Genomic DNA, 124,967 nt, shown 5'->3' with positions numbered 1-124,967 from the left:
TGCCCCTGACCTGACTGCCCACTGACCATTGGCACAGTTGGCCGGTGCCCCATCCCAGCTGCCCCGGGTCCCGTCCAGTACCCACTCCGGGAACTGCAGGGTCATCTCCTGTCTGCAGGACTAGCTACACTGCTGACTGTCCCCAGTTTCGACCTTTGGGTGAATTTTCTTCTGGGAAAAACAAAGCCTCATTGAGGCACAGTGAAGGATTGAACAGGTGCACAGGCCTACGCTGCCCCGCAGTGGCTCACGTCTCCTCTGTGAGGCCATTATCGCAATCAGGATAACGAGGCTCCGGCAGCCCGCTGGCCCGGTGACCCTGCTCCCGGGGGGCCGGGCTTTGTTCTCCAGTCTGGAATGTCTTTGTCTGGTTTTGGCAAATCAGGGGAAGTCTTGCCTCCAGCGGAGCCCAGCAGACAGAGCTGAGCAGCTGAGCAGGGGCCTGTTCGCGAGAGTGTGGGTCCCTCTCCTCCTGGGGGGGGCACTCCCCAGCTCAGCCTCCTGGGCCTGGGGCCGTCTTTGTGGGAAGAAATTAAACTACAATTTTAGTTTCTCCAGGGAGGGGGGACTGTCTCTGGGGCTTGAATGTCCTCTGGATCCTCTCAGCCGCCGAGGTCCCGTAGTGACTGATGTCCCCCGACCCCGATGTTGCAAAGGGGCGTCTCCTCGCTTGTCTGGTTCATCGGCCTCAGTGATCTTTGCAAACACCGTTTGGAGTCAGTGATTCCTGTTCCGTTTTGTTGATTTCCGCTCCCACCTTCATCATTTTCTTTCTTCTGCTGCGATTCCGTTTGCTCCTGGTTGACCCGACACGCGCTGGTCCGAGTTCAGCTGGACGCGCAGACCCCAGAGCCCTGGCTCTGTCCCCAAGAGCAGCGGCGTCCGTCTCTGTCCTGCGAGTCCAGCTGCGCGGGCTGCCGGACGCTCAGCACCCTTGGGGCTGCCTCACCCACTGTCGTCAGTCTCGGGACCCTGTGTGCTGCTGACCAGTGTGGAAAACAGTGGTTTCATGCATTTGACCAACTTCTGGGTTGTACCAGGCAAAAGAGCAACTTATTTTCTCTTGTTCAAACGCCACTGTCCCCATTCAGTTTTGGGGGTCATTTTAAATCTGTGCCCGAGGATATGTCTTTATTGATTAGAGAGAGAGGAAGGGAGAGGGAGAGAGAAACATCAGTTGGTTGCCTCCCACACAGGCCCTGACCGGGAATCGAACCCACAACCTCTCGGCGCACTGGGCAGCGTTCCAGCCGCCGGAGCCGCGCCGGCCAGGGCTGCAGGTAAAAAGTGAATGACAGAACCAAAGGAGCCCGAGTCCATGTGGCCAAGATGAGCCACAGCGAAGGACTCTCGACCTTGTCGTCGTCCGCGGGCCGTTGGAACAGCTGCTGCGGGAAGTCCAGCCAGAGCTGCTGTGACCAGTGGCCGTCGCTGGGACTCAGGGCTCAGGCAGGGCCGGCCCTGCTCCGGAGGGGCCCCCGTCACGGGGCTCTGCCCTTGCCCAGCCGTGCCCGGCGGATGGTGCCCGGCCGGGGCTGGTCTGTGGGGAGAGGCATAGCCCTCCACACGCCGGGCAGTTGTCAGAGCCACGAAGTTCACCGCCTGGCTCTTGAACAAACCCTTGGCTGAGCCTGTGCTCCAGGACCCGGCTCTGCTGGCCCTGCCCCCCCACCCCACCCCACCCCCCGGCTGGCACGGAGGGCAGGGGAGGGGCAAGCTGGAGGGCCCGGGGCGCCTCTGCTGCTCACGGCCCGGGGGCTGCCGCCCGTCCCAGCCTGCACGCAGGGGCTCTGGGACGTGCCCGCCTGGAGAAGGGGCGCTTGAGCAGCTCACAGTGTCGGCCAGGCCGTGCCGGACTCCCGGGTGTGTGATGACTGTCCCCTCCTCACTGCCTCTGGGCCCGTGACTGGCTCAGTCCAGCCCCTGCCGTGCCCAGTGGCAAACGAAGGTTAAAAACAGGCTCCCTCTCCTAACAGGAATTTTGTTATTTGCGGATTAAAGGCAGGCGCCTCCGTGGGCCCGGCCACAGTCACAGCCCATCTCCGGGGGGCCAGTTGTTGGAGCGAGACTATTCTCTGGGGCGCAGGGCGGATCTGGGTCCCTGGGGCCCGGGCAGTTAGCACGGAAGTGACCGGTGGTGCTGTGAGGGGCCCGAAGGAGAAATCAGAGGAACCTCCCCAGGGCCTGACCTCAGCTGTGGGAGGCAGGAGGCAGCTGGTTCCCGAGGTTCTGATGGGGACGTGGCTGTGCGTCTCGGGCCTCGCGGGGTGAGGAGGGGGTGGCGACTGCCTGGAGGAGGCGAGCCCCGCACCCTGGAGCCGCCGCTGAGGACGCTGCGAACCCGCCCTCTCCGCCGCCACGCACTTCACGTGACACTCTCATGTCGTCACGCTAGTGTTACCATGTGGCTGTATGTGCACACGCGTGCACAGTCCTGTGTTCGCTCGTGGACACGGACGGGGCGTGTCTGACGGTCCCCATCTGCGTCCTGCCCCCGTCTACCGGTGTCACCTGCTGTCCGCCTGTTCGCGTCGGCCGTTCCTGTTTCTGTTCTCTGGCCGTCACCTAGCCGTCAGCTGTCAACCTTCTGTCCCCATCTGTCCGTCGTCTGTCTCCAAAATTGGGTCACGACTGGCGTCCCATTGCCCGCGGTGCACTCTCGGTCCAGCAGCACGTGGCCGTAGGTCTGTGCCGTGGTCAGGGGTCTGCACCACCATCAAGACCACACCGAGCATTTGTCTGGAATTGTGACTCGAAGTGACCAGATGCTCACTGTGGCTCATTGCCGTCTGCACGACCCTCTCCTGTAGGTGACCTCCGACTGCCACCGGGTAGCTTGGGGTTGCTTCAGGGCGCAGTTCTGTGACCCCACTGCGAGCCACAGGGACACATGACGGGGACCAGCCCCGACGTCCAGGGATGGGCCCCCAGCCTGTCTGACTGCGGTCTGACCTCGAGCCGAGCCCCGGTGACCCTGTGTGGTCAGCCCCGTCCTGGCTCCCGGCTCTGGGCCCCCCGAGGTGCACCGTGTGCGGGGTTGAGCCTGCGTTTCCTGTCTGTTAAGGGCGTTTTAGGGAATAACAAGGGCACTTAGGGGACACATGCGTCTGTCCCCTCCCCCAGGCCTGGTGAGGGGGCTGCTGCGACTTGGAAGGGCTTCGCTGTGTGTTCCTGCCCTGGGTTTGCTGGGTCCTGCAGATGGAGGGGGGCCGCGTGGAGTCCTGGAGGCCCTGCCCAGCTGGGAGAGATGGAGGGGAGCCGAGGGCCCTGGGGCAGCAGGGGGCTGTGGGGCTCATGGGGTGGTGGGAGGCCGTGGGGTGGCAGGGGGCCATGGGGTGGCGGGGGGCCGCGGGGTGGTGGGGGGCCATGGGGCAGCGGGGGGCTGAGGGGGGCTGGGGGCTTGGGGGGCGGTGGGGCCGTGAGCTCACAGGGCGAGGCTATTCCGCGCGGGCTGTGCTGGAGGCAGATGCCAGGCTGTAAACAGGAAACACTGCCCTCAGTGGTCTTGGATACGCAGCTCCCCCGACGGGCCGAACCCACGTCTTCCAGAAGCATCTGCCTTCCCCTCTGAGGACAGCGCTGCTCCCGCTGGCACCCAGGGGTGCTCCGGACTCGCATCTCCTTCCCACTTTGTGAAAACGCCGCTCCGGATGGACCTGGGCTCGTGCTGAGGACAGTGGGTCGGACGTGCAGAGGGACTCGTGAGCCACGCGGCCGGCGTGGGCGGTGTGTGCAGAAAACAGCGCCGTTGCCCCCTCCGCTCAGGGCCGGGTGGGACAGGGTGTCCCGGAGGGACGGCGCGGGCGCAGCCAAGGTTCTCACCAAACGCGGGCTGTCCCTGCTCAGCTTCCTGTCGGGAAAGAGCCTTGATTAGGCCCGTGGCTTCCTGAACCGAAACTGTTTCTGAAACCCTACAACCAGCTGAGCAGCCCTTTAACTTAAAAATAGAAATTAAAGGGGATACAGTTAGTCATCGTTGTCCTTATTGGGACCTGTAGGATGTTTATATTGGCATGGCAACAGGAAGCCAAATGGTAATCTTAAGCATTTGTTTTCTGTGTTTGTTTCTTGTTGTATACTTTTTAGTTCATTGTCTGTGCCACCCCCTCTGTCTACCCATCTACCCTTGAGCTCCGTCCCCACCCGCTTCCCCATCCCCCATCCCTCCAGCCCCCCATTCCTCCTTCCATCCACCTCTCCATCTATCCTACCATCTGCCCACTCACTTGCGCATCCATTACCTGTCCACTCATCTGTCCATTACCTGTCCCTCCATCTGCCCACCTGTCAGCTCTCCCTCCCTCCTGGCTGGGACCATGGGGAGCGTCAAGCACGGGAGCTGCTAGATGGCGGACCTTGCGGGAAGCTCACCGGCGGGAGGGCCAGGCCGTGGCGCCCCTAGTGGTGTTGGTGGACCTGTGACACAGTGGGCCTCTGTCCTGCCGCTGCCCTGTCCCTGCCGCCGCCCGCCTCACGGGGGTTAGGAGGGGGGCTGGAAGTCTCGCCGGAAGGTCAGAGAACAGGCGCTGCCCTCCTGCCGACCCAGGACTCCCCCCGGCTCCGCGCACTGGCTTGCAGGTCGAGTGTCCTCGTTGTCCTTTGTCCTAGAAAAGCCTCCGTCCTGGTCTCCTGCGGTTTCCCAGAATTCAGTGCCGTCAGCCTTTCCAGCAGGTTCCTGAGGGGACGAGGGGACGGGAAATTCTGAGCGACTCTTCCGAGGGACCTGCCTGGCACCCGGAAGCCGGGGGTCGCCGGTCATTGCGAGCAGTGGGCCTGCGTCAGCTTCCTCACGGCCTCCTTGGGGGGCTGCACAGCGTCGGCACAGAGAAGGGCGTCCCAGCGCCCCAGCCCCGGAGCCCGGGCGAGGCTGGTGCCGTGAACAGCCCTGTGAACGTGGGGAGGTCCCTGTAGGGGGCTCAGGAGGGACCCTCGGCGAGGCCTTCATTCCCCTTGCGAGGCCCCTTCTGTCCTTGGCGGCCTCCTGACAGCTCGGCGGGGACGCGTCCCCTGTACAGTCCTCGGGGTTTGCCGTCTGCTCCCCGCCTCTGCCACCCGTGATGTCTGATCGACCAGAGCCTCTCAGCTTCTCCCACCACAGTGTAGCTTCTTCTCTTCCTGAACATGTCAGGTCTGTGTGTCGGGAGCCCCAGGGCCAGAGGCGCTCGGCACCTCTCCAGCCAACGGCAGGATCCCGCTTCAGTACCTGCTGCTCCTGTTTGAGGTCCGTTTGCTCGGGGGAGGTAATTGAGCAAGGACTCGAGGCCTTAGGAAAAGAGCAGTCACAGACCCGGGTGTTTCGGCAGAGACCGGGATCACCGTGGGCCCAGAGTGTGCTGTGGGTGTGGACGCCTGCCCGTGGCGAAGCCGTGGACGGCCTGCCCGTGGCGAAGCCGTGGACGCCTGCCCGTGGCGGAGCCGTGGACGCCTGCCCGTGGCGAAGCCGTGGACGCCTGCCCGTGGGAGAACATGATTTACCGCGTCTGCTGCTGAATCACACACACGCTCCGCCGCTCGGCAGAGTGCCCGCAGGTCACCCTTTCGGCTCGAATGACGACTGTTGCACTGACTGGTCTGCACCCCAGCAGGCCCGGTGTCTGTGATGGGTCATTTAATGGGTCACCTTGGCTGGGCCACAGTACCCAGGCATGTGGTCAGATATTATTGTAGAGGCTTCCGTGAAGGTATTTTTGGATGAGATCAACGTTACAATCTAGCCTTAAACTGAAGCAGTGACCGTCCACGGTGTGGGTGGACCTCATCCAAGCAGTCGAAGGGCTTAGGGAGGGACTGACCCCGTGGGCAGCGCCTTGCTGGGCCTCCGTTCTGCCCCCTGCAGGGCTTGGACTTGCTGGTCTTCACGACCCTGAGCCAGGAGCCAGTCTTTAAACTCAGTCAATCAATGTCTGTCTGTCTCTCCCCCTCCCTCCCTGTCTCACCTCTGGTTCTGCTTCTCCAGGGGCCCTGACGGCCGTGTCCCTGTTGGTTGTCACATGGCCCTGCCCCCTCCACGCACAGCCGGGGGGTCTGGATGGGAGCCTGACCCCACGCTGGCCAGTTACTCACGGTCAGGCTTCACCCCGCAGACTCTGCGGCGCTGGGAGCAGGAGAGGTCCAGGGAGCCCGCACGGCCGTGGGAACTGGGCTCGGCGGCCCAGGCAGTGAGGGGCACCCCCTTCCCGAGGCCCAGCCGTGTGGTGCGTGGCTCCCTGGACCCCCCGGCACAGGCTTCACCAGCCCGGAGGAGCCACGGTCCGTGCCAGCCGTGTGCAGGGGCGCTGACAAGCGTGTGGGGGGTGGGGAGGGAAACCTGACTGGAGCTGGCACTGCCCACCGGACCCTTCTGCTGGGTTCTCGCGGGGGCCTGCATGGGTCAGTGAGCCCGGCGCCCTCTGCTGTGCCCCCTGCAGCCCTGCTTGGGTGGACCCCCTGCCCCAGGGTGACCCCTCCCGTGCCCTCTGCTCGCCATGCTGCTCCCAGGCCGTGCCCCAGGTCCGGGGCCAGGGGTGACCGTGATGCCCGAGGGCTGGGCTGGGCATGGAGCCAGGTGCTCTGAAGGCCGAAGGTGTGGGGGTGCCGGCGTCACTCTGTCCAAGGTCAGGCCTCGCCGGTGCAGGTGTTCACGGGTGGAAGTGAAGGTGTTTGCCTTGGACTCGGGAGCATGAGCAGATGTTTCCTTGGGGGGGCCGCCTGCCAGCCGTGGGAAGCACAGTCGAGTCGGGGTGGGGAGTGAGGAAGGTGGTCAGGGGTTGAAGGTAAAAGGTCAGGGGTTAGGGTCGGGTAGGTTTAAGGGATATGGTTAGGATTACGGGTCATGGTTAGGGTTACGAGTTGGGGGTTTTGGTTAGGGTTAGGGTTGGTTTTGGGGGTTAGGGGTCAGGGTCAAGGTTAGTGTCAGGGTTAGGTTTAGGATGAGATGTTAGTGTTAGGGGTTAGGGTTGGTTTTAGGGTTAGGGGGTCAGGGTTAGGATTAGGGTTAGTTCTGGGGACCTTTTTGCAAACAGCCAGGTGGCGAGTCTGGGGTCTGGGTGACAGCCCCGTGGCCATGAGTGTGAGAACCGGAAACCTGTGAGCTCACCAGGTGCAGGGACGGAGCTGACCAAGGAAGGCGACTGGGTCCGAAGGGGGAGCCGGGAGTTCTGTCCGATGTTCGCCCTCAGCATTTTAAATGCACTGATGGATGAGCAGCGAAAAAACAAGCAGTATTAACCTCGCATGTTGACATACGTGTCAAGCTGGTAAGCCAGTTATTTTCGCTGTAAACCCGAGAAATATATCATTTTAATTAAGTATTTTTTCCTAGTTTTGTAGCTTTATTTTTTATTTCATCCACATTTAGCTAAAGAAGGGAACACCTTCCATAAACAACCACAGTATTGCATCGGAGAACTTAACCCGTTACTGTCCTCTGAGATCAGCCAGCGTCTCCCCTTTTCCTCCTGAGCGTGTGACCGTGAACAGTGGTGGGTTTGAGTTTACAGTCTGCTCCTCTCTCCATCTTTTGTTTTATTTATTAAAAAGCCCTGGCTAGGCCCGGCCGGTGTGCTCAGTGGCTGAGCGTCAACCCTGCACCAGGAGGTCGCTGGTTCGACTCCCGGTCAGGGCGCATGCCCAGGTTGTGGGCCTGACCCCCAGTGGGGGGCGTGCAGGGAGCGGCCAATGATGTTCTCTCTCATCAGTGTTTCTGTCTCTCCCTTTCTCTAAAAAATCAATAAAGAAAAAAAATTTTTTAAGCCCTGGCTGGGGGCTCAGTGGTTAGAGCCCCACCCTGAGGACCGAAGGGTCGCGGGTTTGATCCCCGGTCAGGGGCGGACAGCTCAGTCGCAGGTTCGACCCCGGGTGTCTCTCTCACATGGATGTTTCTCTCACCCTTCTGTCCACTTCACCTAAAAATCAGTGGAGAAACATCCTCAGATGAGGATCAACAACAAGAACAAGATAACAGGTCGCGTGTCCTGTAGGACTTCTCGCGTTCTGCCGTGGGGGCCGCCCTGGGCACGATGGCCGTCTCTCTCGTTTTGGCCGAGAGGTCCCCAGGCGCGTCGGCCTGGCAGGTGGCGCCTGTGCCCCCGGACCGGGCCGGGCGGCCTCCCTTCTCTCGGGGGGTGTCTGATGGACTCTCCAGTCCCTGAGGCCTCCAGCCTGTGAGCACACAGGTAGGTCCCTGCTGGTCACCGGGTCGGCCTGACCTGTTGGTCCAGTTCTCCCTGAGTCCTCGAGCCAGAAACTCAGTGCTGTTTAAGGGCTTTGCTGCGTCGACAGTGTGGCCCCGATGCGTCGCTCCTCGCCCGCCGGGGGAGTTAGGTGAGTCCCGTCCGAGTGTCTCCAGCAGGAATGTACAGTGACCCAGGGGTGGGGGTGAGGTCTTGGGTTTGTGTGTGGAACCCATTGTCCTAGCTGATGCGCTCACCCGGCTGGAATTCCCGGCCGAGGCCTGTGGATCGGATGGCCCCGGGCTACATCCTTTGAGCCGATCCACAGGCCTCTCCCAGGGGCAGCTGGCATTGCGTCGTGGGGGGCAGGGCTCCCCCGGCATCTATCTGCCTGCAGGCGCCTCAGTGGGGAGCTGCACCCCGTTTCTGGAGAAGCAAGTTGGAATGTGCTCCACGTTTGAGGGAACGACCAGGGAAACTCGGGAGCCTGGGCGCTGCTCGGACTGTCCTCAGGCCACACTGGCTGGACTGTCAGGAGTGTGACCGAGGACGGCCCGTGGGGACGCGGCGGCCAGTGCAGGACGGACAGCGGGCCGCCGAGGCCTCCGCAGCGTGAGGCCAGCGCCCAGCCGCGTTCTTCCAGCCTGGTCTGTGCCCGCCGGCCCGCCTCCCCACCCTGGCGGTTCAGCTGTGACCTTTGGGCCTCCAGGGGCGGCCGGGGACGGAGGACCGGGGACCACCAGTGAATCAACGAGGCCGTGGCCCCCCGTGGAGGGCACCCTCACTCCCGGGGCAGCTGCGTCTTGTCTTGTGAAAGGAAGGTGAGGCTCGGGCAGGACGTGCTCGGTTCCCACGGCCGCACCGTGGTGGCGCCGGACCTGCCCCGCCCCGTGCTCTCTGGGTGGACGGGCAGCGTGTGCGGGACTCACCGGCACTCCTCATGGGAAGAACGATTCCCCACATGTCCGTCCCGTGGTCTCTGCACCCTCCCTGTGTGTCCCAGAGACTGCAGTGGGCTCTCGGGTCCCGCGTGCCCAGCGGGGCTCTGGGACGGGAGGCGGCCTTGGGAAACGCTGCGGCTCGCGACCTTGGCCTTCTCTCTGGCCTGGAAAGCGGGGGACGCTGACCTGGTGTTTGAGTCGCCGTGGAAGGGGTCCCGGTTTCCCCCGAGGAGCCGTGTGCATGAACTCACGGCTGATGTTCTCCATCCCGGGGCGGAGGGAGGGCGGAGGGGGTCCGCGTGGCCTGGAACGTGCAGCCTGCACATTGGTGCCTCCGGGGACGGCGGCCTCGCTCCCCGCACCGCGGCCTCGCTCCCCGCACCGCGGCCTCGCTCCCCGCACCTCGTCCTCGCTCCCCGCACCTCGTCCTCGCTCCCCGCACCGCGGCCTCGCTCCCCGCACCTCGTCCTCGCTCCCCGCACCTCGTCCAGACCCGGCTCGCGGCCAGGAGTGGCGGGCTCCTGGTTTTATCCGCCCGCACACCCTGCAGTGTTGGCTAGTGATGCATTGAACGGTTGCCACGGAGACTGTGGAGTGTGGGCCCAGAGATCTCCCCCTGGCCTTTGGGAGTAGGCTGGGCAGGGACCCCACTCTGCTTGGAGAAGGCAGCCGAGGCCCCTGGTTCCATGGGGCTGAGGGAGATAAACATGGGCCATGTAGCAGGTGCATCTCGAGCACCCAAGGCCTTAGTCTGGGGTCTGGGATTCGGGACACGGGGCCGGGAACTCAGCTGCCTGTGGGAAGCGAAATCCCTCTCTGACCCGAGTGGCCTCAGGGGGACCCCGGGTGCATGCAGGCCTGGGTTTCCACCGCAGCTCTGCTCTTGCTCCCCGGGACCCTGCCAGGTTTCCACACCCTCAGGGGGCCTGAGACCAGCACCTGGTGCCGTTCAGCAGGGAGCCCCATGCCCGCCGGTCTGTCTGTCCACGTCCTGAGACAGGCGGCCCTTGGCTGGACGCCACCTGCGTGGACCTGGGTTCCGTGGACGCGTGAAGTGGGCTTGTGCCGGCGTGTGACACCGTTACCGGCCCTCAGCGAGGTGGGTACGGGAGCTTTTGTGGCAACTTGACGTGCTGTGACATTTGAGGGCGTTTTTACCGTATTTTACAAAGTGTCAGTCCAGGCGGGAGCGTGGGAACGGGAGCAAACCCAGCCACAGGTCCTTCGCCGCTGGAGGCACGGACCCCACGCCGTGCACGTCACGGGGGCCCGAGTCCACCTCAGGCTCGGACCCGAAGGCTCATCCCTGAAGGCGAAGGTGATCGCGCTTCACGGCTGAGGACTGGGCCCTGGACGTCCCGAGAGAGGCCCTGACCCGTGTCCCCCCTCCTCTGAGCCATCAGGGCCCAAGCAGCCGCCGGGCAGGGCTGCTGGCCTATCCAGGCCGGCGTGGCGGTGCCGTCATCGTCCCTTCTCCGGAAACGCCTTGTCCCCTGGGCCGTGTCGCCACCAGGACTCCCCCGAGAGCATGTTCTTCTCCTCGCGGGGCGCTGCTCCCCTTGCTGACCTGCCTCTTTTCTTCAGTCTTCGTAACTCGGATAAGACGGCGAGGGTTGCGGACGGTGTGGGTGGCACCGGCCTGTCGTTACCGTCCTGGGCCACCAGGTCCAGAGAGGCCTCTGCAGGCAGAGGGGGAGCCAGACACGGGGCGGAGTGTGTCACGGCCTCTGCTGACCCCACATGAAAGCCCCCCGGGGGGTCCTCGGCCTCGCAGACCACATGGTCCTCCCTGTGCAGGTTGGGCAGCGCGTCGGGGTGCTGTCCTTGAGGTGACGTCACCCCGACCAGCACACGTTCTGTCCCCCAACCCCGTGGTTCCAGAGTCCGTCCTGCTGCCGCTGGGCGAGGCGGGAGCCCGGCTGCGGGCTCAGGACGCAGCTGATGCTCCGTCAGCGTTTGTTAAAGGTTCACATGACTGGCCCTGGCCGGTGTGGTCAGCAGTTGGAGCGTCAGCCCGTGGACCAGAGTCGCGGGTTCGATTCCGGTCACGGGCACGTACCTCAGTTGCGGTTTGTCCCCAGCCCTGGTCGGGGTCGTGTGGGAGGCAGCCGGTCGATGTGTCTCTCTCCCTCCCTCCCCCTCTATCTGAGGATGAATAGGAAAATGTCTTTGGGCGAGGACTTAAAAAAGTAAAGTTAAAAATTAGGAAGGTGCCAGTGACCGGCCCTGGCGCCACGGGCTGGGAAGAACTGCCGTGTGGGACCGGACCGTCTTCCCAGGCAGCGCCACGGGCCCATGACTTCTCTGGTGCCGGACGCACTGTCGCTGCGCGGGACGCACTCTGAGGGCGCTCTCGTCCGGACGGCAGCCTGTGGGAGCGTGAGGCGCCGGGGTGCAGATTCGACGAAACCCACAGGCCGGGGCTTTGGACCAGTCACAGGCTCTCGTGGCCCACACTGCGGCAGGAGCGGACGGGCCTGGGGGGACTCGGCACCTCCAGACGGCCACCCCCCGGAGCAGAGCACAGGAGCTTCTGGGGCTGTCGAAGGGGCTGTGACGGCCACACCGTGCTGGTCACCGGCCACCGGCCAGCGTCTGTCCCCGCCGTACTGAGGAACTGAACACGCGTGACTCGGCGGCTGGCCTCCGTGACTCCTGACGCCGTCTCCCGGAATTTCACTCAACGTGGAAACGTGTCCAGTGCTCTCAGATCTGGAGACGAGGTGCTGATAAAACTGCCCGGGGACTCGGGAAGGACAGGTCCCTCGGAAACGTGTTCCCGTACGGGATGGCGCAGGGCATCGGCCCAGCAGCGTCCGCCGGCCCCCTGACGAGGTCGCGTTTCCATCTGTAACCGAAGTACTTTCGGTGCTCAGACCAAACCGGGTACACTGTGTGCTTTTGCATCTGTTGAGAAATCCTTAACTTTTCAACATGTGAAGATAAGTGGAAAGGTGTCCCTTGGTAAATAGGAAAAAGTCAAGATTGTCCTCATTTAAAAACAGCACAGGCAGGACTTTGTGACAGTTGTTGATGCCCTGTGTCCTCCTGGTGACTGCTTGCGAGCAAATTAAACCGCTCAGGGTTCGGACGCTGCGTGTCACTGGCAAAGGAGGCCCTGGAGGTGGGGGCACAGGGTTCCCTGAATTACATTCTCGACCGCGAGTGTCCTGTGGTCTGGGGTGACATGTGGTCTCGACCTTGACTCCAACCTGAACTCCGACCTTCATCCCAAACACGACGACCTTCCCCAGTCGTTTTGCTTCTCTGGTGGGTTTTCTTCTGTGGATTCTGCTCTCGTGGTGACACTGAGACCGTCGCCCCGAAGGTCCCGGGCTGACCAACAGCTGGGCCTTCCCACGTGAACGTGGGCCGACCAGGTCTGTGTCTGAGGCTGGTGTGCAGCTGCGGGCACCCAGCGGGCTGTGCCCCCCCCCCCCCGGTCGGAAGCAGCACCGGCTGCGGGAGGGGCGCCCAGCCAGTTCCCCAGCGGGGAGTCTCCTGCGTCACACCTGCTGGGCTCCGGCCTGCTCACCCCTCCAGGTCCGGCTCCTTCCGGAGCGAGGAGCCCAGGCCGGGTGCCCCCTCCTGCCCGGCTCAGAATCCTTCCCTTTGAAGTGTGGGGGTTCCTGGTCTCCCTGCCTCCCTCTCCCACCAGCACCCCCCACGCCTGCCCCCGTGTTCCCGGGGTCCCTTCCGTAGCCAGATAAAGTTGAAGTGGAGCATGGTCTCAGCATGATCTTGTCATTTCTGGGAGCCCTTGAGTGACTTCCTGGGCTCCCCTGAGCCCTGAGTGGACACTGCACCCTCCAGCCGTCCCTCAACTGCCTGACCACCCAGGCAGTGGGCCTCTGCGGCCACTGACCTCGCTGGTGACGGTCACCATGGATGTTTACAGACAGCTCTTCGGTGCGTGGGGACCTTCCCCTTCGGTCACTGTGCACCCCGAGTACTACTACCTGCCGTCATTGGTGTTTTATGGGTTAAGTACCTGCATTTGGGGAAAGATGGGCACTCCAGCTCACGCAGACAGACACGGGCCGTCCTGGGACCTTGTGGGGCTCCGCACGCGGCTTCAGCGGCCGGTCCACAGGCGTGCTGTGTTCCTGCCCAGTGAGGCCTGCCTGGAGCGTCCTAGAACCCATCTCCCTTCCCCCTTACGCCCACTCCGAGGAGGGGCCAGAGGTCACCGTTGGTCGGCGAAATGGCCCCAGAAGGCTGGTGGCCGAGGAGCAGGTGTGGAGGGTGGTGTGGCCATGCAGCCCCCCCTCAGTCCGAGCCCAGGTCCCCTGGAGAGGGGGGACGAGCTGAGGGGGGACGAGCTGAGGGAGGGTTTTGGAAATGCGTGTTAACTTCTGAGTTTAGGACGGTTTTCTATCCTGCGAGTGTTATTTGTGGAAGCAGTTATTAGACTGTAAAAACAGTGATTCTGTTGTTAATGACCGAGCCCCACAGTGTGAGGTACGGAGCATGACCCCCCCGGGTCTTGTTCTGCAGGGGGAGGCGCTGTGTGTGCGTCGTCGTTGTATAAGTTAGAGAAGAGGGAGTGAAAGCACACGGGTGATTTCAAACGGAGACTTCAGTTTGTTTGCATTAACGTGTCTGCTGAGCATCAGGCTGGGAGGAAGAGCAGAGGAGGAGATGCTGCCGTCAGTGTCTGTTCATGGGGTGTGTGTGTGTGTGTGTGTGTACTTGCATGCACGCGCGAATGCTACCTCCATCTCCGCACAGACTCACAAACATGACGTCACCAGGCACGTGGGGCCACCTCCCCAGCATTACTGAAGAGCAGTGGCTTCACCTGCAGAGATTATTAAAACGAGGACCAGTCCCGCCCCAGAGTTTCTGATTCTGCAGATTTGGAATGGGACCCAGACTTTGCTTTTCTGACAAGATCCCAAGTGCTGCTCCTGCTGCTGCTGCTGATGATGATGATGATCAGGGACCCCCTTGAAAACACTGCTCCAGAGAATCATCACTGTGAAGAAATGAATAAACTTCCCTGATACTTCCTACAGGGTGGAAGTCACTCCAGAGAAAAGCAGTCCCTGTGCTTTGCTGTGATGACTTTGAATCTGGGGCTCATATTTGGAATGACTGTTCGTGTCCTTGTTCATGGCATCTTCATATGCTCAGCTGTCTCCCTGGGCGGGGGTCACACGACCGCTCCTCCATGGCTCTGCGGACGCCGTCTCTGGGGCGACTCGGGCGTGTGAATGTCGAGTGCGTGAGCCGTTTCCTCTTCTCCAGGCAGGGGGTTTCTGGGGTGCTCTCAGGTCACCCCCCTTTCTCCGCAGCGTTTGATGTGCTGTGAAGTCCGCGCAGTTAGCTCCTTGTTTCTCCTCTTCTGTGTTTTAGTTCTAGGATCTCAACCTGGCCCTTCTTTCTCCTTCCCACTGCTCTGCCGAGAGCCTGCTTTGCTCGGAGCGGGGCCCCTCCCTGGGCTGGCTGGGGGGCCCTCCCTGGGCTGACTGGGGGGCCCCTCCCTGGGCTGGCTGGGGGCCCCTCCCTGGGCTGGCTGGGGGGGGCCCTCCCTGGGCTGGCTGGGGGGGGCCCTCCCTGGGCTGGCTGGGGGGCCCTCCCTGGGCTGGCTGGGGGGCCCCTCCCTGGGCTGGCTGGGGGGCCCTCCCTGGGCTGGCTGGGGGCCCCTCCCTGGGCTGACTGGGGGGCCCCTCCCTGGGCTGGCTGGGGGGCCCTCCCTGGGCTGGCTGGGGGGCCCCTCCCTGGGCTGGCTGGGGGGCCCTCCCTGGGCTGGCTGGGGGGCCCCTCCCTGGGCTGGCAGGGGGGGGTCCCAGCTGTCTGGCTGGGGGGGGGGCTGCGATCGGACTGTAATAGGCGGTGAAATAGCCTAGACTTGTGCTGCCCAAAGAAACACAGTGTGACCCACTTACAGAATTTTTAATTTTCTGGTAGTTTCACTAAAAAGTTATAAGCAGGTTAATTTTACTAGGACTGTAACTCCTGTGTGTCCGTCCCCTTTCATCTCCACTGACCCCCACCCCCCCACTCCCCCCTCCCCTCCTGCCTTCACCATATTTCAGCACGTAATCAATATGTAGGTTTATCAGTGATAGTGAATTCCATCTTTTTTTTTTATCCTCACCCGAGGACATTTTTGCACATATCCTCAGATAGAACGGGAGGGCGAGCGGGAGGAAGAGAGAGAAACATCGATGTGAAAGAGACACATCGAGTGGCTGCCACCCGCATGACCCCAACCGGGGCCGGGGACAAACTGCAACCGAGGTACATGCCCTTAGCGGGAACCGAACCCGGGTCTCTCTGGTCCTCGGGCCAACGCTCTCACCGCGGAGCCAGACCGGCCAGGGCTGACTTCCAGCTTCTGTGTGCGGTCAGGGAGATCTGCCCAGCATTGTCAGGACCACTCACCTGGACCCAGACTGGCCGCCCGGGGCTCAGAGCCAGGTGGGCGGGGCTGCGGCTCCCCACCCCACCTCCTGTCCCTGCCTGAGGTGTGTGGGCACCGACGTCAGGCCTGGGGTGGGCTGGCGCCCTCGGGAGGCCGGCCTATAGCCGGCTCGGGTCCGCGTCCCTCCTCTGTTTGCCATCCGGTTTCCACATGGTTCCTGCTACTGACCCCTCTGTCATTTGGGGTTTTATGGGGAGTGGGTGCCGGCATCTGTGGGCGATCACGGACGTCCTGCTGGACTTCAAGTGTTTTTGTTTTTGATTTTGACTTAAAGCAACAGAAAGTTGTTCCATTGTGGGGCCAGAAGTCCAACACCCAGGGGTCAGGCCAGGCCTAAGGCTCTAGGCTTCCTCCCCAAAGGACCCGGATACTTTGGGTGAGGCCTGTCCTGTCCAGCGCCACCAGCCGGGTCTGCCCTCTGCCCCTCACCGCCTCGGTCCCCACGGCGACAGCGAGTCCTGCCCTCCGAGAGTCATTCCTGCTGGTCTGCACTGTTTCCAAAGTTGTCTCAGACCGTCCTGACTTTTCACCTTTCCGTTTCAGGGGGAGTGGGCGCTTACGTCACCGGCTGGAGCCTCGGCTCTTCCTGGCGTGTGGCCTCGGCCTGCTGTGGTCGGGCCCACACGTCTCGGTGCTGCACTTGCGTTGACTTTGGCCATGGCCTGTGATTTCCAGTGGGTCCCACCGCAGCCAGAGAACACGCTGCGTGACTCTCAGGTTTGCTGGGCTTGTTTGGTGGCCGAAGGCAGCTCAGTTCTTTTTTGTTTTCACCTTTATTGGGAGTATTACAGACATTCCCCCTTTTTTTCCCCACTGACCCCACCACTCCCCACCTGCCTTCACCGCAGTGTCTGTGTCCATTGGTTACGCGTGTCAGTCCTTTGGTTTATTCCACCTGCCGACCCCCCTTTCCTCTGAGAGTCCCCTCTGGGCCTGTTCTGATCATCAGCTTATTTTGTTCATTATATTCCACAAATAAGTGAGATCACGTGGTATTTGTCTTTTTCTGCTTGGCTTGTTTCACTTAGGATAATACTCTCCAGGTCCCTCCATGTCGTCTCTAAGGATAAGAGATCTTTCTTTCTCACAGCTGCATAGTACTCCATAGTGTATATGTACCACAGCTTTCTTATCCATTCGTCTACTGATGGACACTTGGGCTGTTTCCAGATCTTAGCTATTGTAAATAGTGCTGCTACAAACATGGGGGTACATGTATTCTTTCTGATTGGTGTTTCAGGCTTCTTAAGGTGTATTCCTAGAAGCGGGATCACTGGGTCAAATGGCAGTTCAATTTTTAATTTTTTGAGGTAACACCATAGTGTATTCCACAGTCGCTGCACCAGTCTGCATTCCCACCAGCAGTGTACTAGAGTCCCCTTTTCTCCACACCCTCGCCAACACTAATTGTTTGATGATTTGTTAATAGCGGCCATTCTGACAGGTGCGAGGTGATACCTCATTGTTGTTTTAATTTGCATCTCTCTGATGATTAGTGATGATGAGTGATGTTGAGCATTTCTTCATATGTGCCTTGGCCATCTGTATGTCCTGTTTGGAGAGGTGTCTGTTCAGCCTCTCTGCCCATTTTTTAATTGGGTTGTCTTCCTTTTGCTGAGCTGTGTGCATACTCTACATATTTTGGGAATTAGCCCCTTATCCGCTGTGTTGCTGGCAAATACGATTCCCCTGAGAGTGTCCCTGGTTAGACGGGTCAGGTCTGGTTTTGCTGTCAGCTGCAGCGTGTCCAGCGTTCGGGCCTTGTGTGTGGTGTCGGCCTGGGCTCACCTGCTCGGTGCTGAGGACCCGGGCTGCTCGGGTGAGAGCTTCTTCTGGTCTCTTGGGCAGGGGTCCGAGTTCCCGCGAGGCCCTCCCGTCGCTCCGGCTCGTCTGCAGTCACATTCCCATTTGTTTGAGGACACATGTCAGTGCAGGGGAGGGTGTTCCTGGGGATCACCCCCGAAGCAAGCAGCCAGCCAGGGGTGCTGGGTAGGCAGAGAGCCGCCCCTCCTGAGACCCCGACGGCTCGTGCCCACAGCTCCGGAGCCAGGCGCGGGCTCCGTGGCTCAGACGTGCTCTGCAGGGGCCTCTCAGCGCTTCACAAACTGGAACCAAGTCTGTAAATCATTCACGATGACTAAAGTGGCTGAAAATAACCGCATTCCCGAGAAGACTGTGGACGCTGCACGGACTCAGTCAGTGTCGTAAGAGAAACATCCCTTCGTGGCTCAGACCGAAGCTGCCCGGGGCCCATATCCGCTCCTGCAGGCGGTCTGCAGAGATGTGTGACCTCTCGGCTTGGGGGCTGGGTGCTGAGGTCCAGCGTGGGCAGGGATGGTCCCTCTGAGGCTCGAGGACTCCGGCCCGCTCCCCCAGCTTCTGCTGGTCGCCAGCCAGTCTCGGCCTCCTCGGTGTGTTGGAGAAAAGCCCCAGTCTTCACAGGGTTCTCCCTGCGTGAGTCTCCAAAATCCCCTTCTGTGAGCACACGCGTCGCCTTGGGTTGGTGCCCACCCCAGCGACCTCGTTCTTACCTCGTCAGCCCTGTGAGGGCTCTGTCTCCAAATAAGGTCACATTCTGAGGCCCTGGGGGTAGGACTTCAGCATGAGAATTTGGGGGGACACAGTCAAACCCGTACTCATGCCCATCAGACTGTTGGAAGGGGTTCAACGTACGAGTGAGGAATTTTAATTTTTCTGAGTCTCCGAGAAAGAAAGTGGTCTTTCTGTTTGTTTTCAGCGCCTTTCATTCTTGTTCATTGTTTCTGTTTTACTTCACGCTGGAGGAGGTGAAATCACATCTGTGCCCGCCTGTGTCCCGGCTCCTGGCCAGGCTCAGAGCCCCGGCCGCTCAGCGGACGGAGTGGCCGCTCCGTGTCCGTGCCCACCTGTCATTCGCTCTGGGCTCCTGGCAGTTCAGGTCCTTCCGTTGTCCCCGAACAGTACAGAACAGGTGCACATTTAGCCGACGAAGAAAGCCCGGCCGGCGCTGGAGGTCGGGTCCACGCATTCGCCTTCCTCCCCGAGGAGACGCCGCACGTGGTCAGCAATGGTCAGCCCGCTCCAGCCCGTGAGCTCTGGAGTGAGCGCCTGAGGGCTCGGGCGGCGAGGCGAGCCCGTGGGCAGTCAGTGTCACTTTCATTTCCCCGGAATAGCTGCCTGGACAAACGTGTCCCATTGTTCGGGCAGAGTCCTGTGTTGCCCTGGCCGGTGTGGCCCAGTGGTTAGAGCGTCAGCCCACAGACCCATGAGTTGCCGGTTCAGTTCCGGTCAAGGGCGTGTACCGTGGTTGCTGTTCGTCCCCAGCCCTGGTCGGGTTGTGCAGGAGGCGACCCGTCGGTGTCTCTCACGTCAATGTTCCTGGCTCTCCCTCCCTCCCACTCACTCTATCTGATGATAAATAGAAAAATATCCTCAGGTGAGGAATAAAAAAAAAAAACACCCCGTGTGAAGCAACCTCAGCGAGAGGTGATTCATCGGAGGAATGAGCTATGCGGATCCACTTCTTTGTTCTGTTTTTGTTTTCTTAAATCCTCACCCGAGGATATTTTTTCCGTTTATCTTCAGATAGAGTAGTGCCGTGGGGGAGAGAGAAACAGTGACGTGAGAGAGACACCGACCAGGACGGGATGAACTGCAACCGAGGTGCATGCCCTTGACCGGAGCTGACCCCGCAACTCTTTGTTCCGCGGGCTGACGCTGTAACCGCTGAGCCAGACTGGCCGGGGCTGACTCCATTTCGTTTCTTTGTTGTTCCTCCTTCCCCGAGGGTATTCTTCCCGTTGGTTTTTCGAGAGAGTGGAAGGCAGGGAGGGGAGGAGAGAGAGAGAAACATCGATGTGAGAGACACATCGACTGGTTGTCTCCCTTCGATGCCCCAACCAGGGCGGGGGATCAAACCTGAAACCCAGGTGCGTGCCCTTGACCAGGAATCGAACCTGAGACCCTGCTGTGCGTGGGGCCGACCTTCTAACCACGGAGCCACACCGGCTAGGATGCCTCCCCCGTTTTGAAACTCAGCATTTACCGACGCGCAGAAAGGCGACGGGCACCGATGTCTCTCTAAACCGTGTCTCCTCTGTCCCCAGGGACCTCCGCTTCAACAGGATCAGAGACATCCAGCCTGGAGCCTTCAGGAGGCTGAGAAACTTGAACACATTGTAAGTCCCAGCAGCCAACACACACACCGTGGTTCTCACACCTCGGGCCCCACGCTGGCCGCAGCCCTGCTGAGGGGCAGAGCCCAGAGACGGGGACAGAGCGGTGTCCGCTGTCTGGGGGCGGGGGTGGGTCACCGACGCCCGTTTCTCGAGAAAACGTGGCATCACGAAGGTGAAACTCTGGGTGCCGCACATTTGTGTGCTAACTGGGTGTTTAGTGAATGTTGATGCTACGTTCTGTGGAGGAGCCATCTGTGACCTGGCGCAAGGCTGGGGACGCGCTCGTGGGGGTTCACAGGTGTTGCGTTTGGAATGCTCACCGAGAACTTCTTTTCTAGGCTTCTCAACAACAACCAGATCAAGAGCATACCGGCTGGCGCCTTTGAGGACTTGGAGAATTTGAAATATCTGTAAGTTGAACCATCAGCTCTTTATTCAAAGCTTACGTTACTGACGTGCGGGACATTTTGTTGCTGAGCCGACTCGTCCCGTTAGGAAGCGTTGTAAAGACATCCGTGGTACCGAGGGTTCCTTCCCAGAAGGCCCGCGACGCTGTGGCCGGGGTTCTGTCCTGAGCAGAGAGCTGTCGTTTCTGTGTTTAGCGGCTGCCCTCAGAAAAGTAGGTTGAATGACATTAGAATTCATGGGCTCTGAACGTCATTCTGCTGTAATACGGGCACCGCTTGGGATGGGAGTTGCCCTTCAGTTCAGCTTTGCAACGTGTCCGCGTTCAGGGCACTGGGGAGGGTGTTCCCAGCGTGAGCAGGAGCACCGGCCTGCGGACGTCACAACTCCCGGTTCCCTTCCCCTCCCTCCTCCGGGTGACTCACCTCTTCTTGTTGTGCAGTTTAATTTGGAAACAGATGGTCATTAATTCCTTTATTAGCCCTGAAACCGTCTGCCTGCCGAGGTGAGTTTTGCAGTTTGGGAAATGACCTGGCGGGGGCGTGAGTTTTCCTGCCTTCGGGACGGGACTGCGGACTTGGAGCAGAAGGCAGACCGCTCCCGGCCGTTCCTGGTCCGGGCGGGTCGGAAGTGTGTGTCGTGTGCTTTGGACAAAACTTTTCTTCCTTTGAGGACTTACACCTGTTTGAATTGGAGCCATTTTAATGAGGGATTTGTATTCCTGCTTTTCTGCTCTGTTTGGGAAAATTTATGTTGTCCGTGAACCTGGACGACTTGACCTTACTCTGCCGGTGTTGACGCACATTTTAGAATCGGTTGGACTTTAGATGTTAGTGGTTCTTAGCTCCAGAGCTGACGGTTGTCCTTTTGTTACAATGTGTCTCACTTGAAAGCGTAACATGTAGACGTGTTTCTTCGTCCCTTTTGGCGTAGTGCGTTAACTTTCAATTCCGGGTGAACATCACCAAGCTTGTTATTTGTTTTTAAAACCAGGGGCTGGTCCCCTCTGTTTTCCTACTTCTCGTTTGTTTCTTCGCACTGTCGCTGTTTTCTGTGTGAGCGCCACGCAGGGCCAGGGACAGCAGGGTCAGTGCTCGGACCGCTGCACTCGGAGTGGTCAGCTCGTTTCCATTTCATATTTAGTTTGCTTTGCATGACTTACGAGCTACTTACTATCGACTTTGCAAATCGATTTAACGTTCAGGAGTTTGGGCTGCTTTGTTATTCAGTCCAGATAACCTGGTGCACTGACCAGCTCACTCAGGCTCGGACCCCCAACCTTCCTCTGTCTCCACCCAAAATCACCGGTGAGGCCACCACCGGCAGGTGCATGGGGCGTGGGACGGGCGGAGCAGTGGTCGGGGAAGAGAGGCTGTGGACTGTGGTGAGCAGGATGGGCAGTGACCCGAAGGGGTCCCGGGGACCCCGCTCTCCAGCTACTCCCAGGTCCCAGCTCCTTCTCCGAGCCCCACAGCCCTCCCTGGAGAGCATTTGGGGAGCAGAGTTTCGGGGCCATGTGGCGGTGTAGTCTTCCTGTCTGCCAAGGCTGTGAAATGTATGGACTGCTTCAGCCTGCTGTGGTCAGTGCCGAACTGTGTGTTCAGGGGCTGAGGGCCCCACCTGCTGCACCCCAAGGACGTCGGGTAAGGCACAGAGCTTCCCGGCCTCGGTGTTTTCTGAGGACGCAGTTCACACGTCAGATGGCAGAGCCTTGTGCAGAATTATTACCGGAAGGTGATCAGTGCCCAGTGGCTCTTACGAAAACGAGTTGTGCCGCAGTGTTACCGACGGGCACCGTGCGTGTTAGGTTGGCGCGGGTGCACGCAGTCTTTCCGAGGGCTCCTCGCTCTGCCTTTGTTAAAGTTCCTGCAGAAGATGGTCGTGCTGTTCCGTTTGGTGGTTAGGAAGTGCAGACAGGCCCACCTCTAGGAGTTGTCGCTCACACCTGCACCCAGCGGGACCCTGCTCCGAGCTTGTGTGTGTTTATTGAATCGCGGTGACCCTGTGAGCCCTGTGTCCGCTCCACTTCCCCTGGAGGAAACCGAGGCAGGAAGGGCCCCTGTCCACTGCAGACCACGTGGCTCGTAAGAGCAGCCAGGACCAGGCCCAGGAGCCGCAGGCCCGGCCTCTGTCGCGGCGCGGGCTGCCTCTTGGTGGGGGGTTCCGACCCGTTTGTCAAGCTTGTGATTCATTGTGAGGGTATCCCAGCAAGTTCTCTCGGAGGGGTTGTGACGGTCCCCGGGAGCAGCGTGGGTCCTACTAAACGGGGCCCGGCACCTACGTGAGCCACTGAAAGGCAGTAGGACACGATGTCCGTCTGGACGTGAGGCGTGCCGTCTGACGGGCTCGGGACGATGTGATTCAGTAGGTGGAAGGTGGGTGGAAGCCCAGTCCCTGAGCGGCCACCACGAGAGCGGCTCCTGCCTGAGGTCCGGACGCAGCGGAGGTCGGGTCTGTCCCTGCCTGCGGAGCGCTGGGCACACCGACTCCCCAGGGTCCGGCTGCAGACACGTGAGGACTGACAACAAGTCCTGTGGAGACCGACGGACAGACCCTGCCCAACCAGTTCATCCTTCCCGAGCCGCAGGTTTTCCCTGAGAAGGACCAGGACAGAGGGCCTTGAGGGCCACGGGGCCACGGCCTTGGGCGGCGAGGCCCGGTGCCACTGAAGGTCACGGACACCGACTTCTTTTAATCCTCATCCAAGGATATGTTTTGTTTGTTTGTTTGTTTTTTAATTTGAGAGAGAGAGGAAGGGGAAGAGAGGGAGGAACATTGACTGCTTCCCGTGCACCCCTGACCGGGATCGAACCTGAGCCGACATGTGAGCCCTGACTAGGAATCAGACCCCAGCCCTGTGGTGTGCGGGCCAGCCCCCCACCCAGGGGAGCCCCCCAGCCAGGGCAATTTCACATCGTCTTCATGTGCCTGGAAGTGTTATTTTCCATTCGAACTTTTCAACCATTTAAACGCTTAGAAAGTATTCCTGGCCGGCAGGACACCCAAACCCAGCAGAGGCGACTCCGCGCCGCTGCTCACGGGTCTCCGCTGCTCAGTTTTGTGAGAAGGGGGTTCTGGGCGGCGAGGAGTTCAAGGCACGGTCAGTCTCCGCATCCTCAACACCTCACGTCACTTCCGGATTATTTTAAAACCGCGTCAGTTGTAAACTGTGCCAACAGCCCGTGTCGCTCTGCAGAGACGACGGTTTCTTTTCCTTCAGGGTCTTAAGCAGAGGAGTTGCAGGGACTCTTAGGGCGTGGGCACCTCACTCCCTCTGAACACGGAGAGGGCCCCGCGAGTGGGATCGTCCGCGTCCCCGCGGCCTCGTCCGACCGCCGAGTGGGAGCCCTGAGCGGGGGCCGGCGTCCCCGGCTGCGCCTCTAACCCCTGTTTCTTGTTTCAGCTATCTGTACAAGAATGAGATCCAGTCGGTTGACAGGCAAGCGTTTCAGGGACTTTCCTCTCTAGAACAACTGTAAGTGGCCCGCAGATGCTCTCGGCTTCGCCGGTCTCGCCCACCCCCCGCAGGGAAACAGTTCGCTGTGTGCATGACGCATGCTGTCCGTGTGGGCCGTGGGGTGCATGCGGGCCCGCCACGCTGGCCTCGAGCAACGTGACTGTCTGTCCCCCCCGTCCGTCCGTGGTGGACATCACAGGTCTCCACTGTCCCCGGGCCCTGGGCCCTGCCCTGGTGACGCAGGCGGTGACTGGACCAGCCCCTGACCCCGGTGCCCTGACGCAAAGGAGACGGACTTGCAAACCAGCCCCAGCAAGTCGAGGTCCTCGGGGTGGGGGGGGGCCGTGGGGCCCAGGAGCAGTAGTCATTGTCCTGTTTCCTGTTTGTGAGTCTGCTGTCCGCTTTTTCGTGCATGATGTCATTACTTCGGAGAAACTGAAGTGTCCATGTGTTTCTGGTTAGCGTGCGTAGGACGCTATTTCTGTCTCTGGCTGCGTAGGAAGTCCCACCTCGCTGTGAAGTCAGCGTGTTCCCTTTCAGGTCGAGTTCCTGGTGAGAGCAGTTTTTCTGGTTGGTTTGCTCGGCGGGTCACCGTGTCGTGGCTGAGCTGAAGCCGTTCTGAGCGTCTTTGAGCTGTGACAGTTCTACTCCAGGGACGGGGCAGCTGTCGGCCGCAGCCACCTCACGCCCGGTGCTGTGGCCTCGGCTGTGTCTGCCCGGGGCTGTCGGGGCCCGGGGACGCCTCTGGGCAGAGCCAGGGCGGTCCGTCCGGAACCCCCACTGGGCCGTTCCCCAAGGAGCGTGCACCCGCCCGGGTGCGAGCTGCTGTCCTGAGCTGGTGCTCACGGCGCGGGCTCGGCCACCGCGCTGCAGACTGTGCGGTCTGCTCGGGAGGACAGTTCAGGTCATCGCAGAAACACGGAGATTTCTGGAAACACCAGGTGGGGGAGAGGGGACAGAGAAACCAGTTCTTAGTGAGTGGGGCCGGAAGACCCTCGGAGCAGAAACGATGGAGAACTGGGGGTGCTCGTCCACCTTGGGGGGAGCGAGCTACCTTTTTGTCCATCTCACTGAAGAACATTGTTTCTATTGAGTTTAGAGAGAATAGGAGGAAGGGGGGGAGAGAGAGACATCGATGTGAGAGAGACACATCCGTTGGTTGTCTCCCGCACGACCCCAGCCAGGCCCAGGATTGAACCCACAACCCAGGCACGTGCCCTTGACCAGAATTGAACCCAGACCCTCTGTCCAAGGGCCGGTGCTCTAACCGCTGAACAACCCGGCCAAGGCCAGCACAGCTGTCTCCACGGAAGGAGGAGGCTCAGCTTCTCTGAGGCCTGAGCAGGGTTTTCTGACGGGCGTCCCGAGTGGGGGTGCAGCCCAGCCAGGCCGCCTCGAAACCCAGGGTTAGGGGGTCAGGGGTCTGTGCTGGCAGGACTTCCACACCCCTGGGGACATCGCTGAGGCTCGGGGATGAGGACACAGGACTGGTCCCGCTTCTAGGGAGGGACCTCTGTAGGGGGACGTGGGCGTCCCACCCAGAGCTGGGGCACATGCGCCCCTGCCGTGTACAGGGCTTTGGGTCTCGGCAGGGGCTTTAAGTTGCCCAGACGTTGCCTGACTGCCCCTCCTGGGGAGCCCCCCAGATCCACCTTGAAGGGTGCGCTCGCCCAGTCGAAGGAGAGACTGAACGGGTCAAGCCCCTAGAGCAGGTGGGTAGGAGGGAGAACCAAGCCCCAGGCCCCTGGGCCCTGCGGGGCCTCTGCTCTGACTGCTGCCCCAAGTGTGGGGTCATAGGCAGCACACAAGCCTGGCCGTGGTCCGGAAACACGGGTTAGAATTGGTGGCTCACTGCCTGTCCGTGGTCCGTGGTTTCCTCCGCTGTGGGGAGTGTGGCTGGCCCCAGGCTGCCTGTACCTGGACACCCCTGGCTGTGTTCAGACCAGGACCCCACAGCCCGCGTGGCCCTCTCCCTGGCCCACCTGAGTGGGGCCGTCGGTGTAGGACTGGAACATCTCCCCGTTCCTCCCCTCGGTCGGTTTCACGCATGATGGGCGTCCTGCCTGCCCGCTGGCCCCCGATCCCTCTGAGCATGTCTGCCCGGCTGCCCGTCCCAGCTGCCCAGGGTGGTACGGGAGATTCTTGTTTGATTCCGGCTCCTTCAGGCACCGGGGTGACAGAGGCTGGGGGAGGGGCGCCGTAGGCTGCGGTGCCCTGGCCCTGAGCCCTGAGCCCTGAGTCCCCACTCTCCTCAGAGACTCAGAGTCCCCGTCTGTGGGTGTCCCAGTGAGCTGGCGGGGCACCCGGGCACCAGCAGGGCAGTCGACACGGTGACCTCGGGGCTCCAGTGACTGAGATATGTTGGCGTCTGATGATGGGGGGGCTCAGAGATGCTGTCCTCTGTCTGCAGAAAGACCCGGGCCGCTGGTGCTGTGACGGGCACTGCGGGGGGTTCCGGGCTCTGACGAGCCTGGCATCTGAAACATGTGCTCGGGCCCGGCCAGTCTGGCCCAGCGGTTAGATGTTGGCCCGCGGACCAGAGAGTCTTGGGTTTGTTCCCGCTGAGGGCACGGACCTCGGTTGCAGTTTGTCCCCGGCCCCGGTTGGGGTCGTGCGGGTGGCAGCCACTCCATGTGTCTCTCTCACATCGACGTTTCTCTCTCTCTTCCTCCCTCTCTCCCTCCTGCTCTACCTGAAGATAAACGCAAAAGCGTCATTGGGTGAGGATAAAAAAACAAAAACAAAAACAAAACAAAAGCGTGCTCGGTGGGGAGGGTGCACGAGCGAGGGCGTGTGGGGGACCCCCTGCTGCGTGGATTGGAGGGGCTCCTGGCAGAAGCACCCAGAAGGTGACGTTACTGAAGGAAAAACCCACCAGTTTTCAAAGTGAGAAGAGCAGTATTTAGGGGAATCAGAAGGAAGCAGCCTACACGCAGAGAAGCCCAGACTCGGGGTCCCTGGATTCAGGCCTCTCCCTTTCCCGAGTCCAGGAGCTTCTGTAGCTGACGGTACCCCCCACGCGGACCACCCTGCCCGGGCCCCGCGTGAGCAGACTGGCAGGAAGGTGTTCACACACCTGCACGGGCCACAGTTAGGAATGTGCTGGCTTTTAATCCAGAAGGGTCCAGAGATCTTGAAACTCAGTCAGTGGTGAGCAGTCACGCCCGAACCCCTCTTCCTGGGTGTGGGGGGACGCGGCCAGGGTGTCTGACCCATGCCGCCGTCCCCTGGTCATGCAGAGTGGGTCCCGGTTTTGCGTTGTAGTCAGACCCTCTAGTCCATTGCTTTGTAGGTTCCCGCAGCGCAGAAAACCTAGTGACCCTCCTGACGGATGAATTTGAAAAGACTGTAGAGAACCAACTGGGGCTGGAAATCTAGACCCTTGAAAAGTAATTAACATCATTTAAATGGCTTCTTTCTTTAACTTGTCTAGATACCTGCACTTCAACCAGATAGAGAGTCTGGACCCCCAGTCCTTTCAACATCTGCCCAAGCTGGAGAGGCTGTGAGTCCTGCTCTGACCTTCACCGGCCCTGGGGGGAGGGGCGGGGTGGGGCGGGGGGGCGCACGGTGGGCGGGGGGGCGGGGCGGACAGGGGGGCGCATGGTGGGCGGGGCCGGCAGGGGCGGGGCTCCACCATCCGCTGTGCTAGAGGTTCCATCATTGTTAAAACTCCTGATCGTGGCCTGGGTGTCACTCCTGCGCTCCTGGTTGAGCAGTTGGAGGAAGAGCGACGCTCTTCTCTTTGTGGGAACGGTGGTCAAACAGGAAAGTGTCTACTTCTCTTCCGGACACACTCTTTCATCGGTGTCGAATAAGCGCAGTCGCTGCGATTCAAACAGCAGATTTCTTCGACTGCTTGTAGTCAGTTCTGAACATTTTTAAAAGCTGGTTCTTGTACTGTCTCTCTCGGCAGATTTTTACACAACAACCGAATTGCACATTTGGTCCCAGGAACGTTTAACCACTTGGAATCCATGAAAAGACTGTAAGTGGACCCCTGGGGGCTGTGTTCCTAAGCTCCCACCCCGCCTGCGTCCTGCTGCCATGAGGTGTGTGCCACTATCTGAATACAGATTAGCAGACAGAACCCCCCTGAGGAGGTGGATCCCACCCATCAGAAGGCGGAACGGAACCGAGGTGGCCTAGCGTGTGACAGTTGGTTATTTTTTTAATAGGTGAACAAGGCATTTTAAAATCCATTTCAAATTTCTCACCTTGATTTCAATTCATGTCGCTGGTGGAAATGCAGTCAGTGTACAAGGACCCTCGCGCCGAGGGCCACACCTGTGTGTGCGTGTGCACGTCCATGAGCGCAGAGGTAGACTGGGTTTACCCGATGTTCCAAGGCCTCTAGAATAGTTTTCTCATCCCGGGTGATACGCTAGAACCAGGGGACCTCAGTGCTGACGTGTGTTTTCCCTCTTGGGTTCGAAGGCTGGTTCTGGTTGGCTGTCACTGGGTGTACAACAGGCTGGACTGCAGAAATAAGATGGACTTTCATTATTTATAATTTCCGCCTTTAGGGTAAAGCAGTCACCAGCCAAACTAACATGCACATTCTCGGGGGAGGCGTGACGAGTCCACATACTGACGGATGAGAGAGAAGCACAGAGACCGCCCGGAGGGACCGGGCAGCTCAGGGCAGGCAGGCGGGTCAGCGGGTCTCAGAAGTGCCGACAGCTGCTTTCTCAAGTCCAGCCCTTTGCAGACAGGCCCATCCTTCAGCCTTGATACTCTCTCTGCGCTGTCTGCTCCCCGACTTTGCTCAATCTATGAAAGCCCAGGTTTCAAGGCCTCAGAGAATTTTCTCTTCTCACCCCAGATGCCAGAGGGGAGTGCAGACTTGGCAGGCTTCGTCCTCTGTCCCTCCCCTGGAGGCTGACCCCAGAAGGGAGAACACGGGGTGTCTGGCCCCGTTTCCAGGAGGCCCCAGAGCTGATCTCACCCTTCCCGTTCACCGCTGCCCCGTGGCCCGCCCCGAACAGAGGCCGCGCTATGCAGAGGGGCTGTGGGGTCGGAGGGAGCCCGGCGTGTGCCCCAGCCCATTGGAGCCCCCTGCTCCCCACGGCCTCCTCCCAGAGAGGTCCTGGCACAGTGGGGCGGTTCTGTCTGCACTGAGCCCAGATTTCCCCGTGGGGGGTCCTCAGAGAAATGACAGTTCAGGTGGGGACCAGTTCCGCCCACGGTTCCCCTGGGAACCTGAGTCCTGGGGATAGGCAGGTGGCAGTTGGGAGGTGTGATGTCACAGCCTCGGGGTCCCTGAGGCCCTGGACCTGAGTGTGAACTCGGAGGGCTCCACCCTGTGCTTCCTGCACCCTAGCTCTGGCCCGTGAGCCCCCCTCGGTGGAGGGAGGCGGCCCCTGCCTGAGCGGGTTTCCTAGGAGCCCGCCTGCCGGGCACCCCACCCCTCACCCCCGTCACAGCCGTGGCGCCCCGCATCCGTAGCGATCTTCCCTGGGGAGCCCCTGTGCCAGGCCGCTGGGGGCGGGTGTCCTGCGTCACGCGTACTTTCCGGGCAGCTCCCACTGCGAGGTCTGTGCTGCGTGGCGGGGTCAGCAGGCCCGTCCGGACCCTGTCCGGACCCATCCACGGTGGTGCTGAGGGCCGGCGCAGGCCCCGCTGGGTCACAGGCAGCAGTGTCCGGGGCAGCGGAGTCCCAGGACGCCGACCCCGCGTCTGGTCCTTTCGCAGGCGCCTGGACTCGAACGCACTCCGCTGCGACTGTGAGATCCTGTGGCTGGCGGACCTGCTGAGAACCTACGCCCGGTCGGGCAACGCGCAGGCGGCCGCCACCTGTGAGCACCCACGGCGCCTGCAGGGCCGGTCGGTGGCTACCGTGGCCCCCGAGGAGCTGGACTGTGGTGAGCGGGCCGGCTGCAGAGGGCGGCCGCGCGGCGTCTCCAGCGTCGCGAGAAGCTGCTGTTAAAAACGTGGACTTTGTTTTGGGGGCGCCTACGAAAAGTAGCAGAGTGAATACTGCCCCCCGCTGCCCCCTTGCGGGCAGCTGCTTGGACAGGACCCCAGGGTGGCGCGGGGTGGGGCGGGGCGGGGCGGGGCGGGCTCTGCACCGAGGGCCGGGCGGTGGCCTGGCGGGTGCGAGTCGAGGTCTCCACACGGGAAACCCCGACACAACCAGGGCAGGGCAGCCAGACCAAACCGCGTGGCAGGGCCTCATCTTCCTCCTAAATCCCAGGAGTTTCTTGCCATTTTAGTCCTCCGTTGGGGGAGGGGGTGCTAAAACCATTTTTTTAGTTGTTCTTCCAAAGCATCATCATTTTTTACGTGGTGAAGGCAAACGGTGAAAATGAATAACCAATACATTTCGTAACTAAGCCCACCACCACGTCATTGCACGTCCTCCCTCGTCCCTCGGCCGCCTGCCGCCTGGTGTGGCTCCCGCGCTCAGGGCTGCTGCGGCCGAGCCGGGTTGGTTTTGCGTTTTCATCTCACTAGAACCCGTTCCTTGCGGGTCCGCGGTCTGCACAGGGTCGGCCGGCTCTGAGCTGGACACACGAGATCGGCCTGTGCGAGGGTCTCCGGGGAGAAGCTGCCCCCAGGCCTGTGGGGATGTTCGAGGTTGAGATACAGCTCGAGCATCTGCGATTTGCTCTGGACGTCAAGGGTGGGGTCGGGCCCTGTTTTCCGAGGTTACGACCCAGGAGGTCTCTGCTCCTTGTTGGCACAGAAAGGCCCCGGATCACGTCCGAGCCCCAGGACGCCGATGTCACCCTGGGGAACACTGTGTTCTTCACCTGCAGAGCTGAGGGCAACCCCAAACCCGAGATCATCTGGCTGCGAAACAAGTGAGTCAGGTGTTAGCCTCGCCCACTGGCTCAAGTGTCGGGGGGCGGGGGGGCTGGGCCACATCAGTGAGTCTATCTCGGGGCCTGAGTGACTGTTGCCTCCAACCAGAACCCCTGGTGAAGGAGGACGGATTTTATTTTGGGGGTGTTGAGGTAGACGAGAGCGTGAGGAAGGGGTGGGGCAGGGCAGGTGCCTTTGGACCGGGCACCCCAGGTCTCTGTGCTCCAAACAGCAGCGGCTGCGCTCGTCAGTTTATGGGATCATTTGCTTTTCATGACATAAGTGTTTCTACCCTGTTGTCTTCAGTGAATTTGCCAGAAACAAAGGAGAAGGTTGTTTTTGTTTTTCTACTGTGCCCATTTTCCCCTTTGGAATGAGGACCATTTTAGTCCTTTTAAATCTTTATCGATTGCACCTAAAGTAAACAGGTGTTTGAGGTAATTAGCAGTGAAACCCCAGGTGCTTTGCCCAGAAACACCAGGTGGGTCAGGGGCTGTCGGGGAAGGAAAGTTCCTGGGAGACGGCCCCGCCCCCCCAGTCCCCCCTCGCGCCCGGGGCCTCCTGAGGCCGGCGTTGGTGCCGGGACAGAACCTCTGCTCGGAGAACCTGAGCTCACCTGCTTCTGTCTCTGCAGCAACGAGCTGAGCATGAAGACAGACTCCCGCCTGAACTTGCTGGACGATGGGACCCTGATGATCCAGAACACGCGGGAGACGGACCAGGGCGTCTACCAGTGCATGGCGAAGAACGCGGCCGGGGAGGCGAAGACGCAAGAGGTGACCCTCAGGTACTTTGGGTCTCCAGGTACGTGGACCGAGCTGCACACCAGGGTCCCCCGGGGACGGGTGCCCCATTCCTCCCTCCTTCGCTCCGGGGCAGCTGGAGCCCTGGCCACAGGGCCACCACGTGGCCTTGGAAGCAGGGTCACAGGGGACTCGTGACCTTTGCCCTGGCGCACGTCAGCCCCTGATCTGGGGTGGACACTCAGTGGACAGCTGGGCAGGCAATGCGGTGAGGCAGCCACCCAGAGGGACACATCACCCCACCCCGCGACCCCTCCCGGTCACGCTGGTCCAAGGGGGCAGCTGCTGTTTGTCCATTTGGCGGGGGGGGGGGGGGTCTCCACTGTGCTAAGAGTTTGGTTTTTGAAAAAGAAGCCAAAATCTGGATTTGGATGTAAAATTCCCAGGTCTAGAATGTTGGTACGTGATTTACTTACTGGCCTGGTCAAGCGAGGCACAGCTGTAGCCTCCGGTCTGCTCTCACTGATGTGTTCAACCGGAGAACTCTGGCGGGAGGAGGGCTGGTCTGGAGGGAGGTCCAGCGGGGCCTGAGTCGGCCGCCTCTGCTGATTTGCCCAGGCTGCTCTGTGCCCGACCTGTCAGCTGGCACACTGCCCGGGCTGTGCCAGTAACTGCCTCTGGACGCCCGCCTGCCCGCCACCCTGAGCTTCCTCCACAAACCTCTCTAGGGTCGGGGTTTCCCTGACTATTTCCGGCTGTGGTCGGGCGTGAGTGGTTCCTCTGTGTTTCTTTGTTTAGATCTCTGGTCTTTTTCATTTTTTTTTATTTTTTATTTTTTTTAGAGAGGAAGGGAGAGGGAGACAGATAGAAACATCAATGAGAGAGAACATCGATGGGCCGCCTCCTGCAGGCCCCCCACTGGGGATCGGGCCCACAACCTGGGCATGAGCCCTGACCGGGAATCGAACTGGTGGCCTCTTGGTGCAGGGTCGACGCTCAACCACTGAGCCACACCGGCCGAGCTGGATTTTCTGGTCATTGAAACGTCTGACGTTTTGCGTCGTGTGGTACAGCTCAGCATCCGCAGTCACGCTTCTTAGTGAGTGAGAATTTCTAGTGTCAGACCTCAGCCCTGAATCAAACACCCCACAAGCAGCAGTGACCAGGCACCGAGCGGTTTTGCCAGCACCTGCCTCTGGGACCCCGAGGCTCCGGGTGCGAGAAGGAGTAGGAGCGGCATGTGTGAGGAATGAGGAACTCTCTGAATTTTTGTTTCTTCCCCAGAAACAGCAGTCTTATTTAGGGTACTGTTCTGAGCTTGTCATTGTGGCTCCCTAAAATACACATGAAGGACCTCCCACGGTTTGACAAGGCCACTGCAGAGTGGCGGCCGGTCCCCGGGGGCCAGGGCTGGCGAGCTGTCCGAGGGGCAGACCTGGCCCTCTGCCTGTTTTCCTTAAAATCTGGGAACTGAGAATGGTTTTACGTTTTTATAGGATTGAAAAACCGAGTTTTTAGGATACATGGTAATTACATGACACTCAGACTTCAGTGTCTATAAATTAAGTTTTATTGCAGCGTAACCGCACTCGCTCTTTTACGAGTTGTCTGTGGCCACGCTCTCGCCGTGGCAGAGCTGTGTGGTAGGAGGCCCAGCACACGTGGTCTCTGGTCCGCCACAGGAAACTGCCAGTCCTGCTCCCGGACGGTCGTGCCATTTGTGACGTAACAGCCTGACTTGTGAAGCCTGCAGCCGTCGAGGGCTCAGTGTACTTTATAGATTTTGAAGCTCTGTTACTAGGAGCATACAAGTTTACAATTTTTATTTTCCTTCTGAGTTAAACTTTTGATCATCAACACTTCTATTATTAGTGCTTTTTGCCTTAAAATTAACTTGGCTTGGTATCGATACAACCAGATTTCTTGTCTACTTTGAGCTCTGAGCCTCTCTATAAATCCATAGTTTGGGGATGTTTGTTGAAATGGCATAGAGCTAGATTTAAAAAATGCAGATGGACATTTTCTTACAATGAGTCCATTTATATTTATTGTAGTTGGTGGTATAGTTAGATTTATACGTTCTACATCTTATTTTGGACTGTCGAACTTTTTCTGTGTTTCTTGCCTTATTTTGGAATCGTTGATGCTCACCTTCCATTTTCTGGTTCTAATTTAGAGGTCACGCACCATTTATTTTCTTTTAGTAGATACTCTAGACCAGCAGTTCTCAACCTGTGGGTCGCGACCCCTTTGGGGGTCGAACGACCCTTTCACAGGGGTCGCCTAAGACCATCAGGAAACATATTTCCGGTGGTCTTAGGAACCGAGACACCGCTCCTCTGTCCGTCTCCAGGCGGATCTGCCCGCGTGCAGATGCGCCCACAGACATGAGCTGTGTCGAGGGGTCGCAGCGTTTGGAAGTTAAGCACCACTGCTCAAGATGACGTTAAACGCATTCTTAAACTACAGGCCATCTTTACCTTTGTCTCCAAAGTGCAAACACCCCTCTTAGCTTGGAGGCTGAGCTCTGTGTTTCCCGAGTCTCTGCAACGTCTCTACTACTTTGAACTCCACATCCCTCTCGCTGCACCTGGTTCTCTCTATTGCTGTCTGCGCCTCCGCCCTGCCTCGCGTGGGGTGAAATAGGCGCAAACCCACGCGAGAACCAGCTTTCGTTAATGCAGCTTCAGATGCGGTTTCTTTCTCCCCCGCCAGTTGCCGGGCAGGGAGGTGGGCACTGGCTCTCATCCTCACACCGGTGGTGCAGCACTTGGGGACCCAGCCGTGCGGGAGGTCTGGTTGGCTCCTCCTTGGTCCAGCCGGGTGAGGACGATGACATTCAGGGTTCCGCACCAGCCCCCGGGAGCGTCCAACTCTGGTGACCCCGTTGCAGCCTCCTGTCTGCGCCCCCCGGGAGGCTGATGCTGACTGTCACCTCTGGACTGTGCGGTTCGTGTTTCCTGGTGTTTCACTGATAAGACTTGCGCATTAGCTTAAAGAGATACAGGCTTCTCTCTCTTGTCTGTGTCCCTGATCCACATCCTTCCTGCGTCCGCCCCACACCCCGTTACTAACAGGGTTCCCTCTTCACCCCCCCAGGAAAATGTCTGGCTGCACCTCCCGAAGGTCTTCCTCTAGGTCCCCGAGGTTTTCTCTGCATCAGGTTTTCCCCGAGATGGAAGGCGACCTAGTTGACCAGTTTCCTTTTCGAAAACATTTAGTCCCCCCCCCCCCAGTCCGTTGCTGTCACAGGCCCATCTCTGTCCCTTTAGCCGAAACCCTGGACCAGATGCTGTTAGAAATTTGGGAACTTTCTTCAGAAGGGCCGCTTGGCACATCAGCATATCAACAACCTGCAGCAAACAGTGTGAATATTTGTAGCAGAAAAACGAGGCCTCTGAGTGGTCTAGACGGTTATAAACGGGTGACGAAAACATGTTTTGTTTGGGACTTTTTGGATTCCAGGATCATGGATGAGGGTGTTGTGTTGGTCCAAGGAAATCACAGCGACGAATTCAAACCTTCTCTGTACACATCATTTTCATGCTTGTTTGTGGGGTCCGTCCTGGCAGGGTGACCTCTGGGCAGAGGGGTTCTGGATTCCAGGTTTGCTGTGTGCGGCCGGTTGCTCTCCCGCTGGGCCGCGGTACCGACGGTGCTGTGTGTGAGTTTCTGCACAAACTCACAAAACAGAAGTATGTGTGTTTTTCTTTTTAATTCTCACCCGAGGAGACTTTTCCACTTAACTTCATACAGAGTGGGAGGAAGAGAGAGAGAGAGAAACATCGGTGTGAGAGAGACACATCGACTGGTTGCTCCCACACGCCCTGACCAGGGCCGGGACCGAACCACAACCGAGGCACATGCCCTTGACCGGAATCGAACCCGATACTCTTTGGTCCGTGGGCCGACGCTCTAACCGCTGAGCCAAACTGGCCAGGGCAAGTGTGTGTAGTTTTTTCTAGATTTGGATTTGAAAGATTTTTTCTCAGTGTATTCTTAATTTGTGAGTGAAATTTATTCTTCTGTGTGTTCTGAGTACACTTTAAAATCAATGTTGTACTCCAACCGGAACTACTCGCAAGGTTTAACAAGGTTGGCATGTGTTTGGGAAAAGCCAAAGGAGGCCTCTCCAGGGGTCAGCCGTCCGAGAATCAGCTCTCACCCAGCACAGTGGCCGACTCCTCATTCGACCTAAGGCCGTGGACCGTTTTTATTTCCTGTGCATTTCTTTAAAACCCCCCAAACTGGAAAGTACGCAATTAAACGGTTTGCTTTACCTAGTTCAGAGGTCAAAAACAGGGTGAGTAGCCCGAACGTAGAAAAACTCAAGCAGAAAAATGGTCGCCCCACTAGAGAAATTAAATGAGAACCTGTGTTTCATTGTGACAGCTCGGCCCACTTTTGTGATCCAGCCGCAGAACACGGAGGTGCTGGTCGGGGAGAGCGTCACCCTGGAGTGCAGCGCCACCGGCCACCCTCTGCCGAGGATCACCTGGACGAAAGGGGACCGGACGCCGCTGCCCGAGGACCCACGAGTGAGCATCACGCCCTCTGGCGGCCTCTACATTCAGAACGTGGCCCAGGGGGACAGTGGGGAGTACACCTGCTTCGCGTCCAACAGCATCGAGAGCATCCACGCCACAGCTTTCATCATCGTCCAGGGTGAGAGTCCGTACCGTGGGTCCCTGGCGTGCCCTCCGCCCCACGCAGGGCAGGACAGGGCCCTGTCCCATCGCACATCCCCGTCCGGCTGTCACCTGCAGTCGAAGCTGAGGGGTTGGGGTTCGTTTCTGGCTGTGGGTGTGCGCACCTGCGTGTTAACCAGGAAGTCCTCACACGTTTCGGAATCTCATAGGGTTGATTCTTGGCCGAAGGCTCTGAGTGTTCCCAGGTTTCTCACTTGACTCCTTACTGAGTTTATGTTCTTTTTTTAAAATAAACTTTTTATTGATTTTGGGGAGAGAGAGAAACATCGATGTGAGAGAGAAACTGATCGGCTGCCTCCTGCACGCCCCCTCTGGGGATCGAGCCCACAACCCAGGCAGGTGCCCTGACCGGGAATCGAACCGGGAGGGCTCAGTCCCTGAGACGACGCTCCGTCCACTGAGCCGCACCTGCTGGGCACTGTATTAGTTTTTCAGTCAGTTGCCAAGTGGAACATTTGTTGAAGCCTCAGAGCACTGGAAATGTGAAAAGGAGAAAGTCGTTCTGCCCCTGCCCCGCCCCCACCCCCTTCTCCTGCCTCCGGGGAGCCCCTTCGAGGAGCGGGTTCCCCACCTCTGGTCTGCCTCTGCGCAGGGAGCTGTGGGGCCCTTTGGGGTTTACTTTCTCTGCTGCGGTTGTTGCTTTGACAACAGTGGAGTCACACTGGATACGCTGTTCTGTGACACCTTCCCGAGCAGTAACGGGCTGACTCCTGGCCCTGTGCCCAGTTGCTCCCTGATGACCCGCGGACCATCTGCAAGTCCTGACTCGGTGGCGGAGGGAGGTGACGCTGCCCACCTCTGCCCGCAGCTGCCCTGGTTCCGGCTCTTCCCGCACGGGGTCACCGTGGTGCCGAGAAGCACCCGCCCTCTGGTTCCTCAGTGCTCCCCCCTCACCCTCCAGTGTCCTCCCCCTGCTCACGGCCTCTGCACCCCGCAGCGGGTGCCCCGTCACTTGGGGGTGCTCTGTACCCCACAGCGAGTGCCCCATCACTTAGGGGTGCCCTGCTGCACCCGCAGCGGATGTCCCGTCACTCGGGGGTGCCCTGCTGCACCCACAGCGGGTGTCCCGTCACTCGGGGGTGCCCTGTACCCCACAGCGAGTGCCCCGTCACTCGGGGGTGCCCTGCCGCACCCGCAGCGGATGTCCCGTCACTCGGGGGTGCCCTGCTGCACCCCACAGCGGATGTTCCGTCACTCGGGGGTGCCCTACCGTACCCGCAGCAGGTGCCCCGTCACTCGGGGGTGCCCTGCCGCACCCGCAGCGGATGTCCCATCACTCGGGGGTGCCCTGCCGTACTCGCAGTAGGTGCCCCGTCACTCGGGGGTGCCCTGTACCCCACAGCGGATGTCCCATCACTCAGGGGTGCCCTGCCGCACCCGCAGCGGATGTCCCGTCACTCGGGGGTGCCCTGCCGCACCCGCAGCGGGTGTCCCGTCACTCGGGGTGCCCTGCCCACGGGAGGACAGTGGCCAGCAGTGTGCGGTGTTCTTCGAAGCCTATCTTTAACGTCATGTTCTCCGTGTTCTGCCTTCCGGAAGCTCTTCCTCAGTTCACTGTGACCCCCGAGGACAGAACTGTGATTGAGGGTCAGACGGTCGACTTCCAGTGCGAGGCAAAGGGCTACCCGCAGCCGGTCATCGCCTGGACGAAAGGAGGTAGGACGCGGCCCTGCCTCCCGCCCTCGGGCACAAGCTCCCAAATGCTGGGTCTTTCTCCGCCCCCCAAGACCCAGGCTCTGAGCAGGGCTGAGCAGTGGGTGCGCCCCACGTGGCCCAGGGGCTGCGGAGGACAGGTGTCTGTATGCCCTGGTCACAGGCCACCCTACACATGTTGGGGTACGTCCTCACTGCCCCCCAAACCCCGTGCTCACGCCCATCTTCACCCAAGAGGCTGTGCCTTTAGTGGACACGCAATCAGGAATGAATGAAGGTCATGGCAAGGAAGGCGGACTTTCTAGAAAACCAAGAGTGGAAAATATTTTTTAGTGAAACTTTTACTCCCAGTCTCCTTCCCAGAGAGGTGCCGTGTCTCCGCCCCATGCTGAGTGCTGACCACACTGGTTCTCTGGGCTGGACCAGCCCTGTCGTTAGCGGGAGCTCAGCTGGCTGCCGGCCACGAGGAGGCACAGACCTTGTCCCGGGGCGACGGCAGCCTGGCTGGGAAGGCTCATGCCAATGCTGGTGGACCTTCGGGGTCCTGTCCTGGGCTCCAGGTGGGGTGACCTTGAGAACCAGCTGATGACCTCCACGTGTGTCCCTTCGTCCCGAGGGTCCTTTCCCGGGATTCTGGGCCTCCCTGCTCTTGGGCAGGAGACAGCGGACGCTCAGCCCTAGCGGAATGTGAGGCCCTTGTTGGGGTGCCCCTGCCCGCTGCCCAGCTCTGTTCTATCACACACAGCGGGGACCAGCCTCCAGAACCCCGAGTGTGAGTGGATTCCGCCGAGTCCCCCGCTGTCCTGGCTCCTCCTTACATAGCTCTCGACCCCGGGCCCCCGTCAGGGACAAGCTTCTGCTCGACCCTCCTGTGGCTGACACCGTACCACGCGTCCCCGTGGCTGACCTGTGCCCCCTGCCTTTCAGGGAGCCAGCTGTCTGTGGACAGGCGGCACCTGGTTCTGTCGTCGGGGACCCTCAGGATCTCGGGCGTCGCCCTCCATGACCAGGGCCAGTACGAATGCCAGGCGGTCAACATCATCGGCTCCCAGAGGGTCGTGGCGCACCTGACGGTCCAGCCCAGAGGTACGCGGCGGGCACACTGTAGACACGGGAGGCCAGGCCTGTGCACCAGCGCCACGGCCCTGCCGGTCACCGGGAGCTGACTGCCCATTTGAAGAGCTGTCCCTGTCGTTGTGTCCCCCGGTGACCAGGTCACACTCGTTATGTCTTGCTCTTGAGCCTGTGATAACGTTTATTTTTTAAATTTTTTTAATCCTCACCCAGGACATTTTTCTACTTATCTTCCGATAGAGCGGGAGGGAGAGAAACATCGATGTGAGAGGGACATATCGACTGGTTGCCCCTGACACGACCCTGACCAGGGCCGGGGACCAAACCACAACCGAGGTACATGCCCTTGACTGGAATCGAACCCGTGACTCTGGTCCATGGGCCGACGCTCTGATTGCTGAGCCAAACCGGCCAGGGGGGTGACATTTATTTTTTAATGATGATTAAACTGAACTCCGATAGGCCGACTTATCAAAGTAAACTGAACGGTTTTCCACCAGCTGATACTTAAACAAGGTCACTTCAGGGCCACCTGTTCTGGGTTATTGAAGCGGCGCTGGGTTCGGTGGCCCCTGTCCATGCCCTGGAGGCGCCGTCTGTGTCCTGTTTGCCCCCCCCCCCCGAGCGTCCCAGGCCCCTGTGCTCTCTGCACACAGAAGGACCTGGGCCCTGTGTCCCTGGGACTCAGGACAGAGTCCGGCCTCAGGGTCAGCACGCAGGGCCTGGGCCTGCTCTGGCGGCTTGGCTGGCTCTGGGTGTGCAGCTTTGCCCCTGGATATTCTTACTGGACCGGACCCCGGGTGGCTGCTGGGGGAGCACTTGTGGGAGGGTCCTCACAAGCCGCAGGACCCTCACTTCCCGGGGAGGGAGGCCCCTGCACCACAGGTCCCTCCCGGCCGCGAGGTCTTGGTCCTGGGGCCTGGGTTCTGGGTTCGGGCTCCCGGCGGGGGTGTCTCGGCCCCGCCAGCTCCTCTGTGCAGACAACGCTGAGAGGAGACGGCCGAGGTGCCCGCTGCCCTGAGGGCCGGGCGTCCACGACTCAGCCCTGTGCCCTTGCCTTCCAGTCACTCCGGTGTTCAGCAGCACCCCCAGCGACCAGACGGTGGAGGTGGGCACCAGTGTGCAGCTGCCCTGCAGCTCCCAGGGGGAGCCCGAGCCCGCCATCACCTGGAACAAGGTACCACCGTGGGCACGGGGTGGTTGGGGATGCGGGGGACGGCCGCCTTCCTGTGGCCTCTGCACACGTCCCAGAGTGGGGCACCCCCACCGCAGGCCCGAGTCCAAAGGCAGTGCCACTGTCCTCACTGATAAAACCGAAACGAGACAGACCCTCCTCTCGTCTCACGGCAACGAGAGTGGTCCTTCCCCTTAGACCCCGAGCTCGTAGTCAGTGTGGACAGTCTTTGTTGTTTTACTTTTCTGCTGTTTGTATCAAACCCAATAAAAAACACACTAGAGTTTACAGAGACGGACGTGCTTTGACAGGAGCGTCTCCCGGGGGGCGGGGCGGCCCAGGGAGCTGTGTTCTCCGCTGCTGAAGCCTTGGGGTCCTCTCCAGCTTCCTCTCCGCAGCTGGGACATCGCCGTCCTTTCCAGTGTGACTCGGGCACACTGTCCCCCGGAGACAATGCCTGGGGCCCTTCTCCCTCCCCGGGTGCCCGTGCCCTGTGCCTCCTCGCTGGGGGTCTCATCACCCCCCTCCATCCTAGAAAATCCCAGGAGCTTGGCTCTGTCTGGATCTTCCCTGGATCATGGGTGGGCCCGTAAGCCAAGTTTATCCCACGGAATTGGTGTTGGATGAATCGGATTAAATCTCTTCTTCCCAGTTAGGGGTGCATCTAGGCTCAGCATCCCCGACGTGTCCATCGGCGCGGGCCTGACGCACGATGCCCTGGCTTCGGGAGTGAACGGTGCTGCTTCTCCACCTTGTTCCCACTGTGCTTTCTGCTGTGTTGCTCCAGGACGGGGTTCAGGTGACAGAAAGTGGGAAATTCCACATCAGCCCTGAGGGGTTCTTGACCATCCATGACGTCGGGACCGCGGACGCAGGCCGTTACGAGTGTGTGGCCCGGAACACGATCGGACAGGCCTCAGTCAGCATGGTGCTCAGCGTGAGCGGTAAGGCTGCCCAGGCCTCGCCCCTGTGGCCGGCAGACGTCCCGCCCTGTGGGCTCCACGGCCACAGAGGAAAGCCACAGGCCCGGCCGAGGCCAGGCGCACGGGTTATGATAACGGGGCACATCTGCACCCCTAGTTTGCGGGGAGGCCACCGGGCACTCGCGGTTGGTGGCAGGGCCAGGCCGGTTCCAGGAGCCCCTCCTGCCTCCTGGTGCTCGGGGGCCCGTGGGCCCCTGTGGGCCTCGCTCGGGGAGCCTCCCTGCTTGTGGTTTGATGGTGGCTTAGCTGTTCTCCAAACCCCTTCGAATCCAGAAACGTGTTGCTTACATTTGTCATCTGGCAAAAGTTCAGATGCCGTTACCGCCTTGCAAGAGGCCAGCTTGGTCTCTGCTCTGTTCTGCGCGTGACGTGTTTCCCAGGGTGCATGACGTCCGAGTGTCTTCAACATAAACCTACTGTTGGCTGCCGAGGCAGCCTCCCTGTGGAGACTGTGGCCTGGCACCAGCTTTTTCAAAAGATAAAACTGTGGTTGGAACGGGGTTATTTCATTTAACAAACTAAGTCCTGAAAAATACTGAGTGAAAAGGAAGAGAAAAGTAGTCAGGGAGCCGAGCTGTCCCTCAGGGCCCCAGGTTAAGCTGTGTGTGCTGTGCGTGTGCATGTGCATGCTTGTGCCTGTGTGTGTGTGTGTGCGCCCATGCCCGTGTGTGCTTGTGCCCATGTGTGTGTCTGTGTGCCCATTTGTGTGCCCATGTGTGTGTGCATGCGCTTATGTTTGTGCCCATGGCTGTGTGTGCCCATGTGTGCATGTGCATGTGTATATATGTGCATGTGCCATATGTGTGTGTGTGCCCGTGTGTGTGCGCCCATGCACGTGTGTGCTTGTGCCCATGTGTGTGTCTGTGTGTGTGCCCATTTGTGTGCCCGTGTGTGTGCATGCGCTTATGTTTGTGCCCATGGCCATGTGTGCCTGTGTGTGCGAGTGTATGTGCATGTGCCATATGTGTGCGTGTGCCCGTGTGCATGTGCGTGTGTTGACAGGTGGTAGCAACACGTATCATGAGCGAATGGGATCACAGAGAAGCTCGGTAAGAAGAGCTGAGCAGGTTGAGGTCCAGCCCCAGGGAAGGTTTGTCCTTTGATGAGAAGAACAACCCACCAGAAGTCACCCCATGTCAGCAGCCACGCAAGGCCTGACTTCCCGCCTCCCCCGAGCCTGCCGTTAATGCTGCGTCTTCCCTGTTCTTTGAGGGGGTGTCACACGATTTCAAAATCTCAAAGCCCAATTTCCATACGGTTTGAAAACAGCTTCCAGTGGAGTTTGGGATAAAGCTGTTTGAGCTTTGAGGGGAGAAACAGAAACACACTTCGAGCCAGTGTGCTGGGGCCGGATGAGGTAGCGTCTAGACGGTGGGGGACGCCCAGCGCCTTCCGTGACCTGCAACTTCGTGTTTCCTAGTCCCTGACGTCAGTCGCAACGGGGACCCGTTCGTGGCCACATCCATTGTGGAGGCCATCGCCACCGTGGACAGGGCCATCAACTCCACGCGGACACACCTGTTCGACAGGTATGCTGGCGGGACAGACGTCGGAGGGGTTAAGGATGGGGGCCGTCCTGGGACAGGGCCAGACCTGTTGCCTCATCGAGAAAACCTTTAAGCTTGAAATTCATAAGCAAGGTTGGCGTCAATCGTCAGGGGGTAAAGATAACAGGCAAGTCCTTTCCAAGTAGACTGAACTATGATTCACGAACAAGACATTGCTTAAAAATTGCAACGCGTTCTCTTTGGCTTGTTGCTAAATGATTTGGCAAAAACAAAGTATTTCACAAGCCGTTAGGGGTCTGTTCACGTCGGCAGATTCCAAAGTGTTTTCTCTGTATCCGCATCAAAGTAGAACGTTGCTGTTTTCTCCACGGACCTAACTAAATGCTTGTTTTTAGTGTCCCTTGGTCCTGTGTCTCTTGTTCCCTTCCGCCTGGGATCAGTCAGGCCCAGGCCCCCACGGAGGAGGATTGGCAGAAACGTTACCGCGTCTGACTGCACGCGGGTGACTTCTGTCTCAGTGACTGTGCCCTCTTCCCTCCCCCCTGACCGAGTCAGCCGTCCTCGGTCCCCCAACGACCTGCTGGCCTTGTTCCGCTACCCGAGGGACCCCTACACCGTGGAGCAGGCTCGCGCCGGGGAGATATTCGAGCGGACGCTGCAGCTGATCCAGGAGCACGTGCAGCACGGCCTCACGGTCGACCTCAACGGAACCAGTCAGTGCCCCCCCTCCTTCCGCGTCTTCCTGGGGAGCGGGCACCACACACCCGCAGAGGGCGCCTTCCCAGGGACAGGCTCGGCATCTAGTCCCCGGGTCTGAGGAGGACACAGTGGGGGTGACAGTATGGTTCTGGAGTTCCCCACAGGGACCCAGTGGGGGTGGTCCTTGTCGCCCAGATCCTGTGTCAGCATGTCGCCCAGGACAAGGGAGGTTTCAGGGGAAACTGCAGGACAACAGTGATGTAAGTGACGCTGTGTCCCTGTGGCTGTGGAAAGGGCGTGTGTGAGGCTCCAGCCTCGTCCGTCCCAGTGCCGGTGTGGGGCGACAGGCACTGTCTCGCTGTCCAGCGGTGCTCTTAGACGGCGGGTCTGGCGGGCTTCACTGTAACAGCATCGCCTTCAGCAACCGTCCAATCGAGCTGTGCGCGAACCTGCACGTGCTCCTGGGGAGGCTGCCGGCCGCAGCGGCCTGAGAACACGGGGAGGGGCGGTTTGAAGTCCTCTGTGTCCCGTTTGTCTTTGATGAGCGTCTTTTCCCACGAGGACGAAAACATTGAGGAACTGAACGTATCTCCTACGTACCAGTGTGTGAGGAGGTGGGAAAGGGGAACCCCACAGGGTCCCCTCTCCCCTCTCTGGAGCGTGGTGACGGCTCAGAGCCGGTCAGAGGTCCATGTCACTACATCTCCACTGGTCTCTGTGGCAACTGCCACCCTCAGCTTGCAGGGCACCCGGGAGAAGCCTCGGCCCTTCCGTTGTGCCCACAGCCTGTCGGGCACTGGCTGCCTGTGGGACTCAGGGATAGGTACATGGTGTCTGTGGAATGATCCGGAAGGGAGAGGACAGCGTGGGGACCAGGTGGTGTGGTGAGGGGGTGGATCCAGTTGCGAAGGCAGAGGTGACCGTCTCCGGTGGCCTGGATGCAGGTAGGGGAGGGACACTCACACAGACGTTACCTGCAGGCCTGCCTGTGTCCTTGCTCTGTACTGAGTGAATTCATTCATGGGGAATAGTGACCCCTCCCCATAACAGTACCGTCCAGGCATCTTCCCAGCCTGAAACAGTCGTTTTGTCCATTTCCTTGTTCCTGAATTCATACTTTTTATCATATTTCAGTACTTTTACCCGCACTTAGTTTTCTGCAGTCTGAGGTCGTTTCTCTTCCTAACGTGAACTGCACTGCACGCTGTGGTCGGCAGTCTGCAGAGCCCCTGGGCAGGCCTCATTTTCCATGGGGTGTTCTTGGGGTTTGTAGATAGATCTGACTTTGCAGCATTTTATCGGTGACGTTCTAGGAGGCTCTGGTTCCGCACTTACAGAGGCTGTGGGGTCAGTGGGGTCAGTGTCCAGTCCAGGATGTTGGCAGGTGCCTGCCCTCCGTCTGGGCTCCGCCCTGGTCCCTGCAATGAGAAGGGGGCCCGAGGAACCGCGGCCACTGCTGTAGACGAAGGGACAGTGCGGGAGGAAGGCTTCTGGGGCCCAGGGGACGTGGGTGGACGCGGTTTTGTTTGACGTTCAAGATCGAGAGCTGAGATTTCGGAGAGGAACTGGGACCAGAGCTGGACGGTGAGTTCACTCTGGTTTCCGGCAAGTGCGGACCCGACCCAAGCGTTCGGGTCCCGGTGAGCACGACGCGCTGCGAGGCTGGGAGGCTGGGGTCACATCCCGGCAAAGAGCTCACGGTCCTGATCGCTCGTCCCCGGCCAGTGGGATTTCCTCACCTCCAGTTCTCGACCGCAGCCACGTGGACACGGTCCCTGCAACAGGGTGTCCCTGTCGGACGTACACAGCACTGGGTCCAGATCTGAGTGAAATGGTTGAGAACAAAGATGGCTGATGCCTGCGAACCCCGCGGTGTGGGGGAGCATGTGCGCCCCTGTGCGCATGCGCGTGGGTGGAGCTGTTTTACGGGCCTGGAGCGCACCCCTGTGAGCGTGCGCGGGGGTGGAGCTGTTCTGCGGGCCTGGAGCGTGCGCCCCTGTGCGCGTGCGCCCCTGTGCGCGTGCGCCCCTGTGCGCGTGCGCCCCTGTGCGCGTGCGCCCCTGTGCGCGTGCGCCCCTGTGCGCGTGCGCCCCTGTGCGCGTGCGCCCCTGTGCGCGTGCGCCCCTGTGCGCGTGCGCCCCTGTGCGCGTGCGCCCCTGTGCGCGTGCGCGGAGCTGTTTTGAGGGCCGGGAGCGCTGTCTGTGGTGGAGGCGGAGAGGCCGCAGGGAGATGTGGGGAGGGTGGTTCCCGCCGTCACCGCTGGGAGGCACTGGGGGGCCCAGAGCCGGTCCCTGACTGCAGGGCGCATGAGCTCGTTCCTGTGCTTGCCCGCAGGCTACCACTACAACGACCTGGTGTCTCCACAGTACCTGAGCCTCATCGCCAACCTGTCGGGCTGCACGGCGCACCGGCGCGTGAACAACTGCTCCGACATGTGCTTCCACCAGAAGTACCGCACGCAGGACGGCACCTGCAACAACCTGCAGCGGCCCATGTGGGGCGCCTCGCTGACCGCCTTCGAGCGCCTGCTGAAGTCCGTGTACGAGAACGGGTTCAACACCCCCCGGGGCGTGAACCCCGGCCGGCTGTACCACGGGCACGCGCTGCCCATGCCGCGCCTGGTGTCCACGACCCTGATCGGGACGGAGGCCGTCACGCCGGACGCGCAGTTCACGCACATGCTCATGCAGTGGGGCCAGTTCCTGGACCACGACCTGGACTCCACCGTGGTGGCCCTGAGCCAGGCCCGCTTCTCCGACGGGCAGCACTGCAGCTCCGCGTGCAGCAGCGACCCGCCCTGCTTCTCGCTCGCCATCCCGCCCAACGACCCGCGCGTGAGGAACGGCGCGCGCTGCATGTTCTTCGTGCGCTCCAGCCCCGTGTGCGGCAGCGGCATGACCTCCCTGCTCATGAACTCCGTGTACCCGCGCGAGCAGATCAACCAGCTCACCTCCTACATCGACGCCTCCAACGTCTACGGCAGCTCGGAGCACGAGGCCCGCGCCGTGCGTGACCTGGCCAGCCAGCGCGGGCTGCTGCGCCAGGGCATCGTGCAGCGCTCGGGGAAGCCCCTGCTGCCCTTCGCTGCGGGGCCGCCCACGGAGTGCATGCGCGACGAGAGCGAGAGCCCCATCCCCTGCTTCCTGGCCGGCGACCACCGTGCCAACGAGCAGCTGGGCCTCACCAGCATGCACACGCTGTGGTTCCGCGAGCACAACCGCGTGGCCACCGAGTTGCTGGCGCTGAACCCACACTGGGACGGCGACACCCTGTACCACGAGGCCCGGAAGATCGTGGGCGCGCAGATGCAGTACATCACCTACCAGCACTGGCTCCCCAAGGTGCTGGGGGAGGTGGGCATGAAGATGCTGGGGGAGTACCGCGGCTACGATCCGGGTGTCAACGCGGGCATCTTCAATGCCTTCGCCACGGCCGCCTTCCGCTTCGGCCATACGCTGGTCAACCCCGTGCTCTACCGGCTGGACGAGAACTTCCAGCCCATCGCGCAGGGCCACGTGCCCCTGCACAAAGCCTTCTTCTCCCCGTTCCGCATCGTGAACGAGGGCGGCATCGACCCGGTGCTCAGGGGCCTGTTCGGCGTGGCGGGGAAGATGCGCGTGCCCTCCCAGCTGCTGAACACGGAGCTCACCGAGCGCCTCTTCTCCATGACGCACACGGTGGCCCTGGACCTGGCAGCCATCAACATCCAGCGGGGCCGCGACCACGGCATCCCGCCCTACCACGACTACCGCGTCTACTGCAACCTGTCGTCTGCCCACACCTTCGAGGACCTGAAAAACGAGATCAAAAACCCCGAGATCCGGGAGAAGCTCAGGCGGTGAGTCGGAGGAGCACACCAGGGTTGTTCTCTTGTTGGTCCACACGGTGGGAAAGGAAGGCCCGGCGTGGGTGCTGCCGGCCGTGCAGCGGGGAGGACGGAGAAGCCTTGAAGGGGGCTGACAGGGACCTGGGAGACCCGGGCCGGGAGCCGCCTTCCTGGTGCTGGTGGGAGGAATCGTTGTCTCTGCTACTGTCTCATTGGTGTTTATTTTGTATCTGGTCTAACACTTACAAAAGCCATGAAAAGAGTGAACATTCATCTTACTCTTGTTCGGTAATCCTCAGTAGTGGGCAGCTTAGGAGAAGTCTAGAGAACAAACGTGACTGTTATTATGACTGGTCCCCTCAGCAGACAGGTAAAGACAATTAAACCTCTGGGCTCTGAAGGCCTCAGACCTAGTCAGTCTCTCGGGTTGGCCGTCTGTCCGTCTGTCTGTCAGCAGCTTCTCTTAGAGGGTCCTCGAGCCAGTGTGGGTGGAGCGCGTGTATGTCCAGCCCGCCCAGTGAGGTTTCGGAGTGTCTTGTATTTAATGTCCTTTCGAAACATCAGAGTCTCCAGGTGGCAGTCCGTGGTCTTTAAAGTCTCTGTTTCCTGGACGCTCGGGAGGAATTGTTTTAGAAAGAAAACTTTCTCCTGAAGACTCACTTCGTACATTTTCCAGGCCCCGTGGCTCCCCCAGGAGTAGGTTACTTACTCTGAGTTACTTAACGCTGAACTTCAGACGTGGTCTCGCCAGTGTGCTCCTGTGTGCTCTGGAACAAAGTGACTTTTCACTCATAATTTATTGCCAGTTTTGAAGAAATGCACATTGTGGCCCCTGAGTGTTGAAATTCTGGTTTCAATACCAGTATCCGGTTGCTGGCGTCCGTCACGGGTGCTCCGCTGGTGCAGAGACTTTGTTGGTCAGTTTTGCTTAATTAGGATTCATCGGAACCATTTATTAGTTAGGTGCTTAAATACCCAGCGTTGATTTTGTCCAGACGTACGCAGATCACGTCCTCGTCATTTCTCTCATCTGACAAACTTATTTCAGAGCAGTTGGAGGAGCTGCACCCCGGCCCAGTGCTGCTGGCACTGGGGGGCCAAGTGCCCTGCGCCCTGGCTGGCTGCGCGGTCTGGGTGCCCGGAGCAGGCGGGGAGGGGAGGGGTCATGTGCCCTGTTGGACAAGAGGTTCCTGCTTGATTGTGGTGTGCGCCCCAGCTTTGTCCCAAAGGCCTGTACAGGTGGATCATCGAGGGGGGCGGGAAGAGAGGACCCCGCCCAAGGTGCTTCCTGTGGGAACTGCCACAGGTGATTCCTCAGACCACTCTGGGCCCTGCCAGCCAGGAGGCAGCGGCTGGGAGGCTTTTCTGACTCCATGTTTCCATTCGACCTAGAAGTTCCGCCCGGACGTCCTTGACGTGGAGAAGACGAGCCGAACTCGTCTCTCTGAAGGGCTGAGGCTGGCTTTAGCAGCGCTGCCCCTCTGCCCGCTGGTGCGCGGCAGAGGCTGCCCCGGGCTGGTTTCGGGGTGCGTCTCAGAGCCCACCGGAGAGTTCAATGGTGCCTGAGACGTTCTTCCGATGTTGGATCAGATCAGAGCTCTCCTCGTAAGCACGTGTTTCTAAGAAATGGGAGGACTTTGATGAAAATGTTCTTGAACATTTATTTATTTAAATCCTTTTCTTTATTGATTTTAGAAGGAGGGGAAGAGGGAGGGAGAGAGAAAGAAACACCGACGAGAGAGAACATGGACTGGCGCCTCCTGTGTGTCCCCCACTGGGGATCGAGCCCACAGCCTGGGTGTGTGTCCAGACCGGGAATCGAACCCGCAGCCTCTTGGTGCAGGGTCGGTGCTCGACCACCGAGCCACACCGGCCGGGCTGTTCTTGAACATTTAAACCTCGCTCTCTCTGTTTCCTGTACCATCTCTGCTTAGTAAACGCGTTCTTTATAGCAAATATGTTTTCACCATACAGCGGAATCCCAGCGTTACTTTTTATATGTGTCTTTAGCCGTAGGTAGTTTATTGTTCACGTCTGTTGATGAAACGTGAGTTGTTGAGAAGGTGTACGAGTGTAATGACCTGTGTAACAAAGTGTGGCTTTCATGTCCTTCCTGCTTCGTGGCTTTTCGGGACGCACACACGTGTGTATTTCCCGTGTGCAGGTGGCGACTCGGGCACAGGGGTGAGCACTGACACGGGTCTTCGTGATCACATGGTAACCGAACTGTTTTCCTCACGGACACTGCGCCCTCCTTCCGCCCCGCCCTGTACAGGCAGAAAGTGGGAGAGATGACAACAGAGCTCCTGGGACGCGGGTCGCGCTCCTTTGCTGAGGGAAGACTCAGTGACGTGCAGTAGTTTGAGCTCAGGGCTCTCGGGTCCACAAGTGCTTTTCCAGAGGAGCCTTGTAAGTAGATTTAAGGTCTCACTCGTTTCTAGGTTATACGGGTCGCCCCTCAACATCGACCTGTTCCCCGCCCTCATGGTGGAGGACCTGGTGCCCGGCAGCCGCCTGGGACCCACCTTGATGTGCCTGCTGAGCACCCAGTTCAAGCGCCTGCGAGACGGGGACAGGTAAACGGAGAGGAGAGTCGGGCCTTCCGGTACCTTGGGGGGACTCGGGGAAGGTAACAGCCGTGGGAGGCGGCTCCAGGTCCACCCTAAGCGCTGAGCACGGGGGGGGGGCGGCTCCTGCTGTTTGTGAGGGCTCCCCACGGCCGGGCTGCTCGTCACACGGCGTCCGAACCGGCCGAACCCGCCCCAGGTGCTTTCACGCCCTGTGGTTGGCAGGAGTGTGTCCGCCCCTGGTGACAGCCTGCGGTTAACCACGCGGGGCCCTCAGGGCGGCCGGGACGGCTGGCTGGCTGGCGAGGGCGGTTTAGTTCCAGCAGGTAGCGGGTGGTCCCTGCCTGGTGCTGAGCCGTCCAGCCGGGGCCACGGGCCACAGGCCACGCACATGGCTGGAGATGGCCGTGCGCCGGTCAGGCGCTGACCTTTGTGTTTTCACTCGCCAGTTGGTTTTTGTCCAGTGGGACGTGAGCCGGGCTCCATCAGGGGCCTGGTCGGAACCAGGGATGGACACTGAGTGGAGGACCGTTGAGCTCCCCTCACCGTGGTTTGAGGCTCCGAGTTTTCTGACCTGTTCTCCTCCCGGGACAGGTTGTGGTATGAAAACCCCGGGGTGTTCTCCCCGGCCCAGCTGACGCAGATCAAGCAGACGTCGCTGGCCAGGATCCTGTGCGACAACTCGGACAACATCACGCGTGTGCAGAAGGACGTGTTCCGGGTGGCGGAGTTCCCCCACGGCTTCAGCAGCTGTGACGACGTGCCCAGGGTGGACCTGCGGGTCTGGCAGGACTGCTGTGAAGGTACCTTCCGGGCCTCCGCGCTGCCGTGGCCGTGCCGGTGGGGCGGCCTCTCGGTGCGGGTGTGTCCCGGCCCAGGAGCTCAGTGGGACTAAGAAGCCTCCTGGTGGAGTTTTTGGGGGCCGGCGCAGTGTCCGTGTGACGACTAAGATTCTAGGAAGACGGATAGAAGCAGGATGTGAGTGAGCTGAGCCCCCCTGCCTGTGAACCCCAGTGCGTCCTGTGCCGCCCGACTCTGCTGAGAGACGGGAGGGAGGTCTCGGGGAGCCGTAGCAACCCCAGGCGGGGTTTGGGGGTGTGGCTGTGTGTCCTGAGGGTCTGAGTGACCTCTGTGAGCAGAGAAGAGGTCGGAGGCCCAGTAGGAAGAGGGGGCTTGTTCTCAGGAGCGCGGGAGCCCCAGACAGGTGGGCGGGGCTGGCCGTGGTTGCCGGGGGCGGTCAGGATGTGGCGGCCTCTGTCCTCACCCCGCGGCTCTTGCTTTTGTCTGGTGTCCTGCTCGTGGTGAGCCACGGTTCCGTTTCCTGATTTGACCGTGACTTCGGTTTATTCAAACTGGGACCAGAGATCCATGTCATTAAACTTGGGGCCCTTTAGGAGTTATCCATATACCCCTGCTCTTCTGGGTCAGGACAGTGGGGCACGGGAGTGGGGTGACCAGGAGGGCCACACAGCCCCAGGGTGTGGCCGAGGGGGGTCCAGAGCCCTGTCCCAAGGCCTCCCCCGGTGCCCTCTGCACCTGGGTGCGCAGGTGGGCACTGAGCTCGGAGACACAGGATGTGGAGGGTGCAGCCGATCCCCGCCTGGGTCCTGGAGGAAGTGTCTCCCTGGCAGTGGGTGTGGCTGCTGTTTCCTGTGTGAGGACTGACCCTGGGTGGACAGCACAGAGCTGCTGCTCACGTCGTCCGGGCGTGGCCTGACCTTGTGCACGTCCGTGGGGCGCCCTCTCCCGTATGTGTGCGTGTGTGCAGGGCCGGTGAAAGTGAGTGAGTGACGGTAAATAACACAGTAATTAACTCAGGAATACGGGAATAATGTCTGCGTTCTGGGTAGGTTTATAGTTGTATGTGAAACAGTTTGTTTTTGTGTCTATTAATTGTGACGGTAGTTGTTGTCATTAACCTGCTTCTGCCCACCCTGTGTATATGTGATGCTGGACTCGTATGCAGCGATGTGGTCTGTGGCACATACACGTAACACACGTGTACACATATGTGTAACCCACGTGTACACATACGTGTAAAACTGCCCGCCACACACTGGCTCTCCAGAGCATGCACATCTCTTTGTGACGTCTGTTGGGATCATGCCTTGTTTTTCTTTTGTTTGTTTTTCTTAAAAATATTCTCACCAGTTTGTCCAGCGCAAAGGGGTTTCCAGGCGTGGCCGGGAGTTTGGCTCTTGCGTGCGCAGACGGTGGTTTGGGGGGAGCCAGTTCCCAGACGCAGCCCCGTCCGCGTCTGGGGGTCCCAGGTTCCCAGCTGCTCACGCAGCCCAGCGGGTTTCCTGTGCCTCCACTCAGAGCCCCGCCCCGGGGTGGGACACGCCAGGCTGTGCGAGGGGCAGTGGCGTCCCACCTCGGCGAAGCCTCCTCCGCAGACGCCCCGAGCGCACGCCACGGACCCCCCAGCTCTGTCCCGGGCGGCTCTCTGATGCGGGGGTGGACGCGAAGGCCGGCCCACTGCTCGGCCTGCTGCTGGCTCCGAGTCCAGCCTCCAGAAGCCATTTGGAAGCAACCTCCCGGCCTCGGCTCTCACGCCGGCCGGTCTTCTCGCCCCTGCATGACCTCCACGCACAGGAGAAACCCCGGGGCACGTGCGCCCCTTTCTCTTCACCACAGTTAGACTTGTGGCTTCTCTGTGGGCCTGACGGGTCAGGAAAGGACACACAGGCACACACGTGTGCATACATGCATACACACACGCACATACACCAGCGATTTTCAACCTTTCTCGTCTCGTGGCACATAAACCAATAACTAACATTCTGCAGCATATCTGACAAAAAATAGGGATAAATATCGATTCATCCTCATCGGACGGCTGTTGTTGTGTTGGTTATTTGTTTATTTCACAATTGAAGGGAAAAGAGGTCAGTAGTCAGGTGTTGCTTGTTTTAAAAATCCTTGCAGCTCACTGGTTGAAAATCACTGACGTGTACACGTGTAGCTACACACACTTGTACACACATGCAGTAACTATTGAAATATTACAGAGAACTTCTGTACTTCACTCAGATTCATCAGTTATTAAAGTTTTACCTCACGTTCCATTCACTATTCTCACGTGTACACACGTATCTCTACCCGTGTCTGTACACATGCGTGCCTGTGTGTGTACACGTCTGTGTACACATGTATCTGTGTGTACGCTGGTATCTGCACACACATCTCTGTGTTTCTGTGGGTTCAGAGAAATGTTACACTTTTTCTAAAGTAGCTGAGGAAGCTGCAGGCCACGGCTGTTCAGGGTCACAGTTGGGAGGTTCTGTGTGGTGAAGCCGAGTCTGTGACGTCCAGGGTGGGTTCCGTTCCTGCCCGTTTGGCGCCGGTCCTCGCGACAGCGTCCTGGTCTGTCCTCCGTTTGGCCTCTGGGGGGCAGCTCCTTCACCTGACCCCGAGCCCAGACGCCCTGCGCTGGGCCCTGGCGCTCTGTAACCAGCCGGGTTCTCACCTTGGCCGCTGAGTTTGTCCTGAAGGTAGAGCCGTTGGCCGCTGACCTGTCCCGTCACCCTCTCTCGTCAGACTGTAGGACCAGGGGACAGTTCAACGCCTTCTCGTATCATTTCCGAGGCCGGCGGTCCCTTGAATTCAGCTACCAGGAGGACGAGCCCATCGCGGAAGCAGGGCCTGGGAAGACACGGAGGTACGGCTGTCCCCGAGGTCAGACTCCGCCTGCGGGGCGGGTCCTGGGCCTGACCCGCCGGCCGCCCGCACGGCCCCGGGCCGAGCTGTGAACACGCGTGAGGACGTGCTGAGGCCGTGTCTGCTCCCCCATCTCCCCTCTGCAGTGTCGGGAAACACGGCAAGCACCCCAGGAACGCCACGTCCACCTCCTCGGAGCACCCCCCGGTCCCCAGGGCGAACGACTTCAGGGACTTTGTTCTGGAGATGCAGAGCACCATCACGGACCTCAGGAAACAGGTGCCGTCCCAGTGTGCGGTCGGACCCGTCTCTGTGTGGGCGTGAGGGGGGTGTCTGCCCGCGCCCTGGAGCCCGGGGGTCACTTTGTCTGCTGGCTCTTTTCCTGGCTGGGCCACACCGAGTCCCTCAGTTTCCCAGTGGCTGGGACCCTCAACCGTGGCTGCCACGTGGGCGGGTGCAGGAGTGTGGCCAGAGTGGCCATGGAGGCCGGGCATGAGCGGTCTCAGGAGCAGGGCCACGAAGGAGGTACAGGCCTCAGGTCCTGTCCTGCAGCCACTTCAAGAATGACCGTTAACCCTGGTCCCCAGGGAGGGTCCGCAGGTCTGCTGGGGTCGGACCATCTGGATGTGGCGAAAGGGACCGGGAGCTGGGGTCTGAGTCGAAGGCCTGCAGGGTTTTGCAAAAAAGGTCTCCCCTCCCCCCACTGCCACCCAAGGAACTAGTTTCTGCCCCTCGAGTCTGCGTTCATATACGAGGAGGAAGCCCCGTCCCCGGAGCCAAGAGAGAAACCAGGCTGAGAGGACACGGGGCGTCCTGGGGCCCAGGAGGGTGGGCCTGTGGCGTGGGGACCTCCTGACACCCGCAGGGGAAATCGTGCCGAGTGCTTCTCACTCACCTGGGGGCCCCGGTGTGGCCGCAGGTTCTCAGAGCAGGTGGGGTCTCACCGCTGTTCTCCGACCCCTGGCAGCTCAGGACAGGGTGGCCGCCGCGGGCATGTCCCTGTCACCTCGCCTCGTTCCCAGCCCAGTGGGCCTGAGTTCAGGGCTGCTTCTGTCTTCTCACCAAAGGGGGGTTGCCGCCCGCAGCACCCCCCCTTCCTTCACGGGGAGACCAGAGCGTCGGGGTCTGGTGACTCGGGCACAAAGGGGCTTCTCAGTGCGTCTGAGACTGGCCCAGAGTGACCGCCTCCAGGACAACCCAGGTGACAGGGACGAGGCGACGGTGAGGTCCCACCGGCACGGGGTCCCCAGGCCCCGGGAGGTCGGAGACCCCGCTGGTCATGGCCACTCATGTCCGTTGTCCACAGGCACCTCACCTCCATCCACAGAGGCTGGGTGGGTTCGTGTCCGAGCGTTAGGGCCACTCCAGGCCGCCTCTGTTGCCGGCGGAGGCTCAGTGGCCTGGGACAGAAAACCCAGGTGGTGGTGGCTTGGAGACGGAAGTTGACTTCCTTCTCCGGGGACTGGAGGGCGACGGGCTGGCTGCCAGACACTCTGTGTACAGAGACGTCACCCAGTCCGCACCCCAGTGAGGGGGCCGGAGGAAGGGGCCCCTCGGGGCGTCCAGCTGCGGGATTGGTGGCCAGTCACAACCCGTCGCACCTTTGAAAAGCCAGGGCGGAATGTTCTGCCGTCCGGGTGGCTCTGACCCACCGTCCCAGGTGCCTCTTCAGTTGTCCTAGGTTCTCTCCGTTCCTTAGTGACCACTGACCACTGACCTCTGAGGTGTGGGCACCTCAGACCTGAGACAGGCAGGCAGCGCCCTCACGGAGCTTTGGGACAACACTGTCGGCTGTCCAGCAAGCAGACTCGAGTTTCCGTAGTGCCCTTCAGGGCCGGCCGTGTGAATGGAGGCCCGGGGAGGCCAGGGCCACGCCGCCCCTCCTGACTGCTCGTGTCGGCTTCGCAGATCAAGAAACTTGAGTCTCGGCTCAGCACAGCCGAGTGCACCGGTGCGGACGGCGAGCCCCACGCGGACGGCGCCAGGTGGAAACGAGACGCGTGCACCATCTGTGAATGTCGCGTGAGTACGGCCGTCTCGGGCCCCGGGCACCCGGCTGCAGACCCGGAGCCCCGGCAGGCGGCCCGCGGTCAGGGAGGCCCCAGGCTCTTCCCCCGGCTCCGTCCGAGGTGGGCCTGCCTGTCGCTGCCCCTGGTCAGCCTTGGGGTGTTCACACCTGCAGGGAGGCTGGTTCTGCCAGGCAGCTCTGGGTCCCCAGGGACGTGGCCGGGGTCTGGCTGCACCCGGGTGGGGCACAGGACAGATCGGGACCGAAGGGGTCAGAGGCTGCGGAGGAGTGGTGTGGTGCACGGGTCCCCGCACTGACCGGTCCGGTGCCTCTCCCTCCAGGACGGGCAGATCACCTGCTTCGTGGAGGCTTGCCCACCTGCCGACTGCCCCGCGCCGGTGAGAGTCGACGGAGCCTGTTGTCCTTTTTGCCTGAAGGACACCCCAGGAAAGCAGCCTTAGATCCTTAGGGCTCCCCGGAGCCCCTCCTCCCAGGGGCAGCCCCCGAGGTCACAGCCGGTGCAGGGAGTTAGGCTGGTGGACACCAAGGACTCGGACAGCTCAGGGCCATGTCGCCGGGCTGTCTCAGGAACACGCGGGGGGTCAGACTGGAGTGATCACGGGCCGGAGGCCATGCAGCAGACACGGCGGAGCAGACACGAGTCCTAACTTCACGTTAGATTCTCAGGTTTTTATTTAATTTTTTAACGAGAAATTGGTGCTACTATTAAATCGCACAGTTCAGTCATTTAGGCTCCTACAGTGATTTCCCGATGCCAGCATTTCTTCTCAACGGAAAGCCACCCGCGGGGCCCTGACACCGGGAGCCTGTGGACCGTCCGGGGGGCGCCCGCCTCAGTGCTCGGCCAACGGAAGTCTCGTGAGCGTGTCTGGGTGGCCCAGGCTCCCGGCGCCCCGGTCACCCAGACACCTGCCCTCTGGCCTCCGCCGCGGCCCACGCGCACCAGCGACGCCTCGGAGTGGGTTCCCGCCGCCCAGGCTCCGGCCCACCTGTGGCCCCTCTGCCTTTCGCACGTGACTGAGGCTGTCGAGCCGCATTTGAAACAGGCGCGTTCTCCCTGTAACCTGCTGCCTGGTGTGGACCTGGTGGGAACCCCCTCCGCCGAGGCCCTGCTCAGCCGCAGGGCTGTTCTGGCCGAGCGCAGAGGAGTCCAGTGTTGGGGGCTTCCTGCCTCCAGGCTGCGTGAGTGCCTTAAAGAGACGACACCCTGTACCTCGTGTTCTCAGAGTGCGCGCCAGCTTACGAAAGTCCCCACTTCCAGCCTCAGATCCGGCAGCAGCACCTTCCACTGTGCGCAGGTCTTCCAGAACCCAGTGAAAAGCAACTATCATACCTCATGGTCGCTCTCTCTCTAACGGACCAAAAATCTCCTATTTTGTTTTAAACACAGAGTGAGCTAGTGTCTGAAACACAGGTGTCTGAACGGACAAGTTCAGCTCCGCAGACGTTTGAGCGCCCCCTGCTGGGCCGACACTGGCGAGGGACCCACTGCGGTTCCCGTGGGGGGACGGCCGCTCAGAGGGCGTCACTGCGGAGTAGGAGGCCGTGGCCATTCAGGGCCTGCCGCCGTCGGTGTGGGCACCAGGCGGCCACATCTCGGGGTGGCCTCCATGCGCCCTCGTCAGTATGGTCACAGTGGCTTTGAACACGGTCACCGTGACTTAGCCTCAGCCTGCCGAGTGACAGGTAAAATCTGGTGGCGTCTCCTGGGGCGTGGACTTCCGAGGAAGGACCGAGTCAGGCGGATCTGGGAGGCAGCCTCTGGGAACCAGAAGACGGAGACCTTGGTTTCGGGGCACACCCAGGTCCGTGAGCGCCCTGAGGGGCCTGTGGTCTCGTGGCGGCCGCATCAGGGGTTCCGAGGGGCCACGTGTACATGTTCATTTACTCCCTTAACTGCACAGCCGGATGCCTTCCCACGTCCCTTGTAATCAGCACGTTACCAAAGACGTTTGCACTATGTACCGCTGCCTTTCGTTCGAATAAACAGGCCACGTTTTCAGGTGGAGCCTGGCGTCCTCCTTCCTGTGGGCCGGCGCGGGCCACGCTGCGTGGGCTCGGAGCCTGACGGACCCGGCGGGCCCTAGAGGGGGCTTGGGCATTTCCCAGGTGGTTGGCGCTTTGAGGAAAATGTACTTCTCAGTTCCTGGAGCTCGCCTGGCCTGCACACACTGAGCTCTAGGCAGCATTTTTTTCTGGTTTTACCACCTCACGACCCAGCTGTGGCCAGGAGACCCGTCGGTCCTGGAGGTGGATGAGCAGGGAGGGGTCACACCCCCCAAAGGCATCAGAGGCCGGAGTAGGTCTCAGGTGTAGCCTGTGATGACAGGTGAGGCCAGGAGGCCCCAGAGGCTCCGACCACCTTCCAGTGAAGGGCAGGTCTGGGGGTCTGGGTCTGACGGCGTGTGTGGGGCAGCCGGCCTGTCCCCACTGGCCCGTGTCACCGGATCCCTCTCTGAAGAGGCTCCGTCCGTGATGCGTCCCTGTGGGGCCCAGCCTGCTTCTCCGGCATCACAGTGACAGGCAGCCCTGGACAGACACACCCTTGTCCCTCCAGGTGTGAACTCTCCGGAGTGGACTTTCCCTCCCGCACGTTCATGGTAACACACGTTCTGGAAGCCAGAACGCAGGGGCGGGACGGGCACCGGGGTCCCCAGCTCTTAGAAGAGCCAGTTCTTACCTGATTTCCAGCGTGTGGGCCCCTTGGTCAGAGGGAGGAAGACCCGCCAGAGATCACACGTCCCCTCGCCCCTCGTCCCCCTGGCAGCGGCCTTAACCTCACGTCCTGACCGGTTCCCCACTTCGCAAAGTGATCTTACAGGAGCGGTGTTCCCAGTATGACTCCGGGCGTCAGCCTGGCTGCTTCCAGGCAGCTCTGCCGGACGCCCCCGAGCAGGGCGCGAGGGCCTGGGTCCCTGTCGTTTGCAGAGACTCCGGTGGCTTTCCTGTGACAGACTCGGGGGAGGGGGCGGACCGGGAGTCTCCTGGCCTCTACACGCTCCTTTTCCAGCGCCGAGCACGAATCTAGGTCTTGTGCAAACGCCATTTCCAACGTGCTTTAGCAAAATCGAATCTCCACGCAACGGTCTACCCTCCATCGAGAGCCCTGAACGTTGCAGCTGCAGGAGTCCTGCACCCGCTGTTCAGACCAGCTGCAGCCTCACCTGGTTCTCGTTTGCAAAACCAGTCGGGATGCAGAGGCGGGGCTGCCGCGGACGGTGGTGTGCGGGTCCGCAGCGGACAGGCCTGGAGAGCGGTCCGTGCCTCGGTCACTGCACCGGGCATTAGCTGAGGACAACCACTGCCACCCTCATGGCTGAGTCAGAGCAGGGGGAGGGGACGGGAGGCCTGCTTGCTGAGTGGCCCCTGGCGCGGCTGAGCCTGGGCCGTGGGCGCCACCTCCGCGCCTCGGAACGGGACCCACGGCGCAAACCCTTCTCCTGACCCAGAGGCCAGATGTGTTTGTTTCACCTAGAAACTGGTCGCCTCCGTTGGGCCGGAACCCTGAGTTACTCCGTGCAGCGCCCCCCAGAGTGATGGGCTTGCGTGTTCCAGGCAGGGCCCTCGGACTCGGGCGTCCCCTGCTAGGTCACCTCCTGCCGGTGCCGGGTGCAGGCCTGGCTGTGACGTCTTAGCTGTGGCCTTTGCCCAGCTGGAGCCTCCGGCCTCAGGACTGCGGCACCGATGACCCCGTTCACCCCAAGTGTCGGGCACAGAACGAGGCCAAACAGCACGTCACAGAAGCTCAGCTCTCTGTGCCCAGTCTTGTCCCGCACAGAGATGCTCCCCCAGGTTCCGTAATTACTGTTTTTGTCTTATTTATCTTTTTATTGTTTTTGTAAATCCTCACCCAAGGATATTTTTCCATTGATTTTTCAGACAGGGAGGGAGGGACGGAAGGAGGGAGAGAAAACATCAACGTGAGAGAGACATTGACTGGCTGCCTCTCGCACGGCCCAGCCGTGACCAGGGATCAAACCGCAACCGAGGTGCGTGCCCCTGACCGGAACTGAGCCCGGGACTCTGGTCTGCAGGCCAACGCTCTAACCGCTGCGCACACCGGCCAGGGCTTAGAAAGACCAGGCACAGTGACGGAGGTTCCCACGCAAGGAAGAGGCTGGAACTCCCTCCCCTGTGCTGCAGCAACAGTGTTTTCATGAGAAACCCCTCGTTGGACAGGCCCAGGGCGGGTTGGGCGACAGAGCGCCTGGGCCCAGGGGAGCCCCTCGTCCCGGCCGACTCCGCCCACAAGTCCCTATTTTTGCAAAGAACCAACCAGAAGCAGAGGGGAGCTCAGAGCTAACTGCTTGCTGTTGGCTCTCGGACTATGAACCCTTTGAGCCTGTAACGTGGTTTAGTAAGAACGTTTTTATGTAGCGTCAGTAACATCAGTGAAAATGAAACACAACGTCCGAGTGGCCGGGACAGAGCTGTGGGTTGCACCTGGGCCCGCCACCGCCCCGCGGGCTCCCGTCCTGCAAAGGGCCTGGTCTGAGCCCTGGGTCCGCGGCCACACAGCTCTGTCCTGGGGAAACTGGGGACACCGACTTCTCACCACACCCCACAGCCCTTCTGTCCTGCGGACCCTGTGGGTAAGCACCCCCCCCCCCCGCCATGAGAACAGCTGAGGAGGGTCAGGGCCAATGAGGGAGACTCCCCTCGCAAGCCTGATGTCCCCGGACGCCCCCGGCCTGGCAGCCAGCACGGTGACCTCACCCCAGATGCGGGCTCAGGCCGCCGTAGCGTCTGTGGTCTGAGGCTGATAGTGTTCTCGGAGGCCGGTAACTAGGCAGCGGGTCTGTAAGCGGAATAACAGACGGCCGCTGATGCACGGACCGCTCGCCGTCTGCGTCTCCCGCTGCCGCCCACGTGCGTGTCCTGTGGGAGCCTCGGGAACGGGGCCCTTCTCCCAGTGGAACTCTGACCTCCTGCGTGGCCACCAGGCTCCCTTCGGTGACCTGAGGTGTCCGGGAACCAGGACCGGTGTCCGGTCCCAGCGAGGTCTTCTGGAACCTTCCAGCCAGGCTGGTTGGTGGCAGCAGGAGCAGCCGGTGGGGCCCGTCCCTCTCCGGGTGCCCCTGCACCCCGCCCCCCGAAGCGTCTGGTCCACCTGCTTCCCAGCCTGGGGCCTCGTGGTCAGGACACAGCAGGGTCAGCTCCAGGCTTCTGGGAAGCAAGTGAGAGATCACCTCTCGGCCTCGGGCAGCAGGCTGCTGTCCTCCCGGAGGACATTTTCCAGACGGAGGGAGAGAGAGACGGATGTGGGAGAGGCATCGGCTGGTTGCCTCCTGCACGCCCCCCACCAGGGCCGGGAACCGAGGGACGTGCCCTTGGCCGTACTCGAACCCGCAACTCTGGTCTGCGGGCTGACGCTCTCACCGCTGAGCCACCTCGGCCAGAGGAAGTTGCTAGCGGTCGTTTCCGTCTGCATTTCAGGCCTTAAGAGGAGAGAGTCTCAGTTGCTCACCCTGAGGTCCCAGCGCAGTGACTGGGGTGTCACACATTCTCCCTGAACCCGAGTTAGTGTGAAAGTGGGTTTGGAGTCAGACCAGAGGCGGCCTCGGAGCCCGGGGTGGCGGTGGGGTGAGGGGAGGGGAGGACGGGGACCGATTTGCCCCTTTGCTTTTGGTGATCGTTTATAAAGTTGGGGACGGGAAGAAGCACTGAGCGCCTTCTGGGAGTGCATGAGCCCCGGGGCCAGCACCTCTGTGCCCAGGAGCAAGGGGTCGAGAGGGCCCCGCGATGCAGCACAGGCCCTGCAGGGGGTGAGGGTGGCCTCCCCAGGTGGAAGGCCTCGGGGGGGCTGGTAGCCTCCACCCTCTGCGCTCATGCGGCACCCTCCACCTTCGCTGGGGGATCGGTTCAGTCGGACCCCGGAGGGACAGCCACGGCCTGCAGAGGACACTGCCGTGGGAGGGGCAGAGCCGGGGTCCCGCACTCTGAGCTGACCCATCCGACCCTGGGCAGCTCTGGCCTCTGGGCAGTAGCTGCCTGGCCTGGGAGGAGGCGGGGCCCTCGCCTGGCTCCCGTCCACTTGCTCTCTCCTGGGCCTCGGGCCCCACAGTGTGCAGGACGCTGACAGAGTGGGGCAGGGGCTGGGGAAACCAGGGTGAGCCTACCTTTCCTGGTCACCATTTCCCACCTGTGACCAGGGGTGGGCAGAGTGTCCTGGGGCCACCTCAGCAGGTACAGCCACACTCTCGTGGTCACAGGGTTCGAGACGCCTGAGGTGACTTCAGAAACTCCTAGAACAGGGCCCAGGGTGGGAGGGGACACCTCTAGGACCTTCTCGGGGTCACAGAGAAGGATGCTGGCCCAGGTCCCGGGCTGGGCCACTGTGGCTGCCAAGGTCTTGGGAAGAAATCGAGGTGTTTTCCGGGAAGACGGTCCTGCCTTGACCCGGAGTAGGAGTGACCCCATCTAATGTGTGGACAGGGAATTCTTCCCGTGAGAAGAATCCATGTGCACAAGGACCCCAGTCTTGCTGCCAGGGACAAAGGCCCCCGGCCCCAGGCCCTCTGGAGGGGTGTCTGGGAAGAGGCTGCCGGCCTCGCGGGGGCGCCGGCTGCTGCTGGCCCTGGAGCACCGCCGGCCATTCTCTCGGGAAAGGGCTCCCGGTGCTGACCGCTCACCCACCCAGCTGTCTGAGCAGCCGGAGGCCTCGGGTCGGGGCCACACTGGCCTGCCTTCCAGGACGTGGGAGCCGGGGCCTCTGCCAGGCCCTGCGCCACAAAGGCTCGTTGTTTCCGTGTGGACCCCACGGGCTGGCGAGGTCTCGGCTGCATTAGCTTCACAGGGCACAGGGGCGGCTAGAGGGCTGGGGCTCCAGGGGGCACAGTGGTCACCAGCCAGAGGAGGTGAAGTGTCCGCAAAAAAGGACGGGGTGGGGTTGGGAAAAGTGGGTGCTTTCAAGGGCTCTGGAACTTGCGGGGGGCTGGTTCAGTGCCCCTGAGAACAGTGTCCATGTCAGAAGGCAACATCGGTTTCGAATGAATATCTGGAGCTGGGGGGTGGCCCCGTCACCTCCCAGGACAGCAAGGCTACCGCAGGACACCCGGCACCGAGCCCGCGGGCCTGGAGCCAGACGGGAGCCTGAGCCCAGGCTCTGCAGCTGTGGCTGGGAGGGGGGTACTCGCTGTTCCCGAAGAAGGCTCTGACCCCACCGAGGAGCTGCAGATACAAGAGCGAGGCCGGTGCCGGCTCAGCCCCTGGTCACGTGGAACACGGGGGACGGTCCCTGTCCCCGGTCGACAGCCACTCTGCCCTGAAGGCTGGGGCACAGCCATAGGAACCCTCGTGTCCAGGGACCTGCTCGAGCCCCAGCCCAGTGGTATTTGAGGGTATGAAAGGGTGTGACAAGCATCCCCCCAACAGGTCATTTCACCTCTGCTTGAATGCCTCCAGCGACGGGGAGCTCATCCCTCCAAGGCACATCCTGTTTCTTCTGGGTCAGCAGTAACTGCATGAAAATTATTTTCTTACATTGATCCAAAATAAGTTCCTCCGTCATCTGTGTCCCTGGGACACCTAAGCTTTCCTCAGGGGACCCACACGAGCCCTCCGGACCGGCAGCTGCTCCGGAGGAGAGTTCTAGTTCCTCTTTCTGAGAAGAAGGCCCACCGCTCTCATCGGCGCTGACCGCGCGGCCACGTGCAGGCTGGGCTGAGGAGCCGCTGGGGTCACTGGCCACACATCCTCGATTTGGGTTCATTTTTAGTGACCTTGAATCCTCCCGTTCACAAACGTGAAATGTCTCTACGTTTATTTATGACTTCTTTATAGGTCTCTCATCATGTTCTGTAGTCTATTCTAAGGGCGTTGCACATTTTCCTGAGATTATTGTTGTGTGGTGCTGTTGTAAATGCTTTTGTTACTATTGTTCATCCTCACCCCAGGATATTGTCCATGGATTTTTAGAAAGAGTGGGAGGGCCCTGGCCAGTCTGGCTCCACAGTTAGAGTGTCAGCCTGCAGACCAAAGAGCCACGGGTTTGATTCCAGTCAAGGGCAAGTATCTGGCTTGTTTCTCAGCATTAATTCATTGCAGGCAAAGTTCCCACCATTGAGTGATGTTTTTTCTGGGTCTCGTAAGCAAAGCCTCTCGGGGTGAACGGGGAGGGGGCTGAGGCACAGGGCACCGGACATCACTGTCCCCCGAAGGAGGTGGCCCCCCGCCCAGGCCCTGGCTTGCCAGCACAGACAGCCCCAGTTGAGAAAGCAGAGATTTCGTTTTCTCTGGTAGATGAGGTCAGTGAGCTCCCGACCCCCCAGCTCCTGAGCCCCTGCCCTGGAATTTCCACAGGGTGGGCCGCCCCTCCCGTCGCAGGCTGACGAGAGAGCCTCCCACCAGGCCCCGCCCTGTGTTCTGCAGAGGGTCCTTCTTCCCTGAGGCTGGAGGGAGGCCGTGTACCTGCCACGTGAACACTCGGCCTGACGCCGCCGATTCCTCGTCCCCAGGTTTTGTCCCGTAAAGTCGAGTGACCACAGAGCTTACGTTTCCATCAACAGACTGACGCACACCCGTGTGCCGTGTGTTACCGTTAAAGACACGTTGTTTTTACAGACTGGAACCCTCAGCCCACAGCGCCCGGCCTGAAGGCGGCGGCGGAGACCGGGGTGTTCTGTCCGTCCGCAGGGCACAGCCCACAGCACTCAGACCAGAGGAGGGCGCTAGCACGCTGTACAGCGGCACCGCCGAGACCACTGGGAAGGTTGTGACAAGGACCTTGTTTGCGGATGTGCGGGAGCCAGAGGGCAGAGCGCGGCTGTTCCCGCCTCCTCCAGAACGCACCTCGGCCGTGCTGCCCCCAGGGGCCTCGGATGTGCGTGAGTACCGCTTGGGGTACAGGTACTGTAGCACACAGGCGGCCTGCATCATGAGAAGCCAGAGCAGGGCGGTCTGGGCGGCTGGAGGGGGTGTCGGGCGTGGCCTGGGCGTGGCCCACGTGGCCGGGCGAGGACAGACACGCTTTCCCTGAGCCCCTGTGGGTGGTGAACAGTTTGGACACTGTCTTCGTCTCGGCTGGAGCCTCAGTCTTGGGCTCCAGGAGGCGCTGGCCGTGTCCTCCCCCATGGTTCCCAGTGTGCGGGGACATCCCGGAGGGACCCCGCTCCCGGGCTCCCCAGAACACGGGGTCACCTGGCACTTTTCACTCCTGCCCAGCAGCCACGCCTGGCGACGAGGCCCTGACGCCAGCCGTGGGGTCAGGAGCGCGCTGACCTGTGGACACGCTGAGTGGAACCCCCACGCCAAGCACACATCTGGGCTGGGAGAGATGGAGCCAGTCAGGTCACCGCACACGGAAGGGTCCCCTCGGAGAGACCAGCGGGCTGTGGCTCCCGTGACCGTGGCCTCCGGACCATCTCTAAGGAGACGTGTTTCCTGCGTGGGGTGGGGGTGGGCTGGGGTGGGCTGGGCCCTGAGCATCATGGGGGGTCCTGACACCTGCCCTGGGGCCCCACTCCAGCCCGGGTCTGGGGAGCACCAGTGCCCCACACGCGGTCCAGCTTCCCAAAGGGCTGGGCTCCATGTGACCCGATGCTGCCGCCAGGCCCGAACCCCCATTTTCCAGCGGCTGCCTCGCCCTGTCACCTAAATTTCTGTGGTCAGTACTGGCAATTGATGTTCTTTCAGGAACATTTTATTTCACAAATGGCAAATTCTTTTCATGATTAGCTGCCCAAACGCATGTTGGATTAAATTTGGGCCCCACACGATGACCCGTTGCCGGCCAGTCTCACGCGGCTGACGGTTGGTGGGGCACACGGGGGAAGTGCACGGGGGGCCCCGCTGCGGCTGGCACGGGGGCTTCGGTGTCAGGAAGGGGGTCCTGTGAGATCTGGGAGGGAAATCACTTCAGGGAAACGGACAGGCTGCCCAGCCCTGAGCCTCCTGCTCTGCAGGGACAGTGTCCTCGTGGGGCCTGGGGGGCGGGCAGCGTGGACACCTCAGAGCCACTAGGACAGTCTGCACGTGGGACAGGACTACCAGCCTGCACCCAGACTACCGGCCTCAGGACGATTCTCAGGACGCCCCATGGAGACGCGGTGGCGTCACGTCGCCTCCAGCAGGGGGCGCTGCGGGACCGGCAGGGGGGGCGCAGGGGGGGGCGCAGGGGGCGGCGGGGTCGACCTCTGGGGAAGGCGGCTCTGGGACCAGAGGGTTGCGGCTTTGATTCCGGTCCAGGGCACGCACCTTGGTTTCAGTTGGGGCCCTGGCCCTGGTCGGGGTTGTGTGGGAGGCAGCCCATCGCGGTGTCTCTCTCCCGTCAGTGTTTCTCTCTATTTATCTGAAGATAAATGGAAAAAATATCCTCGGGTGAGGATCAAAAAAAGAAAAACGGGAGAATGAGTTCATTAGGTGACGGTGACGAAAACGGATCAGGACGGTGTTTTCCTTGGCGCGCGGGAGTGAAGGAATGTTTACTGCGACGGGAACAGCCAGGGACAGGCCCTGCCAACACTGAAGGGCTAGAAAACCTCCTTCGCCCGTGGAGTCCTGGCCTCCGACCCTTTCTTCCCTCCCGCAGGCTCATCCCTGCACCTCTGTCCCCGGCTTTGCTCCAGAACAGCAGACGGCACCCTGTGGACCCTGCCGGCCTCAGGCGCCATCGGTCACCGAGACGGACTCTGGAGGTGGCCCCTCCGACCCGGGCACCCCGAGGGCCCCAGCGGGCTGCCCCGCCTGCCGGGTGCCCGGAGCAGCATGGAGAGCAGAGCCACTCTGTCCTCAAACATCGCTGTTTCTTGGGGTGTAGGCAAAACCTTGCAGGCAGTTCTTGGGGGGGTTCATGAGTGCTCTGGGAACTCAGCTCCCCCCAACGGTAGAGACTGAGCTGAAGGAGCTGCAGGCCAGTGTCCCCAGGTCCGTGAGGTGGTCACAGAGGGCTCTCTGGCCCTGAGGGAGGAGGGGGACGCCTGGGCGGCGGCTGCCCCCCCCACCTCCCCACCCCCGCTCGGTCTGGCAGGCCCCACAGCTGCTGACCACTCAGCAGGATGCCGCCTCCTGCGCGGGGGGGCGGGGGGGCTGGGCAAAGAGAAACCTCCAGCCTCTGGGGTGGGGCACGGAGACCACAGAGCAGGACTCAGCACCGGAAGCAGGAGCTTCCCATCTGCAGAGCTGGGCGGGCCTGGGGGCGTCCTTCTGAGTAAGTCAGATAGAGAAAGACACGTGCTGCCTGATTCTGTGGAATCAAAAGAACAAAACAAATGAAAAAACACAGAACAGAAACAGACTCAGACACAGAGACCGATGGTTGCCAGAGGGGCGGGTGAACAGGTGAGGGGTTGCGAGGCGCAGAAGTGTGGATACAGAGTAGCCACGGGAGGTGCCGCACAGGGAACAGTGACAATGTAACTACAGATGGGGCCGGTGGGTCCTGGACACGCTGGGGGACACTGTAAGGCATGTAATTGCCTGACCACTGTGCTGTACACCGAAACCAACACAAAAGAATGTTAAATGTTAAATTGCCCTGGCCGGTTTGGCTCAGTGGTTAGAGCGTCAGCCTGCGGTCCAGAGAGATCCTGGTTCGGTTCCCGCTAAGGGCATGTACCTCGGTGGCAGTTTGTCCCCGGCCCTGGTTGGTCGTGCGGGTGGCAGCCACTCGATGTGTCCCTTCACGTCGATGTTTCTCTCTCTCTCTTCCTCTCTCTCCCTCTCACTCTAACTGAACAAAACAAAACAAAAACAGAAACAAAATGTCCTCAGGTGAGGATTAAAAAAAAAAAAAAAGAATGTTAAATGCAGACTGTAATTGAAAACAGCAGAAAAAGAAATAAAAGAAAAAAATAGTAGGAAATGAAATACAACGGTAAAGGACTTTTCACAAGTGAAGAAACAGGCAGCCACAGAACCCGCACACCGTCCTGGGACCAGCCCTTCCTGTGCTGGACCCGCAGAGATGGGTCTGCCATATGACCGGACTTTTCTGCTTTGGGGGGAGAAAGCCACATTAAAATAAAAACAGAAAAGTAAAGCAGAATGTCTCCACAGTCACCTTTTGTTTTAAAAAGTCTGTTTTCAATGGTTTGTCTTATTTTTAATATGGTTCGATGTCACAAAGTTGCATTTGGCACAGCTGTGTGGGTCAAGGGGTCAAGTGTATCCGCCCGCCCCACGTGGCAGGGTCGCTTCTGCATTTTACGAGCCCCACCCCCCGCTTCTCTTGTCGGGTCCCCAGCTCTGGCCAGGCCGCCGGTGTCACGTGGCTGAGATGCCAGCCGACCCGAGAGCTGCCGAGGGGAGCAGCGGCCACTTCTCTGCGCGGTTTCATTCTGGCCGTCGCCCATCCCCCCGCTTTCTCCTCGGTGAGGGGTGCAGGCCCAGCTGACTCCTGTTCCCACCGCTCAGCATTTTGAGGTCTGAGCTACACCCCGGCACAGGGCACGAGCCTGCGGCACCTGGGGGTCCCCAGGTGGGTGTGGCGTGCGGGGCCATAGGGCCACTCGCGCTGACCTGAGGGTCCCCAACTGATAACCGTGGTGAGGAAACGTCCTTCGTGCAGATAAAATAAACAAACGACCCTCAACACTTTGTTGTTATTGACCCGTGTTGATCCCCTGAGAACAGCTGGGTCAGCTCAGGTGTGGACCCAGGTCAGGAATGTGCCGACGGTGGGGCCAGCCCGGCTCTGGGAGTCTGGGGCTCACAGGCAGTGGGGACCGGCGCTGCCCGGGAGGACCGCAGACCCGGGTCTCGTCTAGGCTCCTGGTCGTGCTGCGGCCGCCACCGCCGCCAAGGGCGAGCTGACGTGGACACGGTCGCGTTTTTGTGAAGAAATCGCCTCAAGATCTCAGCACGCCCGACAACACCTCGCACTTCCTGCCGTTACCCTGACCGGCTGAGAGCCCGAGGCCTCCGTGTTTTGCCCAAATTGGAGGCAAACTGGAGACTGTGAAGTGTTGTTTCCAGGTGCCATCTGCACAGGCACCACGGGCAGAGGTGAGAGGCGGGGCGGACGCCTCTCCGGCCTCCTGCGTAGCTCGGAGCCGATGGAAACGGACGAAAGGCACCTGCGGAGGCCGCGGAACATGCCGAGCACTTTCCTTCTTTAGAAACGGCCGGTTTCCCAACAGGCGCCTTCCCTGCGCCATGAGCTGTCGCCACGTGGATTTCACAGAAATGGAGACGCAGACTCCTGTGTTGGGAAAATTAAGTTCTGCCACTTGACAGCGCCTTTATTTTTAATTTTCACAGTTTCTGTCACTACAGCGACACATAGTGTCCTTTCTCCAAATTAAAACAAATTTAAAAGACACTTTGTTAAAACACAATTTGACTGTCAGGCCCTAAGACGCACCTAAACACAAGGTAGATGTAAAATTTGTAACATTTTGCTGAAGTTAAATCACCTGATAGTTTCAATGTTTTACTGGTCGATCACTGTTTTCAATTTAAGTGTCTGACCCTGCTCATCGGGTGATAGAGCTCTTTCATCGCCAAGCAGCAGTCCAGTGGCTATTAGGGCTGTGACCCCAGACCCGCCAGGACAGGGGCTGCAGGGGATGTCCAGCGGGGCCTGTGCCTGTCCCGGCCTCGGGTCACCTGAGAGGTGCCGTTACTGCCGGCCACCGTGTGCCCTCCTCCGGTCCTGGGGTGGACACTGCCCACGGTCTGGGACTTTGGCCACCATGACCCGGGACCGACACGCTGGCCCTCCTTTGTGCTGGTGCGGGTTGCACCCCTGAGGCTTGGGGTCTGGGAGGAGAGCCGGGCACCCTGACCCGGGCCCACGCAGGGGCAGCCTCCCCTCCCACTCCACCCATCAGTGGACAAGCTCTGCTGGAACTGAACGGTTGCCCCCAGGCTGTCCCCGAGGTCGAGGACCAGGTGGGATGACCTGCCTCCGTCTCAAGCTACAGCTCCCCATCTGGTGTGTGGGTGGTGCCGTCTCCCCGGATGAGATTCTGGGTGCTCTTTCCAGATCACCGAGACCCAGCCCACCCTGGTGTGGCCGATTTCACGCTCAGTGTGACTGGACCACCCGGCGCCCAGACAGACGGACACAGAACACAGACGTCCTGTGAGGGTGGGGTGACGAGATGACCCCGGGTCAGCAGCGCGATGGCCCTGCGGCCGAGGATGGAGAACCCCGAGGAGCAGGGGGGCCGCCCGTCTCCCCTTCAGCGGGGCTTAGCGTCCCTCGTTTCCAGTCCAGCTGCACCCGTGGTCCTGAAAGACGTCTGTGCACGCTCATGTCCCTGCCTGTCACCCGCAGGTGCCGCTGAGCAGTGGGTTAGGGCCGCGGTGGCCGCATAAGCATGTGGTCCTCGCCTGAGGGTAGGGTCTGGGATTCACAGCTCATCCTGGGCTCAGCAAGTCCACAGAAAACCAGGCTGTCCAAGCGGGCAGCGGAGTGACGGGGGCAGGGGCAGGTCGGAGAAGAGGCTGCTGGCGAAGGTGTCAGGAAGGTGCCAGGGGGTCAGGAACCATGGGCCCCGCTGGCGTCCAGCCCCGTGAGTCTGGTCAGGCAGCGGCAGCAGCCTTGTCTGCGGTACCCAGGTCGGCCACCAGGTGGTGCTGTCTGCCCTGGTCACAAAGGAAAGGCCCGGAGACCCCCCTGTCCAGGGGACGCCCAGCAGCCTGGTCAGAGGGGATTCGGGGCCAGGACGTGGTGAGGCCCCACCGCTGGACCAGGCGTCATGAATGGGTTCATGAGGACGAACAGCAACCCACGTGGACAACCAGGCTCCCGAGGGTGACGGCGGTGTGTCCACCGGAGCGCCCAGTGGCTCCCTACGGAGTCGACCGCGACTGCCGTCACCTCTCTTTGAACTTGAATTTGCCGGGACAAAACTTCCTTCGTCCCGGGACCCAGCAATCTCTCTACAAGTCGAGGGCTGCGCAGGGACCTTTGGGGTGACCTCCAGGCTGCTCACCGGTGCTGTGAGCCGTCGACGGACCGAGCACGGCCCAGCTACGCACGGTCAGGATCGTGAGCCACTGATGCTTGGTCGCTCCGGGACCCTCGTGAGGCGATGGGCCCGGCTAACTACTGCTCATCGGTGCAGCGCAGGAGACAGGGACCCAGCGGCCGGGATCGGACGAGGGTAAGAACAGAATGAGAGCCAAGCGGGCAGAGGGCACAAGGTCGCACCGAGGGGGCATTACTGGGTGCGAGTGCCGGCGCCCGGCTTGGCGGGGACTGTGCAGAGATGCAGAGCCCGCCACCCTTCCTCCCCCGGACTGATGGCGCACGCCAAGGGCCACCATGTCACAGCGCCCTCGTCCTCTGGCGGCAGAGCTCAGCTCCTCTCCAGAAACCGAGTCTCGTCTTGGGGACAGGATGGAAGAGAGGTGCGGGAGCTTTGTGGGACACCTTCATCACGTCACCGATGGGCTTCCTATGAACAATGATCGCAATTTGGGGACAGAGACCCGGACGACCTGGGACCCCTGAGAAACAAATGTGTTTCTGTTGATGAAATGAAACGTGCTTCCCTATGGAACGCCTGGTAGGGAAAGTCCTGAGCAGGGTCACAGGCATCCTCGCCCTGTCCTCCGGCTGCTGCGGGTCACCGAGGAGTTCCGGCTGCGAATCGCCGTCCGGGAGTCCGGCGGGTTCCAGGGCGGACACGCGTGCTGTGCCTGGTCTTTGTGCAGGAGGGCGCACTGTGCTGGGCGAGGGACGCTCCGTGTGCAGGCTCAGGGCCACCAGCTCTGCCCGAAACTGCGCGGAGAAACTGGTCCGACGGGCAGGAGACTGGGGGCGGGGGTGCCGGACATGGGACCAAACTGAAACTGGAGGTAAAGGGAAACATGAGCATCGTGGGAAAACACCTCCCCGTTTGAGAGTCTGGGAGGGAAGGTTTACGAGTGTGTGTGAGACTCAGGGGAGCCCCGGAGGAGAGCAGGCAGGCTCCCTACGGTGCGGGGCCCCTGAGGGGTAGGCTGCTCATGCACTGGAGCCGTCCAGCTACACAGGCCGACTTCGCCTGCACGTGGACAGTCTCCGCAGTGATGTGGACACGACTGTTGAAGTGCTGACCGCCCGTCAATTTGTCCTGATCGGGCATTTGAAGTAGGCAAGTGTCGGGTCACTCCGTCGGGTCACCGCCCACGAAATGCAAAATGCTCGTGAATGACCTGTGACCTGGACTCTTCAGCACCTCACGCTCGATGATGCCCGGAGTGGTGCTGTTCAGTAAACACAGACCATGTTGAGATCAAGCATCTTCCCTCATCATCTCGAACAGACGGCACCGGCTCCGCATGGCCGTGCTCAGACCAGCTGGGAGCCGCACTGGCCGAGCCGAGCGTCCGCGGGGTGGGTGGCGGCTTCCTACCCACAGAGAAGGATCTGGGATCCACAGGCCGGGTCCTGGGGGAGAGAGGGAGCTGAGCCCAGGGACCAGCGGACACCGAGCCTGGGCCCTGGGATCCCGTGGGGTGTTCCCGGTTCACTCTGGTGGCTGCTGCCAACGCTGATCCGCTCTGCAGACAGCGTCTCCCAGGACGGGGCCCTTGGGTCTGCCGTCATGGGGTCGGCCGGTCGCTTACATTCGGACAGGCCCTGGGTGTCTGGGAGTGACTTTCTAAAGTAACATCACTCAGGGTCTTGTCCAGAAGGTAAAAAATGGTGAAAGGTAAGTTTAGACCGATTTTCCCCCTGAACACAATGATCTCATTTCTGATAGAAGCCAACATTGTCTCTCAGCGTCCAGGTCGCTGCCTGCCCGTCTGCAGCCACCTCGAGACGACGCTGGAGCAGGTGTCCCCGCGCCCTCAGAGGGGCACCGGTTCCTGGTCACAGGGCGTCCCCAAGCCTTTCCCTCTGGCCCACGGACGCTGATCCGTCCACACTAACGGAGTCAGAAGGGTGGCGACTCCTCCCCTCGCAGGCGCAGCTGGGAGGGAGGAAGCAGACAGCAGGACGCAGCGAAGGGTGGGGACCGGCAGAAAGCAGACGCTCAGAGGGGCCGAGGCACCCCTGGGTCTCCAGAAACACCTGCCTGGAACCTGGGAGGGAGGAGACGCAGCCCACCTGCTCCGAGCCCGGGGCGGGGACTCCGCGCAGAGCAGCGCTCGGGTCCTGGCACCTCCCACGGCCCGACGGCGAGGCTGCCTTCCCACCTCTCTCTGCGACCGGCAGCGAGGACTGAGAGTCGCAGTGTGTCCTGTGGACAAGACACGCCCGGTCGTCACTGGCGTCTCGGAAGAACCCACGCGTGCCGTCACAGGTGTGTGTCACGGTGACCGAGGCTGAAGAGGATCGTGTCAGGGAAGCAGCCGGCGGGCTCGGGCCTCTGTTCAGAACATCCCCGCGGGGTATGACTTAAGCAAGTTAATGTGAGGCCCTCACTGTCCGCCGTGGGAGGTGGGGCGAGTGATCGGAAACCCTGCCGCAGCCCAGAACCGGCCGCCCCACAGCCACACGCGGCCCATCCTGCTGGCCCAAGCGGGGTTCTTCAGGAGAGAAACGCATCCCTGAACCCACCGCGGTGGTGAGGCCAGAGGAACTCGGGGCACAGGCCCACCCCCGACATCCACGGTGGGTGTGCGTGTCCCCGCCCGGCTCTGCCTTGGGTGCATTTCGCGCTCAGGTGTCTCAGAAGCACGGCCAGAGGCTCCTTCCCTGCTGGATTTCAGGGCTGCCTTGTGCCCCACGGAGTGAGCACCCCCACGCCACTAAAAGCAGCACACCCTTGAACAACTCCCGGGTCAAAGGGTTCAAAGGGAAATTTAAGATGTTGACACAAATGAAAATGAAAACAACACACAGACGGTAGCAGAAAGCATGTGTTGGAGGAACTAGACAGACAGACACGGTGTTAAACAGGAAGAAAGAGCCCGGCCGGTGTGGCTCAGTGGTTAGAGTGCGGGCATGTTACAGGGGGCAGCTTGCTCCCCGAGGCCCCCGAGGGGGCTCCCCCTGGACCTCACCCTGCCTCACTGTGACCTTCCCACTCCAGCCCCGAGCCATGTCTGGGTGATCCTGAGACCTGTCCAGCCAGGGGCACTGCGTGTGCGGGCCGACCGTCCTGAGCTGACCTGGTACCTGGTCACCCACCCCATCCCGGCAGAGGCTGCGCCGTCTGCAGACTGGGCTCTGGGTGGCTGTCCCCGCCGTCTGGGGCACTTGGCCGCCGGAGCTGGCAGGGCCTTTCTGAGCCTCAGTCCCCCCTCCGGGGCTCTGCAGAAAGGCCTTCCTGCCCAGGTCGGCCAATGAGATCTCCTGCAGAGCAGGGCTCAACATGTCTCCTGACCCCGCGTCACCGCCGCCAGAATGCAAGTGGCCCCGTCCCAGGAGGCGCCGCTACCTAACACAGACCTGACTCAGGAAGTTGTCAATACAAAATGTTAACAAGGCTTTAGTGACAGTGCACATGGTACTTGCACACACAGAACCAGACGTGCAAAATTACATCAATTTACAAGTTCACTTCCATTAGTCGATGGGAGTCAGCTGAGAGCAGGACTATGAGTGTGTGTGTGAGCATGTGTGTCTGAATGTGTGTGTATGTGCGTGTGCAACAGTGTGAGTGTGCATATGAGTGTGCATGTCTGTGTGAGCGTGTGTGTGCACACATGTGATCATGTGTGTGAGGGTGTAAATGTGTGTGAGTGAATGTGTGCATGTGAATGCGTGAGGGTATGAATGTGTGCGTGTAAATGTGTGTAAGTGAATGTGTGTGAATGTGTGTGAGTGAATGTGTGCGTGTGAATGTAAGTGAATGTGTGTGTGAATATGTGAGTGAATGTGAGCATGTGGATGTGTGCGTGTGAATGTGTGAGCGTGTGAATGTGTGTGCATGTGAATGTGTGTGCGTGTGAATGTGTGTGCGTGTGAATGTGTGTGAGTGAATGTGTGTGTGAATATGTGAGTGAATGTGTCAGCATGTGAATGTGTGTGAATGTGTGAGCGTGTGAATGTGTGCGTGTGAATGTGTGAGCGTGTGAATGTGTGTGTGAATGTGTGAGCGTGTGAATGTGTGTGCGTGAATGTGTGAGCGTGTGAATGTGTGTGCATGTGAATGTGTGTGCGTGTGAATGTGTGTGCGTGTGAATGTGTGTGAGTGAATGTGTGTGTGAATATGTGAGTGAATGTGTCAGCATGTGAATGTGTGTGAATGTGTGAGCGTGTGAATGTGTGCGTGTGAATGTGTGTGCGTGTGAATGTGTGTGCGTGTGAATGTGTGTGAGTGAATGTGTGTGTGAATATGTGAGTGAATGTGTCAGCATGTGAATGTGTGTGAATGTGTGAGCGTGTGAATGTGTGCGTGTGAATGTGTGAGCGTGTGAATGTGTGTGTGAATGTGTGAGCGTGTGAATGTGTGTGCGTGAATGTGTGAGCGTGTGAATGTGTGTGCATGTGAATGTGTGTGCGTGTGAATGTGTGTGCGTGTGAATGTGTGTGAGTGAATGTGTGTGTGAATATGTGAGTGAATGTGTCAGCATGTGAATGTGTGTGAATGTGTGTGCGTGTGAATGTGTGTGCGTGTGAATGTGTGTGAGTGAATGTGTGTGTGAATATGTGAGTGAATGTGTCAGCATGTGAATGTGTGTGAATGTGTGAGCGTGTGAATGTGTGCGTGTGAATGTGTGTGCGTGTGAATGTGTGAGCGTGTGAATGTGTGTGTGAATGTGTGAGCGTGTGAATGTGTGTGCGTGAATGTGTGAGCGTGTGAATGTGTGTGCATGTGAATGTGTGTGCGTGTGAATGTGTGTGCGTGTGAATGTGTGTGAGTGAATGTGTGTGTGAATATGTGAGTGAATGTGTCAGCATGTGAATGTGTGTGAATGTGTGTGCGTGTGAATGTGTGTGCGTGTGAATGTGTGTGAGTGAATGTGTGTGTGAATATGTGAGTGAATGTGTCAGCATGTGAATGTGTGTGAATGTGTGTGCGTGTGAATGTGTGTGCGTGAATGTGTGAGCGTGTGAATGTGTGTGCATGTGAATGTGTGTGCGTGTGAATGTGTGTGCGTGTGAATGTGTGTGAGTGAATGTGTGTGTGAATATGTGAGTGAATGTGTCAGCATGTGAATGTGTGTGAATGTGTGAGCGTGTGAATGTGTGCGTGTGAATGTGTGAGCGTGTGAATGTGTGTGTGAATGTGTGAGCGTGTGAATGTGTGCGTGTGAATGTGTGAGCGTGTGAATGTGTGTGAGTGGATGTGAGCATGTGAACTCACGGGAGGGCGTGTGAGCCTGTCTCTCTCCTTGACCTGCATTTCTCTGTTGATTCCTTGGAGCAGATTTGAGCATTTACCTCTGAGGCAAATCTTTCTCTCGCTGGGTTCAGGGTGTATGTACATTTGTGGCCATCAAGCTCGGACCACCAGTTGCTTCGTTGACTGTTTTAAGAATTCAAACCTGGCTGGACTAACGCCACAGGAGATAAAGGCCACTCCTGTCCTTCTGAGGCACACGGGAGCCTAGGAGAATGTTCCCTCTGCCTCCTCCCGGGATCTCCTTCTCCGCCCAGAGGTCCCCAATGCTCGAAGGGGACGGGGACACGGAGAACAGCAGTGTCACTACCAACCCCACAGGGAGCAGTGGGCTCCTGTCACCTGGAGATGGGGACTCACCACCTGCAAATCACCGTCCAGGTGAAAGCCGCCAGGCTGCAGATCAGCAGTGCGCCCAGCACGATGGACACCAGAGACGCCTTAGGGAGCCTCCCCGAGTCTGGAGAGAATGAGCCGGTTAGTGCTCGAGCCCGAGCCCAGCCCAGAGCCTGAGCCTGAGCTTGAGCCCGAACCCGACCCTGAGCCCGAGCCCGACCCTGAGCCCGAACCTGAGCCCGAGCCTGAGCCTGAGCCCGAGCCTGAGCCCGAGCCTGAGCCTGAGCCCGAGCCTGAGCCCGAGCCTGAGCCTGAGCCTGACCCTGACCCTGAGCCTGACCCTGAGCCCGAGCCTGAGCCTGAGCCCGAGCCTGAGCCCGACCCTGAGCCCGAGCCTGAGCCCTGAGCCTGACCCTGAGCCCGAGCCTGAGCCCGACCCTGAGCCCGAGCCTGAGCCTGAGCCTGAGCCCTGAGCTCGAGCCTGACCCTGACCCTGACCCTGAGCCTGACCCTGAGCCCGAGCCTGAGCCCGACCCTGAGCCCGAGGCTGAGCCTGAGCCTGAGCCCTGAGCTCGAGCCTGACCCTGAGCCCGAGCCTGACCCTGACCCTGACCCTGAGCCTGACCCTGAGCCCGAGCCTGAGCCCGACCCTGAGCCCGAGGCTGAGCCTGAGCCTGAGCCCTGAGCTCGAGCCTGACCCTGAGCCCGAGCCTGACCCTGACCCTGAGCCCGAGCCTGACCCTGAGCCCGAGCCTGAGCCCGAGCCTGACCCTGACCCTGAGCCCGAGCCTGACCCTGAGCCCGAGCCTGAGCCTGACCCTGAGCCCGAGCCTGACCCTGAGCCCGAGCCTGAGCCCGAGCCTGACCCTGAGCCCGAGCCTGACCCTGACCCTGAGCCCGAGCCTGACCCTGACCCTGAGCCTGACCCTGAGCCCGAGCCTGACCCTGAGCCCGAGCCTGACCCTGACCCTGAGCCCGAGCCTGACCCTGACCCTGAGCCTGACCCTGAGCCCGAGCCTGAGCCTGAGCCTGAGCCTGACCCTGAGCCCGAGCCTGAGCCTGACCCTGACCCTGAGCCCGAGCCTGAGCCTGAGCCTGAGCCTGAGCCTGACCCTGACCCTGAGCCCGAGCCTGACCCTGACCCTGAGCCTGACCCTGAGCCCGAGCCTGAGCCTGAGCCTGAGCCTGACCCTGAGCCCGAGCCTGACCCTGAGCCTGACCCTGAGCCTGAGCCTGAGCCTGAGCCTGAGCCCGAGCCTGACTCTGAGCCTGAGCCTGAGCCTGACCCTGAGCCTGACCCTGAGCCCGAGCCTGACCCTGACCCTGAGCCTGACTCTGAGCCTGAGCCTGAGCCTGACCCTGACCCTGAGCCCGAGCCTGACCCTGACCCTGAGCCTGACCCTGAGCCCGAGCCTGAGCCTGAGCCTGAGCCTGAGCCCGAGCCTGACCCTGAGCCCGAGCCTGAGCCTGAGCCCGAGCCTGAGCCTGACCCTGAGCCTGACCCTGAGCCCGAGCCTGACCCTGACCCTGAGCCCGAGCCTGACCCTGACCCTGAGCCTGACCCTGAGCCCGAGCCTGAGCCTGAGCCTGAGCCTGACCCTGAGCCCGAGCCTGAGCCTGAGCCCGAGCCTGAGCCTGAGCCCGAGCCTGACCCTGACCCTGAGCCCGAGCCTGACCCTGAGCCCGAGCCTGACCCTGACCCTGAGCCCGAGCCTGACCCTGACCCTGAGCCTGACCCTGAGCCCGAGCCTGAGCCTGAGCCTGAGCCTGACCCTGAGCCCGAGCCTGACCCTGACCCTGAGCCTGACCCTGAGCCCGAGCCTGAGCCTGAGCCCGACCCTGAGCCTGACCCTGAGCCCGAGCCTGACCCTGACCCTGAGCCTGACCCTGAGCCCGAGCCTGACCCTGACCCTGAGCCTGACCCTGAGCCCGAGCCTGACCCTGAGCCCGAGCCTGACCCTGACCCTGACCCTGAGCCCGAGCCTGACCCTGACCCTGAGCCTGACCCTGAGCCCGAGCCTGAGCCTGAGCCTGAGCCTGACCCTGAGCCCGAGCCTGACCCTGACCCTGAGCCTGACCCTGAGCCTGACCCTGAGCCTGAGCCTGAGCCTGAGCCTGAGCCTGACCCTGACCCTGAGCCCGAGCCTGACCCTGACCCTGAGCCTGACCCTGAGCCCGAGCCCGACCCTGAGCCCGAGCCTGACCCTGACCCTGAGCCTGACCCTGAGCCCGAGCCTGAGCCTGACCCTGAGCCTGACCCTGAGCCTGAGCCTGAGCCTGACCCTGACCCTGAGCCCGAGCCTGACCCTGACCCTGAGCCTGACCCTGAGCCCGAGCCTGAGCCTGAGCCTGAGCCTGACCCTGAGCCCGAGCCTGACCCTGACCCTGAGCCTGACCCTGAGCCTGACCCTGAGCCTGAGCCTGAGCCTGAGCCTGAGCCTGACCCTGACCCTGAGCCTGACCCTGAGCCTGACCCTGAGCCCGAGCCCGACCCTGAGCCCGAGCCTGACCCTGACCCTGAGCCTGACCCTGAGCCCGAGCCTGAGCCTGACCCTGAGCCTGACCCTGAGCCTGAGCCTGAGCCTGAGCCTGAGCCTGACCCTGACCCTGAGCCCGAGCCTGACCCTGACCCTGAGCCTGACCCTGAGCCCGAGCCTGAGCCCGAGCCTGACCCTGACCCTGAGCCTGACCCTGAGCCCGAGCCTGAGCCTGACCCTGAGCCTGACCCTGAGCCTGAGCCTGAGCCTGAGCCTGAGCCTGACCCTGACCCTGAGCCCGAGCCTGACCCTGACCCTGAGCCTGACCCTGAGCCCGAGCCTGAGCCCGAGCCTGAGCCTGACCCTGAGCCTGACCCTGAGCCCGAGCCTGAGCCTGACCCTGAGCCTGACCCTGAGCCTGAGCCTGAGCCTGAGCCTGAGCCTGACCCTGACCCTGAGCCCGAGCCTGACCCTGACCCTGAGCCTGACCCAGAGCCTGAGCCTGAGCCTGAGCCTGACCCTGACCCTGAGCCCGAGCCTGAGCCTGAGCCTGACCCTGACCCTGACCCTGAGCCTGACCCTGACCCTGACCCTGACCCTGAGCCCGAGCCTGAGCCCGAGCCTGACCCTGAGCTCCTGAGCCTGACCTGACCCTAGCCGACCCTGAGCCGAGCCTGAGCCTGACCCTGAGCCGGACCCTGAGCCTGACCTGACCCTGAGCCTGACCTGACCTGACCCTGACCTGCCCTGAGCCTGACCCTGAGCCCGAGCCTGAGCCTGACCCTGAGCCTGACCCTGACCCTGAGCCCGAGCCTGAGCCCGAGCCTGACCCTGACCCTGAGCCTGACCCTGAGCCCGAGCCTGAGCCTGACCCTGAGCCTGACCCTGAGCCTGACCCTGACCCTGAGCCTGACCCTGAGCCTGACCCTGACCCTGACCCTGAGCCTGACCCTGAGCCCGAGCCTGAGCCTGAGCCTGAGCCTGACCCTGAGCCTGACCCTGAGCCTGAGCCTGAGCCTGAGCCCGAGCCTGAGCCTGACCCTGAGCCTGACCCTGAGCCTGACCCTGAGCCTGAGCCTGAGCCTGAGCCTGACCCTGATCCGAGACTGACCCTGAACCCTGAGCCTGAGCCTGAGCCTGAGCCTGAGCCTGAGCCTGACCCTGAGCCCGAGCCTGAGCCCGAGCCTGACCCTGACCCTGAGCCTGACCCTGAGCCTGACCCTGAGCCTGAGCCTGAGCCTGACCCTGAGCCCGAGCCTGAGCCTGAGCCTGACCCTGACCCTGAGCCTGACCCTGAGCCCGAGCCTGAGCCTGAGCCTGAGCCTGAGCCTGAGCCTGACCCTGAGCCCGAGCCTGACCCTGACCCTGAGCCTGACCCTGAGCCCGAGCCTGAGCCTGAGCCTGACCCTGAGCCTGACCCTGAGCCCGAGCCTGAGCCTGACCCTGAGCCTGACCCTGAGCCCGAGCCTGAGCCTGAGCCTGACCCTGAGCCTGACCCTGAGCCTGACCCTGAGCCTGACCCTGACCCTGAGCCTGACCCTGAGCCCGAGCCTGAGCCTGAGCCTGAGCCTGAGCCTGACCCTGAGCCCGAGCCTGACCCTGACCCTGAGCCTGACCCTGAGCCCGAGCCTGAGCCTGAGCCTGACCCTGAGCCTGACCCTGAGCCTGAGCCTGAGCCTGAGCCTGACCCTGAGCCCGAGCCTGAGCCCGAGCCTGACCCTGACCCTGAGCCTGACCCTGAGCCCGAGCCTGAGCCTGAGCCTGAGCCTGACCCTGAGCCTGACCCTGACCCTGAGCCTGACCCTGAGCCTGACCCTGAGCCTGAGCCTGAGCCTGAGCCTGAGCCTGACCCTGAGCCCGAGGCTGAGCCTGAGCCTGAGCCTGACCCTGACCCTGAGCCTGACCCTGAGCCTGACCCTGAGCCTGAGCCTGAGCCTGAGCCCGAGCCTGACCCTGACCCTGAGCCTGACCCTGAGCCTGACCCTGAGCCTGACCCTGAGCCTGAGCCTGAGCCTGAGCCTGACCCTGAGCCCGAGCCTGACCCTGACCCTGACCCTGAGCCTGACCCTGAGCCTGAGCCTGAGCCCGAGCCTGACCCTGACCCTGAGCCTGACCCTGAGCCCGAGCCTGACCCTGAGCCTGAGCCTGAGCCCGAGCCTGACCCTGACCCTGAGCCTGACCCTGAGCCCGAGCCTGAGCCTGAGCCTGACCCTGAGCCTGACCCTGAGCCTGAGCCTGAGCCCGAGCCTGACCCTGACCCTGAGCCTGACCCTGAGCCCGAGCCTGAGCCTGAGCCTGAGCCTGACCCTGAGCCCGAGCCTGACCCTGAGCCTGAGCCTGACCCTGAGCCCGAGCCTGACCCTGAGCCTGACCCTGAGCCTGACCCTGAGCCTGAGCCTGAGCCCGAGCCTGACCCTGACCCTGAGCCTGACCCTGAGCCCGAGCCTGACCCTGACCCTGAGCCTGACCCTGAGCCCGAGCCTGACCCTGAGCCTGACCCTGAGCCTGACCCTGAGCCTGAGCCTGAGCCCCGAGCCTGACCCTGACCCTGAGCCTGACCCTGAGCCCGAGCCTGACCCTGACCCTGACCCTGAGCCTGACCCTGACCCTGACCCTGAGCCCGAGCCTGAGCCTGAGCCTGACCCTGACCCTGACCCTGAGCCCGAGCCTGAGCCTGAGCCTGACCCTGACCCTGACCCTGAGCCCGAGCCTGAGCCTGAGCCTGACCCTGACCCTGACCCTGAGCCCGAGCCTGAGCCTGAGCCTGACCCTGACCCTGACCCTGAGCCCGAGCCTGAGCCTGAGCCTGACCCTGACCCTGACCCTGAGCCCGAGCCTGAGCCTGACCCTGACCCTGACCCTGAGCCCGAGCCTGAGCCTGAGCCTGACCCTGACCCTGACCCTGAGCCCGAGCCTGAGCCTGACCCTGAGCCTGACCCTGAGCCTGAGCCTGAGCCCGAGCCTGACCCTGACCCTGACCCTGAGCCTGACCCTGACCCTGACCCTGAGCCCGAGCCTGAGCCTGAGCCTGACCCTGACCCTGACCCTGAGCCCGAGCCTGAGCCTGACCCTGACCCTGACCCTGAGCCTGACCCTGACCCTGACCCTGAGCCTGACCCTGAGCCTGACCCTGACCCTGACCCCGAGCCTGAGCCTGAGCCTGACCCGGATCTCGAGCCCACCATGATCCGTGCTGGGCTGACCCCCGTGTCTGCCAGCAGGACCCGCCCCCAGCAGACAAGGCCCCTGAGTTGGGGTGAGGGGAGGCTCACAGGACAGAGGGGACATGTTGGCCTCCCCTGCTAGGACAGCAAACACTCTTCCTCCCAACCTGGGGGCGCTGTGACCCCAGTGCAGACACGCTGGGCACCCTGAGAGGTGGGCGCACAGCGGGCTGTGACTGGGGAGCCAAGGGGAGGAAGAGCCAGGTGACCAGGAGCCACACCCTTGGTGCCTCTGCAGACCAGGTGGAGGGTAAACAGGGCAGGAAGGTGCCATCTCCATCCGTGGGGGCAGGTTAGAGCTTGGGGGGCAGTGGGGGGCCGGATGGCAGGTCTCCCAGCTACGAGCTGGAGTGTTCATTCCAGAGAGAGACAGCGTAGTTGGCAGAAATCAGAGCGAAATGGTCTCAGCTGGACGGCGCGAGGCAGAGGCCAGAGGCCACCGGAGCGGGTCCTGGGACTGGCCATGGGCCCTTAGGAAGCTTCTGCACTGGCCACGGACACCGGCCCCCAGACCATCAGGAAACATGGGCCAGTCCTCCTGCTCCGTCGTGCTCGGTGTCACTGTCCACGCGGGGAAGGGCTGTGGGGCAGCGGGCGTGGCCCGGGGCCCCTGGGTGCCCGTTTGCCACGGGCTCTTCCGTGGGTGCTCATTCCAGATGTGTTGACGGCATCGCTGGCCAAGCAGGTACAGAAGCCGCGAGGGCCCATCTGAGGCCTGCTGCTCACTGGACCCCGATTCTGTGCGCGGCACACACCACGAGCCTTGGGATCGAGTGGGCGATGCTTGGACGGTGAGCCCGGCGCTCAGCGAGGGCTCAGTGAGGTCAGGCTCCTCCGAGCACTGTCTGCTGGGCCCGCGCTCTGCTGCGTCTCCTCCCATGGACGCCCTCGCTCGCCCGCGGGCCGTGAGCCCCGCTGCATGGGCTGGATTAAGCTCAGTTCTGGGCAGAGGTCCCCCCTCACTGCAGTCGTGTGGCTAAGACCTGTCTTTCTGTTCTAACAAGATCTACGCCGTTTTTTACGGGAGCTAGAGGTCCAGTTATGAATCCTGATCTGTGGCTGAGCGGCTGTATGACCCTGAGCAAGTCACGTAACGTCTGTTCTGTACGTGAGACTAGACGTGCTCAGTTCACTGGGGCGTGAGACCACCAACGGTCTCAACAAAGTCAGCCGCTCTGTCAGATGGACACACAGACGCCACCAGCAGGTGGACAGACGTCACCGCTCCAGCAGAGCTAGAAGGTGACCTTCCGTCACCCCAAAATGCGACCCCTGGCCGGCACGAGGGGTGGGTCTCACCTACGCAGGTCCTCCTGTCCTCTCCGGCCACGTAAGGGTCGCTGCACTCACACAGGAAGCCGCCCTCGGTGTTCCGGCACCGGGCCGACACGTGGCAGGGAGGCTCCTCGACCCCTTCACACTCGTCCACATCTGCACAGAGAGTACAGAGGTCAGAGCCCCCTACCTGGGCCCGTGTCCTCCGGTGCACCCCTTCCCATGGGGCCAGCTGCCCCGCTCTGGCTCCATCCAGGAGGACAGCTTCCTCCATTGCTGACAACCCGGGGACCCCAGAGGTCCCTCCTCTGATTCGGATCCTCCGAGGAGACTGGCCCCAGCCTCTCAGGGGTCGGCTCCAGCCACGGCCACTCTCCAGCCACACCAGCCCGGCCCCCATCCTGCTGACCCTCTGGAGCTAACGCTCCCCCTGCTGACAGTTCCCCACGGGGCACGGGGGACGGGGTGGCCCTAAGCGCCCCGGCGGGCGAGGAGACCCGGCAGGCGCCGTATCGTCACGAGTACTGACGTCGGGTGAGGCTCTGACCACAGCATCAGGACTAGCGAGAGTGGTCAGCTTCCCAGGGACGGGAGCCGCTGGCCCGAGCTCAGTGCCGAGAGGATCGGAGCTGTGTTCATGGTCATCGTTGTCCACGTGAGGCCCCGTCTGTGCCCACAACACATACGAGGAGGAGCCAGTGGGGATGAGCAGGTCCCGCTGGGCTTGTCACCACAGCGTGAAATCCAAGCCGCTGTCCCTGGAAGTTGCGACCACCCCAGGGGATGTGGGGTGGTGGGCATGGGGCAGGCTGTCCGGCTGTGGGCCGTCGGCCACCACGCACACCCCGTCCAGGCCCCACCCCTTCCGTAGCCCTCCCCTCACGGGGTCCCCTGCCAGGCCCCACGCAGAGGCCCTCATGGCTGCCTTGGCAAGTGCCACAGACCAGCTGCCAACAGCATGGAGGGCAGAGGTCCAGGCCACTCTGGCTCCCAGAGCGCGGGGTCCCTCCTGGCCTCGTCCGGCTGCTGGTGGCGGCTGGTCACCTCGGCGCCCCCTGGATTGCGGCTGCCTCTCTCCGACCCGTCCCCGCTGGGTCTCCTCTCTCAGATCAGGGCTCACCTGATGGCCTCATTTTACCTTGATGTCATCTGCAAAGACCCTATTTTCTACAGGATCACATGCTGTGATACTGGGGGGCTTCGACATAGAGTTTTAGGGGGACACAATTCACCCCATTTCACTCCAGCTGTGGTCAGTGTCTTCTCATCAGAAGCCCAAGTCAGGGATGGTGAAGGCGGGTCTCTGGGCCCCGTGGTGACAAGGAGGATCCGGACAGACCCGCCCGCGGTGACCATGCTCCTCATGAAGGAGGGGAAGCCGTCCAGGCCTTCGTGTCTCCGGGCTCCAGTCCGTCTGCAGGGGGGACCCCGGCCGGCGCACAGCCCTGCAGGGTCCTGTCCCCCAGCACATCTGTCCTGAGTGAAATCTCTCCCCCAGATGGCAGAGGAGCTGGGTCGTGTCCACTCGGTAACAACCTCTCGGCGGTGGGCAGACCAGAGCTGCAGACACCCAGCTTCTTTTCCGGCTGGGTCACGAGGTGGATGCGCCCCAAAGAGGCTCCGTATGAACATTTGCTCGTCTCTCCTTTCCATCGGGCACTGTGTGGGTGCCCGGGCAGGCCAGCGCCTGGTGGGGTGCTCCTAGTCCCTGGCTCATCTGCTGAAACACTTGTTTTGTTTCTTTAGAGAAATGGGTTCCACAGCCTCTTCACGTCAACCTGCCCACGTCACCCGCCGGGCGCGTCTGATGTGACCATCTTGGTGCCTCATTACCAAGACAGGTGTCAACCTGGGGACATGGTCAGCTAAGGAGCAAATACTTGATTTCCAAGTCAAAACAGCTCCTGGGAAGATACTGCTCAGAAGCACCTCTTGGTGAAGGACATTTATTTCCAATTCATATTTGAAAATGCAGATGGGGGGGACAGCCATTCAAAAACCCCTGTTTGGTGACTGACCTTCACAAACAGGCGGCGGGAAGTCCCAGCCCTGGGGGGAGCAGGTGAGCTGCGCAGGCCCCTGGAGCCGGAACCCGTGGCGGCAGGAATACACCACGCGGCCCGAGTCACCGCAGAGCAGGACGTCCCCGTTCTCCACGCTCCCCGGGAAGCCGCACGCGCCACCTGGGCAGGTTGACAGGTCAGCGCAGTCAGGTGGTCTCCTCTGTCACCTCCCGACCACACGCCCCACCCCATCGCCCTTGCAGGACTTCACGTGGCGCCTACCGTTCTCCTGGGCACTGGCCCGAGCAGCCCCTCCCCGGCATCACCCCCCGCCGCCCGTGCTGGCCTCCCTCTGTGCCCCCCATGTGTCCGCGGTCACCTGTGGCCAGCTCTGCTCCCCACTCCGACCAGGCGCTCTCAAGGCCGGCGGCCAGCTCTCGAGTCAAAGGCCGTGGTCGGTTCCGGCCCACCATCCCCGGCCACCGCAGCACAGGTGGTGGCCGTGACCGCGAGGGCCTGTCTGGCGGGTCCCAGGAGCCTCCGGTCCCAGCACCCGCCCTACTCACTGTCCACCTGCGCTGACCTCCAGGAGAGGACGTGTCCTTTCCAGACTGCGCCTGGTTGTCATCTGGCCTCTCAGCATTAAACACAGTCCCCACAGAAGGCAGGTACAGGGAACCCCAGATTTACACCCTTCCTGGATTTCCTCTCTGTGCCCACCGCCTTCCCTCACCTGCAGCTGAGCTCCAGGAGGTGGCCCCGCCCGACCTCGTCCAAGCCACACCCTCAGGGACCCAGCCAGCTCCCCAGCCCCTCCTCCATCAGCCCAGGGAACCCATCGGGAAATGACAGGCTCTGTCGTCAGGACAGGTCTGTCCTCAAACCCCTGACAGCCTAACTGCCACTTCCTGGGGCTGGGCCACTTCGCCTCCTCCAGGGACAGCTCCGCAGCCTCTCCAGGGTCTTCCGGCGTCCGCACTGCCCCCACCACATGTCCCCAGCCGGGCCGAGGTGTCCCCCACCGGGAGCCGGCCCCGTGGTGTCTCGCTCAGAACCACAGAACCGCATCTCACGGGGCCGAGCTGGTGGGACTGGGCCCATTACTTCCAGTCCGGTCTCCTCACCTGCCTCTCGGCTCTCGGATCAGGCTCCTGGGGCCCGTGATCACCCAGGCCCGGCGTGGCCTCTCAGGTGGCAGGGGCTCCTCCCTCTGACAGGAAACCCGCCACCTTTCCGTGTCTCCACTCTCTCGTCCCCACCCCACCTCTGCCCGGGGCCCTTCCGCTGTGGTTCTCCCCGTGGCCCGTGGGGCACGAACATGCCGCTCACACTATCACTTGTCGATCTCATCCAGCGACAGAGTGTGAGTGCTGCCGAGGGCTGTGTGTGTGTCTATGTGTGTGTTTGTATGTGTGTATGTACGTGTGTGTCTGTGTTTGTGTGTATGTATGCATGTCTGTGTGTGATTGTATGTGTGTGCATGTGTGTCTATGTGTGTCTGTCTGTGTGTGCACGTGTGAATGTATGTGTATGTGTATGTGTGTGTGCACATGTGTATGTATGTGCATGTGTGTATGTATTTATGTGTGTGTGTGCACACCTGTTCTTACAAATGGTCCCGGCCCTTGGAGGAGTGCCGGTCACGCAGGACCCAGCAGTGACTGCAGCGTCAGCTCGTCGCCACAGTGACAGGAGGCCGCGGCAGCTGCGTGAAGCAGGTGTGAGCGAGCTGATGCGTCAGTGTGAGGCACAGAAATGGGGGTCGAGGACCCGCCAATCTCAGCCCTGCCGTGTGCTAGAAGGAACTCGGTGAGCGTCACGTCACATTCAGAACCTTGGCTTTGCTCAACTGAGCCCTGAATGACGCTCAGGTTCCTGGAGCGTCTGACCCTGTCCCAGAGCTTTAGTTTCTGTAATGAAGTGCTGGTCACTCAGTTTGATCTCAAAGATGTGTTATCCGGGCTACTGCTTCTCATCCAGGGGCGACTGCGCCCTCCTGCAGGGACATCCCCAACTCTGTTGTCACCTCTGCTTGTCACAGCTGGGTGGGCACCACTAGAACGTGGCGGGTAGAGGTCAGGTGCCCCCCAAACCCTGGAGCACAGGATGGGCCCTGAAACCAAGGCTGAGCCCCGAGCTGTCACTCCTGAGGTTGAAATCGTGACTGACTGACCCCTTGTCACTGACCCAGCCACACAGGACAGCATCTCCTTACAGGGGCCTGGCAGGGAGCAGGTGCTCCCCCACGGAGGCTGCCGCTGAGGACTCAGCCCCCTGCCAGTCTAGAGAAGCTTCCACAGCGGAGCCTGGCAGTGAACACAAGGCAGCGAGAGGCCCACAGCTGCCATCTCTCTCGGCCGGCTGGGGGTCGGTGCAACGCAATGAACTGTAAACACACGCTGGTGGGAGTGAGAGGGAGCTCTGTGAGGGAGCAAATGCTCCGGATCTCTGGATGCAGGCCGATTTATTTGCAGACTGGTTCCCCAAGTTACATGTGGATTTATGCAAATTATCTCCTTGAGATGGCATCTCTGCAAACCATACAGCCCAGACTTGTCTCTCACTTTTTAAAGCAGAAAGAGACATCCAAGCTAAAAAATAACAAACCCAGCCAAGCCTGGGCCTACAGCCCATTATCCTCACAGGGTGGTCTTCCAACATTTTGTCATGCAAACCTTTTCTATTCACATGCAAACGACACATTCAGAATCAATGGGGCGGTCTTCCAGCCTTCCAGTCAAACCTGTCCACACACACTTCCACCCTAGGCTGGCCAGGTTGCAAGAATGCATATCACAAGGTTACAAATCGTTCGTCCGCTGAACCCCCATCGCTACACAGAGTTACCTGGGGGAGCCGCCTCCCTCCATGCTTCCAGGCTCAGGCCGGGGATGACCTCACAGGGCTCGAAGTCCTGGGGGAACCTGGCCACCTGAAAGGTGTCGGCAGGCACACGAGGGAGGCCGGTGTTGTCGCAGATGACCCGAGACAGGGAGTGCCGCTCCAGCTCCCGCCTCTGCACCTCCGTGAACACCCCGCTGTGCTCCCACCAGAACCTGTGCAGGAGAAGCAGTGTGCAGGGCCCTGCCCCCCGCGGCCGTGCCTCCCCATCCCCGGAGCCCACAGGCTGGCGACGGCACAGTCTGAGTGAGGCGGCATCCATCATGTCTCCCCAAGAATCCCTAACTGCTTGAAATGCAGCACCTCAGAAACTGACGTTGAACTCGTCTGGGGTGGGGGGCTTGGGGGGGCTAAGGTGCTCTCCCGAGAGGACATCAATGTTCTTAAAAACCATCCGGCTTAGGCACAGGCACGACGAAGGGCAGACCTGACATGGAGGGATAGTTAAACAAGAAGGAAAACCTCTGTGCACTGTGGTCAAAATTGTCCACCAACTCCTGAGTCATGTGAGCTGCACCCTGAAGACGCACGGATGGGGAGGGGCAGGGAGCTGCTGCTCTGACCCCCTGGGTGCCCCCTGGTCATGCAGGAGGCCAAGGGCTGAGAGGACAGAGGGGTTGCAGCCGTGCCCCAGCCTGGGCCCCAGACGGCATCCACCTCTGCAGGGTCTGCGGAGGGTCAGGGTCTAGGACGGAGGTGTTCCAGGGTTGTCTGAGGTACAGTGTGCTCTTCACGCAGTGCCTGCTGGTCCGCGTGGTCACGGGTGTGGAAACGCCGGCGAGAGAGGGTGAGGGGCTCAGAAAGGATGCGCCTCGTGCTTACCCTGCTCTGCAGGTGCCAGGGTCACGGGTGAGAACTGACCTGCCCAGGGCCACACGCCTGCTGAGCTGTGGTGCCCGAGCTGGGCCCCAGACCTGGCTCCCCGTGAGCCGCCTGGGACACCGGCGCCTGTGCGGACCGACACGTGACAGGCTGCCGCCACCTACCGGTCCCCGTCCCGCAGGGCCTTCATCTGTCTCCCGATGATGCAGGCAAACAGGGGGCCCGTTCGAGCGTGCGGCAGGAAGTCTTCCACTGAGCCGCCCAGCCAGACGTCGACGTTATCTGGGTGCTTGTACAGGTCCATTATTCGGTCGGCGACACTTCCATTGGCGATGACCCTGCTCAGGTCGGCCCGGGTGCGCAGCCTGGGTAAGCCGCAGAACTCCCTCCAGGCGTTGTAACCTGCGCAGGGCGCGCGGCCGTGGCTCTCACCGGGTCTGGGTGCCCCCCAGCCCCCCACTGACACCGCGTCCACACTCAGCCTCCTGTCCGCAGGGTCTGGCCGTGTGGATGGGCTGGAGTGTCCAGACTCAGGGTCTCACTGCAGAGTCTGCTCATGAGCTGTGAGGGTGCACAGCACGGCGTCGACACCCAGGGGGACGGTGTCAGTGCCCAGCCCCCACACAGCTTGTCTCCGAGCAGCTGGCACAGGGCCCCACCTGTCCTGCTCAGTCCGTCCTATTCCACAGGGACAGGGACAGAGCCACCGCGGGCACGCGCTCACGCACGCACACACACACACATGCACACGTGGACATACGTGCATGCACATGCAAACGTGCGCACACACATTCATGCACATATGCGCGCGCACATGCACACTCACACAGCAGCGCACATGCACTCACGCACGCACACACGGACACACACGCACACGGCAGGGACGTCAATGGCTACACCGGTCCGAGCAGGCCTCTCACTGGTGGCTCCCCTGGACCAGGACCCGGACAGCGCGTGCGGGGCAGGACGGTGGCTGACCTGGCAGGCCGTGGTCCCGGCCCCGCTGCAGGTTCAGGGATGCCAGGTCGAAGGCTCCCGCGGGGGACAGCACCACGAGCTTCTCCGTCAGCTCCTCGCTCATCAGCTGCCCCGGCGCCTGCAGCTTGGCTGGTCTGGCCAGGAGGCCCCGCACCAGGGGGTCCAAACCACCTGCAAAGTAGGCCGGAGAAGGTGACCCAAGTCTCCCGGTTCTGCAGAAACAGTAACAGCTCAGACTGCAAACTTCGCTCATTCTTTTTTAACCCTCACCCGAGGATGTTTTTCCATTTTTGTTCAAATAGGAGAGAGAGAAACATCGACGTGACGGAAACACATTGACCGGCTGCCTCCCGCATGACCCCATTCAGGGCCGGGGACGAACCACCACTGAGGCACAAGCCCTTGACCGGAATCGAACCCCTGACTCCTTGGTCCGTGGGCCAACACTCTAACCACTGAGCAACACTGGCCAGGGCCCTACTCAATGTTTTTTAAACAGGTGGAGAGGCCACCGGGCCCGGGACTCTGCCACCTGTGGGTTCTGAACTTCAAGACCTGGGCCGTGTTTGTGGTGAACAGTTTAGCCTTCGAGAGACTCTGAGCACATGTGTTCTCTCCACAAACACTGATGACTGGGTGGGACCCTGGAACTGCCCACGTGACAGGGCGCGCCGGCCCTCAGGGGCGGTGGTGCTGCGTCTCCAAGCCGGGGTCTGGGGGGCGCACCTTCCTTGAGGACCCGCCAGGGGCGGAAGAAGGCGTCGCGCAGCAGCAGGGGCGGCAGGTGATCCCGGAAGCCAGCGTCCAGCCGCCGCACCAGGGGGTGGATCGTGGTGTGGCCGAAGCGGAAGGCGGCCGTGGAGAACACGTTGGACGCCGTGGGGTCCACGGTGGGGTCATAGCCCTGGTAGGGGCCCACGTGCTGCCTGAGGGCCTCGGGGCCCAGGATTTTGGGGACGTAATCCCGCAAGGTGATGATCTAGGAGAAAGGAGACGTACAAGCCTCTGAGCAGGGCGGCTGACTCAGGTCGGGGAGGAGGGTCTCCTGCAAGCCTGGGGTTCAGAGGTGTCCCGGGGGCCACGCCTTCCAGGTAAGGGCACAGGTGAGCAGGTACAGCACCGCCAACCCCACACCAAGTCTGAGCTCCCCATGGACGGGCTGGTGGGCACGTCAGAGACGCCTCCAACACCCTTGGGGCAGGACAGCGCAGGGCGGGCCAGCCGAGCTGGGGCCACAGTTCTGAGGACTGGCCGGGGGGCTGCTGCCACTGGGCTCCTTCCACGGGAGAAAAGAGTTCTGTCCAGGCCTGTGCCTCGGGCCCGCGTCACCTGGCGCACAGCACCAACTCCTGAGCCTTGCGGCAACCTGGTCGCATTGAGGAGTCCGAGCACCGAAGGCTCCACTCAGACCCAGAGTCCGGACCCGCCGCCTAGCCCTGCCCCCCAGCCCTCCCCCTCTGTGGGGCCCTCCCATGGAGTCTTTGGGGGGACAGGAAATGCACAGGGTTTACACGTCAGACACGTAACTGCCTCCCTGGTTGTACACAGAGCAGGAGGCTCATCCCGCAGGCTGACACAGGTGGGCAGCTCCGTGCCCGGGTTAGAAGGAGGGACAGGGATTAGGATCAGGTCCCATCTGGACGGCGTCAGGGATCAGCGTTCTGACAGAGACCGAGATTCGTCACCACCCGCCCCAGACAGAGAGAGCTCAGGGCACTGCGGCCCTGCCCACACCTGGTGCAGGGCGCCCACCACCTTGCGCGCCTCCTGGTAGGTGGTGTCCGCGCTCCAGTGTGGGTTGAGGGCCTTGAGCGCGGCGGCCAGGCGGTTGTGCTCACGCAGCCACAGCGTGTGCAGGGCCGTCAGGGCGGGCACCTCGCTGGCGCGGCTGTCCCCAGCCAGGAAGCAGGGGGCGGGGCCCCGGGCGCCGGGCTCGGGGGCGCAGGCCGGGGGCGTGGGTGGCCGGGTGAAGGGCAGGTAGGCTCGGCCGGCATCCTGGTGGTGCGCGTTGACGCGGAGCAGCCCCTCCGCGCTGGTCCAGTTCCGCAGCTGCTCCTCCAGGGCCGGGGAGCTGCCGTACACCGTGGACGCGTCCAGGAACGAGGTCAGCCCGTTCATCTGCTGCCGCGGGCTCACCGTGGACAGGTTGCCAAACCAGGCGCCTTGGGCCCCGGGGCCGCAGGCGGCAGACGACCGGAAGAAGGGCAGGCAGGGGGTGCCCTTGGTCTGGGAGGCGTTCTCAGGGAGCTGCTGGAAAGGGGGTTCAGGTCACCTTGGGTTCTCAGCACCCTCTTTACAGACATGAGGAACCCCCGGCCTGCCGACCCTCCCCTCCTGTCCAGGGTACTACGGCAGTAATGCCGCTCATTGCCCCCCCATATTCCCTTTTGGGGTGTTTTGTTGAGTGACTCCCCTGTTGGGGCCTCCTCGGCAGAGGCCTGGGTCACCCACCAGCCCTTTTGGGGGGTCAGCCGGTTTCCTCAGGCCTTCCTTTTCGGGGAGCCCTGTGGCAGGTTTGAAGGGAAGTAGCTGAAACCCTCCCAGTAAGAGGGGAAACCGAGCACTGTTAACGAAACAATTCGCAGCAGCGTGGGTGCCGCTCCGCACGGGTGCCTGGTCAGGTCCCCACGCCGCCGGCTCCCGTGAGGCTCAGTCCACAGCGGAGCTGAGCACCCGCGAACTGTTGCCGGGTCGCCGTGGGCACAGGGCTCCGAGGCGCCCCCACAGCCCTGCCGGTCGCTCAGCGGCGTGCACACAGTGGAGGAGCGCGTTCAGGACGATGCATGACGGACACACGGACGTAGGTGCAGACATGCACACAGGTAAGGAAACGTCACGCACTCAGACACACGCATCCGCCCTTCGCGCCGCTGCCCCGGGAACGGACGATGTTCGAAATGGCATCTGCGAGTTTCACGATGAACAGAAGCGGTAACACGCCACCTGGATGGGAAAACTCGCGCCCCGGTTCTCGCAGGTCAGCGGGCCGTCGGCTCCGTCCCCCGGCGTGGCCTGGCCGGTGCTCTGTGGCGTGAACGCGATGTCGTGGCTGATGTACTGCCCCCAGGCCATCAGCAGGTCCGAGTACTGCTCGTCCTCGGTCACCGCCTCGTTGGGAACGTGAATGACTTGCTGTGTCACCTCCCGGACCTGGGTGAGAAGCGGGACCAGTGCCCGGGGTCTGGGCTCAGCAGACCACGTGCTTCTGAGAGCAGAGTCCGTGGTCATCGCTGCGTGAATGAGCCTCGTGGCTGGACGTGCTGCACCAGCCTCGTCCAGCAAGGAGCTGGTTGAAGCACGAGCAGGAGACAGACGGACCTGAGTAGACCTGCGCCCTCCCCCTCACTCGCTGGGACTTTCGTCTTCACAGCCTCAGTCCCTCAGCATGAGACGGAGCCCCTGGCTGGGGCGGGGGTTGGGGGGCCACACGGGCACCTGCAGGGAGCCCACCCCGTCCACCGGGGCCGGGGACAGGTCATGGGAACCTACACCTACCACAGGTCACGCAGTGTTCTGGGGTACCAACCGGGGGCAGGAGAACCCCGTTGTACAAGAAGTGGGGGTTCCAGCCTCGGGGCTCACTGATGCCGTCTTCATAGGCGGGCGGCAGCCACCTGGCCAGCGGCATGTCGGAGGCGCCCCACCTGGGATGGTCTCTGTGGAAACGAAGGTGACAGGTGAGGGGTCGGTGAGGGAGGAGGAGGCAGGGAGAAACGAGTCCTTCTTGGCTGCTGGATTTGACGGTTGGCTGCACGGAGACACACAGGAGTCTCGTTCTGCGGTCAAAGCGCATTTTGGCAAAAGGGGTAAATGCACGAGGTGGTGAAGTCGCGTTCAGTAAAATCTTGATCTAACCAACCACTTCCGAGCTGTCGGCTTTAAAAGGGGCCTCTGAGTGAGAGGCACGGGGGGCCCGAGGGGGCGCGAGGGGGCGCGAGGGGTGTGAGGCCTCTGGAAAACCTTCCGGAAACGAAGAAGGTGAAAGTTCAACGATCGGTCACGGATCCTTGGATCCGTCAGGCGCTGTCCAGTGTTCGCTAAAAAGAGGGCCACAGGCCGGCGGCACGCTGTTCGCTGGCAGAATGTAGAAGTGGTGTGGTGACAACTCTGAGTTTGCACTTCCCAGAGGCACGGCGGGCCGGGCTGTCGCTCCACCTCCGTCCGGGCCACCTGCGGGCTGCTGCCGCGTTCTCTGGGGCGCGGGGGCTGGCTAACTCCTGATCCGAGCTGGAGCACCTGAGGGTGAGTGAACCCGGCTCCCAAGGAACAGTTCTGCGGGGACAGCCAGTGGCCACGGGACCAGGTGACCAGGCTGCGTGCCTCTCGGCTCGTGGGCGGTGTTCACCCAGCAGATCCGCCAGCTAACGGGCACGTTGCGTCCGTTTCCTTAGTAAGTTTATCTCAACAAACATGTCCGTCTCTGTTTAAGAATTACAAACATCTGCCCTGGCCGGTTTGGCTCAGAGGTTAGAGCGTCAGCCTGCGGTACAGAGAGACCTGGGTTCGGTTCCCGCTAAGGGCATGTACCTCGGTTGCAGTTTGTCCCCGGCCCTGGTTGGGTCATGCGGGTGGCAGCCACTTGATGTGTCCCTTTCACGTCGATGTTTCTCTCTCTCTCTCTCTTCCTCTCTCCCCCTCCCATTCTATCTGAACAAAAAATGGAAAAATGTCCTTGGGTGAGGATTAAAAAAAAAAAAGAAGAAAAAAGAATTACAAACATCCGTAATAGATTCGTGCTGGTCCGATCTGTGATGTCCTAATAACAATTGTGAAAAACAGTCTCAATCTTGAACTAAACAATGAACACTGAGGCCCTTATGCTCCCTGGCATGTTTGTAAATATAAAATTTCAACATATAAATTATAATATAAATATGGTCTGGCTGGTGTGGCTCAGTAGTCGAGCGTCAACCCATGTACCCGGGGGGTTGCTGGTTCGATTCCTGGTCAGGGCACATGTCCAGGTGGTTGGCCCCATTCCCAGTGGGGGGCATGCAGGAGGCAGCCAATCAATGTTCCTTCTCATCGATGTTTCCATCTCTCTCTCTCTCTCCCTTCCTCTCTCTCTGAAATCAATAAAGAAAAAAAAATTTTTTTTAAAGAATAATTAAAAACATATAAAATATAATATGTTAACACAGCGTGGGGGCCTGTCCGGGGCACCAAGTCCCCAAGGCCCCGTCCCTTCTATCACCCTGCCTGGCTGCGTCTCCTCCACATCCCCTGTCCCCTGGCACCCTGCTCAGTGTGTGGCTCCTTCCCCGCCCCCCCCCCATGGAGCTGGCCCCCAGGCCCTGCCGTTTGGCTCAGGCTGCTGGAAGGTGGTGCCAGCCAGACAGGTGCCCAGACAACACGCGCAGCCGGGGGAGCGGCCAGGACGGGGCGTCAGAGGGACCGGAGAGAGCGCAGACCCTGGGAAGAGCCCCACACCTGGTCCTGTTCAGACCCACCGGCAGGAGATTCGGGAGCGGGGACAATACCTGTTGCTGCAGGCCCCCGTGATGAGCCTGTACCTGTCTGCCAGGCAGGTGTTTGGGCACTGCGGGGGCGACGCAGGGGCCAGGCACCCGGACACCCTCGTGCTGGTGCTCAGCAGCTCTTCCGACGGGGCGTCTGGGGAAACACGTCGGAGCAAAACCCTCGGTGAGGACACGTCCCCTGAAAAAGACGCTTCTCGCGGGCTGGTTCCCACCGAACGGCCCTCTCGTTCCACCCCAGGGCTCAGAACACGGGCTTTCCCGATGTATTTTCCTTGAGATCTTTCGGGAAAGCAGTTCTAAGAGCCTGAGCCCCCGGGTAAGCCAGTCTCGGGGTGACCACGGCCTCACTGGGCGCGTCTCCTGTCACTTGTCACCTGCACCGCTGAGGACAGTGAGCAGCGGCACTGCCTCCCCCACACCCGCCTGCCTTGCATCTACCAAAGCCCCACGTCCTTCCTGCTGGGTTTCAGTTCCCATCCTGGGAATGTTCCAATCAGGGCCCAGAAAACGGTCTCTTTTGTTTTTTGATGGTTTATTGTTTTTGCTAATTCTATTGCTATTTTTTTCAACAAATTAACTTTGAGCAATTTCTCCAAATCCAATTTGAGTAGAGAAACAGTTAATTCACAGACTAACAAAAGCATGTGCCAACGTTGCTGCTGTCCTGTGAGTGGGAGTCACACCCTCCTGGTGACAAAGAGACTCCCTGTGACGGCCCCACTGGTCCCTGCTCCACCCCCCTGCCCCACCCCCTGCCCCACCCTCTGCTCCACCCCCTGCCCCACCCTCTGCCCCACCCCTGCTCCACCCCCGCTCCACCCCCTGCTCCACCCTCTGCCCCACCCCTGCTCCACCCCCGCTCCACCCCCTGCTCCACCCCCTGCCCCATCCTCTGCCCCACCCTCTGCTCCACCCCTGCCCCGCCCCCTGCTCCACCCTCTGCTCCACCCCTGCCCCACCCTCTACCCTACCCCTGCTCCACCCTCTGCTCCACCCCCTGCTCCACCCTCTGCCCCACCCCTGCTCCACCCCTGCTCCACCCCCTGCTCCACCCTCTGCCCCACCCCTGCTCCACCCCTGCTCCACCCCCTGCTCCACCCTCTGCCCCACCCCTGCTCCACCCTCTGCCCCACCCCTGCCCCACCCTCTGCTCCACCCCTGCTCCACCCTCTGCTCCACCCCCTGCTCCACCCTCTGCTCCACCCCCTGCTCTACTCTTGTGGGACAGAGACTCCATCCAAGCTCACCTGTTAGTGGCTGGGACTGTCTCAGGGACACCCCTCTTTTTGTTGCCTGGACTGGAGTCTCTGTGATCTCTGCCACTCGGGAACTAGCTCCGCTGGTTGGCTCAGGGGGTTTGGGAGAAGCCAGACGTTGAGAAGGAGAAATGATCTCTCTTTTCTTGAGTTGTCTGCTGAACGGAGGGGGGACATGGATTCTGTTATTCTCTCATGGTGACTTGGTGACTCATACGAGTCGAACAAGCGGACATGTATGGTGCCTCCAGGTCCCGGGCACTGTGGGGCGTCCAGGTGGTTGCACATGCCCCGACCTCTGGGCCAGGATATACTTACGGGTAACAGGTCTGCGCTGGACGGTGAACAGAATATTCGGCCAAGAGCTGCCTGTCACAAGTCTCCATCCAAACCCCATGGCTCCCACCCCAACTGGGTAAGAGAAACCTTCTCCTAAAAGTCCAGCTAAACCTTTGGGTTCCAGCCAGCAAAGTGGGGTTGCGGAGAGCGTGCCCCGTCCCAGCCAACCCCGTGGGAGGTGCCATTTCTGAAGGGTTCTGCTGACAGGTGACTGTACCGAAGGGGACAGGCTTTGGGACTGTGCATGCCCTGACGGCCACCCCGCCGCCCCCCTCCCAAGTCCGCACCGCTGCCCCCCGCGTCCACCCGCTGTCCCCTGCCGTCCGCCCCCCGTGTCCACCCATTGTCCCCTGCCGTCCGCCCCCCGCGTCCACCCACTGTCCCCCATCCCACTGCTCCCCCTCCCACATCCCTGCCGTCCACTCCGCTACGTCCACCTGCTGTCCCCCGCCACGTCTGCCCCGGAGCGGTACCTGTCCGCGGGGCTGTGGGTCGCGGTGTCCATCAGGAGCTGGCTCTCCTCTGACGCACTGGGCCCCTGAGGGTCGTGGGACTGGCCTAGGACCGATCGTCACACTCAGAACCGAGGAGCGACCAGCGGCTCATCACCCCTCCTGCCAGCCCCTCCGCGGGGCCCAGCTGGACCTGCGCGGCTCCAGCCCCGGGAGACCTGCACCCTGCACCCCGTTTCCCGTCTTAGCCGGTGCCAGCTCCCGCGCGCAGAGCTGCAGGTGGCAGGGCCGAGGGTGGGGCCCCGCGCTGTTCCCTCGGGGGTTCAGTGGGCTGGGCCCTGTTCTCCCACTTGCCCGAACCACCGCTAAGGATTCTCTGTAGCTTTTTTCTGAATATTTTTGTTCCCTAAACCAATAATATAGAAAATTCATGGTACTATTTCCTGTTTTAACTGGTGCTTTTAACGGAAGACAGAGACTCGAATGTGCAGCATCTCCGGCCACAGGCTCCCACTTTGTTCCACAGTTTAGTCCTTGGGGTGCTCGGCGAGAGCCCCGGTGCGGCGTTTGGCTTCCAGATTCAGTGCCGACATCCTGCCGCCCTGTCTGCGGGGCAGGAGGCTCGGGAATGGGTCAGGCCAGGACAGACCCGGCCCCTCCTCTGTCTCCGGCTGTGTGTCCCTTGTGCGGTTCCCCTCTAGCAGCCCAGCCGGAGGCGACAACAGGTCACAATCCCACTTCTAGGTCAGAACGCGCCGTTGCAGGTGACGGGTGCAAAGTCCAAGGAGCTGGAATGGATTTGCCAGCTTTTCCCCTGAAAGGCGCTCACCGGGCGCTGCCGGCGGCTCCCTGTCTGCAGGTCCGGCCTCCGCGCCTGCTGTCCGTCTGCACCTTGCTTTCCATTAACAGCTCCGACGTGTGGCGACATCCGCCGTGAAGGTAACGGCACATAAATCTGGACGTTGCGCCCCGTCTGCGTGTGAGGATGCGGTTTCCACGGGAAACTCTTCGGGGTCTTGGAAAGGGACGTGGTCCCTGACTTCTTAGACACCCCCAGTCACACACACACTTCTGACAAAACAAACTGTTTCCTCTGTGGAGCCACTTTCGTTCTGGAATTTCCAGGGGGAGGGGAGTTTGCTTCTCTGTGAGCCGGGGCCTCCTGGGGTCCCCCTGGACCAGCTCCCGTGCTGCCCAGACGCCAGGCTGGTCCCCGAAACCCTCACACGGACGGTGGAACCGCAGCAGGAGTCCAGGTCTCACGGGCTCTTCCGTGTGTCAGCCAGGCTGACGGGGGGGGGGGGGGGTGCAGCCCGGGAGCTGAGGGTCACTCTGACCTCGTTCTGTTTCCTGAGCTGTGAGGTGGGCGGCAGCCCAAGGCACACCTCCGCCTGCGGGCCATCGAGGTCCAGCAGAGGTCCCGTGCCCGTGCCCCGCGCCCCGCTGTTCTGGATATGCTCGGGGAGCGACCCGCTGTTCACCTCGCCGAGTCTGTGCGCACCCCTGCTGCACCCCAAACTCACACACAGATCAAGTGGTACACGGGTTACACTCTGGCAAATGTGACCAATAGAAATTATGTTTCAAAGAAAGTTTACCAGTGAGTTACTATTTTGTTTCAAAGTTATTGTTGGCTTGTTGTCAACTGGAAAAAAAACCTCTCATATCAAAGAACATGAAACGGAAACACTGTGAGATAAACTTTCTAAGTAAGTAATTTACAAAGTATACAAGTGATAAGCCAGCTTCAAAGCATCCCCGTTAATAGCAAAGCAGACTGCGGAGCGTGGCCTTTTTACGGGGCGCTGTGCCGCACTGATTATGTGTTTGCTAAAAGTTCAAGCGAAAAATAGTCACACCTCTCAGAGATGGCGGAATAATAGAAAATTGCTTTAGCAAAGCTCTAAATACCACATTTCCTGGTTTTAAAAAAACAATTTGACTTCTAAAATGACAAAAAGAAAAAGTCGTGCACAGATCATTTTTATTCTGTGAAATCACTTGCTGCATTATGATTTTTTAAAATCCTCACCTGAGGACACTTTTTGCATTCATAGAGGGAGAGGGAGAGAGGGGGGAGGAGAGAGAGAGAAACATCGATGTGAGACAGACACATCGAGTGGTTGCCACCCACACAACCCCAACTGGGGCCGGGGACAAACTGCAACCGAGGTACGTGCCCTTAGCAGGAACTGAACCCGGGTCTCTCTGGTCCGCGGGCCGACGTTCTAACCGCTGAGCCAAACTGGCCAGGGCTACATTATGATCTTGTAACTAGTTACATAACCTTTGGCTTTTGTTACTATGGTTTATAGAACTAGGAGCTTAATGAACAACAATATAAAGACGAATCAATCAACTCACAGAACATTGGCTGAACATCTGCCACGTGCCAGGTACCAGAATGATTGATGTATTAGGGGAGACAGGGCCCCCTTTTCCTGATGCTTGAACACATGAACTCCTGGCACCGGCCAGCAGGGGGCACCTGTGCTCCAGGTGGCGCACCTCACAGATGCTCACCAGTCAGGACTGGGGGACAGTGTCAGCTCACAGGTGAGCAGAGGGAAGGAACCCAGTGTGCCCCAGTTAGTAACCGGCAGGACCAGAGCTCACTGCCTGGTCTGACCTCAGCGCTTGCTTCCGACCTCTGACAACCTTGGATGGAGTGCCCTTCCTCAGGCGTGCGGGAGTCTGATCACGTGGCCACAACATTCAGTACCATCGGCAAACGCGTGGCTGGTGCAGGAGGCACAGCCTGGGGTGGGCGTGGGCTGCGGGGACTCGGCATCCGCCAGCTCCTGGGGAGACCTGTGGTTCCCTGGGGAGGCCTGTGGTTCCCGGGGGGACCTGTGATCCTTGGGAGGCCTGTGGTTCCCTGGGGGACCTGTGATCCTTGGGGAGGCCTGTGGTTCCCGGGGGGACCTGTGATCCTTGGGAGGCCTGTGGTTCCCTGGGGGACCTGTGATCCTTGGGGAGGCCTGTGGTTCCCGGGGGGACCTGTGGTCCCCGGGGAGGCCTGTGGTTCCCAGGGGGACCTGTGATCCTTGGGGAGGCCTGTGGTCCCCGGGGGGGCCTGTGGTCCCCGGGGAGGCCTGTGGTTCCCGGGGAGGCCTGTGGTTCCCGGGGGGACCTGTGATCCTTGGGGAGGCCTGTGGTCCCCGGGGGGACCTGTGGTTCCCGGGGGGACCTGTGGTCCCCGGGGGAACCTGTGATCCCCAGGGGGGCCTGTGGTTCCCGGGGGGACCTGTGATCCTTGGGGAGGCCTGTGGTCCCCAGGGGAACCTGTGGTCCCCGGGGAGGCCTGTGGTTCCCGGGGGGACCTGTGGTTCCCGGGGGGACCTGTGGTCCTTGGGAGGCCTGTGGTTCCTGTGGAGGCCTGTGGTTCCCGGGGGGACCTGTGATCCTTGGGAGGCCTGTGGTTCCCGGGGGGATCTGTGGTTCCCGGGGGGACCTGTGGTCCTTGGGAGGCCTGTGGTTCCTGTGGAGGCCTGTGGTTCCCGGGGGGACCTGTGATCCTTGGGAGGCCTGTGGTCCCCGGGGAGGCCTGTGGTTCCTGTGGAGGCCTGTGGTCCCCGGGGGGACCTGTGGTTCCTGGGGAGGCCTGTGATTCCTGGGGGGGCCTGGCCCAGGATGCATGGATTGGGGGGGGGGGGCCTGAGCGTCTGTCCCAGGGAGAAGCGACTGCCCCAGAGTCTGGCAGCTCAAGCGCCCACCAGACAGGCCCCGACACTGCGGACGGCAGTCCCTTCTGGGGTTTGGGGCTTTTTTCTTGTTTCTTATTTATTTTTAGCAGAGTTTCTATGTGAATGTTGTGGATGAAAAGGGGCCACAGGCTCACCTGACAGCTCAGGGAGGCCGGCCTGGCGGCCTTGCAAACTCAGAGGCCTGAAGTAACCACAAGGGAGGCCTGAAATGGAAACTTTTAGCTAAAAGCAGCTTGTGGCAGGCAGTCAGGTCCCGGCGGCATCTCCTGACAAAGTCCCCTTTCGCCTAATGGAGCCCGTGGTCTTCGTGCATCTGTGATAACAGACCTTGGACTGTCCCCTTTCCCAGCCCCCTCAGGGCACAGCCTGTGCGCCAGGGCGAAACCACAAATGCCCTCATGTTGTTGTTCTCGGGGTCCTTGTTGACTGTGAACTGCCCGAACCCACCTGTGTAACAGAAGCACGTCTATCGTTTTACTTTTCACCCAGAGGTTCCCCGCTTTGCGTTCCCGCCCCCCTGATCTCTCCGCCAGGGGTCCCCTGACCCACTCAGGCCTTGTCTCTTGGTCGGAACGTATAAAATAAGGGGCGGAACTGCCCTGCTCTGGGGCGTCACCTCAACCCCTTGAGTTTGCTTCTCTCAAACTCCCAAAATTCTTCACAGGATTTTACGTTTCTTACGTTCACAATTTTCTGCTTTCGTAACCAAGTCTGGCATTGCTACACCCTGATTCCAAACACCCAGCAGTTTCCTAATGAAACGGGGTTCACAGCAAGGGAGTGGACAGCTGCTCCCCAGAAACACTTCCCAGACACCTGAGCCAGTACAGATGGACACACTCCGTCGTGTGACCACAGGAAAACCAGTTCTTTCCCGGGAAGAGGTGTCTTCATTCTTTAAGCTCAAGAATGACAGCTCTTTTCCTGGGGAAGCGAAAGAGAGCACGGGGTCTCCCCTGCCTCGGCCGCCAGCAGGCGTTCTGTTCCGGGACTGGGACCCGGGACCTCGCCGGGGACAAAGACCACGCCACGTTTTACTTGTCACTCACCCCAAAGGCGGCCCTTGCCCCTCATGAAGGGGAAGAACACCTGGCTGCAGGCCACCACCAGGGTGGCCCCCAGGACGGCCAGCGCTCGCATCTGGAAGAAAACAAACACGCGCTCAGGGCAACGTGCACTTAGACGCGCTCAGCCCACCCTCCTGGTCCCTGCAGCGGGGACAGGGACCCAGAAGCTGGCGTTCGGGCTGAGGCGGGTTCCAAATGGCTCCCTGGACCCGGAGGACCGCTCCCTCGGGCCGCCGTGCTGAGCAGGTCTCGGATGTCCCAACTATTTGGAAAGGAAGCCGGCGTATTGGCCGGTTAGTCAGCAGCCCAGCTCCCCCACAGCCTCGGGGGTTCCGCAGATCGGGTGATGTCGCTGGGAGTAAGTACTGTGAATAAAGTAAATCTACTTCCCATAAAACATCCATGTTAAAAAAGAAGACTAGTCTTAGGGCTTTGGCCATTATGAAAGTTAAATAAAATTCCTAAAGGCACAGGAATTTCTTACAGAATTCTTTCTCCTGCTCATCAAATGATCTCAGAATTGCAAAGAAGATTCAAAACCAATCATTTCTACTTCCCAAACCTTTGTTTTCCTAACCTCAGGCTCCGTTGCTGCCTGTGATGGGATGCGGCTGGTAACCAAGGACCTGTCGCCTGACCTGACATCGGGGTCCCGGAAACCTTGCCGGTCGCCGTCAGTCAGCTGTGCTCAGAGACGCCCCCGTATTTGCCCTGCAGACCAGCCTCCCCTGCACCACTCTGCAAGCTGCAATGGTGACTTTCTCCCAGAAAATGAAAATAGCATCTTTTACAAGCTGACCTTGTCTCCTCTTCTGAGCCAGGGAAGTAAGTGTGAGGACCGGGGTCTCCCTGTGGCCGCGGCTGTTGGAACCGTGAACCTCGGCTGCGTCCAGGGCCTGGTGTCCTTCCTATAACCCAGCTCTGCGCTCCGGCGCCCACTCGAGTGGCCGAGCCCCAGTGGCTCCGTCTGGTGGTGACGACACGACCCTGGGGGGTGTGCGCCAGGCGGCTAAGTGCTGGTGGGAACAGGCCAGGAGAGGCCGAGCCTCCGGCCAGGGGTCAGAGGGAAGGAGGAACATGTATGTATTGAGGAAGAGAAACCAGTGAAATGACCCATAAGACCTGCATTTTCCTCTCTTGCTCTCCTGAGTTAAGCTAATGAAGAGGAATGTGATGTGGGAGGTGGATCGCGGTGCCCCAGGGACACGCTGAGGACCCTGCAGAGAGCCGTGTGAGTGTGGTTGTCACAACGCGGTGTGTCTACAACACGAATGTTCTGCCTGTGACTCACTTGCACTGAGCCCCGGCCCCGGGTGCTCCTCAGGCACGGGGGAGGGGGTGTCTCCCTGGGGCTGCTGGGGGGCAATGTGGGCGGCCCAGCCCCCAGATTCTCAGATCACATGACTTTCACAACAGGAGCCTGAGTCTTTGTTTTTTCACGAAACACCTGCGTCACCGTCACCGCTGCCCTGAGCCACAAATCGCTGACCCGTCACCAGCTCCATTGGCTGAGCCAGGGTTGGTGACCAGCCCATAGGTCCCTCTTTCCTGTCAGTCCTGGGCCCCAGGCAGCTTCCTAGCAGCGACGGCGGTCAGAGCCGTGGCCCATTTGTGCAGAAGTGCCCACGGCCTTCCGGGCACCTCTGCGCACTCTGCACAGGACCCCGGGCTGTGGCCGGTGCCCACGCAGAAGGACGTCCCGTGGCGCCAGCCATGCCTGGTGGACCGTGACCGTCCTCTGAGGTCCACTGGGCCTTCGAGGAGTCTCCCCGTCTCGAGCCAGGTCACATGCTCAGAGAGGGTCTAGCACATTGGCATAGGCAACAGAAATCACTAGGATAACAGGGTGGGCTTCCCGCTCCCAAAGGTTCGGGCAGTCGGCTTCGCGGGCCCCCCGGGGAGGGCATCAGGCCAACGCAAACTTCCTTTCAGCAAAGTGGGGCCCAGCCAGGAAGACGGGGAGGGCACGGGCCTGGGCTTGTTCCTGTTCCGACGGCCTCCTGCCACGTGTGTCAACTCCGGGAGCTGATGCTGCGAACAAGCCCCCGTGCCTCTCCCAGATGCCGATGCTGCTCAACAAGGTGCCACAGAGATGCTGGGGTCGAAGCTGTTTGGAAGATTAAAAAAATGAATGTGCTGTTAAAAAAAAAGAAACAGCCCAGTGGTGTGGCTCAGTGGTGGGGTGTCGACCCTGCACCAAAAGGTCGCAGTTCGATTCCCAGTCAGGGCACATGCCCAGGTTGTGGGCCCGATGCCCAGTGGGGGGCCTGCAGGAGGCGGCCAGTCGATGTTCTCTCGCATCAATGTTTCTGTCTCTCCCTCTGTGAGGGGGCGCACAGGGAGCCCGTCTGCTCATTCAGTGTGCACGGCGCACACTCGGCGTTCCATCAGCGCCGTAGGTACCTTCAGCGGTGTCTGCAAGCCCGGGACATAGGACTTTCTCAATGTTCTGGGTCAATACCCACAGCTTCGAGGGGAGACCTGGCATCCGCCTCCCCGACAGGGCCGGGCCCCAGGCGGCCTGGGACTCCGAGCTGCTGGAACTTGGAAATGCACTTTGTTGACATGAACGTCTTTCTACGTGTTCGTCAGTGTTGACACAGACCCTGCCCCAGACCGCACGTTCGGAAGGACAGAAGGACGCGTCCTGGGTCGGTGAAGGCTGTGCACACCCGGCCTCTTGCCGTGGCCTGGGCTCCCCGGCACCAACACGTCTCACGACGGCTGTGCCCGCGGGTAGGTTCTCACACACCTGATGCGTGGAATACGTCCCGAGTGTGCAAAGTGGTGGAAGAAGGAAGACTTTTCAAAGGGACCTTCTTTTCCCTTCTGTTGCTTGAATGTCCCCCCACGAGGATACAGTTCCTCTCGGCTTAGTCATTAAGGACGAACTTGCCAAGACACGAGGAAAACTCTGCGCGGAGTTGACACTCAGTTCTTGCTGAGAAAATGACCGCAGAGACTCACACCTACAGGAGGACGGGCCGTCTCCCTGAGGCGTGAGGCGAGCTGCTCATCCCTGCGTGACGGCTTCGCACATCACGACGCAGTTCATCTTTCTAGGACGCACGCAAGGTGGACGCACAGAGGTGGTTTTAAGTCACTGCTGGTTACCGCTGCGCGTGTTTTCTGTGGCCCAGGAGACGCCCCCTGCCGATTCTTAATAACATTTCGAAGACGAGTCATCTGAGCGTGGGAGGGCCAGGTGCCATGAGGACGGGAATAGACGTGACGGCGTGTCCGGCTGGCAAGGTGGCCCCACCGGATGGCTCTGTCAGGAACGACACAGACGTCACGTAGCTGTCTCTCTCCTCAGCCATGTCCGCCTCCGGCCGTCTCGGGCACCATTCTCTCCAATTGTCCCTGTAGTGGGCTCAAGCGGCCACAAGCCCCTCCATCAGGGCGGGGGTAGAGGGTCTTCTCCAGCTGCCTCCTGTGACCTGGCCCACGCTGCCCGCCGACCTCCAGTGAAGGACGAGCAGGGAAGGGGTCGGCGTTCACCTGCCCGTTGATTCCGTTTAGTGACACCTTCCTGAGCACTGACCACGCTGAAAGCGCCCCATGTTTAAAGAAGACCCTCGAGGGTGAAGGGGGAGGAAAGCGAGCGTCACCAGGGCGGGACCCTGAACCCCGTGTCCTCTCGCGTCCGCGAACGGGGTGAGACGCGCAGCGGGCGAAGGTCGCGGTGCGCACTGGCCAGAGCTGCGGCTGGTCCTGATTCTCGGTGGGTTCAATGGGCACAGTCGCCGAACTGCTGACGTCCCGCCCCACCCGCGACTCCAGGGCCCCTGGAGCGCAGCCACTTCCGGCCAGTGCGGCCGGCTCCCAGTCCTCGCAGCTGAAGTACAGCTCAGAGGACACGTGCTCCTGTGCCCGTCTGGGTGTCGCCCCGTGGTGCTGGGAGAGCAGAGCCTCGCTGGGGTGGGGCCGTGAGCCAGGGAGGCACCGCCCGTGGACGAGTGACCGGCACAGGTAAGGGCCACACCGGAGCCACCAGCTCCTGAACCCGCGCAGCCTGCCCGACGGGCAGCTGGGCACTCAAGGCTCGCTGACGCCGAGCACCCGGGACGCTGTGCTGGTCCGATACGTGCAGAATGACAGAACAAAACCACAACCACCCCCTTCCTTTTTTTTTAAAAAAGAGCACCACTGTGTCCTGGAACATTCTGTTTCTTCTAAGAAAACAGGGCCTGAGTGAGGGGCACAGATTTGCCCACATTTAGGCTGCTTCCCAGGGCACTGTGTGTGCCCTGCACGGGGAGGAAGGTGGTGCTTAGATGCTGGGGTCACTTCGAGGGAATGATCGGTCTTCTGATTGTGTGCCAGCCGGGCTAACGCAGCTCTGCACGCACACCTGTGCCCCAGCCACGCAGGGTTCCAGCTCAGGACATTCTATCTGAGTTTAATGTCTTTGATACTTTTCTTCAAGGTTTTACAAGCATTTAGAAAAATTACCTGTCATCCTTTATCTGAATTTCCTAAAGAAAAATGGGCAGAACTTCTAAACAGACATTTCTCCAAAGAGGACACACAGATGGCCAAGAGACACACGAAAAGATGCACAACATCACTAATCATCAGAGAGATACAAATTAAAACCACAGTGAGATATCACCTCACACCTGTCAGAATGGCTGTCATCAGTTAATCAATAAGCAACAAGTGCTGGCGAGGGTGTGGAGAAAAGGGGACCCTCATGCACTTGTGGTGGGAATGCAGGCTGGTGCAGCCACTGTGGAAAATAGTATGGAGATTCCTCAGAAAATTAAAAGAACTACCGTGTGACTAAGTGATGAGAATGTTAATTCAAAAAGATATACGCACTCCTATGTCCATTGCAGCAGTATCTACACACCCAAGATACGGAAGCCACCTAGGTGTCCATTGGTAGGTAGTGGATAAAGAAGATGTAGTACATGCGTGTGATGGAATATTACATAGCCGTGAAAAAGAATGAAGCCTTACCATTTGCAACAACATGGATGGACCTAGACAAATGCCATATGATTTCGCTTACACATCGAATCTAAAAATTTAAAACAAAACAAACAGTAAACAAACAAATCAGAAACAGACTCATAGATACAGAGAACAAGTTGATGGTTGCCAAAGAGGAGGGATGGGGGGTGAAAAGGGATGAACACGCCGACAGAACAACGCAATATAAAAACATTGGTGATTTCTGGGTGAAATACAACAAATGACTGTGAAAGCTGAGAACAACCCACAGTCGAAGGAAAAAGAGAGGTAGCTTCTGAACCAGACTGTGACCCCACAGTGTGTCGGCATGTGGACACCGATGGGCTGAAATGTTATCGGTCTTGATGGAGAAATTGGGACGCTGTGAATTTTCATTAGTGTGCATAAAACCGACTTCAGCTTTCTACACAAAACAATCAACTTATCCAAGAAGTTATCTCTTCCAGATATTTTCCCCCAGAGGAGACCTGCTCCAGAACCATCTGCTCTATCCGTTAGGCTCGGACGTCCATGCTCACCCAGCCGCGGGCGGTGTCTCCTGAGCTCTCAGGTAAGCCGAACAACCCACTTTGTATTTTCCAGTAACGACCCGCTAAGTGTGCGGGGAGGATTCCTGGTCTGGAAAAGGCTACAGTGTATCGGGTTAGCGGGAAGGACACACGGGTGTGTTTCAGGCCAATATCAGGCAGCTGTCTAAAGAAAATCCGGGAATCAAGCAGGGTTTCATTGCAGAAAGTACTTTTCAGTGTTCTCAGTACAAGGAGAACACACAGGTTTTCTACTTGACCTCTTGCGAAGTCATGCTTGACATCTGCTCAAATCAACGAAGCAACCAGACGTTCTGTTGACTCTGTGCAGGCGCTGACCCCCAGGGCGCAGGGTGGCGCTGGAGCAGCACCGAACGCTCCACTACCCCGCATGGCTCTTGTCCAAGGCTTTGCTCGCTTGGCGTTTCCACCCTTACAGTTTTAAATGTATTCTTTCAGGTTGATCTAAGCCTGGGGTCTGAAACTTTACCCCCTGCGAGTTCCTTGGCAGGAAAGGCAGGACGGTAGGTGTGACCAGGCGCTCGAGCGCAGGTGAGGGCCTCAGGGGACGTAGGGGCAGGCGAGCTCTTCTGCGGTGGAGGTGGGGGAGGAAGCCTGGACACCACCGGGCTTCAGACACACGCAGGAAAAGTACCCAAGGGGAGACGGGGTCCTCCACCTGCCCCCTTTACCACGGGGTCTACAGCTGGCGGGCACAGCAACTCCGAAAGGGGTTGGAGGGCCCCAGACGTCGTGATTCACCGTGACTGCCTCCACCCCCTTTCCCGGTTCAGGGCTGTCTCACCATCAGACTGGTTGACCGAGCGCCGGCCAAGCCCGGGTGCAGCTCCCACACACAGGGGCTGGGCTCGGCTCACTGGGACCCGTCCCTGACCCCGGGTTCGTGTGTTGAATTGCACTGTGCTGCCCTCCCAAGGGACCGGTGTCTACAAAACCCCCAGAACCGCTGCCGGCAGCCTCTGGTCCGTCCCCTCCTGTGCGGTGGGGCGACGACCTCTCGGGTCTTCCAGAAACTAGAGCTTCACAGAGACGGGCTCTGCTCCTCCTGCGTGAGGGCCTGTCACCCATGGCCTCTGTGGCCTCGTCCCAGACAAGGACTCCATGCCGGTGACCTCTGGGGTCTCCGCATCTTGTACTGGACGGTGGTCAAAATGTGTGCAGACTGGACGGGAGGGTGATTGAGGGCATCTCATGACAACACGACCCTGAAACGCAGCACCCACACCTCGGCCCCTGGCTCCGGGGACCCCGCCTGTCCGGTTTGTAGCTCAGTGACCCTCAGCAGCTGAGGCCCTTTCTCACCTCGAGGCCTCCGCCCTCCTGGCCTGTCCTCCCCCCCCCCCCCCCGTCCTCGCTGCCACCCTGCCCCTCGGGCCTGTGGAGGAGTCGCCAGCGTCCTCTCTGGGCTCCAGGGGCCCCTCTGTGCCCCATGGTGCCATCTGCCGAGGTGTGCTGACCCTGTTTCCAGGGGTCCAGGCGTCTGTCCTCGCCACACCACGGGGGGGGGAGTGGGTGAGGTGTGGGCACCTCGGGGTCCAGCCCCAGCCCTGTGCGCACCCAGCACACGCCCAGGAGGCGCCTGGCGAGTGGATATGAGCCCGACACCTGGGAGGTAACATGTTGGACCGTCTCAGGTCTCGGTCAGCGGAGCCGGGCTAGCAGGGTCCTGACTCCTGGCTCCCTCTGCACTGGTCCTGACATTGTCCAGCCACACAGCCTTTCGACGCCTCGCTGTCTCCTCTCTCAGGCACGGACCAGGACAGCAAGTGTCCACCTCTTAGCTTTCAGATCCACAAGCCCTTAGAAATCAAACAGGTGTGGCTCAGTGGACTGAGTGTCGTCCACAGACTGAGGTCCCGGTTCGATTCCTGGTCAGGGCACATGCCCTGGCTGCAGTCTCGATCCCCAGTGGGGGGCGTGCAGGAGGCAGCCAATCGATGTTTCTGTCTCTCCCTTTCTCTCTAAAAAAATCAATAATAGAAAAAAATGTTTTTTAAAAAATGGAACATGTGAAATTGGAACAAATCAGCTGACATGAACAGTGTCAGCAGGAGGCACAGGCTGGAAACGGGCCTACGGGGACCACGGGACAGTCTTCAGGACGGTTCAGGTGCCTCCCAGACGCCTCGCCCTGCGCACTGAGCCGCTGGCTGCGGGACCAGGGAGCCTGGCCACTTCCCGGACAGTCCGGAGAAGTGCTGAGACGCTGCCCCTTGGGCCCTCCTCAGGCCCCCCCACCGAGAGCCGCCGGGATGAGCCACCTCGGAAGTGGGCCCCGCCCAGTGTCCGATGGCGCGGCCTGGACAGTGCCTGGGCCAGCACCTCACGGAGCCAAGGTCCAGGAGCGCCGGACAGCGTGGTCTGTGAAGTTGAGAGACGAACAGCAAGTCCCGTGACACAGCGATGGGGCCCCCCAGGCCCCCAGGACGGCAGCACAGGAGACGTCTGCTGACTGCTCGGCTCTGCAGGAGACGCAGGTGTTGACTGGACTCGGTTACGGCCCGAAGAGGCTGTGTTTCCAGAACAGACTGTGGAACCCGGGCTGGTCATGAGCCAGGCTTGGCGACTCTTACAGGCAAATAGAAACACACCCTGGCCGGTTTGGCTGTGGTTAGAATTAGAATGTCAGCCCTCAGACCAAAGGGTCACGGGTTCAATTCCAGTCAAGGGCACATGTCTGGGTTGCAGGTTCGATCCCCAGCCCCGGTCAGGGTCATGCGGAAGGCAACCAATCAACATGTCTCTCTCACATCGATGTTTCTCTCTCCTTCCCTCCCGTCTATCGCTCTGAAAATCAATGAAAAGTATCCTCAGGTGAGGAGTAACCAAAAAAAAAAAAGAAAAATTAAAAATAAAAGCAATGTAGACACCCCATCCATTTGAATAAAAATATATGTAAGTATAGGCACCCAAACATTTCTGTGTATGTGGGGAAAGTAGGGAGAAGCAGCTGTGGGGTCCCCCGAGGCGTGTTTACCTGCTGTTCTCTCCTTACAAGCGGCTCCTCCCGTGGTCTCTGCGTGACTCCTTCCGGCACCACTACCTGCTGCCGGAAGCCAGGCTGCGTTCCAGCCAGACCCAGTGTGTTCTGAGAGGTCCAACTCCAGTCCTCGTCGCTTTGCTGAGCCCTTGCGCTCTCACGACGCTGGGCCGGACCACACACAGTCGGAACTTCTCAAACTTTAATAAATCTTTAGTTCACGAATCCATCTAGAAATTTAAAAAACAGCAAAGGATGGAGCTGAGGGGACGCTTGGACTCCTGTGCGAGCAGAGGTGTCCAGGGTGCTTCCCCTGCATCTCCCTTTGAAATGCGGCCTCTTTCTGCCTGGCAAACGCAGACACGTCAGGAGCAGGCCAGGGGATTCCCAGCCACACTGACCCACTCTGCAGCTCGCTCTTCAAGAGAGGCCCTGTTCCTCTGAGACTCCCAGGCTGGCAAACTGATACACACACACTCACACAACACACATGCACACGTATGCACACACGCACACATGCACAGTAACACACACACCACACACGTGCACATGCACACATCACACACTCATATATGCACATACACACATATACACACACAGTAACAAACACACCATACACGTGCACATGCACAGTAACGCACACATGCACACATCACACACACATACACTCACACACACGCAGTCACACATACACACTCATACATGCACACACATATGCAGTCACACACACTCATAAATGCAGTCACACACGCACTCATACATGCACAGTCACACATGCACATGCTCATGCATGTGCAGTCATGCATGCACACACACAGGCGCACACTATGAGCCAGCAGCCAGTATAAATGCGTGCCTTGTTCACCAAAATGCACGTGCAGGACTGTTCCCATCACTGTGGAAGCCACCCGTGTCCAGCGACAATTAAGTGGATAAATACCTTGCACAGCGAAATGTCTCCGTGGAAAACATGATGAACTAAAGACACGGCGGAGAGATGCCTCTCGCAGCAATAATACAGAGTGGAGGAAGCCAGAAACGGGATAACACGGACTATGCATTTGGAGATAAAACTCGAGAGAGACGTCCCGGGGGGAAGTGGGGCCTGCTGAGCACAAACACTGCCCCTCCAGATTCCAACCCATCGCTGATTGACCCCCCAGTCACCTCCAGAGCCTGACTCAGAAGTTAAAAAACAGCCCGTTAGTGGCATCAGCGCTTCTAACGTGTGTAATGCACATTGATACCTTCCGTCAGCCAGTTGGCACCCACAGCAGTTGCTGGGCACCGGCCGCGTGCAGGAAGCCCGGCGCCCGCCAGGCGGAAGGCCCGCGGGACGCCCACCCGCTCCGGCTGCTGGGAATGACAGAGGCAGCAGAGAGCACGCCGCCGTGTCTGAGCCGTCAATGGCCTGGAATATTCTTTAAAGTTTTTGCAGTTAAAAGAACATAATTAGCCCGGCCGGTGTGGCTCATGGGACTAAGCGGCGTCCCAGGGACTGAGGGGTCCCAGTTTGATTCCCGGTCAGGGCACATGCCCGGGTTTCAGGCTCGGTCCCCAGTAGGGGGCATGCAGGAGGCGGCCGACCCATGTTTCCATCTCTCCCTTTCTCTCTCTCTCTCTAAAAAAACAAAGAAAACGTATTTGAAGAAGAGAACATAATACGCAGCAGAACGCAAATCAACAACAGGAAACAAAGTGGCGGTGAGGGGTCATCGCACCTGAACAAAGCTGGCCCCGACTGCAAACACCCCAGAACCTAGGAAATAAGCTTCAGGAGGTTTTGGGCGGCCCCAAGCAGAGGGGTTGCAGTCCGCCGCTTGTGTTGCGGGGATCCCCATGGACCCGGCGCCCGAGAGACCGTCAGGACAAGTGGCGCCGCATCCTCAGGCTGGTCTGTGCTGCTGTCCTGAGGCCGGTCGATGAAGAGAAGGCACAGAGTAGTTTTGAGATGGTGCGGGCATTGCTCCCCCATGGCCGTGGCAGGGAGACCCTGGGGGAGGCCTTAGGAGGAGTCCTCTTCCCTTCCACCCGCGGTGCTCAGAGCCTCTTGCTTTACACTTGCTGTGTCTGGGCAGCATCTCTGAGCAGGCAGTGTGGTCACAGTGGGGTCAAAGAGTTGCCCCTCTTTGTGGCCAGTTGTGACCCCAAAGTGTGCTCAAGTCCCGACCCTGCACCTGCAACTGTGGCCCCAGCAGATGTGACCTGGTGAGGATGAGGGGACACTGGAGCAGGGAGCTTGACCCCATGATGGGGCCCTGCCCACCCTGGATGTTGGACTTCAGCCTTAGGACTGAGAGCACGGTTTTGGGTCCTGTTGTTTAAGCCCCGGTCATGTGCTTGGTACCCTCATCGCCCTGCAAACTCATACACCCCTTTTCTGATTCTCCCCTGGAACCAAAGCTTCCCCTGAGGAGCACTGGAGAGGGGAGGGCGGCCAGGTGTGTCGATGCCCATCACGACCTGACCTAAATCCCAAGACAAGAATGACCCGAAACCTGTGCTCAGTCCTCCGCGGAGTAGGCAGGGTTCAGCAGTAAAGCAACAATCCGTTCCTCAACGGATGAAGCAAATCGCCCCAAGTGACCGAGAGGAACTGAGGGTAAAAGGACGCTGCATAAACGTTGTCCTTTGAGAGCTGGCGCGGCGCAGGCAGAAGGGGTGGACCTCAGGGTCCATGTGACCTTCCGAAGCCCAGGGTCATGCCCTCCACGGGCACAGCAACCGGCATGTCCTCTGCCTGCCTCTCCCTCTTTTATTAGCACTAATATTAGACAATTATTTCTAAAACATTTCTCAAAAACCTAAGAATTTCAAGTCTGCGTTTTCTTTTCAACACACTGAATAATAAGAGGGAAAAATAAATGATTTCAAGCCCTGGATTTATCTTCTTCTTATCAGGAGAAAGCTGTCACATAAACCAGTGAAATAATTCGAGGAGTTCCCGTGTCCAGCTCTCCTGGCCGGGCCCGGGTCTCCCGGGAGCAGGGTCTGTGCCTTCAGGAGACGGTCTGCTCTGCCCCCGGGGCAGGTGAGCGCCAGGCCCAGCACAGTGCCCTCTCTGGGAGGACGCCCACCTTACCCGAATGCCTTTAGGGACGACACAGTAACCGTGTGTGTGAAGACAGTAAGTCCCTAAGCTCACTGAAATGCTTTTGCCTTTCGAACACCACAAACTTACGCAAAACCCCACCGATGCTGGGAGAGAAATCAGAATGCTGAGGGCAGTAGGGCGGGGAGTTCTCATCTGCGGGAAACGTACACACACTGGATCACTGGGCTCTCTTACGAAGGCTGAACGCAGCCCACAGTCCAGCGGGCCGTGAGGAGAGGAGCTGAGTGAGCCGGTGAGGGAGGGACGCAGGAGCCACAGGCTGAGGGCGAAGCAGACGCCCGCGGGGAGCCGGCCCCAGCGCTCGGGCCTGTGTACGTCCTGGGCCCACTCACGTCTCCTGGGCCCTGTGATCTCACCCCCAGCAGGGCCTCGCGCCTGTTGGGAGTAATCGCAGTGGACAACCAGTGAGAAAAAACCAAAATCTATAAAATTTATGCGTATTTCTGGAAGGAAAAAACGTCAGAGAGCCCCGTAAGCGATGGGTTACTGGTAGCATGTTGAGGCCTGAACCCAGCCTTTTAATTTTTACTTTTATTTCTCTCCCTGTCTGATCTAACAAACGGAGAAGAAAAAGCCCAGTTTACTGAATTAAATGCCAATCTCTCCACACACCCACACCCAGAAATACCCCTTTTCCAGCCGCCTGGGTGTCCCCGCAGCCCCGTCCAGTTGACGTAACACTCAGCTTGAGATCCAGTGTCACTTCCCGTGCAAACTCACATCAGCTGGTGGTGGGTGTTTGAAACTTGTATCGCTCAGCATCCTGAAGTTTCACCATTTGGGGCAAGGACCCCCTGTGGTCAGCAGTGCCCACCGGGCTGCAGGCCACAGGGAACGGGCCTGGACGCTGCGCCTGAGGCCCTCTGGGGAGACGCACTCGGGACTGAGAAGGGCGATGAAGTGGAAGGTGAGCTTCAGACACAGGGCTGCGTTCCTGCTCCTACTGTGTACTGATGATGTTGACACTGAAATACACGAGGTGCACGTCGCAGCGACAGGCTAGATTTAATGCGTCCACAGAACTGCCTAAATGAAACGAGCTTCTAAATTCACGGGAAAATTAGCTCCAGCTCCCACCCTCTGCACACACAGAGAAAATGAATAACAGGTTTATAGAACAGTTTGCCCCCCAAATAACTTGAAGACGACATTGTTTTAATAAACGGCTCACACAGCCCACTCTTGCTGAGAACAGAGACGTCCCGTGAAGAGGCCGTGGCACCGAAGGTCCACGGTGTCGGTCCATCCAGACTCCTGTGAGGCCTGAGTGGAAGCTGGCAACTGGGGAACCTGGGGAACGCCCCAAGGAGTTTGCAGAGCCCCATAAGCTGCTGCTGAAAAAGCAGCTTTGAAAGCCCTGTGCTGCAACACACCAGACATTGATTCTGAGGAAAAAGTCTTCCTTGGAATTTTGTATTGCTTCCAAAATGTCTAATAGAATGTGCACGTCCAATTTTGTCGTGGCTGTTTATTTTTATTATTATTTTTTCCTTTATTGATTTGAGAGAGGAAGGGAGAGGAAGAAAGAATCGATGGACTGCTTCCTACATGTCCCCCACTGGGGATGGGCCCACAACCTGGGCATGTATCCCCACCGGGAATCGAACCAGTGACCCTCTGGTGCAGGGTCAACACTCAACCACGGAGCCCCACCGGCCGGACCTGGCCATTTATTAAAATCATTTTGGGGAAATGACTGAGCATCCTAGCAGGCAACTGTTATTGCACGCGAATGCATGCATTGTGGGTGTTCCGGTGCGGAGATGGTGCAGGGACACGGGTTCCGGAAGACGTAGGGGTGATCCAGCAGGACACGGAGCTGTCCAACCCGACCTGTGCAGCCAGCAGCGGGTTCCCTGCCTGATGAGTCACCACGAACCAGATGGGTCATCTTGGTTCCCGGAGCTGGATCTCTGAACTGGGTCCCACGAGGCTAAAATCAGTCTGCAGGGCTGGCTCCTCCCGAGACCACAGGAGTCCCTTTCCGGCTTTTCCTTCCTCAGGGCCCCTGCATCCCGGGGTTGCCACCCCCCTCCAGCTTCACAGCCAGCCTTAGCCACAGGCTCCCTATTTTAAGGTGAGCTGGTCGCCACCTTTGCCATGTAAGGAAATACGCTCCCATTTCGGTTCTACACATGAACTGCAGTATCACGTGAACACACGGAGCACTGTGAGGGGTGGTGGACAGGAGACAGGTAAAGGGCAGACTGCAGACTGCTCTCTGGACAAAGGTCTGCCAGTCTTACAGAGAAAGCAAGGACGCCAGCTGTGTGCACACCTTCACGCAGCCAGTGCACTTGCACTCGAAACCCTGGCCCACTGGCTCAGCCACTCCTCCCAGATACAAGGTCACAACTGATATTCTCCTTCCCCGTCACCCTCCAACGTGTCCCTCCCTCGTCGCCCCACAGGGTGACCTGGTTCCCCCACTGTGTTAATATCTTTCACCCTTAGCGGTGCTGAGCACGCAGCTTTCTCACGATGATGCCCCTGCCCCCAGCGCACCTGGAGCCTCTCCACTCTGGAAGCTTCAGCTCGGAACCCTGCTCGGTGAGCCTCAGGCAGGCTTCTCCAGCGCCACCTCGGCCACGCGTCCCCGGGGCACTGACCACCGTTGGCATCGTGCTGTCCGGCATCTGGCCGAGGGCCTGCCTGCTGCATTAGCAAACGGCCAGGGTATGTGTGACTTAAACGCTGTGCCCGCTGTGCAGCGGCACTGTTCTAGGACATGCCCCCACATCTCAGTCCACCTGACTGTCACGGAGGGCACCCGGCAGGCTTCACAAACAAGGGTCAGGCCAAGGTCTTGGCAGCCTGGGCCCCAAGGGCCGAGGACATCAACAGACCTGGACACAGGGCTGTGGCTTCTGTAGCTGACCTGCCCACACATGCAGCTGTGGCCTGATTTCTAACCATGCGTCAGGGTTTCATCGATACGCAGTCAATGAAATACAATCAAAAGGAGGAAGTTTCCCAATGAAAGCACACATCGCCCTTGTGTGTGATCAGCAGCCGAGGTGAGACGGTCCCGGGTCCTGCAGAAGTCCCTGGGGCACCTGCTGGCTTTCTGCTTTAAACTGGTGACATACCGTCGAGTGGATTTCCCCGAGGAACAGAGACGGCACGTGTCTCCTGGATGCTTCACTCACCTGCGTGAGGGCTTTGTCTGGGAACACCACGTTCTGACGGACCCGCCTTTGATCGAGTGGTTCTAAGGGTCTCTACAAAGCAGGGCCCCAGAATATTTTCGTTATTACTGACTGAGCTGTCAGGACAGATCCGTTAGTTCACTCACATCACGAGGTCTCCAGACACCTGCTCTCCGACGTGCTGCGAGTGTAAAGTAGATAAAACGGGACTAACGCCCTGGAGAGGCTCAGATCAGAGGTGGAATCACAGATCAACCAAATCAGCACAAACTTCTGTGAGCACCGAGGTGGGCACTGATAGAATATTGAAAAAAATGAGGTGAAGATGCATATTAAATTTGTTGGATTTTTATCGGTACAGCTTTTATTACCCAATATTGTGGATCTTTCACCAGCACATTTTGAAATAACCAATTTTCTAAAGGCAGTCTAACAAAGAACTCGAAAATAGCACATTCAGCTATCCCACGGGGCTCAGAAAACATCTGTTTCTCACCTAGAACTAAATGGCGTTGACAAAAACCTCAGGTCACTAGGTGAGACCGTAAGGAAACTCCCTGGACGGCAGACCTCACGGGGAAGACCCGTCCCCACAACAGGCCCTGCGCCGCCCCCTGCTGGGGCTTCCGTCAAACTGCGGCTGCGCCGAGAGTCCAGACGCCGCCCGGACCCGCCTTCACCTGCCCCGAGCACCTGTCTGAGCACCGGCCCCGGGGCACCGGTCCCGAGCACCTGGCCCCGGGCTGGGGACGAGCCGACGGCTCCTGCAGGAGGCAGTGTCACCTCCCAGAGAACAAGGATGTCGGCTCCGTGCTGAGCACAGGAGCCTTCCCGTGCGGGGCCGTCTGGGGTATTTCCGGCCCTCCCCGCCCGGTGGAGGGGGCACTGGGGCCGGACCGGGGGCAAAGGGGAAAAGCGGGGTCGAAGGCGGACCCCGACGGCACAGGGGCGGCGGCGGCCGGGGGGCAGAGCCGCGGACGAGGCTGCTCGACAGCGGGCGGCCCGAGCAGGGGCGCCGGCCACGTGCGCACCGCGGACCGGCGGCCTCTGCGTCCGGGCTGCAGGGGGCGGCGGGCCCGGGGCGGCCGCCCGCTTCCCCTTCCCCACGGAAGTTCCAGCAGCGCGCGCGGCTCCCGCCGCCTCTCCGGACCTGCCCCGGGCTTCACGCCCAGCTCGGCGGCCGAGGACCGGACGGCGCCCCGCCGGCCCGCGGGAGGAGCCAGGCGGACGCAGACGCCCTCCCGCCCGGCCCCGTCCCGGTCCTCCCCACCGCCACGAAGCTCGCGAGAGGTGCGCTCGTGCGCACGCGCAGAGTACGCACGCCCGCTCCCAGCGCGCAGGTCTCGCGATACACGGGATCCCGCGAGAGGCGACGCCGGAGGCGCGTCTGCCGGGATCGGGCGGGCTTCCCGGGCACGATGCCGTCCGCCTTCTCAGCCACCTCCTTCCCCGACAGCATTCCCGCCGTCATCACCGTAAGTTGGCGGCCAGCTCGGTGCTGGCGGTTGGGGCCGCTCACGGCCTCCCTTCGCCCGCCAGGGACGCTGCGGTCCTGGCCGGGGGGTTGGGAGCGGAACCTGAGGGGGGGGGGCCCTGGGCGGTGATGGCGGAGCTTCCGGGGGCGGGCGCGGCTCCTGAGGGCGGGGCCTGATGGGGGCGGGGCGAGGGGTTGGGCGGTGGGCGGGGCTTGGGTTGCGGGGCGGGGCCTGGAGGGCGAGGGCGGCCTGGGTGGTGGGGCGGGCCCGGGGCGGGCGCGGCTTCTGAGGGCGGGGCCTGGCGGAGGGGCGGGGCGGTGGGGCGGGGCCGGGGTGTGGCCCGGCGGTGGGCGCATTAGGGGTGCTTTCCCGTGTCCCTGCCCCTGGAAGTGTGATGTCCTGCGCCCCACCGAGCCCCTCGCCCTGGCCGCCCTCGAGTTGGCGGACAGCTCGTGGCCCGCTTTTCTGTCCAGGACGCGGAGCGTCCGCCGTGCGTGGGCCGGCGGGGCCGGCGGGGCGGGGCGGGGCCGGCGGGGCGGGGCCCGCGGGCTGGTCCAGAGCGAGCTGGTCAGGCCGGGCGTGGACCCGAGCGCTGTGGGGCGAGGTGGACTTGCCCACCCGAAGTGGGGAGGCCTCGGCAGGTGCACGACTGGACTGCCGGGGCCCGCGTGCGGTGCGAGAACTTGACCCCCGAGTTTCAAGCGGGCGTGAGCGAGTGCGGCGCCTGCGCCAGCCCCCTAGGTCCGCCTCGCCCGTGGCCCGTGACTGCTCCGCGAGCCCACGGCGGGTCCGACGCTGTCAGCCTGTGCTCCGGCCTGAGACCCCGGCGGGGGTGCCGGGCGGGTTCCTGGTCCCTCCTCCCTTCCCTCTCCCCTGGGGACCCTTGCTCAGTAGGCCCAGAAGTAAGTACTGGAGAGCGACGGGCCACTGAGCCCCCGCCCTGGAGACAGGAGGCCCAGCCCCGCGGGCGTGGACGTTGACCAGTGTCCGATGTTGTCCCACAGCAGACAGACTGGACGGAGCCCTGGCTGCAAGGCCTGGCCGTCTTCCACGTGCTCTGCCTGCTGCTCACCTGCCTCTCGTCCCGGCACTATGAGCTGCAGGTCGGCCACTTCCTGTGCCTCGGTGAGTGGGACAAGCAGCTTCTGCGAGATTCGGCCCTGCGTGTTTTCCGTGCGCACTGTGTCCGGGGACCCAGCCCTTTGGTCTCCCGCGCTCTGAGCCTCAGGGCACACCCGGGTCTGGGAGTTACAGGGGTAAAGTCATCTGTGGGTATTGGGTTTGAAAGGCATCTACTGAGCCCCGCCTTACCGGGAGGGGGTCAGTATCAGTTACACCAGGTGAGTTGGATTCAGTGGAACCCGGCTCCTTACATGAGAGTTTTTCTCTGTGGGCTTAGCACTGTGATGCCCGATCTGGAAGGGAGACTGCAAACCAGGACGGACACATATGTATGTGAAATAACGTGTTGCCAAGTCAGGGGGATCAGGTGTCAGAGAAACGCCGCCTGGCGGTTGTGATGCTGAGCCCCTAGCAACATGCCGGGTGGGGAGGATGGGTGGGCAGAGGCTCAGCTCTGTGGCACCAGGTAGACACTGGAGATTTTGCTTGTAGTTGAGCGAACGCAACACCTAGTCTCAGACCCGTCAGCTGGCCTGGTGCAGGTGGGAAGTGTGAACAAGGGTGCTCTGGGGGCCGTGGGCAGTGCCGAGTCTGGTGACAGAGACTATGGTTCTGTACAAACTGGCGAGTGCAGTGAGGGTCTGAGGAAGCTGGGACAGGCCCAACCAGGAGACCTACTCCTTGGCCTCCTCGGCTCGAGGCACCAGCGTTCCGTCCTCACAGGCCTTGTGCCAACTCTGGGAAGCGTGACCAGGGAGAAGGCGGGCACAGGAAACACGGAGGGGCTGGCTCCTGTCTGTGTGGCGATGCCTGTACCCAGGTGGCTTGCGGTAGGCGGGAGGCAGGGGGTCGGTGGCCTGAGTATGTAGGCTGACGTACTTGACACAGTTCTGCAGACCTGGGGGCTCCAAGCGGTTTGTCGTGTTCTAGGGTGAAGAGGGGGTGGTGCTCACCCTGGGAAGGATGCCGATGTGCGTGCAGTTACAGTCTTATGACTGTAGCTCTCAAACCAGTGTCAGGTTTGCGTATTAGGGCCAATTTCATGCTGTGAATGGAGCACAGAGGCCAACGATTCCCAGGCCCTAAGGACATGGCCACCTGTCACTCGATATCAGCTGGGCAGGGTCCCCCTGAGCTGGGCCTTCCTCAACTCTCCTTTTTAGGCAGGTCAGTGGTCAGCTGTGGCGGCTGAGCTGCCTGAGGCCCGTGCCCCTGGTTGGGTGGTGGCACCCCTTTGCCTCGGTGCTCCTGCAGCACTGCGTCCCCATCCAGCTGCCCTGTGAGCACGACACAGCCCCCGTCCCTGCAGCTGTGGGGCTCCTGCTGCCCTGACTTTGCCCCCAGAGCCCTGTGCTCACAGGGGTGCCCCATTAGAATCATGAGGTTGAGAAGTGGGTGGTTGTAAGGGCCAGGCTTCACGGATCTTGACCCTGCTGCCTAGTGTCACATAGGCCTGACCTGCGACAGGGCATGTAGGAAATTAGGCAAAATAGCCAGTGTGGTGAATTCCTGGTTTCGGGCAGAAGACCTGGGTTTTCTTGACTGTGTGTGTCTGAACAGCTTTGTGTGGTCTCACGGAGACCGTGGAGACTGCACCCAGTGCTGACCTTGTTTCCCTCCTGTTAAATGGGTGGGTCTTGTAGTTACACAGTTTTATAATTTTTATCTCATATCTAAAGTGGAAATTATATTTCTCTTCCAACTTTTGCTATCCTGTTATGTCTGCATTAAAGACTCATTAAAGACTCGTCTGTATAGACTGTTTCCGCCATGATCAATAATCAGCCCCTGAGTTCTACCGTGGTTTCTTTTGCAGTAACGTTAGTGTATTGTGCCGAGTACATCAATGAAGTGGCCGCCATGAACTGGAGGTGAGCCGTCGCTGTCCTGCCTCTGCGTTTTAGGAGAGCACTCTGCCTGCAAAACACGAGCCCAGAGGAGAAACAGCAGCTTCTCTCGGGCGGTGTAGGCTGGGAAACAGAGCCTTACGTGTTTCTTGCTGAGCAGTGCCAGCTGCACACTGGGTGATGCTGTTCACGACCTTGAGGGGGGGGTTGGGCTGTTCAAAGTGATGTCAGCGCAGAGAAAGGGAGTGGTGGGTAGAGCTGGGTGGGTGTGTGGTCCAGTGGAGGTAGCTGAGCCCTCCTGCCCTCCAGGGACCACCTGCCCAGTGTCTGGGCCTCAGCCCCGCCCTCCGCCCTCCCTCAGGAGCCCCTCCTCCCATGAGGCTTTTCAGGTCCCTCCACATTCCGGTCAGAAAACGCAGCCTGTTTCCCCAGACGGGCTGCAGGCTGCAGCTTTCGGCCAGAGCTGGGCTCCCGCCATTTACATGGCCTGAGCAGAACGTGGTTTTTGTTTTAAATGTAAGATTGTTAGAAGTTTTTTAATATAAAGAGGAAAACTATACACGAGCACCCCATCTCCTGAGTGTGCGCCCATCTCCTGAGCGCCCCCCATCTGAGTGCGTGCCCATCTGAGCGCCCCCCATCTTCTGAGCGCTCCTCCCATTTCCTGAGCGCCCCATCTGAGCACACACCCTTCTCCTGAGCACCCCATCTCCTGAGCACACCCCGTCTCCTGAGCACACCCCGTCTCCTGAGCGCACACTCTTCTCCTGAGCACCCCATCTCCTGAGCACACCCCCCCCGAGCACCCCATCTGGGTCTGTGGCCAACAGTGGCCCCGAGGCTGTGAGAGGGCAGCAGGGCTGTCATCCCCCACGGGGGTGAGGCTGGCACAGGCCAGGACCCGCAGGGAGTGCGGCAGGGCTGGTGTCAGGTTTGCTGACCACACAGGCGGGTGTAAGTCGCCTTGCTTGTCAGACCCTCCGGTTAAGGCCTGTGCTTCCTGTCACCCTGCGGGCGCCCTACTTGCTCACTGGGGCATCGGTCTGGACCGGGCAGGCCCCGAGGGCCAGTGTGGTCGTGGGTGGCGGGTTCTGCCTCTGTTGACATCAGACCTCTCCAGTAGCCTTACGCTAAATAGAGAATGTCATTAAAAACATTGTTTTGTTATACCTAGTGATTTTTTAAAATTTGTCTTAAAACAGGTCATTTTCAAAATACCAGTATTTTGATTCGAGAGGGATGTTCATCTCACTCGTGTTTTCGGCACCGTTGCTCCTCAACGCCATGATCATCGTGGTACGTACCGTAGACAACGAGTCCTCGTGTTCTCCCACCGCGGCTCCCGTGTAAACTCACAACGCTCGTTGCAGGTGCTGTGGGTGCGGAGGGCACTGACCGCGATGGCCGACCTCAAGAGCTTGCAGGAGCAAGCGCGAGCCAGGAGGAGGGGGAAGGAAGAATGACGGCTGCCGCTGCCTTTCCGGGAGCTCCCTGCACCGCGTCAGCTGAGGTGCCGGCGCTGCAGGCCTGTCCCAGAACTGACCCCATTGTAAAGATGGTTTTTGCTGTGACACTGTTTCGTCTGTGGCTAGTTACGCTCAGACTCAGGTCGTCTCTCCCACCTTTTCTCTGGCGTGGGGTTGCTCCGGGAGTCACAGTGATAACAGCACCTCACCAGCCAGAGCGTCCAGGGTGAGTCCCCTGGTCTGCAGTCGCGGAGCGGCCTGCGCTGAGCCGGGGGCAGGCGAGTCACGCGGTTGCTGGGAACAAAGCCCTGTGTCGCTGGGGGACCTTCCCGGAGCTGGTTCTCGGAAGAGTCCCTTAGCCCGAGGGCTGGCGCCCGCCGTGGCTGCAGCGCGATGCTGGTGGCGGTCCAGGCGGCCTGCACAGGCTGCCACCCGCTTCACCGCAGGGCAGCCACAGCCGGAGCGAGGGCCAGGGCCTTGCCCAGACCAGACCCTCGGGGAGTCCTCACGAGCCCCTGGACAAAAGGAGGTGTCCATACGCTTAGCCGCTCCTCCACGCGCTCTTGTGGGTGTAAGTCCACAGCTGAGCTGGGCGCTCAGCAGCAGGCCCCCCCTCAGAACCACCTCGTCACCACGTTGTAAATTAATGGATCTGAAATCACAGAACCAGCACACAGCCGTCGCGCTGTGGAGCACACCCTGGCGCGGGTGCTGGAACAGTCACGGGCCTATGCCCTGCACTGTGGGGTCTGCAGTTAAACTAAACCAATGTGCTGAGCTCAGTAGTTCCCACGTGTCTGTGCTTAGTACTGATTACAAAACGTACCGCTGATGTGAAAACAGTAAACTAAGTGACACGCTGCCGTCCACACGTGGGCACTGTCACTGCCTCACGGCTTCCCCTCTGCCCGCGGTCCTCTGCCAGCTCGGTGTGGCCCCAGGGTGTGGGACGTGGTGGGTGGTCACTGGAGGGGTGGGGGGCGGGACACTGCTGAGCACCCTGTGTGCTCAGACAGCCGAGATGATCTGACCCACAACGACAGCAGTGCCGAGATGGGGAAACCGAGGGGAACTTGAAGGGACCCTAGAAGCGAGGTCTGGGCAGAGTATGTTACGTCTCAGCATCGTGGGCCATCCCGGGAGGCCGGGCCCATAGAACAGGCTCTGTCCGGGGCAGCGGAGCAGGGCCCCTTGGCTTCTCCCTTACGAGTTACACAGAAGAGCCCCTGAGCCCTGGCCCCACGGGGAGGCTGAGTCCACCCTCAGAATGGAGTCAGGACGCACAAGCCCAGGAGAAAGTCCATCATGACACACAGATGGAGGAGGATATTCCTTCCTAAGTAGTTTGGGCACCTGGGAACAGTGCTATCGATTGTGTTGGAGCAGGTGGATGTCTGAAACCAAAGTGGGAGGACAGCCGAGTGGGGCTCTTGGTTTAAATTTGATAAAATAGTTTGTGAATAATTGTCTTAGTTTTTAAAAATAAAATACACTCATTGCTTTTAGAGAGAGGGAGGGAGAGAGAAACTGATCAGCTGCCTCACCTACGCCCCCTCCTAGGGATTGAGCCTGCAACCCGGGGGCATGCCCTGACCGGAAGGAGCCAGACCTCTCAGTGCATGTACACTGGTCAGGGCTTGTTGCCCTAATTTTAGTGAGATGTTTTCCCCTGAGTGAAACATGTTCTTCACGTTTCAAAGGAAAAAGTGTTTGCGTGAACGCTTGTGTTCAGCAGCTTAGAGGCTCACACTGATAGATTTGAATCAAATCATGTTTTATAGACCATTGTAAACTTGTAGCAGAGAAAGCATCTACTGAATTTTAACATTAATTTTAGAAGTGATTTGATAGATTCTTGTAGGTAAATTGGAGCTTTCCACCTGAAGTTTTTTCCATTCTCTTCTTGACATGTGAAACTTGAGTGTTGAACATTAGAAGTGACAGAAATAGCATCCCATGTGAAGCCAGCGCCTGAGATTGCACCGGACCCTGACTGCGTTTCTGGACATCACAGTGGCGTGTGGCTTTAGGGGAGTTGACTGCATCTCGAGTCAAGTTCCCAGGAAGGAACAACGGGTGTGACCATGGGGGGCTGGGTATGTGGGGGCGGGCCGGCTCACTGAGCCCCATTCCCTGGTGAGGAGGTCCTGACACTGCCTGACTGTGGGGCTGAGTGACCCGTGTGAAGACATGACAGGAGGTCGTTTTGTTCCCTGTACACCTGTGTTATCTTTTTGAAACAGTTGCTGATGTCATGGTTATTAAAGTAACATGTATGAGATCAATTCTGAGTGTTTAAATTACATGCCTTTTGTAGTGAAAGTCACAACATTAAGTAGAGTCAGTTTATATTTTGACGATATAAAAGTTTGTCCAAGAATATGCTTGGTGTATAATATAAAAATTCACATTTTAAAAATATATTCAGTAGATATTTGTGGAATTCTCTTAAAAATTTGTTTTAGCATAACATTCAGCCTCGATCCACAGCTCACTCTCTTCTGTAGCTGGTCGTCGGCTCAGCTGGGCGATGCCTGGGGACACGTCTTCTGTAGCCAGGTGCTCGGGTGACAGTAGATGTTCCCTCGCTGGACTCCTGACCGAGTGGAGTAACCAAGAAACAGACCCGATGGGCTGAGATGGACACAGACTAGGGTCACGTTTGTCCTGCTGTGAGGTCCCCACCTCGTCCTGTGGGTGGGCAGCGCAGTGCCCGCGGCTGTGTCCCTGGGCAGCCGATGTCTGCATCTGTTCTCACATCCGACGGGTCTGAGTGAAGGGCAGGCCTCAGCTGTTGGCTCCGGCTCCGTTCTGACCCTGTGTGTGGC

The 124,967-nt window shown here is 60.4% G+C and overlaps 3 protein-coding genes across 3 annotated transcripts; 2 read left to right on the top strand and 1 right to left on the bottom strand.

Moving 5' to 3' along the window:
- Positions 1 to 19,612: 19,612 nt before the first annotated feature.
- PXDN (peroxidasin) lies at positions 19,613 to 56,957 on the top strand. The gene is made up of 22 exons (XM_036262840.1): positions 19,613 to 19,678; positions 20,017 to 20,088; positions 23,487 to 23,558; positions 26,974 to 27,045; positions 27,457 to 27,528; positions 29,235 to 29,404; positions 30,229 to 30,346; positions 30,982 to 31,151; positions 35,483 to 35,755; positions 37,339 to 37,455; positions 38,380 to 38,538; positions 39,591 to 39,703; positions 40,488 to 40,644; positions 42,104 to 42,212; positions 42,747 to 42,904; positions 45,225 to 46,728; positions 49,158 to 49,292; positions 49,878 to 50,086; positions 52,824 to 52,944; positions 53,090 to 53,222; positions 54,852 to 54,965; positions 55,293 to 56,957. Exons 5-22 carry the CDS (start codon positions 27,518 to 27,520, stop codon positions 55,410 to 55,412), a joined length of 3,891 nt encoding a protein of 1,296 aa, XP_036118733.1. The 5' UTR covers positions 19,613 to 19,678; positions 20,017 to 20,088; positions 23,487 to 23,558; positions 26,974 to 27,045; positions 27,457 to 27,517; the 3' UTR covers positions 55,413 to 56,957.
- An 18,539-nt stretch (positions 56,958 to 75,496) lies between these two features.
- TPO (thyroid peroxidase) lies at positions 75,497 to 101,530 on the bottom strand. The gene is made up of 14 exons (XM_036263266.1): positions 101,440 to 101,530; positions 96,705 to 96,789; positions 95,884 to 96,047; positions 94,637 to 94,769; positions 92,683 to 92,812; positions 92,100 to 92,306; positions 90,891 to 91,403; positions 89,883 to 90,135; positions 89,157 to 89,327; positions 88,343 to 88,580; positions 87,303 to 87,511; positions 84,471 to 84,635; positions 82,477 to 82,608; positions 75,497 to 75,600 (listed from the first exon to the last, which is right to left on the bottom strand). Exons 1-14 carry the CDS (start codon positions 101,528 to 101,530, stop codon positions 75,497 to 75,499), a joined length of 2,595 nt encoding a protein of 864 aa, XP_036119159.1.
- A 16,074-nt stretch (positions 101,531 to 117,604) lies between these two features.
- On the top strand, positions 117,605 to 122,201 carry TMEM18 (transmembrane protein 18). Its single transcript, XM_036263229.1, has 5 exons — positions 117,605 to 117,704; positions 118,709 to 118,829; positions 120,643 to 120,697; positions 121,876 to 121,969; positions 122,044 to 122,201. The coding sequence occupies exons 1-5, from the start codon at positions 117,648 to 117,650 to the stop codon at positions 122,134 to 122,136; spliced, it is 420 nt and encodes a 139-aa protein (XP_036119122.1). The 5' UTR covers positions 117,605 to 117,647; the 3' UTR covers positions 122,137 to 122,201.
- Positions 122,202 to 124,967: the final 2,766 nt, after the last annotated feature.

Source organism: Molossus molossus, unplaced genomic scaffold (assembly GCF_014108415.1).
Source record: "Molossus molossus isolate mMolMol1 unplaced genomic scaffold, mMolMol1.p scaffold_m16_p_15, whole genome shotgun sequence".
Lineage (NCBI taxonomy): Eukaryota > Metazoa > Chordata > Mammalia > Chiroptera > Molossidae > Molossus > Molossus molossus.
Note: the sequence above shows the minus strand (reverse complement) of the source record. Positions and strands in the feature narration are given on the sequence as shown.

Excerpts from the sequence above, each read along its gene's own strand:
- PXDN (XM_036262840.1), top strand. Across the intron at positions 35,756-37,338 it reads AGCTTTCATCATCGTCCAGG|CTCTTCCTCAGTTCACTGTG; the intron begins GTGAGAGTCCGT and ends GCCTTCCGGAAG. Across the intron at positions 42,905-45,224 it reads GGTCGACCTCAACGGAACCA|GCTACCACTACAACGACCTG; the intron begins GTCAGTGCCCCC and ends GCTTGCCCGCAG.
- TPO (XM_036263266.1), bottom strand. The coding sequence starts at position 101,530 with ATGCGAGCGCTGGCCGTCCTGGGGGCCACCCTGGTGGTGGCCTGCAGC. Across the intron at positions 90,136-90,890 it reads TGGTGGGCGCCCTGCACCAG|ATCATCACCTTGCGGGATTA; the intron begins GTGTGGGCAGGG and ends CCTTTCTCCTAG. Across the intron at positions 84,636-87,302 it reads GAGGGAGGCGGCTCCCCCAG|GTGGCGCGTGCGGCTTCCCG; the intron begins GTAACTCTGTGT and ends CAACCTGCCCAG.
- TMEM18 (XM_036263229.1), top strand. The coding sequence starts at position 117,648 with ATGCCGTCCGCCTTCTCAGCCACCTCCTTCCCCGACAGCATTCCCGCC. Across the intron at positions 118,830-120,642 it reads CGGCCACTTCCTGTGCCTCG|TAACGTTAGTGTATTGTGCC; the intron begins GTGAGTGGGACA and ends TTTCTTTTGCAG. Across the intron at positions 120,698-121,875 it reads GTGGCCGCCATGAACTGGAG|GTCATTTTCAAAATACCAGT; the intron begins GTGAGCCGTCGC and ends GTCTTAAAACAG.